Here is a 144,179-nt window from a genome sequence, read left to right as displayed (position 1 = left end):
TTGGAAAAGTCTTTGGAAGTCACGAGATAGGTGACTCCTCCTTTGGATGATAGTGCGCTTGGGCATCAGCTCCATCTTCGGGTTGTTTTTTTCTGCCATCGGGCTTGGATGTGTTTCTCGCGCTCTAATTCGGTACCGTTGCCGATCCTACTTTCGACGTGCAATCCTTCACCCTTCTCCTTCTCCGGTATTGTTTTCGAATGTGACCCCTACGTCGCGCATCTCTTCAACATCGAAGTCCTCGATTCCGGTCGTCGACAAAGGCCTTCGGGCCGAACTGGGCCTTGACTTTTGGCTCATGGAAAGGACTCCATTCAAGAAGTGTCCTCAATGTGGGTCGAAGTTCCCCCACACAGATCTGCATGGGGTGTGTAACCTCTGCCTTTCCCCTGAGCACAAGGCCAGAGACTGTCCAGCATGTGCCTCTTCCCGCTCCAAAAAGACTATTCGAGATCGTCAAGCTCGACGAACAATGGCTCGCTTATAGACATCTATCCCCGACGACATCTTCCACGAGGGTGTCGCTGTTCCAGAGCAAGTGCAGGCCGAAGAAAGACTCGTCAGTGCCTCCAAAGCCGATGACTCCAATATCGAGGACATCACTCCTAAGCAGCGGGTCATAAGTAGAGACGTCGACCCCTGACCCCTCCCCCCTCCCCCCACCACCGAAAAAAGGCTTCGTTCACACCTTCACCTTCGGGCTCAGGTGCACACCGAGAAAGCGCCTCTCGCCCCACCTTCGGGACCCTCAAAGAAGCCAATAACTAAGCCTTCCGGACACTCGAGCTCGAGTCAGCCAACTGTCGGTGCCGAAACCCAAACGACACCGAAAAATAAACTATCGTCCTCCGTCTCAGTGCCGACTACTGCCTCCACATCCACGCACTTGACACCAAAATCAACTACAACCAACCCCTCGACTCCAAAGAAAACATCGGATTCAAGCAAAAAGCAACTCCTGAAAGGTTCACACACTCAACCTTCGGAACTGAAAAAGCTGCTGGAACCAAAAAAACAACCGGGCACGCACGCTCCTACAGAGACTTTAAAACCTCACGGTTCCAAGCCTATAGAGCACAAACCCGCCTCGGAGTCGGTGCCGCGAAAGTCTTCGGAACCGAAAAAATTGGCACCGAAAGATAGCCTCCAACAGAAGAGCTTTTTAAACCAGACCCCACCCAAAAAACTCTTCTAACAGATCCAAAGACTGGTCGACTCATTCTTAGCTCCAAGAAACGACCACTGGACATGCCTATACTGACTCCACCACCTAAAAAGAGAGAGATTGCAACATCTCCTCTCAGAATCCCTTCTCCACCTCCTCCTTCGCCGCCTCCTCCACCTCCCCCACCACACCATTCTCCTACACCATCTCCTCCGCCGGTGGACTATGATGATGCCTCTGATCACACTGAGGACGATGCAGACGATGAGCCACTAGGGCAATCCTAGCCCACCTTCTACCCCAGTCCCCTGGATGATTATAACACACCAGATGTCCCTAACGTGCCACAGGATGACATCTATCCCTCTAGACCTTCCCTCCAGAGGATACCATGGGTTTCAACCAGCTAGTCCACAGAGCTGCACAATACCATGGGGTCGACTTACACACAGACCCCGTGGAAGAAGATTTCTTAATGGGTACTTTTGATACCGCACAAAGGTCCACCTCCATCTTACCCATGTTGAAAGGGTTAATTAAACACGCACCAGAGGTGTTTAAAGATCCTGTTAGGGCTGGAGTTATTAACCCCAGAATTGAAAAGAAATATAAAGCTGCCCCAGCAGACCCAGCTACATCAAGGGCCACATACCGTTGGACTCCTTGGTAGTATCCAATGCCAGACAGAGGGCTAATTCTCAAACTTCAGGAGATGCTCCACCTCCCGACACTGAGTCTAAACTCCGACGCCTCTGGTAAGCGCACAGCATCACAAGCAGCTAACATATGGCGTATCGCCAACACTCTAGCTTTGTTAGCGAGGTATGATAGGGCTCATTATGACGAGCTAGAGACCCTACTACATCCTCTTCCAGAAAAATATAAAACTAAGGCTAACGACCTAATACAGGAGGGTAAGCTTATTACCAACACCTCCATCCGTTGCACTGTAGACGTAGCAGACACCGCGTCATGAGCTATCAACACAAGTGTCCTGCTGCGTAGACATGCTTGGCTACGCATTTCAGGTTTCAAACCTGAAGTCCAGACTGCCATTCTTAATCAGCCATTTGACCAGCAACACTTGTTCGGACCTACCGTGGATTCATCTCTAGAAAAGATGAAAGACACGGACACGGCTAAATCAAAGTGAGCCTTGCAATCGCAAGCTCCCAGACGTTCCTTTCATCGCTCCTCTTACAGGGGCACCTCCAGAGGCTACTCCTCAGACAACCCATCTACATCTTACAAAATCCCCACCCAAACTACATTCACCAGAGGTTACCAGAGAGGAGGCTACGGAGGCAATAATAACAAGGGCAGAGGCAAGACCAACAATACCCACTCTGCCTCCACCACTACCCATTGACTTCCCTCCGCTCCCCCCAAACCATTCGACTCTGGTCGGGGGAAGATTGCTACAGTTCCTTTCTGTCTGGAACAAGATCACCACAGACAGGTGGGTGAGACAAATCGTTTAGTCAGGTTACTGTCTGGAACTCACATCTACCCCCCCCAAACATGCCACTCAGACAGCGCCCAATGTCGCCAGAACACTTATCGCTGATAAAGCAGGAGGTAATCTCCCTCCTACAAAAACATGCAATAGAACCTGTTCCCCTGCATCAGCAAAACACAGGAGTTTACTCCCTGTACTTTCTCATTCCAGAAAAGGAAGGTTCTCTGAGACCTATACTAGACCTCAGACCCCTAAACCTGTACATACACTCAGACCATTTTCACATGGTCACACTTCAACAGGTCCTTCCTCTTCTCTCACAAGGCGACTTCCTTGCCACTTTAGATCTCAAGGACGCCTACTTTCATATTCCCATTCACACCTCTCACAGGAAATATCTCAGGTCTGTAGTAGACGGTCAACACTACTAATTCAAGGTACTCCCTTTCGGAGTCACCACAGCACCCAGAGTATTCACCAAGTGTCTGGCAGTAGTCGCAGCTCATCTAAGAAGACAACACATTCATGTCTTCCCATACTTGGACGATTGGCTCATAAAAGCCAACTCATACAATCAGTGTGTACATCACACCACAATCCAGCTACTCCACGACTTGGGGTTCACAGTCAATCAATCAATCAATCAATCAGGACATTTATAGAGCGCACTACCTACCCGTAGGGTCTCAAGGCGCTTGGGGGGGGGGGGGGGGGGAGTCGCTACTGCTCGAACAGCCAGGTCTTGAGCTTCTTCCTGAAGGAGAGGTGGTCTTGGGTCAGGCGCAGGTCGGCCGGGAGGGAGTTCCAGGTCTTGGCGGCCAGGTAGGAGAAGGACCTTCCTCCTGTAGTGGCTCTGCGGATGCGTGGGACGGCGGCGAGGGCGTGGCTAACAGATCGGAGGTGGCGTTTGGGAGCGTAGAAGTTGATGCGGTTGTTGAGGTAGCTCGGGCCTTGATCGTGGAGAGCTTTGTGTGCGTGGGTAAGGAGGCGGAAGGTGATTCTCTTGTTGACCGGGAGCCAGTGCAGGTCTCTTAGGTGTCCGGAGATGTGGCTGTGTCGTGGGATGTCGAGGATGAGTCTGGCTGAGGCGTTCTGGATGCGCTGGAGTCTCTTCTGGATCTTGGCGGTGGTTCCGGCGTAGAGTGCGTTGCCGTAGTCCAGTCGGCTGGTGACGAGGGCCTGGGTGACGGTCTTCCTGGTCTCTGTGGGGATCCACCAGAAGATCTTCCGAAGCATGCGCAGGATGTTGAAGCACGACGAGGAGACGGCGTTGACTTGCCTGGTCATGGAGAGGGAGGAGTCCAGGATGAAACCTAGGTTGCGAGCGTGGTCCGTCGGTTTGGGTGCGGTGCCCAGGGCGGGGGGCCACCAGGAGTCGTCCCAGGCGGAGGGCGAGGAGCCCAGGATGAGGACCTCCGTCTTATCTGAGTTCAGTTTCAGGCGGCTCGTCGTCATCCACTCGGCTACCTCTCTCATCCCTTCGTGCAGGTTGGCTCTGGCGGCGGCGGGGTCGTTGGTCAGGGAGAGGATCAGCTGGGTGTCGTCGGACTCATGTAGACGTTGAAGAGAGTCGGGCTCAGTGAGGATCCTTGAGGGACGCCGCAGATGACTTCGGTGGCCTCTGACTTGTACGGTGGTAGGCGGACTCTTTGTGTTCTTCCGTTGAGGAAGGAGACGATCCAATCCAGTGCCTTCTCCTGGATTCCGACGTTGCTGAGGCGCTGCACTAGGGTGCGGTGGCAGACCGTGTCGAAAGCCGCGGAGAGGTCTAGGAGGATGAGGGCCGCTGTTTCTCCGTTGTCCATCAGGGCTCGGATGTCGTCAGTGGCGGCGATGAGGGCGGTCTCGGTGCTGTGGTTGGCACGGAATCCAGACTGCGATGGGTCGAGGGATCCATTCGTCTCGAGGAAGGTGGCCAGCTGTTTGTTGACGGTCTTCTCGATGACTTTGGCTGGGAACGGGAGTAGAGAGATGGGGCGGTAGTTCTTGAGTTCGGTGGGGTCTGCTGTAGGTTTCTTAAGTAGAGCGCTGAGTTCGGCGTGCTTCCAGCTCTCGGGGAAGGTGGCGGTGTCGAAGGATGTGTTGATGATGTCTCGCAGGTGGGGTGCGATGACAGCGTCGGCTTTGTTGAAGACGTGGTGAGGGCAGGGGTCGGTCGGAGATCCGGAGTGGACGGAGTTCATCATGTGGACGGTGTCTTCGGTGTTGACCGGGGTCCAGGCGCGGAGGGTGGTGGCGGGAGGCGTTGCTGCGGTCGTGGCGTGCGTCGGTTGAGTGCTGAAGCTGTTGTGTATGTCTGCGATCTTGTTGTGGAAGTAGGAGGCGAGGGAGTTGCAGAGGTCTTGCGATGGGGTGATGTCGTTGTTTCCGGCGTTGGGGTTGGAGAGCTCTTTTACGATGTTGAAGAGTTCCTTGCAGTTGTGAGCGTTGTTGTCCAGTCGGTTCTTGAAGGCCGTTTTCTTGGCGATGCGGATCAGTTGGTGGTGTTTCCGGGTGGCGAACTTGAGGGTGGTCCTGTTGTCCGGCGTGGGTTCCTTTCTCCAGGCTTTCTCGAGGGCTCGGCAGTTCTTCTTGGAGCTCTTGAGTTCGTCGGTGAACCAAGGGGCTCTCTTACTGCCGGGTCTGCTGGGCGGGATCCTCAGAGGGGCGAGTTCGTCTGCGCATTTGCTGATCCACTTCGAGAGGTTGTCGGCGGCCTGGCTGGGGTTCGCTGAGCTGGCCGGAGGGTGCTGGCTCAGGGAAGCGGCGAGCTGGTCGGCTGTGATCTTGTTCCAGCTTCTTCGAGCAACCTGTTGCTGGTGGTGGTGGATCGTCGTTCTTCTGAAGGTGAAGTGGATGCATCTGTGGTCCGTCCAGTGGAGTTCTGTGGCGTGGCTGAAGGCGATGTCTTTGCTGGATGAGAATATGGCGTCGAGTGTGTGTCCGGCGAGGTGGGTGGGGGTGAACACCAGCTGCTTGAGTCCAAGGTTGGTGAGGTTGTCGAGCAGGGTGCTGGTGTTGCAGTCGTTGTTGTTCTCCAGGTGGAAGTTGAAGTCCCCCAGGAGGATGTAGTCAGCGGAGGGGAGGGCGTGCGGGCTGACGAAGTCGGCGATGTCCTCGCTGAATTGAGTGCGTGGTCCCGGAGGTCGGTAGAACAGTAAACCACGCAGAGTCTCACCTACAACCGTCCCACATACAACAGTACCTAGGTGCCACAATTGACAACTTAAAAACACTTGCATATCCCAGTCCAGCCAGGATAGCAAGCATACAAGCCCTCATAACCAAATTTCAGCCGCAACACTCTCTTCCAGTTCGAGTGTTCATGCAACTCATAGGGATGATGGCCTCTTGCATAATTATAGTACCTCACGCAAGACTCCAGAGGCGCCCTTTGCACGAATGGTTAGCACGTCAGTGGAACCAGGCTCAAGGTCAGCTGACAGATCTGGTGTTGGTGGACGGTCGCACTCATCGCTCTCTGCAATGGTGGAACACCAAGAACCTTTCCAAAGGGCGACCGTTCATCGAGCCAGTTCCACAGATTGTGCTAACAGCAGACGCATCGCTCTCTGGCTGGGGAGCTCATCTATTACATCACCCCATGCAGGGCAGGTGGACTCCTCGCCAAAAGATACTCCACATCAATCACCTGGAATTACTAGCCATATTCCTGGCCTTAAAGTAATTCCAAAAACACGTATCAGGCAAGGCTGTCCTAGTCTGCACCGACAACATAACAGCCATGTACTACATACAGAAGCAAAGCGGGACACACTCCCTACAGCTTTCGCAACTAGCGCAAAGCATATGGAGATGGGCTATTCCTCAGAACATTTTTCTCCTAGCCCAATATGTCCCGGGAGTCCAGACAGTATAGCCGATCTGTTAAGTCGTCAAACGTAACAGATTCACGAGTGGGAACTTCATCCACAAGTTCTTCAACCGTTCTTCCACATGTGGGGGCAACCAGAGATAGATCTCTTCGCCACACACAAACGCCAAATGCTCAAGCTTCGCCGCTAGATACCCACACCCATTGTCCAAAGGCAATGCGATAGGGATAAATTGGTCAGGCAGATTAGCATACGCTTTTCCGCCTCTCCCACTCATTCCACTGGTGGTGCGCAAACTGCAGCAGCATTCACTGACACTCATCCTAGTTGCTCCAACATGGGCCAGACAAACGTGGTACACCACATTACTGGAACTATCTGTAGTCCCGCACCAAAAACTACACCTCTCCCCACGTCTCAACCCAGAACCATGGAGAGATCAGACACCCGGACCCAGCACAGCTCAACCTAGCGATCTGGCTCCTGAGGTCCTAGAATTTAAGTACCTTAACCTTCCCCCTGACTGTATGAATGTTATCAGAGAGGCTAGACGCCCCACCACTAGAGCCTGCTATGCAGCCAAGTGGAAACGATTCGTCATATATTGCCACAATAACACCATCAATCCTCTATATGTGTCTATTCAACACATCATAGGTTATCTACTGCATCTCCAAAGGTGTAACTTAACATACACATCTATTAGATTACACCTCGCTGCCATAGCAGCCTACTTACAAAATAGACAACACTTGTCGCTATTCATGGTACCTGCCATCAAAGCATTTATGGAAGGCCTCAAAAGAATAATTCCTCCCAGGGTTCCACCATCACCTGTGTGGAATCTGAACATTGTTCTCACAAGACTAATGGGCCCTCCATTCGAACCTCTGCACAAATGCGAGTTACAATTTTTAACATGGAAAGTCTGTGGAACTGCCAGTGTTTTTCTCTTAACCACAGACAGTCGCAGAAAGAGCTCTTCACACCTTTGATGTTAAAAGAGCACTGCTTTATTATATTGAAAGAACAAAACATTTTCGCAAGACTAAACAACTTTTCGTGTCATTCTCACCACCACATAAAGGCAACCCCATAGCAAAGTCTGGGATAGCAAGGTGGATTGTCAAATGCATACAAATTTGCTATCACAAAGCAAAACGTACATTATCTGTTCCTCCTAAAGCCCACTCTACACGAAAAATAGGGGCTTCAATGGCATTTTTAGGGAACATTCCCCTAGATGACATCTGCAAAGCAGCTACATGGTCTACACTGCACACATTCGCAAAGCACTATTGTGTAGAAGTGCAATCTAAACAGCAAGCTAGTGTGGGCCAGGCTGTACTCAAAACACTATTTCAAACTACTGCAACAGATACTGGTGATCGCCGCTAGGGATGGGTACTGCTATACAATCTATGCATAGTGTGTGATCTGCAGCTCATATGCCTCAAATGGAAAATGCTACTTACCAGTATGCATCTGTTCTTGGCATGTAGAGCTGCAGATCCACACACGCCAACCCACCTCCCCGGCTACCTTTATCTGTTCCAGTCCTATCTTATTTAGATACAGCATACATGGGCATCTTATCTGTTTCTCACAAAACTCCATCATTTTCCTGCTGGTGAAAAACAATCTGAAAATGGAGCCGGTGCCCATGCGCACTATCATCCAAAGGAGGAGTTACCTATCTCGTGACTTCCAAAGACTTTTCCAAGACAAAAACAAGTGCAAACATCCGGGCCCAACACCAGATGGCGATCTATGCATAGTGTGTGGATCTGCAGCTCTACATGCCAAGAACAGATGCATACTGGTAAGTAGCATTTTCCTTTAGTTGGGTAGCCTCTCACTTTTTTTAGCAGACCGCAGTGGCACCAGACACTCGATGTATTCATTGTGTGATGATATTGCTGTGATCAGCTGCTAGGCGGAGAGGGGGCTGTCCAGATTATTGCTGATTAGCCAAGCTTGAATCTGTTCGTTGCTTTTAGTGAACAGGAGGAATTCAGTGTCTACCAGGTTGAGCTCAAGTTAGATGCGTGGAATCCAGTTCTAGATTAGCGTGGGGGTGGTCTTGGGCTAAGGAGATTGTGGGGTACTGATGGTTCTTGATGTTTGAATATGGATCCAAGGGGTTCCTTGTACCGTTGAAGGTAATGGAAGGTAGAGTGGCTCACTAGGGGAATCCACAGGAGACTTGGACTTTTTGGGAGGAAGAGGATGTCTTCTGAGCAAGCTGGTACAGGTTAACGAGTTACGAAGTGGACTATGGCTGGACTGTGTGAAGAATAAGAAAACAGCTATTGGAGGCACCAAAAACTTTATGGGTATACTAGTGAAATGTGTTTCTTCAAGAAATTCCAATCAGTGTTTTAAGTCAACTCACCAAACTATTTATTGTTCCATCAGAGTCTCATGCCACATGGAGGCTTTACCAACATGTTTCGTGACACTCCTTGATGCTTCATCAGGACATAGAACTATATAACAGTAGGAATAGTGGGGTCACAACAATTATGCATACTTTGGATACTGCAGCAAAAACAAATATTTTTAAAACATTAAAACAGAAAAAGCACCACAAACAATAACATCATCATCGATTACCATATATGTTTCACTGGTAAGAACACAAAATTCATCCTTGCTGTAATGCACCCCTTGTTGTATTCTGACCTACCTCATGAATTTTAAGGAAGTAGGTTGCAGATTGCGAGTCACTGCAGTCAGTGGCCATCATAAATACAAGCAGCCCGCTTTTCTTAAAGAAGTTTCAATTAAAAAAAAGTTGATTGGCGTTCCCAAAGAGGCCTTACCACAGCATATTGGGAGACAGTAATTTATCAGTGCTTTGCAGTCTGATTTCTGTTGCAAAACAGTGATATATGTGATAGTATTTTGGCATCTCAAGAGGGTGTGTTTTATAAGCTTGGGTCCCAATTCCATTTTTGGAGTCTGTAAATATTTAAAAACTCATAAAATTGGATTACTATATTGAGAAAAGCATGTTTGTGGGTGCAGACTCTGAATGGGATTGTTTGCAACTGTAGAAATGCTTTGTACATCTGGTCCTAGATTTGGTGTTGTGCAGAGTCTTTCGATGTACCCTTCTATGTGCTTCAGAGCACTCCTTGTGTAACTAAATCCTGATATTTCATTACATTTTAGAGAGGCGCAAGACCTCCTCACGTTTAGGCGGAAATTAAAGACCTGGCTGTTTCAGCTGTAAATCTTTCGGATTACTTTTCGCAAGCAGAGTTGCTCTTTCTGTTAGTTGTTGCATGGTCTTTGTTTCAGCGCCGGGACACTCCTGGGAGTAGCCGCGCGCTTTATAAGTGCCATATAACATAACAATCTCCACCCTCCCAGCCCCCCTCACAAAAGTACCTTAAGTATTTACTTGCATATCTGAGGCTCTCCTTTATCACTCCTTACTCGCCCTACCCCGTATCATGGCACAGAACCACAGTGGGTGCTTTCAGTTCACGGTTTTGGAATTGCCATGTGTGTGGTTTCAGCCCTTTTCCCCTCAGCATCAACTGTAGGCCTGGGTGAAATTGAAATTACACCGTTGTAATTCACAAAATTTTAAGAATTTCATGCTACACGTTATGCAAGATTTGCAAAACTATGCACGTTCATGTAATTGCACACCATTCTGCGAATGCATGAAACAGAATACGAACTTCTGTTTTTCATAGTGCTTTGGTTTTATGCACTGCTTTAGTGCAAAATGTGTTCTTGCATCAAAAATTGATGGAAGGTCGCATTTCGTGCTAAAGTATAGCGGTAAATAATTAATTTGCACATACCCCTTACATCACACATTATCTACTACTTTTCTATTATTAACAAACTGCGCATGGCCTCTGACTGTGAACAGCTGCCTTTGGGTGGGAGTAGTGTCAGGTTACGGGGAGGGGGGCAAAAGCCCCTGCACAGCAGGTCAGGGAGGTATATTGGATGTGTATAGCCAAAGCCCACACCTTGTGCTGCTCCCAATTTTGTGTGGCTTAAGCCCGCACCTTGTCCCACTCTGCACTCCATGTGGCTAAAGCCCACACCATGTCCTGCTCCCCATTTGCGCTTCCAGAGCCTGCACCTTGTCCCACTCCGTGTGGCCAAAACCCTCACCATGTCCCACTCCCCACTACCCAAAGCCTGCACCATGTCCCACTCCGTGTAAACAAAGCCCGCACCTTGTCCCGCTCCCCACATGCTCGTGGCCAAAGCCCGCACCTTGTCCCGCTCCCTACTCCGCGTGGCCAAAGCCCGCACCATGTCCCACTCCGCGTGGCCAAAGCCCGCCCCTTGCCCCGCTCCCCACTGTGCGTGGCCAAAGCCAGCACCCTATCCCGCTCCCTGCTCCCCATTGTGCATGGCCAAAGCTCGAACTTTGTCCCTCTCCCCACTGCACGTTGCCACTGCCCTTACCTCGTTCCACTACTGACTTCATGTGGCCAAAGTCCGCACCTTGTCCCGCACCCACTGCACATGGCCATAGCCCACACTTTGTCCCGCTTACCCACTGCTTGTGGTCAGCGCGTGGCCAAAGACCGCACTTTATCCCTCTTCACATAGCGGGTGGCCAAAGATCGCACTTTGTCGCTCTCACCTCCGCACGTGGCCAAAGCTCGCACTTTGTCCCTCTCCCCACTTTGTCCCTCTCCCCACTACACGTTGCCACAGCCCTTACCTCGTCCCACTACTGACTGTATGTGACCAAAGTCTGCACCTTGTCCAGCCCTCCCCTGCGCATCGCCAAAGCACACCAAAGAACGCACTTTTTACCGCTCCCTACTGCGTGTTTGGCCAAAGCTTGCACCTTGTCCCTTTCTCCACTGCGCGTGGCCAAAGCTTGCACCTTGTCCCTCTCCCCAAGGCGTGTGGCCAAAGCTTGCACCTTGTCCCTCTCCCCACTGCGCGTGGCCAAAGCTTACACCTTGTCCCTCCCCCACTGCGCGTGTCCAAAGCTTGCACCTTGTCCCACTCCCCACTGCGCGTAGCCTATCCTTGCACCTTGTCCCTCTCCCCACACAGGGCCAAAGTCCACACTCACCTTGTCCCTCTCCTCACTGTGCGTTGCCATAGCCCACATCTGATCGAGACATCTAACCACAGATTCCTTACCTTTTGAATTCTCCCCAGGCAGAAGTCTGGATTCGGAAATTTTTCAGCATTACCTCTGCGTGCCAGGGGACGGCATCGTATGGCTCCGCGATTACGTCTACGCCTGTCATGTCAGTGGAGCCATATAAGTCACCTCCGGTGCGCGGACGTCCGTTTCTTCGTTTCCGCGCTGCAACGCAGATCCGGAGAAGCAGTTCCTCAGGTCAATTTTTTAACCTACCTCGATAACTTTGTTGCTGGAACAGTGTGCCTTTTCTATGTCTACAGGTTTCAAGCCTTGTGGGTCTTGTAGCTGATATATGTCGGTGACGGACCCACAATTTGTATCTGGTGTTTAGGCAAGCACCACGACGCCAAGCTTAAATCGAAGTCGCTAAAAGGGCGGCGTTTGAAGCTGATGGCGGCGTACGTGTCGCGGTCCTCAGAGGCTTTCCAGCCTCGGTCTTCATCGTCCCAGGAGGAGCGTGTGCTGGGTCAATCGAGGATCTGAAGCCATTCTGGAGGGTGTTCTTTGGGGAAATCGAAAGATAAGGTATGGAAAGGTTGAGGTTGCGGCACTTTTTGGACTTGGAGATGCCGTCTCCCATGGCTCCTCCCGCTCAACGGTTGAGTAGTCTGTACTCGACTCCACACCGTGTCTCCCCATGTTTCCGGGAGCTGGTGAATCGGTGGCTCAGATGAGGGAATATTATAATTCCTTGTGAAGGAAGTGGCCTGATTCTGGTCACTCTGGTCACTCACTACTGCCTCGCTGCCTTCCAAGAAATGAAGAGTCGGTCAGACAGTAAGGAATACAAACCAATAGCGGTTTATTCAAATGTTCGCTCAGAGCGGAGCCCTGTCTGTCCAGTCGAAAGGAGTGCTACAGAGAGAGTCTGACATCAGCAAGCATAACGATACATTATATACATTTTGACACCAATGAAAGCACACCCACCATGGATTTTTCCAGAGAGACACAACTGGACAGTAAATTACAAAGGAGTAAGTTTTGGTTCTGAAGCCGGGCACACATTCTCTACTAGTCAAGGTGATTCCGCCTGTGCCCGCCACTAGACAAGTGGGAGAAGGCTTCCATGTAACGGAAAGGTATGTGCTAATAAGAACAGTGCATTCATTAGCGTGGCAGAACTCCGCTCCGAAGAAACATAACCTAGAGAAGGCCGTTTCTCGGAAATGGCAAAGAATTAGTTTTGATCATGATACAAAACGGCGCCTGTACACAAAATGGCGCCGTAAATGCTAACTTACGTATAACAATACAAAAGCATAATTTTTATTCCTACACTTGCACCTCATTTTGGGGACCCCATCTCCCTCTGGAACGCCTTTAGGCCCCAAGGAGGTGATTGGGGTGCAGTCGGAGGGGTTGCCCTTGGTGATGGTTGAGCCGTTGGAGTCCGAGGATCGGCGCCGGGCGACGTCGGCAAAGCCACTTTTGCGCAGTTCCACAGTCTTTTGGGATCTCGGCCTACGATGCCAGACTTCAATCATCCGACACGGACGTCGGCGGCGTTGGTCGAAGGTGTTTCTCCTCCGTGTAGGCGTTGTATGGCGTTGGATGCGGAGTCGACTTTTCAAACTGAGGGGAATATACAGGTTTTGATTCCTTCTCAGGAAGAGGTTGTGGAAAGACAGCCTGTGTTGATTGAGGCAGGGCTTTTTCAGCCCATTCCTGACATTAATGTGCCTCAGATGGAGGAGAGCTGGTTGCTCTAGGGGAGACTAGTGGCCTGGATCCTTCACCAGCTTCAGGGTTGCTTTCTCCCCCTCGCCTTGCTATGAAGGCAATTTCCTCCTTTGCAGACATGATGAGGAAAGTGGCTACAGTTTTAAACGTGTCACTTCCTACTGTGCACAGGTCCACAGACCCTTTGATTGGAGGCCTTCCTTTTACAGGGATAGGCTGGGGAAGAACCTGTTCTTCAGTTTGGAGAGGCCTTTTTTGATATTTATTAGGTACTTGGGCCAGGCCTGAGTCGGGGACCTCAGTGGACCGAGATATTGCACGTAGACACCTGCCTGCACCTGGAGACCCAGTTTGTCTTCATAGACCCCCTTCCACCTGTAGCTGGGTGACTCAGGTTGCGACTTCTTCACGGGATGTAGATTCTGTTCCCAAAACTCCAGTGGGTAAGCAGTCTAGGAGTCGTGATGCATGTGGTAAACAGATTTTTGCTTCGGCAAGCTCAGCCTTGAGATCCACAAATACATCTTGTGTGCGGGGCGATATTCCCATGCTTTGTGGTATTCGCTACAAATGTGTTACCATTACTTTCGGATAATCTCTGCTCGGAGATTGGTGATTTGATTAGAGATGGTCACCAGGCTGCTAGGCTTATCATAAGGTGTGCTTGGACACCATGGACTCTGTAGGTCGCGCTGTGGCATCAGCAGTGGCATTAAAGTGTCGGACTTGGTTGGCAACTTTGGGTTTCTCTGAGGCCATCCAGTTGACTTTGTTCGACTTGCCATTTGATGGTGCCCACCTTTTTAGGAGTTACGCAGATTCAGCATTAAGACGCTTGCATGACATACAGAGGTCTTCAGAATCATACATTTTTGTTGTTTCTTACTGGGTAACTTGTCTTTATACTTGCAGACTATTTCATTATAAGCGAGTAAGCTTTGTTAGGGAATTTTACATGTTCGTTGTTGGTTTGACCACTTGGTTGGCTAGGGCATGTGCCTAAGCCAAGCAGAAACCACCACTCTAGTTAGGGCAATGGAGTTACACACTGAAAATAACCCCTGCTCACCCCCTTGGAGCTTGGCAGAGCAGTCAGGCTTATCCCAGAGGCAATGTGTAAAGCATTTGTGCAACACACTGACACAGCAGCGACACAGTAGGCACACCACAAAAGAAGCTCCACACAAGGTTATATGAAAATAGCCTTTGTATTACCCATAAAACACATTAGAGCATAATCACATATATGCACTGTTCCACCTGGCACTAGATATGACTTAACAGGGGATTATATACATTACAGGACCAATCGAGCCACAGTCATATCACAACTCACAGGTAGTGGGAAACAACCAGTAACTACTGGTAAGGTGCGTCTAGCACACCACATTAGGCATACATATAATGAGCGGTGCACCCTAGGACCACCATTATGCAAACATCACCATTAGCAACAGGACACCACATGGGTGCTCAGTACAACATATTATGCCGTAAACACAGTAGTGGTATTTCACATAGCACTTCATGTAAACCCTCAGTCCCAGTGCCCCACCATACCCACTTTCAGAGGGCACACCTTAGGCAAAAAGCATTTGGCATAAATTATCATCAGTAATGCACCCACTTCATAACACGCCATGCCCCTCTAAGGCATAAACAAAATAAGGGGGGCTTAGCAGAGCACCTTACTCACCGCCATTAGCAGTAGTGCCCCATACCATGAACGACCTATTAGGTGCTCATTACAAATACATCATGCCCCCAATAGTGCCCCAAATCGGCAACTGCTGGTCAGCGGACTACGTGGGTGACCTCTCTGGGTCTCGTACACTCAGCATCTGGGTAGTCCCCACAATACTCTCCAAAAAGGCAGCGCAAAGCCCATAAGGGCAGGGTGACCTCCCCCCGCAAGACAAAGTGATGGCCAAAAGCAGCTGCCTGCTACTCCGCGGTGCGGCTGCCTCCGTGGAGACCAGGAGAGGGGCTGGTTCCCCTCTAGTCAGCTCTTCAGACTCACCCTCAAGCCGGGCGCGTCAAAGTTCCTCGGCAGGCTCCAGAACAGGGAACGAAGCCTTGTCGGCTAATTTTCCCCGCTGGCTTCTCGTGGCCATGGGCCCCGCCCACAACCAGGTAACAGCCGCCTGACTTCTACTTCGTCGCGGGAGGCACGCCAGTTCAGTGTTGCTGGGGCTGCGAAGCACAGACGTCTTCTGGGGGCATGGCTTTTCATTGCTGCTGCTGCTGGAGAGATCACTTCCCTCCTCTAGCCCCAGTTGCTGCGGCTGAATGCCCACCTTACTCTCCCTCTGGCACCGGCAGTGTCAGGCTCCCTGGGACTCCTGCCTGGATGCAGTTCACCCTGACTTGATCTGGCCTGGCAACTCTTCTCTGACCTCGCCCTTCTGATCTTGGACTCAGATGGCAGGGAGAAGACGTGGTGAAGCAAGGTTCTAGGAAGTTCCCAGGGTCTGGACTTTCCTCCGGCGACTCGGCGACCTTCTTTGCTGCTGCTACTATAGAAAGTGGTTGTTGAAACAGTGTGAAAAGAAGATGAAAAATCTTTGAAACATTAATGAAGAAGAAACACCTATTAGTATGTTAATACCAGACATGGGGTATTAAAGAAAACCCCAAAAGAAACACCAAATCACAGGGTCATGTGAAACCCTGCACCCTGCACAACAACCAACATGTAAAGGAAGAAAACCTTACACACTATAGACCATGCATCAATGGCAATGAATGGCATGGTAACGGCAAACTAAACCTATAAAAACAACACCAAGCTGATTGTTGAATCACACCGTTCCGTGACATATGGATAGTGCCAATACAAGGCATGATGATACCAAACAAAGGCTTTCAAAGAAAGAACAAATAAATCAATACTGCCTACTGGTGTCTAATCCAGTGTGAAAGAGCATTTCAAACCTGTCACAGGCCTCTGCCATTGCAGGGCCAGCGCGCAGTTTACTGCCGCTGTGATGTGGAACATAAAGTGGGCGCCACGTCTGTGACTCCCCTTTTACTACATATCAGTCACCGACTAAGGTAGGCCCTAGCTAGCCCTATAAGCAGGGTGCGCTGTAGGTATAAGGTAGGACATGTGTCTTAACTGTGTGGCATGTCCTGGTAGTGACAAACAGCCATTTTGGTTTCTCGCTACTGTGAGGCTGCCCTCTCATATGAATGCATTGGGGAATTCCCTGATATGTATTTCAGTGGTAATTCCGGACCTGAAAGGAGTAGAGTGGTCAAGTTTGGTAAGTTTGGAATAATGGTAATAAATGCTGCGAATGGTGTTCGCAGATTTATTATCACTATTTTAGAAATGCCACTTCTAGAAGTGGGCATTTCTGTGTGCTATGTGTCTTTGTGCCTGCCTGTTGTGTACTGCATGTCTGGCTCTGGAGTGACAGGGGCTGGGGAGGTGCAGTGGCTCCAGAGGGGCTGGTTGAGTCAGCACTAGGCTGAATAGGCCAATCTGCATTTGGAGTGGTGGGAGGGGTAGCACCTGGGCCTGAATAGGACCGAGCCTGCCTCACACAGTGCTGGCTGCGCCCCCTGTGGTGTGTCTGAGGCTTGAGCCTACACTGACAAAGGAGATGTTGTACACATCTAAGAAAATGTTTGAGTGTCCCCCAGAACTGGTTTGGACCGGGCGCAGAGCCCTGGGGCAGGGGGAGAACAAAGACACTAAGTGGTATAAGTATTGTGGCTGTGACCCCATGTGATGCTGCTGTGAGCTTACTTGGAACAGAAGACTGCCTGGGACCAGGAAGTACCGCCATGGAGCTGGGCTGCACGTAGTGCTGACCTGCTGCCTTATTTTGGGGGCTGGGGGGGGGGGGGGTGGAACTACCACTCTGCCCTAATTAATCTTTATGCTGGCCTCCTTGGGGACACTTTGCTGGTGTTCCCCCATAACTTTGTGGCCTGCACTGTGTTGTAGGAACTATTGGTGCTCATACCTTGTTCTGCCAAGTCTGCGTGCTTTTTCAACATTTTTTTTGACAAGTGGAGAGAGACCTGGTGCGTGTATGCTGAGTCGCACCAGCCTGGGGCTTTCACATGGCCTTTGTGGCCAGATAGCTATGTGCCTGTTTTTCCGACAGGAGCAGCAGCAAAGAAGGTCGCCGAGCCGCCGGAGGAAAGTCCAGACCCTGGGAACTTCCTAGAACCTTGCTTCACCACGTCTTCTCCCTGCCATCTGAGTCCAAGATCTGAAGGGCGAGGTCAGAGAAGAGTTGCCGGGCCCGATCAAGTCAGGGTGAACTGCATCCAGGCAGGAGTCCCAGGGAGCCTGACACTGCCGGTGCCAGAGGGAGAGTAAGGTGGGCATTCAGCCGCAGCAACTGGGGCTAGAGGAGGGAAGTGATCTCTCCAGCAGCAGCAATGAAAAGCCATGCCCCCAGAAGCCGTCTGTGCTTCGTAGCCCCAGGCTGGTGCGACTCAGCATACACGCACCTGTCTCTCTCCACTTGTCAAAAAAATAATTGAAAAAACACGCAGACTTGGCAGAACAAGGTATGAGCACCAATAGTTCCTACAACACAGTGCAGGCCACAAAGTTATGGGGGAACACCAGCAAAGTGTCCCCAAGGAGGCCAGCACAAAGATTAATTAGGGCAGAGTGGTAGTTCCACCCCCCCCCCCCCTCCCCAGCCCCAAAAATAAGGCAGCAGGTCAACACTGCGTGCAGCCCAGGTCCATGGCGGTTCTTCCTGGTCCCACGCAGTCTTCTGTTCCAAGTAAGCTCACAGCAGCATCACATGGGGTCACAGCCACAATACTTATACCACTTAGTGCCTTTGTTCTCCCCCTGCCACAGGGCTCTGCGCCCGGTCCAAACCAGTTCTGGGGGGCACTCAAACATTTTCTTAGATGTGTACAACACCTCCTTTGTCAGTGTAGGCTCAAGCCTCAGACACACCACAGGGGGCGCAGCCAGCACTGTGTGAGGCAGGCTCGGTCCTATTCAGGCCCAGGTGCTACCCCTCCCACCACTCCAAATGCAGATTGGCCTTTTCAGCCTAGTGCTGACTCAACCAGCCCCTCTGGAGCCACTGCACCTCCCCAGCCCCTGTCACTCCAGAGCCAGACATGCAGTACACAACAGGCAGGCACAAAGACACATAGCACACAGAAATGCCCATTTCTAGAAGTGGCATTTCTAAAATAGTGATAATAAACCTGCGAACACCATTCGCAGCATTTATTACCATTATTCCAAACTTGACCACTCTACTCCTTTCAGGTACGGAATTACCACTGAAATACATATCAGGGAATTCCCCAATGCATTTATATGAGAGAGCAGCCTCACAGTAGCGAGAAACCAAAATGGCTGTTTGTCACTACCAGGACATGCCACACAGTTAAGACACATGTCCTACCTTATACCTACAGCGCACCCTGCTTATAGGGCTAGCTAGGGCCTACCTTAGTCGGTGACTGATATGTAGTAAAATGGGAGTCACAGACGTGGCGCCCACTTTATGTTTCACGTCACAGCGGCAGTAAACTGCGCGCAGGCCCTGCAATGGCAGAGGCCTGTGACAGGTTTGAAATGCTCTTTCATACTGGATTAGACACCAGTAGGCAGTATTGATTTGTTTGTTCTTTCTTTGAAAGCCTTTGTTTGGTATCATCATGCCTTGTATGGGCACTATCCATATGTCACGGAACGGTGTGATTCAACAATCAGCTTGGTGTTGTTTTTATAGGTTTAGTGTGCCGTTACCATGCCATTCATTACCATTGATGCATGGTCTATAGAGTGTAAGGTTTTCTTCCTTTACATGTTGGTTGTTGTGCAGGGTGCAGGGTTTCACATGACCCTGTGATTTGGTGTTTCTTTTGGGGTTTTCTTTAATACCCCATGTCTGGTATTAACATACTAATAGGTGTTTCTTCTTCATTAATGTTTCAAAGATTTTTCATCTTCTTTTCACACGGTTTCAACAACCACTTTCTATAGTAGCTCCGCTTTCTGGCGCGGAAGGTTTCACAGAGGAAACTGACGTCCGTGTGCCGTAGGGGACTTATATGGCTCTATTGGCGTCATAACCGGAGTTTACGTCATCGCTGAGCCATATAACGCCGTTCCCCGGCGTGCAGAGGTACTGCTGAAAAATGTCCAGATCCACATTGGCGCCTGGGGAGAATTCAAAGTTAAGGAATCTGCAGCTAGACGGTGTCTCTACCAGATATTACGTTTCCTAAGGTAAGTAACTTTTACACCTTGTGCAGCTCCCCACTGCGCATGGTCAAATAATGCACTTTTTACCACTTCCCACTGCGCGTGGCCACAGCCCGCACCTTGTCCCGCCCCCCACTGCGCGTGGCCATGGCTTGCACCTTGTCCCGCCCCCCCCTTCATGTGGCCATGGCCCGCACCTTGCCCCGCTCCCCACTACACGTGGCCGTGGCTTGCACCTTGCCCCTCTCCCCACTACACGTGGCCACGGCCCGCACCTTGCGCCGCTCCCCACTGCAAGTGGCCAAAGCCACATTATTGATTAAGTTTGCTCTTTTTTTGATCTTATAAAAAAGGTAGATATTGATTTATCTACAATTAAAGGTAAGTATAAGTTTTTTTTTTCTTGCAGTTTTATAGATCGCGAGCTTGGCCCAATGGCATTGGAGCGCTTTACAGGGGAACCAGTTCACGTCACACATGTTTATATCTTTGCTTTAATAAGGTTTGTGCAGTGAGTCTGTGCATCCTGTGTGGAGGCGCAGCGCGCCCTGGAGCGCCCCTCTTCCTGGCACGGGTTGGCCGAGCCTTGCACACGTCCTGTAAGTGTGCTGAGGAGTAAACACGCGACTCCAGTTGGCTGCAGAGCAGCGCTGCCTGGCAGGGACCCCAGAGCCTGGGACCCCGAGGAGAGCGGCTCCTTCCGGGCACCTCCCGCCCCTTCCTTGCTGCTAGCGAGAAGGATGTCAGCGCCTTCACGCACAGACCTTGGGTCCTCGGAGGAACCCCAGCAGGGCCCAGCGCTCCTGGAAGGCCTCGAGTGAGTCCTGGAAGTTTGGGAAGCCCCTGGAAGCCCCATCTCTCCATATCAAGCCCCCCTGCATCAGTGATGGGAAACAGAGAAGGCAAGACTTCCAGACACCACTACCAAGCAGCACGCGCCCTCTGCTGTCTCGGAACAAGCAACAAGCGCCTCATGTAGTGCACATCGCCTCCCTCTCGCCTGCAGTGCTTCTCAGCACAAAACCCACGCAGCTCGACCAGTGCACCCCAGGGGACCTTATAGATCGGTGCAGGGAGGGGCCGGGGTGACGCGTGATTCTTATTAGTGGGGGGGTCTCTAGACCCACCGTGTTTCCCTCTTTCACCTCAGACAGCCCGTTTTGGTGTCATTTCGTGTATGTGACGGTCCTCCTGTGCGAGCCACGGGCCTCTTTGCACAGGAGGGTGAACTGTAGTCTGAGCTCCCTGGAGCACCCACCCCATAGTGCCACGTGCACCCAGTGTTGGCTTCTAGTAGCACTGGTTAATGTGCAAAAGTTCCCACTTGACATATTATCTTAAAATTTCTCGACCAACACAAGCCTCATAAAAGGATGTAGTTTAGATAGAGTTTACATATGTGTATTTCCATTTTTAATCATTTTCATCCTCGCCCATTTTTATGAACTCATTATCCAATCAAATTTCAGTTCAAACTTTCAGTTTTGTCAATAATATATATTATGCATAGCAGAAGCAGACTAAATTATACACTTTTTACATCACAACAATTTACTATGCGTTGCCCCATATCTACACTCATTCCCCACTTCAAACTCCACACAAACACATTCACACTGAAACCTCTCATCGGTGCCCCGGCCTGATCTCACACACCCCCAGGAATGAATCCAGAGATGATCTTTTTTTTTTTTGGGGGGGGGGGGGTTTAAATCAGAGGATGATGTGCTTATACCCCCCACACCCCTGCGCACACCATCCTCTGTCCAGCATGTCACTCTCCTTCGATAGTGATGGCCCCTCTAAACCAGAGAATTCCGGCACGGGTCCAAGAGAGCCACAACCAAGCCAGGCCCTCAGGATATCCAAACAAGATAACATCACTCCTGGTAAATGGAGCTCACTGACGGATTCCGTGGTCCTCCTGATACCGGACATCCATCCAGCACTGCCCACACATGTTGGATAGTGCCCTCTGCGCCCAGCGTCCTACACACCGGTGCTCCGTAGGGATAGCGCCCTCTATGCCCAGCGTCCTACACACCGGCGCTCCGTAGGGGTAGCGCCCTCTATGCCCAGCGTCCTACACACCGGTGCTCCGTAGGGATAGTGCCCTCTGTGCCCAGCGTCCTACACACCGGTGCTCCATAGGGATAGTGCCCTCTGCGCCCAGCGTCCTACACACCGGTGCTCCGTAGGGATAGTGCCCTCTGCGCCCAGCGTCCTACACACCGGTGCTCCGTAGGGATAGTACCCTCTGCGCCCAGCGTCCTACACACCGGTGCTCCGTAGGGATCGTGCCCTCTGTGCCCAGCGTCCTACACACCGGCGCTCCGTAGGGGTAGCGCCCTCTATGCCCAGCGTCCTACACACCGGTGCTCCGTAGGGATAGTGCCCTCTGTGCCCAGCGTCCTACACACCGGTGCTCCATAGGGATAGTGCCCTCTGCGCCCAGCGTCCTACACACCGGTGCTCCGTAGGGATAGTACCCTCTGCGCCCAGCGTCCTACACACCGGTGCTCCGTAGGGATAGTGCCCTCTGCGCCCAGCGTCCTACACACCGGTGCTCCGTAGGGATAGTGCCCTCTGCGCCCAGCGTCCTACACACCGGTGCTCCGTAGGGATAGTGCCCTCTGTGCCCAGCGTCCTACACACCGGTGCTCCGTAGGGATAATGCCCTCTGCGCCCAGCGTCCTACACACCGGCGCTCCGTAGGGATAGTGCCCTCTGCGCCCAGCGTCCTACACACCGGCGCTCCATAGGGATAGTGCCCTCTGCGCCCAGCGTCCTACACACCGGCGCTCCGTGGGGATAGTGCCCTCTCCGCCCAGCGTCCTACACACCGGCGCTCCGTAGGGATAGTGCCCTCTGTGCCCAGCGTCCTACACACCGGCGCTCCGTAGGGATAGTGCCCTCTGCGCCCAGCGTCCTACACACCGGCGCCCTACACACCGGCGCTCCATAGGGATAGCGCCCTCTGCTCCCAGCGTCCCACACACCGGCGCTCCGTAGGGATAGCGCCCTCTGCGCCCAGCGTCCTACACACCGGCGCTCCATAGAAATAGTGCGCTCTACCCTCAGAGTCCCACATACCGGCGCTCCGTAGGGATAATGCCCTCTGTGCCCAGCGTCCTACAAACCGGTGCTCCGTAGGGATAGTGCCCTCTGCACTCAGCGTCCTACACACCGGCGCTCCGTAGAAATAGTGCACTCTACCCTCAGAGTCCCACATACCGGTGCTCCGTAGGGCTAGTGCTCTCTGCCCTCCGCATCCTGCACACCGTGCACCGTAGATATAGTGCGGTCTCTCCTCAGCGTCCCACACACCAGTGCTCCGTAGGGATAGTGCTCTCTGCCCTCAGTATCCTGCACACCGTGCACCGTAGGGATAGTGCAGTCTACCCTCCTCGTCCCACACACCAGTGCTCCATAGGGATAGTGAGCTGTGCCCTAAACATACCGCACACCGGTGCTCTGATGGGATAGTGCCCTGTGCCCTCAGCGTCCCACACACCGATGCTCCATAGGGATAGTGCGCTGTACCCTCAGCTTCCCGCATACCCGTGCGCCGTAGGGATAGTGCACTCTACTCTGTGTCCCGCACACCGCTGCTCCGTAGGAATAGTGCGCTCTGCCCTCAGCGTCCTGATTGTATAGATATTTGGGACCTGCAGTGGTGGACTGTATTAAAGCACACCAAATTGTCCATTGATGCATGACCGATCTCTTAAGTTTTTCCATGTTTGTTCATATGGTGATGTTTGTCTGTGCAGCACTGGTGATGGACAACACTCATGGCAGATATGTCTTATGTGAATGTAAACGGTATAAGCTGCAATTTGTTGCTGGTGACTGTTGTATTATGGTCTTAGTATTATTGTGGACCCTAATTATTAAATATGGAAGTAAATCACTATATAATGCCACAGCAAACTATAAGTCGCCCTTCTTAGCTTACCTGCATATGGAAAGCAAATTGCTATTTGAGTTTTGCAATTTTTGGGTTGTGAGCGGAGGATGGCGCTTTAGCGTGTGACTGTTTTCTGGGCTCTGTTGCTGGGATGTGGGTGGCCATGTTTTCAACTGTCTTCTGTAGTGTATATGCTCCTGGGTGCTTCTAATGCTGGCTGGTAGTGAGTTCCAGAGCTTGGCGGCTTGTACTGAGAAAGTAACCAGGCCCAGCTCTCCTGTTGAGCTGCACCGCTCTGCTTCCTCCCTTTTTTCTGAATGCTTTCTCCCTTTTTTTTTTTAAATGCTTTCTCCTGCTTTGCCTCATGTTTGACTGCTTTCTCCTTCCTTTCCCTCCGTTATTCTGAGTGTTTTCTCCTGCTTTTCCTAGTATGTTGCTGATTTCTCCTTTCTTTCCCCCCATTTTTCTGAGAGCTTTCTCCTGCTTTTACATAGTCTTTTTTTACTGATTTCTCCTTCCTTTCCCCGTTTTTAGGTCTCGCCTGAGCCGGCGCATGTGCGGCTCTGGCGAGACGTTTAGTGAGTGGGCTTTAAAAAGCCAACCACAGCTTTTTGGGTGGCATAGAGTGTGCGGTTACACGCACAATGATGAACAGAGGCGCCATCTGGCTTTCCTCTCTCGTCATGGTGCATATGCGATCACTTTCACTTTTGCCGCCGTGCGCGCGCACCACTCGCGTGCTTTTTTATTTCTTTTTTTCACGCGGACACAACTCCCAGGCTTGTTCAATTTCTCGCCCGCTTTCTCCCATTCAATGTCACTTCCCGCCATGCTTCACTTTCACTCCTTCCTCTCACTGAAAGACTCTTAGGTTGTCCTCTCCAGGTTCTGCTCTGTTGCGCTTCCTCACCACGCTCCATCCTCGCTCGCGCTGCCCCTCCCCTTCAGCGCAAACATGGCACCCACACAGCGCGAGGCAGGATGCATCTATTGTGTGATCCGAGCTCGCGATGGAAGCAGCCAAGAGGCAACCCTGGAAATAAGAGAGGGTAGACTCGGAACGGGAGAGATTGGAAAATTGTAGACTCCACCGGCCCAGCTAGGGGGAGGGTCCTTTTGTGATGAAATGTTGCATAAATAATGCCGGTGGGGGTCTAAATTCAGTTTCCATGGCGCACAATGACGAGCAGAGGCGCCATCTGGCTTTCCTCTCTCGTCATGGTGCGCGCGCGATCACTTTCGCCGCCACGCGCACCACTCGCATGCTTTTTTATTTCCTTTTTGCGCGCGTGCACACAACTCCCGGGCTTGTTCAATTTCTCGCCCGCTTTCTCCCATTCAATGTCACTTCCTGCCACGCTTCACTTTCACTGTTTCCTCTCACTGAAAGACTCTCAGGTTGTCCTCTCCAGGTTCTGCTCTCTTGCGCTTCCTCTCCACGCTCCATTCTCGCTCGCGCTGCCCCTCCCCTTCAGCGCAAACATGGCACCCACACAGTGCGAGGCAGGATGCGTCCATTGTGTGATCCGAGGTCGCGATGGAAGCAGCCAAGAGGCAGCCCTGTAAATAAGAGAGAGTAGACTCGGAGCGGGAAAGATTGGAAAATTGTAGACTCCACCGGCCCGGCTAGGGGGAGGGTCCTTTTGTGATGCAATGTTGCATAAATAATGCCGGTGGGGGTCTAAATTCACTGTTTCCATGGAGATCATTGTGCCTGGCTGAACTCCATTCTGCTCGGCTCCAAGACTGCAGCCACTGTGCCGTGGTATCCTCAATCAATATCGCTGGACGGGCTATAGCCGAGGATCGCTGGCTGCTGCAGCCGCCTTCATCACCTTTAATACATTTCCTCCCCACGTTGGCTGTTTCCTCATCGCTGTCTCTCGAGCTGTGGGCAGCTGTGGATTTTTGCACCCCGCTGCCAGAGCTTCGTTGAGGCTCGTGAAGAGGAGCCCTCGCGGCAGTGCACCGTGCTCCCCTGGCTCCAAAAGGGTTGCTTTTTTCAGATTTGTGGGGGAAGTGTCACTGGAGCCCTTGCTTGTGACGGCTGCCTGCTGCAGAGGTAACATATAACCTGCTAGTGATGCTGGATTGTCTGCAGTGATACGGGACTCAGGGCGTCTTTCATCATGCTGGTAAAGTTTGTGGCGCTCTCCACACATTGCTATTGCATGTGTGTGGCCATGAAGAGGAAGTGTTAGAAACGCCCCTCACTGCGCTCGCAGAAGATGTCTTTGCTTAATCCCCAAGTGCGTTAAAGGATGCCTTTGTGTCTATGAAAAAAGTGAAAAAAAGCTTAGATAAGGACTTTGCTCCCACTATGGCCTCGGATATGTTAAACATGTTGCATGGGCCCACTTACTCGCAGCGATAGAGTGTTTGCATGTTTCAAGCTTTGGTGTAAGCCATGTCTGATTTTTTTAATATTTGGTGATGGGACATTAGCAAATGTGATCGGCGTGGGAAGTCAATCTCTGCTTAGTTTAATAAAGTCTGTTCAGAGCTGAGCTCTTCGAAAAATCAATAATGTCGAGGGGGGTGGGGCTACAGGCCGGGTCAGAGCTCGGATTGCCATTAATTTAGTGAAAGCAAATTAATAATATATGTGCCTTTAACAAGTTGGTGTTTGTGGACCAGAGGCCATTTTTGCACAAGTGTGCACTTGAAGATAATCAACAGATTTGAGTTATTGCACCGGTCATTATGACGGGTCCTGCTCACATGCAACCTGTCGCCTTATACCCCAGGACAACCACCTTGTCTCCTTTCTTTTACACATTTTTTCTGATCATTTATGGTATTTTACTGCAGAGGGGTGCTAGCGCCATCCTGACGTGGAGTCAGTTGTGTGCCAATCCAAAGACTCAGTGACTTTTCTCCACTTCCAGGGCAGGAAGCAGGATGCACCCGACTCCCAGCCTCCTGCTAGCCAATCACAACACTGCAATGCAGCATTGTGATTGGTTTGAGCGCCGCAGATCGGCGCTCAGCCAGAGAACGGAAGCCCGGGCATGTTCTCTACGCAGGCGGTAATGCAGCCTGCATGGAGACCATGCACAGTGCACATGACTGTTTGGCCGGCCAAGAGGGTCGGCAAAACATTCATGCGCAATTTAGGGAGAGCAAACCACTACTCCCCTCCCCGGCTCTGTCAGCAGCCCCGCCCCGCCCACCCATCAAAGCTGCCGCAACAAGGAAACATTTAAATGATAACTTCGATTTATTATCGTTTTATTTTTCCTTTAGTGACACTGCTTGAAAGCAGCGGGGCGATGACCCTCCGCCTTGCATAGGAGCCGCCGCTGCTCCTTTCTTTCCCCTGTGTCTCTGAGTGCGTTCTCCTTTTTCACTGTCAAGCAGCTGCAACTCCAGCGCCTTGAGACCCTCAGGGTGATTTGGTGCGCTTTATAAATCTGTATTGATTGATTGATCGAGAACGGGGATTTCTTATGGTAAGGTGGTACGGTGATAAGTGGTGCGCGCCTGGAGCGCAGTCTTCTGTCTGCTCGGATTCAACATGCATTATAGCGCTCCCTTCCCTTGGGCGGCTCTGTGGGCACTGCGGAGCGCCTTGAACATTGTCTTCTAGCTGTGCTCAGCCTGTGGATCGATGGCAGGGCTGGAGTCTTGCGCGCTCTGGGGTGAGGGTGGAGATGCGTTGGGGCAGCATTTTAAAGGGGTTGTATTTTGCGTGTACTGGATGAGGGTGCGCCAGGGTACAGGCTGCTGGCATAGTCCAGCGTGGAGATTACAAGTGGGGAGATCTCGCTGTGCAGGTGTGGGATGACGCGCCGCAGTGGGTTCCTTGTGTGGAAGGCGTGCTTCGTGCTGCTGCCAGCATGCGGAATCAAGGACAGGTCAGAATCCATGGACAGTGCTCGGTTTTGAAATTCTGCTGGTGTCGGAGGGGCTTTGAATTCCTTCGGCCTTTGGGGGGGGGGGGGGGGGGCTGGTACTTTTAGCGTCATCTGCAGGTCATCATCTCGGTCTTTGCGTATCAGTTTTGCACGGTTATTCATCGTGCGTGTGATTACGGCAGGAAGGCAGTCATCGAGTTCTCAATTCTAGAGCTCTTTATGGCTATCCATATTTTTTTTAGAATGATTTGGGATCTGGCCCCGCTGGGTGGTCAAGGGTTCATCTCAGCTTATCTTCTGAGGGGCAGAAATCCCCCTATGGAAATACCCGGCAGCGTGCCGGGAAGGAGGCGCCTTGTTTTTTTTCTTTTCCTCCCCTCGAGTGGATAAAAGTGGTCGCAGCGCCTGCAGCCAGCCTGGGGGAGCAGAGGCGCTTGGCAGACACTTGGCGCTTCCTCAGGAGGAGCTACAGAGTCATTCATTCGGAGCAGGGGCCTGCACACACACTACAGGCATGGAACAGGAAGCCGGGCTCGTCCTGCTGCTGGCGCTGCTGCTGGGCTGTGCTGGTGAGTCCGCCGTGCACTGGCGCTACCTGCTGCCTGTATAGCGCTCTTTCTGCCGCAGCTATCGCCTCGTAGCGCTCGTGATAGCAGTCTGTCCTAGCGTTTAGAATGCTCATAGACCTATTCAAGGTGCTACGGGTGCAGAGAAGGGATGAAACTGCACTGCTTGTTATGTTACTTGGTTTTTGCATAGCGCTCTTCTACCACTGGTATGGCTTCACAGCGCTAGCGACTGCTGCCGGTCATTTTATTGTGGTGTTATGTCCTAGTCGTGTTGTTTGCGTAGAGCTTAGAAGGCTTATAGTACTAAGAGAGGGGTGAAGGTGCGTTTCTTGCTATGTTACTTAGTTTTTGCATAGCGCTCTTCTGTCACTGTTATGGCCTCGTAGCGCTAGTAACTTCTGCCGGTTGTTTTATACTGATCTTGTTATCTCATATTGCCATATTGGAGTTAGGATAGCGCCTAGATTCCTCCTAACCTTTTCAAACGCCAAGGGGAACGGCAAAGGTTGTTTAGTTGTGTCTTCCATACTCACTCAGCCATTGTCATAGCTGCATCGCACTGCTTGCAGTTTCACGATGTATACGGGCGTTTGGACATCCTGGTAATATGGGTAGCGCTCAGACTGCTCCTGGACCTATTTAAAGCACTAACAGGGGTCCGAAGGAGGCGAGGGGAGCATGAGAGATAACGAGAAAACAAGAACAACGGAAACCTGATTTGGAAAGAGAACGATGCGTTGTCTAGCACTTAAAACGCCCCCGGGAGCTTCGCAGCGCTAGGGGAGAAAGGGAACCTGAAGGGAGTGGGGGCAAAGGACTGATAACAGTTTTTGACGACTCCTTTGACACATCTACGAGGGGTATAAAGAGCTATGAACATACTAATAAGGACACAGCGGTATAGTAAACCATTATGACGATACATAGACATTGTTACGTAGACAGTCTTACAGTCCTATACATCGATATGCACATATACACGAATTCACACAGATGAGAGTGCACGCACGCACACAGTGCAAAGGTAGTCACACACACAACGACAGGGGTAGTTACATATCTGCAATAAAGCATGCATAGTAACACACAGATGCAGAGAGAGAAGCGTGTAACGACACACAGCTAGGCAAACACAGTCACACGTGCAGGTACACATGGAACATAATCTACAACATTTAAAATGAATCACGTGATATAAACACGTTTACAGTTTGCGTAGCGCGCTGAAGCTACAGTTGTACCACGCACACAAGGGATGGACGCTGTGGACGTGACACACACACACACCTGAAGGCACAACTACCTCCACAGTAGCGCACAGAACACACGGTTGTGGTCCGGGACTTATTTTCATCATCGACTAAGAGGCAGGAAGTGCAGGGCGGTGGAAGAAAGAGGCCGGAAGTGCTGGGCGGTGGAAGAAAGAGGCAGGAAGTGCTGGGCGGTGGAAGAAAGAGGCAGGCGGTGGACTCAATGCAGCTTCGGTATTGAGATAAAAACAGAGGAGTGTACGTGGGGCGTCAAAAGGAATGATTGGTGAAATTGTGACTGGGTAAAAGATGGCATGAGGGTTGATAAAAGGGTGAAGGAATGCGTGGGAGAGTGAAAGATGGAATGAGTGGGCGGGTAAAAGGATGGGTGAAGGAATAGGTGGGTGAGTGAAATGCTGAAAGGATTCATGGGTGGGTAAATGGATTGGTAAAATGGCGATGAAAGGGTGGATGGATGAAAGAATGTGTGTGTGGGTGGAAGTAAGGATGGGAGAAAAGATGCATGGGCGTGTGAAAGGATGTATGTGTGGATGTGTGAAAAAATAGATGAAAGGATGGATGGGTAAAAGGATTGATGGGTGGGTGAAAGGATGAGTGCCTGTTGCTGTAGCTGCTAAAGAGGGGAGGTTCACACCCCCCGGTTCTAAGTGGGGGGGAATATTAATTTTCTGGCTACTCCCTTGGTGGTGCAAGAAAGAGGCATGAGGTGGAATCAAGACCAGGCAGCCTCGGTATTCATGAGGTAAAAAGACAGGAAGTGTAGGGGGTGGAAGAAGGAGGCATGAGGTGGAATCAAGACCAGGCAGCCTCGGCAATCATGGAGATGAAGAGACAGGAAGTGCAGGGTGGTGCAAGAAAGAGTAGGCTAGCTTTGGGTATCCAGGCAGTCTGCAGCGGGTTCTTTAGGATCATTTTGGTTGCTGCCCTTCTCTGTTTGTAGGTGGAGGGGTGGTGGAGAGCCTGTTTCTGGTGGTACCTGAGGCCTCCTCACCAGCCGTCCTACCCAGAGGGCATGAATCCTATGACTTTATCCGTGCATCCACTGGAAGCCCGAGCGTGGCTTTCGCGTGGCTTTTACCTTGTCGCCCTTTCATAACATCAGACACAATCTTATAACCTGGCTTTGTAACCTACACAGCCTGTCCGTCATCTGGGGCCAGTGGCGCTGGAACTAGGGGTTCAGGGTTGCATAAAACTTTCAAGTTTAGATAGAGAATAAACAATAAAGGGAGCCCTTCAAATGATTTTTTTCTGTCAGCCTGTGTGTCAATCAATCAAAGGCTTTATTTCGATAAAAGCATATCATAAAAGCTTTACAGTTAAAAAGATTTTGAATTCATTTAGCTAAAAATCCAAGTTTTACAATAAAAAAGAGAAGCACATCATAAATAAATATTAAGAACGAATTAAACAATTTCTTTAAGCCTTTTGCTTCTGATGCACCATGCCCAAGATAGAAATTTTGAAAGGGCGCAAGCATACAGAGGACGGGAGTCAGACATTAAAATGCGTAACGCCTCAATGTGGTTTCTAGTTCCTAAGGAACGGCACAATTGCTTGAGCCATCTTCTTCTTGGGTACACATACTGCTGGCATTCAAATAAAAAATGGGCCACAGACTCATGTCTAGATATACAAAAGGGGCAAAATTCAGTGGTCTGGGCAGGGGGTTTCCACCGGGAAGTAAAAGCATAAAGTGGAAGAGTCCCAGTCCTGAATTTGAAGTAAAGGGATCTATCAAAAGGTCTCTCAATGATGTCGAGATATAGTTCCCGGATCGGCTGGTCCTTGAATTCCAGAAAGACCTCCGTAAGTCTGCCCAAAGTACAGTTTGTGTTTCGTTGGGTCGCAATCCAGTTCCAATATAGAGACTTAAGCGAAGCTTTCGGAGGGGAAGACCTATTTTCCCATGCTGCGCTTAGCCCCAGATTACACAAGAGGGTTTTCATGTCACTCAGCCATTTTATCCTATGCCATCCGGGGAGTGACATAACTTCGGAGAGGCCTTTGGCATATTTGGCTAATTCCGGGACTCGCCACAACCAAGCCCATAGCAGTAAAGGGCGAAATTTCGCCAAATCACCAATAGGACGACATCCTAGATCGAGCATCAATGGGGTCGTGGGGGTACCTGGGGGAAGTGACATGATGGCACGACAAAACTTCCTCTCGGCTCTTGATAGCTCGCTAATATTGCATGAGCCCCACAGCTCTGCTCCATAAAGAGCAGAGCTGACTCCCCTTATTGCATACATTTCCATGACAGGGGCTATGGGTCTGATTACACATGAGCGCTGCTCCTTCAAGAGGGCCCCTGTTACCCTCTTGTGGGCTAGTAACATCTTGCATAAAGGAGGGGCCCACTGCATATTATGAGATAGACGGATCCCTAGGTAATCAAACACCTCCACCCTCCCCAAAGGTACAGCATTTCATCTCGGAGGGCGCACAGGTTTTTTGGGGGGGTTCATCACAAGAAATTTCGTTTTGTCAGTGTTGATTACCAGACCCCGTTTTACACAAAAGAGCTGGAAGTTGTTTAATAATTTTTGAAGGCCCATAGAGGATTTGGAGAGTAAAAGGGTATCATCCGCGAAGAGGAGGGTAGGAATACGTTCCCCCGCCAGGGATGGTTCATCTGAAGGGTCTTTCAACAGATGCTCAACCACACCGTTAACGTATAAAGAAAAAAGGGTGGGGGCTAGGACACACCCCTGGCGGACCCCTCTCTCTACCGGGATTCTACTAGTTCTCTCTCCATCCCTATCCCATCTGATCTGGGCAAAGTTGTTTTCGTGCAACCTAGTGATTATCAAAAGTAAGTATTGGGGTACCCCCATGTCAGCAAGGACTCTCCAAAGAGTCTCCCTGAGCACTAGGTCAAAGGCAGTCTTTAAATCGATAAATGCGAGATAAAGACTGCCCTTGCCTAGGACCACCACCTTCCAGTACACTAGTAACGGTCTGAAAGTCTGTTCAATTGTACCGGTGCCTGCTCTGAAGCCTGCCTGGTAGTCAGAGAGGATGTTGTTTGCGTCGATCCATTGTAATAATCTGACCAGCAACACCTTCCCGACTACCTTTTGAGATATATCCAGCAGGCTTATAGGTCTGTAATTGGACGGGTCATCCCTGGCCCCCTTTTTAAAAATAGGGACGACCTCCGCCCATTTCCAATATGCCGGAATGGGAGCTCCTTTACTAATAGCATTAAGGAGACACTGGATAAGTTTGCCCCATTTCGGAATATCTGAACGTAGCAAATCCCCAGGGATGCCATCTGGGCCGGCTGCTTTTTGGGGCCTGATGTTACTAATTGCATACTCCACTTCATTAGTTGAAAAAACAGAATCTGCCAGATCTGCCTCCCAGTCATTGAGTGGCATGATTAAACATGGCGTGCCGGTTTCGTGGTCTGCACTTCTTAATGAGAGGTCGGGAGTTGCTAAAGCAACCTCCCGCACCTGATCGTCGATAGAACTATCTGTAGGGAAAGTTATTACAGTATCACCAGTTTGACTAGCATACAATTTAGAGAAGTGGTCAGTCCATGCTTGGCTGGTGATATTGCATGTAATAAGGTCGCTAACAGGTCTAGTTTTAGCTCTGATTGTATCCCAAAAGCGCCTTGAGTCTTTCCCTAGGCTTGCCTCTTTTAAGGAGCACCAATATTCAAGTTCCCACTCCTTTCTAGCACTTGCCAGGGTATCCTTGTAATTTGACCTAGCTCCCTGTATCGCTCCTTGAATTTTAGTTTTAATGGCCTTAATCAAGAGCGATTTTGCATGTCTACAGGCAGATGTATACCAGTCATGCTTCCCCCTAGGGTTCCCAGATGCCTTGTTTTTGCCCGGACGCTCCTTTTTTGAAAACACATTCCCAATAGACCTAAGAGTTTCCTCAAAAATGGAAGTGACCCGGCCAAGAGTTGAAGGGGCCTGGTCGGTGTTGTCCAACTCCATTTGTGAGGCAATAAGCAAAGTGTTAATAGTATTGAGTTTGGTTTCGTCCTTTGAAACCAAATTCCACTTCAGTCGTCTCCGCAAGAGGAGACAGAGATTTTATGGGCTATCTTGGGAGATGTTTTAGACCTTTCATAGGGCCAAGGATTCCTAAGGGACAAAGAAAGCGAATTGTGGTCGCTTTCAGCGGTCGGCAAGACTACCATATCCTGGACAAAACCCCTAAGAAAGAGATCTAACATGATGTAATCGATCCTTGAGGTATGGTTAGTTCTATTAAATGTGGCCGCGCCCATAGGGTCTGAGCGAGTGCGGCCATTAGCAGCTCTTAAGCCGAATTCCAGCGTTAGGGCATTCAGCTGGATCGCAGTTGTGGACCATTTTTTAATCGGGGGGATGGTTAAAGACGGGATGCCCCATCTTTCATCATCCTCACCCGGGTCGAGAATATCATCCTGAGTAAGGGGCTCATAAGTACAATTAAAGTCGCCCGCGACCAAGACTTGGGCTCCAACTAAGTTTTCTCTCAATACCGTATCAAGGATGGACACTGTCGGAGACGTAGAGCCATATTTGGCGCCTCTGGCATATACATTAAGTACATCCAGAATAAAACCCCTTTGGGGACCTCTCAGGGAGATTCCTAGTATATCAGGGCAGTTAATTTGTTTTACTTCTATACGGAGATTTAGAGCAATGCTTACCCAAATGAGTAGGCCTCCAGAAGGACGGCCTATCCCATTTCTAGGAAGAACTGCAGGGGCAAAATAAGTGACATAGCCTACCCGGTATAGGGGTTCTGAGCTCCAGGTCTCTTGGAATATGCAAATCATATGTGCCTCTACTAAGGCATTCCACTCCGGTAGGCATAATTTCCGGTGGATGCCAGCGAGATTCCAACTTAAAATCGTTAAAGTGCCCAGAAGATCATGGACAGCATTTTTATGTGCACTTTGACATTCAATGGAGGGCATGGATATATCGGGAGACCCAAGCTCAGTGGAGAGCATAGGCGGTACACTCCCATGCCCTGTTACCACAGTAGAGCATGGGCTTACGGCAGGGGCCTGCAAGGTTACTTGAGCAATTGGTTTCAGGGATGAGGCAATCTTGATAAACTCAGTGCTATTTTCAGGCACAAAGTTATCTGGGAAGTGGGGTAATTTGGAACTATTATGTTCGATAACCTCAGGGCCATATGCTGGACCCAATGATGGTCAATCCACTTCTTCTAGACAGCTGAATCTGTTGGCGAGTGGTATGCCTCTCCAACCACCAGAGAAAGCTATGTCTCTGTCCTCATGACCTGGCCAATCGCTCCACTCCCTTCTTATGTTCCAGTTGTTTGTTTGAGGCATGTGTGTTTTTAAAAACATACTGTCACAAATCGGCAATGCATTGAATAAGATGTTGTTTTTGGCCAACACCCTGATTCTATGAATTGCGGCACCACTGTCCTAGAACTGGCACTTTCTGGTTGCTGAGGCGATGCCGCAGCCAGGCAGAACCTACCACTCCCCTCAGGGGTGGGTGATTACACTCGCTGTATAACCTGCGCCCACCCTTGGGTAGCGTGGCACCGAGCACTCAGGCTTATCACAGAGACAATGTCTAAAGCATTGGCACGGCACCCACTCACGATAAATACTTTGAGCGCCACAAAACAGACTTCCCATGTGATGTTTGTAAATAATGTTTGTGTTCAGCACATATAATAATCCATATAACATGAACATCGTGTACTTCTGGCCATAAATCACACTTGGAAATATTACTAGCAGTACTAGGCCCAACCGGGTTAAAATTACATCAGTAGTATGACACTTGGGCAAGATCCTATTCTAACCCCTCCCCCTCCCCCCTCCCCCCCCCCTGCCTGCACGCACCCTTATGTGGTACAAATTGTTGTAAAACTTAGGCCCACCCTGGCCATTATTATAATTCAATACCACACAGTGATAGGGTGCACCCCATATTGCAACGATATCAGAAATATGTACATACAAAGAATTATAACACTTTTAAGCAGCACTGCGGGCCGATGCCACACGGGTAAAACCAATGTCAAACATGACAGTCCACAGAGAGATATACCATAATGCTGTGCAACTGATATCCGGCAGGTCAAGCATCCAGGCACAATGTCTGGTGCACGTTTATATGAACCGAACCGCACCAGAAATTTCCGTTTTCATATGATGAAGAGTTGCAAACTTAGTTCCTCCTTGGAAATGAGACACAATATCTGGTGTGGGTCGCTCTGAGTTGCATCGGACAGATCCGGTCACACACAATGAAGAGTTGCAAATTCCTTACCTTCCTTGAAATGAGGCACAACGTCCTGTGCACGTTGATATGGATCGCACCAGACAATACAGGTAACACACAATGAAGATTTAAAATTCCTTACATCCCTGGCAATGAGGCACAACGCCTGGTGCGTGTTGATACTGGTCACACTGGGCAATTCCAGTCAAACACACAGGTGCAAGTTCAACAGTGCCACATGTGGTAGAATGAGGCACTGCTGCAGGTACACCCTCACCTCCGAATGTCGAAACCTGTGAATCAGACACTGCACGCAATGAGCATGCAGTCAGCGTGTCGCACAAGAGAGATGACACATGATCATTGAAGCGGGCCATGCTGGTTTCCACAACTGGTGAATCCGCTCAACACCACCAAGACGCTTATGCCTTTAGAAGGCCCCACGATGCAGGGACCCCACTTTTTAGATGCAGGCAATACTTTTGGGGCTCTGCACAAGGCGATCTGGGCTCCGGGCACAAATCTTAGTTCCACGCTCACGTCTTGCTACCAGTTGGGATCTAGCAGAGGATGTTGTCACTTAAGAGGGCTCCACTCCCCAGGTGTCACAAGTGGATAGTGTTGGTCCCTTGCAGGAGGTCTTGATGTCCCGGAGACCTCCACAAAAGATCAGGGGGCAAGCCAACAAGCCCTTGGAGAGCACACTTCAGGGTGCCACACTTCAAGAGGTAGTCAGCCCAGGCCAGCTACTATTCAGGAAGGGCACATGCTCCCTTTCAATGGCTGTAATCTTCCTTGTGCACAACAGATTCCTCTGGGAGTGTCCGCCACGTAGTTCCTGTTTCTCCGGTCCCACATCCCCACAAGTATATCTCTGCCCTGCTGAAGTATGGCAACAGTAGTTATACTGTAAGGTGCCTTTGAAGTTGGTGGTGGTTACGAAGGTTTCAGTTTGAACCACAGATGTCTCCACAAAATTTCAGTCTTGTCTGCCATGAGGCCGTGGAATGCAGATCTTCACTTTAGTAGAGATCCAGAGGCCAAGTGTCAAAACCTCTTCCCCCAGTCTGTCCAGCCAGGCCCTGAAATGGCAGAGGTTTGTCGTTCCAGTTGCATGCCTAATGTTTATAGCTGTCACGGGGGAATGCCCAGATGTGCTCCCCCAGCCTCCAGTATGGGATGGCGTCAAACTAAAAGGCACATGAAGAGTTTTAGAGCAGAGAAATGTCCACTTTCTAGAAGTGGCATTTCTAAGCTATTAATGGCAAATCCACCTTTACCACGGGAGAGGGTTTGTCATTGTGAATCCAATGACAGGAAACGTTATGAGGCTGCTCCACTCGAAGTCACTACTGCAGCTTGAAGTATTTTTAACCAGTCTCCCATGTTAACCTATAGGAAGAGCAGCCCTCATAGATAATGAAAACACACACGGGAATTCTTCACTACCTGAGCAGGGAACACACTGCCCTGCCTTTCACCTACCACATGCTTCAACCCACAGGACTTACCCTAAGGCTGCTCTAGTGGCAGTAAAAGATTCCCTCAGGATGGGCTAGTGATTTAGCAAAGCCAGACTGAGATTAAGTGCATTTGGGCACACACCGGCCTCCATTGGCAGGCTGGATTCAATTAAAACCACCATAGGTGCAAGTGGGCCTACACCGGCACTGGCGTCCAATGGCAGACTGGACACATGATTAAAACCACCATAGGTGCCAGTGCGCAGACACCAGCCTGCAATGGTAGGCTTGATACATACTGAAAACCGCCATAGGCGCAAGGCCGCCTACACTGTCCTGCTGTGGTAGGCTGGACACGTGATTTTACAAATATAAGATGAGCACTACTTCCTAACGGGTAGGAAGAGGGCAAGTACCTTCACACTGCATTTACAGTGGGTAAGTGCCCCAGACCCTATGGCCACAACAAGAGAATTATCTAAACTCAGGAGGTGTCCCAGGACAAGAGCATATAGAGAGAGAACAGAGAGCCATACAGAGAGAGAACAGAGTGCATTGAATCCACACAAAGAGAGAATAGTGTGCACAGGAGCCATACAGAGAGATAACAGAGAGCCACACAGAGAGAGAACAGAGTGCACTGAGACCATAGCGAGAGAGAATAGTGTGCACTGAAGCCATAGAGAGAGAGGACAGAGTGCACTGAAGCCATACTGAGAGAGAACAGAGTGCCATACAGAGAGAGAACAGAGTGCATTGAATCCACACAAAGAGAGAATAGTGTGCACAGGAGCCATACAGAGAGATAACAGAGAGCCACACAGAGAGAGAACAGAGTGCACTGAGACCATAGCGAGAGAGAATAGTGTGCACTGAAGCCATACAGAGAGAGAACAGAGTGCACTGAGACCATAGCGAGAGAGAATAGAGTGCATAGAAGCCATACAGAGAGAGAACAAAGTGCAATGAAGCCATAGAGAGAGTAGAGAGAGAGAACAGAGTGCACTGGAGCCATACACAGAGAGAACAGAGAGCCATACAGAGAGAGAACAGAGTGCACTGAGACCATAGCGAGAGAGAATAGAGTGCATAGAAGCCATAGAGAGAGAGGACAGAGTGCACTGAGACCACAGAGAGAGTAGAGAGAGAGAACCGAGTGCACTGGAGCCATAGGGAGAGAGAACAGAGTGCACTGGAGCCACAGAGAGAGAGAACAGAGTGCACTGAAGCCATAGAGAGAGAGGACAGAGTGCACTGGAGCCATACAGAGAGAGACTAGAGTACACTGGAGCCATAGAGAGAGAGAACAGAGTGCACTGGAGCCATACAGAGAGAGAACAGAGTGCACTGAGACCATAGCGAGAGAGAATAGAGTGCATAGAAGCCATAGAGAGAGAGGACAGAGTGCACTGAGACCATAGAGAGAGTAGAGAGAGAGAACCGAGTGCACTGGAGCCATAGAGCGAGAGGACAGAGTGCACTGAAGCCATAGAGAGAGAGAACAGAGTGCACTGGAGCCACAGAGAGAGAGAACAGAGTGCACTGAAGCCATAGAGAGAGAGGACAGAGTGCACTGGAGCCACACAGAGAGAGAACAGAGAGCCATACAGAGAGAGAACAGAGTGCACTGGAGCCATACAGAGAGAGAACAGAGAACCATACAGAGCGAGAACAGAGGGACACTGAAGCCACACAGAGAGAGAACAGAGTGCACTGGAGCCATAGAGAGAGAGAGAGCAGAGTGCACTGAGACCATAGAGAGAGTAGAGAGAGAGAACAGAGTGCACTGGAGCCATAGAGAGAGCGGACAGAGTGCACTGAGACCATAGAGAGAGTAGAGAGAGAGAACCGAGTGCACTGGAGCCATAGAGCGAGAGGACAGAGTGCACTGAAGCCATAGAGAGAGAGAACAGAGTGCACTGGAGCCACAGAGAGAGAGAGCAGAGTGCACTGGAGCCATACAGAGAGAGAACAGAGTGCACTGGAGCGGTAGAGAGATAGAACAGAGAGCCACACAGAGAGAGAACAGAGTGCACTAAAGCCATAGAGAGAGAGAACAGAGTGCACTGAGACCATAGCGAGAGAGAATAGTGTGCACTGGAGCCATACAGAGAGAGAACAGAGTGCACTGGAGCCATACAGAGAGAGAACAGAGTGCACTGGAGCCATACAGAGAGAGAACAGAGAACCATACAGAGCGAGAACAGAGGGACACTGAAGCCATAGAGAGAGAGGACAGAGTGCACTGGAGCCATAGAGAGAGAGCAGAGTGCACTGGAGCCAGAGAGAGAGAGGACAGAGTGCACTGAAGCCATAGAGAGAGAGGACAGAGAGCCATACAGAGAGAGAACACAGTGCACTGAAGCCATACAGAGAGAGAACAGAGTGCACTGAGACCATAGAGAGAGAGGACAGAGTGCATTGAAGCCATAGAGAGAGAGGACAGAGTGCACTGAAGCCATAGAGAGAGAGGGTAGAGTGCACTGGAGCCATAGAGAGAGAGGACAGAGTGCACTGAGACCATAGAGAGAGAGAACAGAGAGCCACACAGAGAGAGAATAGAGTGCACTGGAGCCATAGAGAGAGAGAACAGAGTGCACTGGAGCCATACAGAGAGAGAACAGAGTGCACTGGAGCCACACAGAGAGAGAACAGAGTGCACTGGAGCCATAGAGAGAGAGAACAGAGTGCACTGGAGCCACAGAGAGAGAGAGCAGAGTGCACTGGAGCCATACAGAGAGAGAACAGAGTGCACTGGAGCGGTAGAGAGATAGAACAGAGAGCCACACAGAGAGAGAACAGAGTGCACTGAAGCCATACAGAGAGACAACAGTGCACTGAAGCCATAGAGAGAGAGGACAGAGTGCACTGAGACCATAGCGAGAGAGAATAGTGTGCACTGGAGCCATAGAGAGAGAGAACAGAGTGCACTGGAGCCATACAGAGAGAGAACAGAATGCACTGGAGCCATACAGAGAGAGAACAGAGTGCACTGGAGCCATAGAGAGAGAGAGCAGAGTGCACTGAAGCCATAGAGAGAGAGGACAGAGAGCCATACAGAGAGAGAACAGAGAGCCATACAGAGAGAGAACAGAGAGCCATACAGAGCGAGAACAGAGGGACACTGAAGCCATAGAGAGAGAGGACAGAGTGCACTGGAGCCAGAGAGAGAGAGGACAGAGAGCCATACAGAGCGAGAACAGAGTGCACTGAGACCATAGAGAGAGAGGACAGAGTGCATTGAAGCCATAGAGAGAGAGGACAGAGTGCACTGAAGCCACAGAGAGAGAGGAGAGAGTGCACTGAGACCATAGAGAGAGTAGAGAGAGAGAACCGAGTGCACTGGAGCCATAGAGCGAGAGGACAGAGTGCACTGAGACCATAGAGAGAGAGAACAGAGTGCACTGGAGCGGTAGAGAGATAGAACAGAGAGCCACACAGAGAGAGAACAGAGTGCACTGAAGCCATAGAGAGAGAGGACAGAGTGCACTGGAGCCATAGAGAGAGAACAGAGTGCACTGGAGCCACAGAGAGAGAGAACAGAGTGCACTGAGACCATAGAGAGAGAGGACAGAGTGCATTGAAGCCATAGAGAGAGAGGACAGAGTGCACTGAAGCCATAGAGAGAGAGGAGAGAGTGCACTGAGACCATAGAGAGAGTAGAGAGAGAGAACAGAGTGTACTGGAGCCATAGAGAGAGAGAACAGAGGGCACTGGAGCCATAGAGAGAGAGAACAGAGTGCACTGAAGCCAGAAGCCATACAGAGAGAGAACAGAGTGCACTGGAGCCATACATAGAGAGAACAGAGTGCACTGAGACCATAGAGAGAGAGAACAGAGTGCACTGGAGCCATAGAGAGAGAGAACAGAGTGCATTGAATCCACACAGAGAGAACAGCGTGCACTGCAGCCACAGAGAGAGACAGAGAGAGCAGAGTGCACTGAGACCATAGAGAGAGAGAACAGAGTACATAGAAGCCATACAGAGAGAGAACAGAGTGCACTGGAGCCATACAGAGAGAGAATAGAGTGCACTGGAACCATAGAGAGAAAGAACAGAGAGCCACACAGAGAGAGAATAGAGTGCACTGGAGCCATAGAGAGAGATTACAGAGAGCCACATAGAGAGAGAACAGAGTGCACTGAAGCCCCAAAGAGAGAGAGAACAGAGTGCACTGAAGCCATAGAGAGAGAGGGTAGAGTGCACTGGAGCCATAGAGAGAGAGGACAGAGAGCCACACAGAGAGAGAATAGAGTGCACTGGAGCCATAGAGAGAGAGAACAGAGTGCACTGAGACCATAGAGAGAGAGAACAGAGTGCACTGGAGCCATACAGAGAGAGAACAGAGAGCCATACAGAGAGAGAACAGAGTGCACTGGAGCCACACAGAGAGAGAACAGAGAGCCATACAGAGAGAGGACAGAGTGCACTGGAGCCATGCAGAGAGAGAACAGAGTGCAATGAAGCCATAGAAAGAGAGGACAGAGTGCACTGAGACCATAGAGAGAGTAGAGAGAGAGAACAGAGTGCACTGGAGCCACACAGAGAGAGAACAGAGTGCTATGAAGCCATAGAAAGAGAGGACAGAGTGCACTGAAGCCACAGCGAGAGAGAATAGTGTGCACTGGAGCCATACAGAGAGAGAACAGAGTGCAATGAAGCCATAGAAAGAGAGGACAGAGTGCACTGAGACCATAGAGAGAGTAGAGAGAGAGAACAGAGTGCACTGGAGCCACACAGAGAGAGAACAGAGTGCTATGAAGCCATAGAAAGAGAGGACAGAGTGCACTGAAGCCATGCAGAGAGAGAACAGAGTGCACTGAAGCCGTACAGAGAGAGGACAGAGTGCACTGAAGCCAAAGAGAGAGAGGACAGGGTGCACTGAGACCATAGAGAGAGTAGAGAGAGAGAACAGAGTGCACTGGAGCCATAGGGAGAGAGAACAGAGTGCACTGGAGCCATACAGAGAGAGAACAGAGTGCACTGAGACCATAGAGAGAGAGAGAACAGAGTGCACTGTAGCCATAGAGCGAGAGAACAGAGTGCACTGTAGCCATAGAGAGAGAACAGAGTGCACTGAAGCCACAGAGAGAGAGAACAGAGTGCACTGAGACCATAGAGAGAGAGAGAACAGAGTGCACTGAAGCCATAGAGAGAGAGAACAGAGTGCACTGAAGCCATAGAGAGAGAGAACAGAGTGCACTGAGACCATAGAGAGAGAGGAGAGAGTGCACTGAGACCATAGAGAGAGTAGAGAGAGAGGACAGAGTGCACTGAAGCCATAGAGAGAGAACAGAGTGCACTGGAGCCATAGGGAGAGAGAACAGAGTGCACTGAGACCATAGAGAGCGAGAGAACAAAGTGCACTGTAGCCATAGAGCGAGAGAACAGAGTGCACTGGAGCCACACAGAGAGAGAACAGAGTGCACTGGAGCCACAGAGAGAGAGAACAGAGTGCACTGGAGCCGTAGAGAGAGAGAACAGAGTGCACTGAAGCCATAGAGAGAGTAGAGAGAGAGAACAGAGTGCACTGAAGCCATAGAGAGAGAGGACAGAGTGCACTGAAGCCATAGAGAGAGAACAGAGTGCACTGGAGCCATACAGAGAGAGAACAGAGAGCCATACAGAGCGAGAACAGAGGGACACTGAAGCCATAGAGAGAGAGGACAGAGTGCGCTGGAGCCATAGAGAGAGAGAACAGAGTGCACTGAAGCCACAGAGAGAGAGAACAGAGTGCACTGAAGCCATAGAGAGAGAGGACAGAGAGCCATACAGAAAGAGAACACAGTGCACTGAAGCCACACAGAGCGAGAACAGAGTGCACTGAGACCATAGAGAGAGAGGACAGAGTGCACTGAAGCCATAGAGAGAGAGGAGAGAGTGCACTGAGACCATAGAGAGAGAGAACAGAGTGCACTGGAGCCATAGAGAGAGAGAACAGAGTGCACTGAGACCATAGGGAGAGAGAGAACAGAGTGCACTGGAGCCATACAGCGAGAGAATAGAGTGCACTGGAGCCATAGAGAGAGAGGAACGAGTGCACTGAGACCATAGAGAGAGAGAACAGAGTGCACTGAAGCCATACAGAGAGAGACTAGAGTACACTGGAGCCATAGAGAGAGAGAACAGAGTGCCCTGGAGCCATAGGGAGAGAGGACAGAGGGCACTGGAGCCATACAGAGAGAGAACAGAGTGCACTGGAGCCACAGAGAGAGAGAACAGAGTGCACTGGAGCCATACAGAGAGAGAACAGAGAGCCATACAGAGAGAGAGGACAGAGAGCCATACAGAGAGAGAACAGAGTGCACTGGAGCCATACAGAGAGAGAACAGAGAGCCATACAGAGAGAGAGAACAGAGAGCCATACAGAGCGAGAACAGAGGGACACTGAAGCCTTAGAGAGAGAGGACAGAGTGCGCTGGAGCCATAGAGAGAGAACAGAGTGCACTGGAGCCACAGAGAGAGAGAACAGAGTGCACTGAAGCCATAGAGAGAGAGGACAGAGTGCATTGAAGCCATAGAGAGAGAGGACAGAGTGCACTGAAGCCATAGAGAGAGAGGAGAGAGTGCACTGAGACCATAGAGAGAGTAGAGAGAGAGAACAGAGTGTACTGGAGCCATAGAGAGAGAGAACAGAGTGCACTGGAGCCATAGAGAGAGAGAACAGAGTGCACTGAGACCATAGGGAGAGAGAGAACAGAGTGCATTGTAGCCATAGAGAGAGAACAGAGTGCACTGAAGCCATAGAGAGAGAGAACAGCGTGCACTGCAGCCACAGAGAGAGAGAAAGAGGACAGAGTGCACTGAAGCCATAGAGAGAGAGGAGAGAGTGCACTGAGACCATAGAGAGAGTAGAGAGAGAGAACAGAGTGCACTGAAGCCATACGGAGAGAGAACAGAGTGCACTGGAGCCACAGAGAGAGAACAGAGAGCCATACAGACAGAGATCAGAGTGCACTGAAGCCATAGAGAGAGAGAACAGAGTGCACTGGAGCCACAGCGAGAGAGGACAGAGTGCACTGGAGCCATACAGAGAGAGAACAGAGTGCACTGAGACCATAGCGAGAGAGAATAGAGTGCATAGAAGCCATACAGAGAGAGAACAGAGTGCACTGGAGCCATACAGAGAGAGAACAGAGTGCACTGGAGCCACAGCGAGAGAGGACAGAGTGCACTGGAGCCATACATAGAGAGAACAGAGTGCACTGAAGCCACAGCGAGAGAGGACAGAGTGCACTGGAGCCATACAGAGAGAGAACAGAGAGACATACATAGAGAGGACAGAGTGCACTGGAGCCATACAGAGAGAGAACAGAGAGCCATACAGAGAGAGAACAGAGTGCACTGAAGCCACAGCGAGAGAGAATAGTGTGCACTGGAGCCATACAGAGAGAGAACAGAGTGCACTGGAGCCATACGGAGAGAGAACAGAGTGCACTGGAGCAATACAGAGAGAGAACAGAGTGCAATGAAGCCATAGAAAGAGAGGACAGAGTGCACTGAGACCATAGAGAGAGTAGAGAGAGAGAACAGAGTGCACTGGAGCCATACAGAGAGAGAACAGAGTGCACTGAGACCATAGAGAGAGAGAGAACAGAGTGCACTGTAGCCATAGAGCGAGAGAACAGAGTGCACTGTAGCCATAGAGAGAGAACAGAGTGCACTGAAGCCACAGAGAGAGAGAACAGAGTGCACTGAGACCATAGAGAGAGAGGAGAGAGTGCACTGAGACCATAGAGAGAGTAGAGAGAGAGAACAGAGTGCACTGAAGCCATAGAGAGAGAGGACAGAGTGCACTGAAGCCATAGAGAGAGAACAGAGTGCACTGGAGCCACAGAGAGAGAAAACAGAGTGCACTGGAGCCACAGAGAGAGAGAACAGAGTGCACTGAAGCCATAGAGAGAGAGGACAGAGTGCATTGAAGCCATAGAGAGAGAGGACAGAGTGCACTGAAGCCATAGAGAGAGAGGAGAGAGTGCACTGAGACCATAGAGAGAGTAGAGAGAGAGAACAGAGTGCCCTGGAGCCATACAGAGAGAGAACAGAGGGACACTGAAGCCACAGAGAGAGTAGAGAGAGAGAACAGAGTGCACTGGAGCCATAGGGAGAGAGGACAGAGTGCACTGGAGCCACAGAGAGAGAGAACAGAGTGCACTGGAGCCATACAGAGAGAGAACAGAGTGCACTGGAGCCATACAGAGAGAGAACAGAGAGCCATACAGAGAGAGAACAGAGAGCCATACAGAGCGAGAACAGAGGGACACTGAAGCCATAGAGAGAGAGGACAGAGTGCGCTGGAGCCATAGAGAGAGAACAGAGTGCACTGGAGCCACAGAGAGAGAGAACAGAGTGCACTGAAGCCATAGAGAGAGAGGACAGAGAGCCATACAGAAAGAGAACACAGTGCACTGAAGCCACACAGAGCGAGAACAGAGTGCACTGAGACCATAGAGAGAGAGGACAGAGTGCACTGAAGCCATAGAGAGAGAGGAGAGAGTGCACTGAGACCATAGAGAGAGTAGAGAGAGAGAACAGAGTGCACTGGAGCCATAGAGAGAGAGAACAGAGTGCACTGAGACCATAGGGAGAGAGAACAGAGTGCACTGAGACCATAGGGAGAGAGAGAACAGAGTGCATTGTAGCCATAGAGAGAGAACAGAGTGCACTGGAGCCATACAGCGAGAGAATAGAGTGCACTGGAGCCATAGAGAGAGAGGACAGAGTGCACTGAGACCATAGAGAGAGAGAACAGAGAGCCACACAGAGAGAGAACAGAGTGCACTGGAGCCATAGAGAGAGAGGGCAGAGTGCACTGAGGCCATAGAGAGAGAGAACAGAGAGCCACACAGAGAGAGAACAGAGTGCACTGAAGCCATACGGAGAGAGAACAGAGAGCCATACAGACAGAGATCAGAGTGCACTGAAGCCATAGAGAGAGAGAACAGAGTGCACTGAAGCCATACAGAGAGAGAACAGAGAGCCATACAGACAGAGATCAGAGTGCACTGAAGCCATAGAGAGAGAGAACAGAGTGCACTGAAGCCATAGAGAGAGAGGGGAGAGTGCACTGAGACCATAGAGAGAGAGGACAGAGTGCATTGAATACACACAGAGAGAACAGCGTGCATTGCAGCCACAGAGAGAGAGAGAGAGAGCAGAGTGCACTGAGACCATAGAGAGAGAGAACAGAGAGCCATACAGAGAGAGATCAGAGTGCACTGAAGCCACACAGAGAGATTACAGAGAGCCATACAGAGAGAGATCAGAGTGCACTGAGACCATAGCGAGAGAGAATAGAGTGCATAGAAGCCATACAGAGAGAGAACAGAGTGCACTGGAGCCACAGAGAGAGAGAGCAGAGTGCACTGGAGCCACAGCGAGAGAGGACAGAGTGCACTGGAGCCATACAGAGAGAGAACAGAGAGACATACATAGAGAGGACAGAGTGCACTGGAGCCATAGAGAGAGAGAACAGAGTGCACTGAAGCCATAGAAAGAGAGGACAGAGTGCACTGAAGCCATGCAGAGAGAGAACAGAGTGCACTGAAGCCGTACAGTGAGAGGACAGAGTGCACTGAAGCCAAAGAGAGAGAGGACAGAGTGCACAGAGACCATAGAGAGAGTAGAGAGAGAGAACAGAGTGCACTGGAGCCATAGGGAGAGAGAACAGAGTGCACTGAGACCATAGAGAGAGAGAGAACAGAGTGCACTGAAGCCACAGAGAGAGAGAACAGAGTGCACTGAGACCATAGAGAGAGAGAGAACAGAGTGCAATGAAGCCACAGAGAGAGAGAACAGAGTGCACTGAGACCATAGAGAGAGAGAGAACAGAGTGCACTGAAGCCACAGAGAGAGAGAACAGAGTGCACTGAGACCATAGAGAGAGAGAGAACAGAGTGCACTGAAGCCACAGAGAGAGAGAACAGAGTGCACTGAGACCATAGCGAGAGAGAGAACAGAGTGCACTGAAGCCACAGAGAGAGAGAACAGAGTGCACTGAGACCATAGAGAGAGAGAGAACAGAGTGCAATGAAGCCATAGAGCGAGAGAACAGAGTGCACTGAATCCATAGAGAGAGAACAGAGTGCACTGAAGCCACAGAGAGAGAGAACAGAGTGCACTGGAGCCATAGAGAGAGAGGACAGAGTGCACTGAAGCCATAGAGAAAGAACAGAGTGCACTGAGACCATAGAGAGAGAACAGAGTGCACTGAAGCCATAGAGAGAGAGGACAGAGTGCACTGAGACCATAGAGAGAGAGAGAACAGAGTGCAATGAAGCCACAGAGAGAGAGAACAGAGTGCACTGGAGCCATAGAGAGAGAACAGAGTGCACTAGAGCCATAGAGAGAGAGCAGAGTGCACTGAAGCCATAGAGAGAGAGAGCAGAGTGCACTGAAGCCATAGAGAGAGAGAACAGAGTGCACTGAAGCCACACAGAGAGAAAAAGAGAGCAGAGCGCACTTACACCATTGGAATCGTCTGAAGATCGTAGTGCATGCCTTAATAACCTCTCACTTGCCCTACAGGAACTCTTGGGGGTCATATTTACAAGCCCCTTGCACCGCCGGGATGTCACTTTCCCCATATTAGAAAGGAGCTAGCAGTGCAGGCATAGCATCTTCAAATAACGTCATCTCTTATGTCACTATCAGTCCGCTCACTACTGATGCTCTACCGATGTGAATGTAGCCTGCCTTCCTCCTGTCAAGGGGCCCAGGAAGGTTGGGGCTCTTTCTGTCACCTGGCTTCCAAGATATGGAATTACCTTCAGCGATAATAATTTCAGCACCTCCATCAACCTTCAGAAAGAAACTGAAAACCTCACTAGTCAGTCATCAGATGAACTCATTTCTCACCCCAATTCAGCATTTTAGTGCCAGGATTGGCTGTATGAGGGTAGCAGCGCACCTACCTCAACCTGTACACCTGCCTCAAACCCTTCAGTTTCAGGTACCCTGCATCCACCTGTGTGCCTACCCCCGCCTCTAGACCTATAACTACTTCTGCACCTACGTCAATGACACTAACCCCATCTATGTCCATAACCCTTGCCTTTTTTAAAAATGTCACTTTGCTTTTCTTAAAAATACAGAACTTGTACATTACTTCAACGTCTGTATTTTGTCTTTGTTATTGCACACAAGAAAAAATTCTTCCTTTTCACTTTTCTTCATTTATATCTTCATGTACTTATGGTACTAAGTCTACTACAATTTATATCTCCTGATTATTTTGCACAGACTTAACATCCAAAAATCTCTATGTATGTTTACCTTTAGGTGCAGTTAAATATCTACATATTTATACATTTTCCTCCCACTGCAGAGGAAAATAAAAATTAACTATTCTCCCCAAACCACTACTCTATGACGCATTCTCTTCCTCTTCCAGAATATCCCCTACCTCCACTCTGAGACTCATCCCAAATTTATTTTACTGCTATGAGCTCCCAAACAACCCCCTCCAAACTCTTCCATCCTCTACCACCCCTTATCCTATTCATCCAGCTAACAGGCTCCCATATGCACCTCTCCCAACAACAACTTATATTTCCCTCTACTAATCCACCACTAATCCACGTTGGGTTCTGGAGTAGCGCACTACTCACCGAAAAGCGCCTCAGGGGTAGTAAGCGCTATATAAAAACTGTTGCAATTTTGGATTGGTCATTATGCTATTTCTTAAAATATTTCCTTTATTTTCATGTAGTGCCATTGTCTTTTCCTGCAGGCCACCCCTTCCGGAGAGAAAGACAGGTCTCCCTGCTGCCAAAAGACCCCCTGGTGCACCTGGGGGTCTCGGTCCAGTTTAACTGCTCTATGCCATGCCTGAACGCCATATTCACCTGGAAGGGGCTGGACACCAAATCTGGCCACGTCACCTCCACCCCCCAGTACAGCCTGTTGTACATAGCCAGCACTGCCCCGCACAACGAGGGGAGCATCATCTGCGAGGCCACCTGCCGGGGCCGCAGCGAGCAGAGGACCAGCCGGCTGCGGCTCTACGGTAAGTTTGGGATGATGGAAGGAAAACGAGGTGTCTGCCTGCATTTCTAATTCTTCTGTGTCCAACGTAGGCCCAGAAGAGCCGGTTCCAGGGTAGGATTCAAGGAGAATCAGCGAGTAAGTGATCTGTGTAGATTCATTGGGTGTACATTTATCTTCTGTAAATGTCCTGATCTGCCCATCTTGGGCCCACATTGGCCCCACAGTGTTAGTCCTCCTTAGGCCTTCAGCTCTCACTAATGCTCACAAGCAGCACTCCTGGATGTTCCCAGTGTTACATTGAAACTGCAGTTGGTCATGCATACCTGAGACACAGGGTGCTGCAACCCACAAACAGTAGAAGATTGGAGTCAGAGCAGGCACACACCAGGCGTAAGACCTGCTGCCAAGCATCACTCTCAATTTGTGGCATTTGACTCAGATTTTTAAGGCTCAATCAATCAGTCAGGGGGTTTGTAAAGCGCACTACTCACCCGTGAGGGTCTCAAGGCGCTGCGGGGGAGGGTTCGGGGGCTCCGGATCAGTCGAAGAGCCAGGTCTTGAGGTCCTTCCTGAAAGTGTGCAGTGTTGGGGAGCGTCTGATGTTCAAAGGGAGCTCGTTCCATGTCTTGGCTGCGATGTGAGAGAAGGCTTTCCCGCCTGCTCTGTTCCTGTGGATATGGGGGACCTCTGCCAGGCTACTGATCTGTGTTAAGATGTGGCTGCTCTACATTTTGTTGGAGAGTAGGATCTGCTTCACATGGGTATCCCCACTTTTTGCTGGTGTTTCACTGTTTTTCGACCTTAGTCTGGCTGTGGCCCTGCTAATCAGGACCACAGCCTAGCTGCTTCCTCTCTGAAATGGTTTGCATGTACATTAGGTACATATCTAATTGGATTCTGGAGTGCCTTATAAGCCCCTAGTATATGGTATACTATGTACCTAGGGCATAGGTACCTCAGAGGCCTACCAGGGGCTGAAGCATCTATTATGCTACCCCTGGGAAGCACTCCAAAATGGTACCACAGGTCTGCTACTGCAGCCTGGGTATGGGTGTGCTTGCACCCCTTTAGTGGTATAGGCTACCTATATCCACATATATATACAGACACATATAAACCTATAAGTCACTCCTATGGCAGGCCTTGACAATCCTGAAGGCAGAGTGCTTGGTTTTGTGTGAGAGGGTGCCCAAGCATGAGCTGAGCCCCTCTGCAGCTTTCGGAAATCCTTCCTTATGGCTGTTCTGTGATACAGCCATACCATATACTCTTAAGTGCATTATAAACTCGCGGTAAATGCTAACTTTGGAATGGCTGCATCAAAACATGTCGTGTTTGGTGTCAAATGCTTTGGCATACTAACCCCCCCCCCCCCCCCCACCCCGCCAGTTCTGGCGGCGGGGGTAGCATTCCACCCTTATAGAGGGAGAGACATGTTCACACTGGTCTAACCTGGCAGGACTTTCCTGAGCCCTGGCATCACAAAATGGATGCCTCTGCCACAGACACGGGTCCTGCTCACCGAAACTCCAGCAAGGGAGGCCTGGACAATAGGTTTCCTGTCGAAGAGAGGTGTAACCACCTCCCCAGACATGCAGATGTGTATTGCGGCTGGGCGGGAGCACTCTCTGGTGCTTTGAAGTCCTGCACTGGGGGCACATTTGGTGTCCCTGTGCATAGTCCAGTTCAAACCGGTTGCAGGGGCTACCTGCCCCTGCACTGGCGCGAAACTGGACAAAGGAAATGGGTGTAACCACCCCTCTTTCCATACCCTCCCATAGGTGGGTCCCTAGAGTATTTCCAACCCCCAAACTTAGTATAAGTATGGGAACCCAGTCCTTGCGACTTTAGATTACCCTGGACGAAACTCTGCAACATATATCCTGGACCTTCGATGTTCTATCCTGACTAGAAGACTGAAGAAATCTCCCTTGGGGTCAAGGAGTGACTCCCCTGCTTGGCAGGCACCAAAGAAGCAACTGACCGGTCTGCATCGCTGTAGCTCCCGCCGGACGCCGAAGTCTTTGCATCACCAGAGGTGAATTTCCAGACTTCCTCGAGGCTACCCTGAGTCCACAGCAAAGCTGAGGCCCGTGGCTATCATGGGTGACGTGGAACCGTGACCCCTGGACACCGTAAACTTTTGCAGCAACACTATCTTCCTGGTCCTCCTCCAAGTTGTGCTTTGGGCTCCGAGTAGCCCCCGCCTTGAGCACCTCCTGCACCGAAGATTGCTGGCCTCCACTCCACGAGTGACCCGTGGGGCAGTTTCAAGTGCGACCGCTCGAGGCTCCTTTGCGATCATTAGCCCGTTGGCTAGCAGGTCCCCACGAGGGCAACTTCTCTTCTGCTTGGGTTTTCCTGGGTGCTCCAGACGTGCCCTGACTTCCCCTCGCTGGGTGAGTCCCTCAGACCTTGCTGGTCTGCACCGCAGTCCTTTCTCTGAATTCCAGTGACTTGCCGTTGCCAAGGCTTGTTGGGTCCATTCTGGTCGCCAACACCGCAGCACTCGACAGACTTTGTGGAACAGCTCGAATCCGGCTCGTGGACTTCGTCGACACCTCCTGGACCTCGTGGCTGAAGAGTCAAGACACCCATCAACTCACCTGAAGCACCGACATCTGTGGGCATTGGTCCATCCTGCCCTCAGTCACTCGCTAGTGACCCAGACTCTGTCCCCTCTGCTTTCAGGTTCCTTCCATCCTAGATCCAGGCTTGTATCTCTTCGGACACTTCTCCTCTTCACGGCAGCAGCAGTTTTTTGCCGACTTCCATTGCAATCGACGACATGACCCGACACCAAAAGACACCTATGCACCCGGCTTCCCTGGGTGAGGTAACGCGAGTACTCTGGTGATCCCGTGGGTGCTGGCCCTAGAACTTCTTAAGTCCAAAAGGGTTTGGTCCTGACTCGATTCTAAGTGTCCCTAATCTTTACATTTCCAACCGTGACATTGCCCATAGAAGATAACGGGAACCCGCGGTTGTGTTTACACACTGCATACAGTCCCCGTGGGTCCCCGGTGTCACTGCCTTGGGTGGTTCCTTGGGGTCCCAGCGAATCTACAGGCTCTAGGCCGTGTGTCTATCCCAGTCGTGGTTCTTATACCACTTTTCTGGTATATGGTTTGGTACGCCCCTAGGGCCCAAACGTGTATTTGTGCTATTACTGATAATTGCTAACTTGTAAACAAAGTACTTCGAACTCCAGTCTCATAAAGAGACTAGAGGGGTGTGTTTTATCTTAAATACATATATTTTGAATATATACCTGGTGTGGATGTCCTTTAATTTGATCATTCAAGAGATTAAAGACTGGTAAAACAAGCGGCTTTACATTCCTTCAAGACTTAGCCTGAAGGCTGCTCTCCATAGCTACCACTAGGATAGCTTTCAATAAAGGTTGTCTTTAACCTATCACCATAAGGGGTTGTTTGGACTGATACAAGGTGCCCACTAGAACTAGGGGACAGCATATATCAGGCCACCTTCTCACACATTTGACACCAACATACAAGCAATGGAGCTGTATCAAGACTTGTGAACTCTGAGATTCTGGGACAATGTGGCTGTCTAAACAGTGGGGGACTCTTAAAATGTGTCGACAATAGATAGGGAAAATTGAGCCAGAATAAAACTCAAGGACAGTCAAAAGGTTTGACTCTAACATACAAAGCACTGAAGCTGTGTCTAGACTTGGAGATTCTCAGACTTTGACTTGCCCACACAGGAAGAGGGGAGCTGTGTCTAGACTTGAACGGGCATATCTACAAGGAAATGGCGCTGTGAAAAATTTGGCAGTGCCGCGCTGTGTCATTTCAAACCCCAGGGATGCGCTGTATTTACAACAATACGGCAGACCCCTGTGTTTCCCCTAGCGCTGGTGCTAAAATTAGCTGCCTACGGCCAACACAGACACTCTTGTGCCATAGTGCAAGGGTGCCTGTTTTGCAGGGATGATTGTTTATGTGCAGGAAAGTGTCCCTTGCTTTCAGCAGCACACACAGAAGTAGCAAATCACCATTATTTAATGATTGTTTACGTGCAGGAAGGCACACCTTCTTGCACATAAACAATCCTTAAAGGTGTTTTGCTCTTTCTATGTGTGCTGCAGAGTGCAGCACACATAGAAAAAGCAAAAACAAGGAGAAATAAAAGTATTTCTCCTCGTTGCGCCAATCTAACGCCTGCTTTTTCATGGCATTAGTTTTTGGCGCTGCCTCAGATTTACAGATCCTTGTGAATCTGGGGCAGCATCAAAAAGCAATGGGTGTTGCGGTGGAACGCCCACAACAACACCCATTGCACACCCCTTTCACGCAGAAAACTGCATGAAAGGGTACCGTATTTACAAAGCGATGCTAAGCCATGCAAAGTGGCTTAGCGTCACTTTGTAAATATGGAGCAGGGCATTGAACCACTGGAACGTCATAAAAAGTGATGTTCCAGTGGCGCAATGCCATTGTAAATATGCACCGTAATCTCTACATTCTGACGATAAAATGGAGGGACAATTGAGCTGTGCTAAGGTTAACGCTAACATTGCAATTAGGGCTCTGCCTATACTTGTAATCCCTAAAAATGTGATTATGATTTGTTTGGACAAGCAAGATGTGCCAGGACGTGGGAGTGAATGTTTTACCCTAGCACTTAGGGCTATGGCACTGTATAAAGACTTGGGAATTGCCCTAAAAAAAATGTGACAATGGAGCTGCTGGGACAGGAATGACCCCTCATGGTAAACAGACATGTTCCCCTGCCCCGAGTGCCCAACTACATGTATCTGGTATCCTGAATTTTTGTGTTCGGCCCTGGTGTCCCTCTAACCTAAGTGCATGTACGGTCTAGGCCTGTCCGTGACTCCAGAGTTCCTGGACTTGTCCTGTGACCTGGAGGCGCACACCAAGAGTGCCCTCTTTTGTGACAGAGGACTGCTGTCCGTGTCATGGGTTTGCCATATATAGCAGTAGCGGCGGGGGCCGTTTTTTGTGAATCCATAGTTTTGACCACGTCTTCATATCTGGGTCACTGGACTGAAGGCCTACCGGACCATCCTTGTAAAGTTCTGCTTCTATGCACCAGTTTCCTGCACTAACATCTCGGGTGTGTGTTAAGCATGCTGTGTGTGCTCAGTGCGCTGCATCCATCATGTGTCAGTGAGGCAGAGAAATGGAGGCCACTGGGGTCCATTTTGGATGCCCCTGGCCTGGCCTTAGACAAGATTCAGTGTCTACAAGAGTAAGTGCCCAGAGACTCTGACTTGTAAACTAATATTGAAGTGTGTAGTTTTAGTACAACTCTGTGATTAAAATACTTTTCATTCTTCCAAAGTTAAACTCTGGGCTGGACATTCACTTTACTAAGCCTGTTGGTTGATCGTTGAGCAGATACTACTTCCTTGAGAAGCTTGTGACTGCTGGCGCTTGCTGTCCTGAGAGTCAAAGTTGGAATGGATTGTACCTGGCCCAGTTTGCAGAGCCAGAGCAGGACTGACCCTAGGACACCAGAGGCAAATGACCTCAGCCCCATGGCAGCAGCCCAGGAGCTCTGCCTGCCCTGTAGCACCTTGATCGTGTTCATGATACACAGGGACAGTTGTACTGGACCAACACTTGGAAATTCATAAACTGTGATCCCAATATACAGGGCAAGGGACACGTACAGTACTTTGAAACCTTAAAAATGTGCCATGACACATTGCGCCTATTGACCTGGGCCACAACCAGGGAACTCCTAAACTTTGACCCTTATATGTAGGGAAATGAAGATGTGTCAAAACTTGGGCATCCTAAAAATGTGTCCAAGGTTCTTTGGGACAACTGAAGTGTGAATTAAGCCACACCCAGATTTAGGAACCAGCAGTCACTCTGAGACATGAATGATAGCACCATGCTCACTCCTTAAAATTCACCCAGGCCATAAGTCATGGACCAGTTAAGTGTGTTACAAGTCAGTCTGCACTAGGCACTGTTGGAGGGTTCAGGCTGGCAGGAAGTGACTCTCTCTGTATCTCTGGCTCAGCTCTTCCAGACACCATGCAGCTGACTCTCCACCCAGAGAGGGGATCCGGGCGGCCAGGCCATCTCATCTGCTCCATCCGACGGGTGTACCCCCTCGACGCCTTGACTCTGAGCTGGTACCGTGGAGAGGAAAGGTTGGAGACCCCAGAACAGCAGACTATGAGTAGCGAGGAGGATGAGATGGACGAGGTGCAGAGCTACCAGCTGAGACTCGACCTCCCAGGCAGGGAGGCGCTGGAGGGAGCAGAGTATCGGTGTGAGGCGGAACTGAATCTAGGGGAAGGCACGATGCGTCGGAATAAAACCATGAATTTCAGTGCCCATAGTAAGTAGGGAAAAATAACTTTCAATTTAAGAGTAAGCCATGGGCCTCAGCATAAGACCTTATTCTTATTCTATGTGTGTTTTATGGTCTGAATCGCTGCACGTGATATTGTCTTTCATACCGTTAGACACTGGATGTGCCTCTGTTCTATGTGCAGCCACGTCTACTTGGTATATATGCTCCCTTTGTTTCCTTTTTAGTTTTCTCCCTTTGTCTCCTTTCTATATTCAATCCCTTTTTCTCCTTTCTATGTTCAGTCCCTTTGTCTCCTTTCTATGTTCAGTCCCTTTGTCTCCTTTCTATGTCCAGTCCATTTGTCTCCTTTCTAAGTTCAGTCCACTTGTCTCCTTTCTAAGTTCAGTCTTTTTGTCTCCTTTCTAAGTTCAGGCTATTTGTCTCCTTTCTAAGTTCAGTCCACGTGTCTCCTATCTATGTTCACTCCCTTTGTCTCCTTTCTAAGTTCAGTCTATTTGTCTCATTTCTATGTTCGTTCCCTTTGTCTCCTTTCAATGTTCAGTCCCTTTGTCTCCTTTCTATGTTCTGTCCCTTTGTCTCCTTTATATGTTCAGTCCATTTGTCTCCTTTCTAAGTTCAGTCTATTTGTCTCCTTTCTAAGTTCAATCCCTTTGTCTCCTTTCTATGTTCAGTCCCTTTGTCTCCTTTCTATGTTCAGTCCCTTTGTCTCCTTTCTATGTTCAGTCCCTTTGTCTCCTTTCTAAGTTCAGTCCATTTGTCTTGTTTCTGTGTTCAGTCCATTTGTCTCCTAAGTTCAGTCCAATTGTCTCCTTTCTATGTTCAGTCCAATTATCTCCTTTCTAAGTTCAGTCCCTTTGTCTCTTTTCTATGTTCAGTCCCTTTGTCTCTTTTCGGTGTTCAGTCCATTTGTCTCCTTTCTAAGTTCAGTCCAATTGTCTCCTTTCTATGTTCAGTCCAATTGTCTCCTTTCTAAGTTCAGTCCCGTTGTCTCCTTTCTAAGTTCAGTCCCTTTGTCTCCTTTCTATGTTCAGCCCTTTGTCTCTTTTCGGTGTTCAGTCCCTTTGTCACCTTTCTATGTCAAGTCCCTTTGTCTCCTTTCTATGTTCAGTCCCTTTGTCTCTTTTCGGTGTTCAGTCCCTTTGTTTCCTTTCTATGTTCAGTCCCTTTGTCTCTTTTCGATGTTCAGTCCCTTTTTCTCTTTTCGGTGTTCAGTCCCTTTGTCTCTTTTCTATGTTCGGTCCCTTTGTCTCCTTTCTGTGTCTATCCTGTTGTCTCCTTTCTGTGTCTATCCTGTTGTCTCCTTTCTATGTTCAGTCCCTTTGTCTCCTGTCTATGTTCAGTCCCTTTGTCTCCTTTCTATGTTCAGTCCCTTTGTCTCCTGTCTATGTTCAGTCCCTGTGTCTCTTCTCTATGTTCAGTCCCCTTATCTCCTTTCTACATTCAATCCCTTTGTCTCCTTTCTGTGTCTATCCTGTTGTCTCCTTTCTATGTTCAGTCCCTTTGTCTCCTTTCTATGTTCAGTCCATTTGTCTCCTTTCTAAGTTCAGTCCACTTATCTCCTTTCTATGTTCAGTCCCTTTGTCTCCTTTCTAAGTTTAGTCTTTTTGTCTCCTTTCTAAGTTCAGGCTATGTGTCTCCTTCTAAGTTCAGTCCGCGTGTCTCCTTTCTATGTTCAGTCCCTTTGTCTCCTTTCTAAGTTCAGGCTATTTGTCTCCTTTCTAAGTTCAGTCCCTTTGTTCCTTTTTTATGTTCAATTCAGTTTTTCTTTTGTGCTAAGACCTTTGTCTCCTATGCCAACTAACACAGTCTCTTTTCTGTGTTTATCCTGTTGTCTCCTTTCTATGTTCAGTCCCTTTGTCTCTGTTTGGTGTTCAGTCCCTTTGTCTCCTGTCTATGTTCAGTCCCTTTGTCTCTTTTCTATGTTCGGTCCCTTTGTCTCTTCTCTATGATTAGTCCCTTTGTCTCCTTTCTGTGTCTATCCTGTTGTCTCCTGTCTATGTTCAGTCCCTTTGTCTCCTGTCTATGTTCAGTCCCTTTGTCTCCTTTCTATGTTCAGTCCCTTTGTCTCCTGTCTATGTTCAGTCCCTGTGTCTCTTCTCTATGTTCAGTCCCCTTGTCTCCTTACTATATTCAATCTCTTTTCGGTGTTCAGTCCCTTTGTCTCTTTTCTATGTTCGGTCCCGTTGTCTCTTCTCTATGATTAGTCCCTTTGTCTCCTTTCTGTGTCTATCCTGTTGTCTCCTGTCTATGTTCAGTCCCTTTGTCACCGGTCTATGTTCAGTCCCTTTGTCTCTTTTCTATGTTCTGTCCCTTTGTCTCCTCTCTATGATTAGTCCCTTTGTCTCCTTTCTGTGTCTATCATGTTGTCTCCTGTCTATGTTCAGTCCCTTTGTCTCCTGTCTATGTTCAGTCCCTTTGTCTGGAGGGAGCAGAGTATCGGTGTGAGGCGGAACTGAATCTAGGGGAAGGCACGATGCGTCGGAATAAAACCATGAATTTCAGTGCCCATAGTAAGTAGGGAAAAATAACTTTCAATTTAAGAGTAAGCCATGGGCCTCAGCATAAGACCTTATTCTTATTCTATGTGTGTTTTATGGTCTGAATCGCTGCACGTGATATTGTCTTTCATACCGTTAGACACTGGATGTGCCTCTGTTCTATGTGCAGCCACGTCTACTTGGTATATATGCTCCCTTTGTTTCCTTTTTAGTTTTCTCCCTTTGTCTCCTTTCTATATTCAATCCCTTTTTCTTCTTTCTATGTTCAGCCCCTTTGTCTCCTTTCTATGTTCAGTCCCTTTGTCTCCTTTCTATGTCCAGTCCATTTGTCTCCTTTCTAAGTTCAGTCCACTTGTCTCCTTTCTAAGTTCAGTCTTTTTGTCTCCTTTCTAAGTTCAGGCTATTTGTCTCCTTTCTAAGTTCAGTCCACGTGTCTCCTATCTATGTTCACTCCCTTTGTCTCCTTTCTAAGTTCAGTCTATTTGTCTCATTTCTATGTTCGTTCCCTTTGTCTCCTTTCAATGTTCAGTCCCTTTGTCTCCTTTCTATGTTCTGTCCCTTTGTCTCCTTTATATGTTCAGTCCATTTGTCTCCTTTCTAAGTTCAGTCTATTTGTCTCCTTTCTAAGTTCAATCCCTTTGTCTCCTTTCTATGTTCAGTACCTTTGTCTCCTTTCTATGTTCAGTCCCTTTGTCTCCTTTCTATGTTCAGTCCCTTTGTCTCCTTTCTAAGTTCAGTCCATTTGTCTTGTTTCTGTGTTCAGTCCATTTGTCTCCTAAGTTCAGTCCAATTGTCTCCTTTCTATGTTCAGTCCAATTATCTCCTTTCTAAGTTCAGTCCCTTTGTCTCTTTTCTATGTTCAGTCCCTTTGTCTCTTTTCGGTGTTCAGTCCATTTGTCTCCTTTCTAAGTTCAGTCCAATTGTCTCCTTTCTAAGTTCAGTCCCGTTGTCTCCTTTCTAAGTTCAGTCCCTTTGTCTCCTTTCTATGTTCAGCCCTTTGTCTCTTTTCGGTGTTCAGTCCCTTTGTCACCTTTCTATGTCAAGTCCCTTTGTCTCCTTTCTATGTTCAGTCCCTTTGTCTCTTTTCGGTGTTCAGTCCCTTTGTTTCCTTTCTATGTTCAGTCCCTTTGTCTCTTTTCGATGTTCAGTCCCTTTTTCTCTTTTCGGTGTTCAGTCCCTTTGTCTCTTTTCTATGTTCGGTCCCTTTGTCTCCTTTCTGTGTCTATCCTGTTGTCTCCTTTCTGTGTCTATCCTGTTGTCTCCTTTCTATGTTCAGTCCCTTTGTCTCCTGTCTATGTTCAGTCCCTTTGTCTCCTTTCTATGTTCAGTCCCTTTGTCTCCTGTCTATGTTCAGTCCCTGTGTCTCTTCTCTATGTTCAGTCCCCTTATCTCCTTTCTACATTCAATCCCTTTGTCTCCTTTCTGTGTCTATCCTGTTGTCTCCTTTCTATGTTCAGTCCCTTTGTCTCCTTTCTATGTTCAGTCCATTTGTCTCCTTTCTAAGTTCAGTCCACTTATCTCCTTTCTATGTTCAGTCCCTTTGTCTCCTTTCTAAGTTTAGTCTTTTTGTCTCCTTTCTAAGTTCAGGCTATGTGTCTCCTTCTAAGTTCAGTCCGCGTGTCTCCTTTCTATGTTCAGTCCCTTTGTCTCCTTTCTAAGTTCAGGCTATTTGTCTCCTTTCTAAGTTCAGTCCCTTTGTTCCTTTTTTATGTTCAATTCAGTTTTTCTTTTGTGCTAAGACCTTTGTCTCCTATGCCAACTAACACAGTCTCTTTTCTGTGTTTATCCTGTTGTCTCCTTTCTATGTTCAGTCCCTTTGTCTCTGTTTGGTGTTCAGTCCCTTTGTCTCCTGTCTATGTTCAGTCCCTTTGTCTCTTTTCTATGTTCGGTCCCTTTGTCTCTTCTCTATGATTAGTCCCTTTGTCTCCTTTCTGTGTCTATCCTGTTGTCTCCTGTCTATGTTCAGTCCCTTTGTCTCCTGTCTATGTTCAGTCCCTTTGTCTCCTTTCTATGTTCAGTCCCTTTGTCTCCTGTCTATGTTCAGTCCCTGTGTCTCTTCTCTATGTTCAGTCCCCTTGTCTCCTTACTATATTCAATCTCTTTTCGGTGTTCAGTCCCTTTGTCTCTTTTCTATGTTCGGTCCCGTTGTCTCTTCTCTATGATTAGTCCCTTTGTCTCCTTTCTGTGTCTATCCTGTTGTCTCCTGTCTATGTTCAGTCCCTTTGTCACCGGTCTATGTTCAGTCCCTTTGTCTCTTTTCTATGTTCTGTCCCTTTGTCTCTTCTCTATGATTAGTCCCTTTGTCTCCTTTCTGTGTCTATCATGTTGTCTCCTGTCTATGTTCAGTCCCTTTGTCTCCTGTCTATGTTCAGTCCCTTTGTCTCCTGTCTATGTTCAGTCCCTTTGTCTCCTTTCTATGTTCTGTCCCCTTGTCTCCTTACTATATTCAATCCCTTTGTCTCCTTTCTATGTTCAGTCCCTTTGTCTCCTTTCTAAGTTCAGTCCACGTGTCTCCTTTCAATGTTCAGTCCCTTTGTCTCCTTTCCATGTTCTGTCCCTTTGTCTCCTTTCTATGTTCAGTCCATTTGTCTCCTTTCTAAGTTCAGTCTATTTGTCTCCTTTCTAAGTTCAATCCCTTTGTCTCCTTTCTATGTTCAGTTCCTTTGTCTCCTTATATGTTCAGTCCCTCTGTCTCCTTTCTATGTTCAGTCCCTTTGTCTCCTTTCTAAGTTCAGTCCATTTGTCTCCTTTCTAAGTTCAGTCCATTTGTCTCCTTTCTGTGTTCAGTCCATTTGTCTTCTAAGTTCAGTCCAATTGTCTCCTTTCTAAGTTCAGTCCCTTTGTCTCCTTTCTAAGTTCAGTCCAATTGTCTCCTTTCTATGTTGAGTCCCTTTTTCTCCTTTCTAAGTTCAGTCCCTTTGTCTCCTTTCTATGTTCAGTCCCTTTGTCTCCTTTCTATGTTCAGTCCCTTTGTCTCCTTTCTAAGTTCAGTCCATTTGTCTTGTTTCTGTGTTCAGTCCATTTGTCTCCTAAGTTCAGTCCAATTGTCTCCTTTCTATGTTGAGTCTCTTTTTCTCCTTTCTAAGTTCAGTCCCTTTGTCTCTTTTCTATGTTCAGTCCCTTTGTCTCTTTTTGGTGTTCAGTCCATTTGTCTCCTTTCTAAGTTCAGTCCAATTGTCTCCTTTCTATGTTCAGTCCAATTATCTCCTCTCTGAGTTCAGTCCCGTTGTCTCCTGTCTAAGTTCAGTCCCTTTGTCTCCTTTCTATGTTCAGCCCTTTGTCTCTTTTCGGTGTTCAGTCCCTCTGTCTCCTTTCTAAGTTCAGTCCTGTTGTCTCCTTTCCAAGTTTAGTCCCTTTGTCTCCTTTCTATGTTCAGTCCCTTTGTCTCTTTTCGGTGTTCAGTCCCTTTGTTTCCTTTCTATGTTCAGTCCCTTTGTCTCTTTTCGATGTTCAGTCCCTTTTTCTCCTTTCGGTGTTCAGTCCCTTTGTCTCTTTTCTATGTTCGGTCCCTTTGTCTCCTTTCTGTGTCTATCCTGTTGTCTCCTTTCTGTGTCTATCCTGTTGTCTCCTTTCTATGTTCAGTCCCTTTGTCTCCTGTCTATGTTCAGTCCCTTTGTCTCCTTTCTGTGTTAAGTCCCTTTGTCTCCTGTCTATGTTCAGTCCCTGTGTCTCTTCTCTATGTTCAGTCCCCTTATCTCCTTTCTACATTCAATCCCTTTGTCTCCTTTCTGTGTCTATCCTGTTGTCTCCTTTCTATGTTCAGTCCCTTTGTCTCCTTTCTATGTTCAGTCCATTTTTCTCCTTTCTAAGTTCAGTCCACTTATCTCCTTTCTATGTTCAGTCCCTTTGTCTCCTTTCTAAGTTCAGTCTTTTTGTCTCCTTTCTAAGTTCAGGCTATGTGTCTCCTTCTAAGTTCAGTCCACGTGTCTCCTTTCTATGTTCAGTCCCTTTGTCTCCTTTCTAAGTTCAGGCTATTTGTCTCCTTTCTAAGTTTAGTCCCTTTGTTCCTTTTTTATGTTCAATTCAGTTTTTCTTTTGTGCTAAGACCTTTGTCTCCTATGCCAACTAACACAGTCTCTTTTCTGTGTTTATCCTGTTGTCTCCTTTCTATGTTCAGTCCCTTTGTCTCTGTTTGGTGTTCAGTCCCTTTGTTTCCTTTCTATGTTCAATCCCTTTGTCTCTTTTCAATGTTCTGTCCCTTTGTCTCTTCTCTATGATTAGTCCCTTTGTCTCCTTTCTGTGTCTATCCTGTTGTCTCCTGTCTATGTTCAGTCCCTTTGTCTCCTGTCTATGTTCAGTCCCTTTGTCTCTTTTCTATGTTCGTCCCTTTGTCTCTTCTCTATGATTAGTCCCTTTGTCTCCTTTCTGTGTCTATCCTGTTGTCTCCTGTCTATGTTCAGTCCCTTTGTCTCCTGTCTATGTTCAGTCCCTTTGTCTCCTTTCTATGTTCAGTCCCTTTGTCTCCTGTCTATGTTCTGTCCCTGTGTCTCTTCTCTATGTTCAGTCCCCTTGTCTCCTTACTATATTCAATCTCTTTTCCGTGTTCAGTCCCTTTGTCTCTTTTCTATGTTCGGTCCCTTTGTCTCTTCTCTATGATTAGTCCCTTTGTCTCCTTTCTGTGTCTATCCTGTTGTCTCCTGTCTATGTTCAGTCCCTTTGTCTCCTGTCTATGTTCAGTCCCTTTGTCTCCTGTCTATGTTCAGTCCCTTTGTCTCCTGTCTATGTTCAGTCCCTTTGTCTCCTGTCTATGTTCAGTCCCTTTGTCTCCTGTCTATGTTCAGTCCCTTTGTCTCCTGTCTATGTTCAGTCCCTTTGTCTTCTGTCTATGTTCAGTCCCTGTGTCTCTTCTCTATGTTCAGTCCCCTTGTCTCCTTACTATATTCAATCCCTTTGTCTCCTTTCTATGTTCAGTCCCTTTGTCTCCTTTCTAAGTTCAGTCCACGTGTCTCCTTTCAATGTTCAGTCCCTTTGTCTCCTTTCCATGTTCTGTCCCTTTGTCTCCTTTCTATGTTCAGTCCATTTGTCTCCTTTCTAAGTTCAGTCTATTTGTCTCCTTTCTAAGTTCAATCCCTTTGTCTCCTTTCTATGTTCAGTTCCTTTGTCTCCTTTCTATGTTCAGTCCCTTTGTCTCCTTTCTATGTCCAGTCCCTTTGTCTCCTTTCTAAGTTCAGTCCATTTGTCTCCTTTCTAAGTTCAGTCCATTTGTCTCGTTTTTGTGTTCAGTCCATTTGTCTTCTAAGTTCAGTCCAAATGTCTCCTTTCTAAGTTCAGTCCCTTTGTCTCCTTTCTAAGTTCAGTCCAATTGTCTCCTTTCTATGTTGAGTCCCTTTTTCTCCTTTCTAAGTTCAGTCACTTTGTCTCCTTTCTATGTTCAGTCCCTTTGTCTCTTTTCGGTGTTCAGACCATTTGTCTCCTTTCTAAGTTCAGTCCAATTGTCTCCTTTCTATGTTCAGTCCAATTGTCTCCTTTCTAAGTTCAGTCCCTTTGTCCCCTTTCTAAGTTCAGTCCCTTTGTCTCCTTTCTATGTTCAGCCCTTTGTCTCTTTTCGGTGTTCAGTCCCCTTGTCGTCTTTCTATGTTCAGTTCCTTTGTCTCCTTTCTAAGTTCAGTCCCGTTGTCTCCTTTCTAAGTTTAGTCCCTTTGTCTCCTTTCTATGTTCAGTTCCTTTGTCTCTCTTCGGTGTTCAGCCCCTGTGTCTCCTTTCTATGTTCTGTCCCTTTGTCTCCTTTCTAAGTTCAGTCCATTTGTCTCGTTTCTGTGTTCAGTCCATTTGTCTCCTAAGTTCAGTCCAATTGTCTCCTTTCTAAGTTCAGTCCCTTTGTCTCCTTTCTAAGTTCAGTCCAATTGTCTCCTTTCTATGTTGAGTCCCTTTTTCTCCTTTCTAAGTTCAGTCACTTTGTCTCCTTTCTATGTTCAGTCCCTTTGTCTCTTTTCGGTGTTCAGACCATTTGTCTCCTTTCTAAGTTCAGTCCAATTGTCTCCTTTCTATGTTCAGTCCAATTGTCTCCTTTCTAAGTTCAGTCCCTTTGTCCCCTTTCTAAGTTCAGTCCCTTTGTCTCCTTTCTATGTTCAGCCCTTTGTCTCTTTTCGGTGTTCAGTCCCCTTGTCGTCTTTCTATGTTCAGTTCCTTTGTCTCCTTTCTAAGTTCAGTCCCGTTGTCTCCTTTCTAAGTTTAGTCCCTTTGTCTCCTTTCTATGTTCAGTTCCTTTGTCTCTCTTCGGTGTTCAGTCCCTGTGTCTCCTTTCTATGTTCTGTCCCTTTGTCTCCTTTCTAAGTTCAGTCCATTTGTCTCGTTTCTGTGTTCAGTCCATTTGTCTCCTAAGTTCAGTCCAATTGTCTCCTTTCTAAGTTCAGTCCCTTTGTCTCCTTTCTAAGTTCAGTCCAATTGTCTCCTTTCTATGTTGAGTCCCCTTTTCTCCTTTCTAAGTTCAGTCCCTTTGTCTCCTTTCTATGTTCAGTCTATTTGTCTCCTTTCTAAGTTCAGTCCCTTTGTCTCCTTTCTATGTTCAGTCCCTTTGTCTCTTTTCGGTGTTCAGTCCATTTGTCTCCTTTCTAAGTTCAGTGCAATTGTCTCCTTTCCATGTTCAGTCCCTTTGTCTCCTTTCTAAGTTCAGTTCCTTTGTCTCCTTTCCATGTTCAGCCCTTTGTCTCTCTTCGGTGTTCAGTCCCTGTGTCTCCTTTCTATGTTCAGCCCTTTGGTCTCCTTTCTATGTTGATTCAAGTTGTTGCCTTCCTACATTGCCAGGTCTTTGTCTTCTTTCTCTGTTTGCTGCGCCTCTTTGTTTCCCATTTCTATGCCCTCAGTTTGCATCTCTTATTGTGCATGAGGAGGGACTGCAGAGTTGATTATTTTTGGTCTGTGATTGGACGATCAATCTGTTAACAGACATAAAACGCAGATTGGCTGCCAGATGGGATGAATTAACCAACATGTTTTATTCATAGATGGACATGCTGTGGACCCAACAACTGGCCCCAGAGAGGACTGCTGCGCAGGCGGAACTGTCACCGCGAAGAGTAACCCCACAAACGAGCCAGAGACCAGCACGGTGCACCCCACGACTGGGACTTCAACCACCAGAAACACCAGAGAAGAGACTGCTGCTGTCCAAGGGAATGTGACCCGGGCAACCGTTCAAGCACAGCACGACATTGAGGCGGCAACAGCCAGGTTGAACCCCACAAATAAAATCGTATTCTATGCAGTGAACCCCACAGAGACTTCAGTTGCCAATGTGAACCCCACTAATGAGACTGTAACAGAAGTGAACCACATAGCTGAAAGAGCAAGAAAGGGCAGCCTCAGAACTGAGACTGTACTCTACAGAAAGAACCCTGTAAATGTGACCCCCACTGCCACACTGAACCTCACAATTGAGACTTTAGCCTATGGCGCCAGTCCTACAAACACAATGGTAATGTTAAAAAAAAAGCCCACTAATGGGACACTAGATTTCAGAGTAACCCCCACAAATATGACTGTAGCCCTCAGAGATAATCCCACAGCTGTGAACTCCGCCACCCGAGGCAAATCTAGAACTGAGACTGTAAACACCAGAATTCAGTTCACAACTGAGACTGCAGTAGCTAAAGGGGTGGATGAAACAGAGGACCCTAAAAGAAAAATCACTGCTGCGAGCAGGTGCCCCATCCTTGGTACTCTGAATACAGAAGTGACAGACTCTATCACCAAGAAGAGAGGATTCTTTGGTACTAAGCACACTTCCCCTCCAGAGGACAACACAGCACCACCAATCTCTTCCAAATCACACCCCACAGAAAGAGCGCCCCCTAAACGTGAGTATGAAAGCATGGAGCAGCTGCAAAGTGGCATACACCCAAATGAAAACTCCAAGGGGGATATTTACTAAAAAATGTTGTAGCACAGTGTTACGCCCAAATTGGTAATGTGCTGTGACATTTTTAAAACACAGAGATGTCGTATTTACAAAAATACGGCACACCGCTTTGTTTCCTAAAAAAGCTGCCTAGCGCTAGTGCAGGCTCCCTTGTGCTATGTTGCAAGCGAGCCTGTGCTGCAGGGGCGATTGTTTATGTGCAGGGAGGGACACCTTCCTGCACATAAACAAATGCTAAAGGCGATTTGCTTTTTCTATGTGTGCTGCCGAATTAATAATTTATCCTCGTATCGCCATCCTAAGACTAGGTTTTACCTGGCCTTAGTATTTACCGCTGCCCCAGTCTTGTAAATATGGGGCAGTATCAAAAAGTAATGGGGGTTGCGGCGGAATGCCCACAGCAACACCCATTGCTCGCTCGCCCCTTTGGCCCAGCGGACTGATGCAGTAAGGGGCATATTTACAAGGTGCCGTTAAGCCATGTTAAGTGGCTTAATGCCACCTTGTAAATATGGGGTAGAGAGCAACGTCAGCAGAGCACCAGAAAAAGTGACGCTTCGGTGGTGTTAGGGGCTTGTAAATATGCCCCCAAATGTGTTGAAGAGAGGGTTCCTTAACCATCAATAGGTTTCCCATGAGACCTCAAACACGAAGCATCACTGACAGCTTCACTCCAGGGGGCATATTAACAAGAAAATGCGATAAATATCACTATCCACGCTCAGCGCGATTTGAATCCTCGCCGGTTTTTATCGCCCGGTTAGCGCGTTATTAACAACGCTCATTACCCAGGCGATAAACATCCAGAGATAGTCAGCGAAATGCGGGAATATCGCTGGAAAACCAGCGATATTCCTGCAGCAATAGGGAATTCCTTGCTGATAGCCCATGGTGGTCGTAGCCTGACAATCCACCCCCCTTTATACATATAGCTAAGTGTAGGAGAGTAGGATCTGCACTTGTGTTGCCCCCACTTTTTTTCTGATGTGTACACTGGTTTCTGACTATAGTCTGGCTGGGTCCCTGCTAATCAGGGCCCCAGTCTCACTGATCTCTCTAAAACAACTTGGTGTGCATATTAGATGCACTAGTGATTGGATACTGTGGTACCTTATGAGCCCCTAGTATATGGTACCTTAGGTACCTAGGGCATTGGTACTTCACAGGCCTACCAGGGGCTGCAGCATGTATTATGCCACCCCTGGGAAGCATTCACAATCTGACACCACAGGACTGCTACTGCAGCCTGTGTGAGGTAGTGTTAGCACTCCTCACTGAGGTATAGGTTCCTATATCTCACCATACACACACATATAAACCTATCAGTCACCCCTCTAGCAGGCCTTAAGAATCCTGAGGGCAGGGTGCTTGGTTTACTATGTGAGGGGGTGCTTCTGCCTGAGCAGGACCCCTCTGCAGCTAGCAGAGTCTATTCTCTACTGCGGTTTGTGGATGCGGTTAAACCATATACTCTTAAGTGCATTATAACCTCGCGGTAAATGCTAACTTTGGAATGACTGCATCAAAACATGTCGTGTTTGGTGTCAAACAGCTTGGAATCCTACACCCACACCAGCAACTGGTGTGGGAGTAGGATCCCACCCTTCTAGAGGGGACGACATGTACCCACTGTACTAAACGGTAGAAATCTTCTAGAGCCCTGGCATCACAAAATGGATGCCACCAGCACAGACACCAGGCTGCCCTCCTGCTGCTGACCGAAACTCGCAGTGGAGGAAGCCCAACAAAGGGTATCCTATCACAGGGAGGTGTTACCACCTCCCAGACAGGATTTAGTGTATTGGAGCTGGGTGGGTGCACTCTTAGAGTGCCTTTGAAGTCCTGCACTGCGGGAGGCAGTAGGCTCCTCTGTGCATATGCCAGCTCAAACCGGTTCAGGGGCTACCTGCCCCTGCTCTGGCGCGAAACTGGACAAAGGGAAGTGGGTGTAACCACCCACTACCCTGACCCTCCTAGAAGAGTGGTCATAGAGCTAGTCCCTCCCCTATCTTCACTATAAGATACCAAGCATTGCCAATGCAATTCAGATTACACCTGGACGATGCTCTACAAAGAAGAATCCTGGCCCTTCGACGTTCCACTATCTCTGAAAGACTGAAGAATCTCCCTTGGAGTCTAGGAGTGACTCCCCTGCTTAGAAGGCACCAGTAACTTGATCAACGGTTGCAAACTTTACCGCTTCCGCCGGAGTCCGAAGTCCCTGCGTCCCCTGAAGCGGATTTCCTGACCTCTCCATGGCCATTTTGAGTCCCCAGTGAAGCTGTGGTGTCTGGACCCCACGAGTGACGAGGAACAGCAATACCAGGGAACCGTGCACTGATTTTGAGTGCAAACCCTAAACAACGTTCTACAAACTTGTGCTTTGGACCATCTGCAGTCCAAGTCCCTAGCAGGTCTGGTACTGAAAATCAGCGGCCTACCCCGTCCCGAGTGACCGTGGGTTCCTGTGGAACTTTTCCTGCAAAGGCGTCTTTGTGGTTGCTTGCCCGTTGGCTAGTGACTCACCCGAAGACTTTCTCATCAACTTCAAGGGCTCCCCTGGTTGCTCCGGGCCTGCCCTCACTTATCCTTGCTGGGTAAGTCTATCAGACCTTGCTGGTCTGCACCACCTTCAATCTTTACTCCACACAAGACTTGCAGTTGCCAAGGCTTGTTGGCTCAAATCCGGCAGCCAACACCGTCATCAGCTGCAGACGTTGTGGGACTCTCTGAATCCAGCTGCTGGTCATTGTCGATCTCTCCTGGACCTCGTGAGCGAAGAGACAAATCACCATCGATGACCTGAAGCGACGGGACATCAGTGGTCATCCATCCTGCTGGCCACCGGTCACTGGCAAGTGACTTTGAACTCTGTCCCCTCAATTTTCAGGTCCTCTTCAACTTCAATCCATCTTCGGATTCCAGCGGACACCTCTCCAGTCGTCACAAGCATCAAGTCTTCAGTGGTCCCCATGGAAAACAGCATCGCGACCCGACACCAAAAGACACCTATGCACCCGGCTTCCGTGGGTGAGGTAACTCGTGCACTCCAGTGCCCAAGTGTGTGTTGGCCCTCGAAATACTTACCCTGTAAGTGGCTTGCTTGTTGACTTCTCCGAAGTGCCCTAAAACTGTAAATTACAAACCGCGACTTGTGCCATTGAAACCTATAGGAAACCCGCGGCTGTGTTTATAGACACTGCACGTGTCTCCCGTGGGCTGATTACTTACCTGCTAACACTGCAGAAGTGAAGCCCCAGCGATTCCCAAGGCCCTAGGCCTTTTCATTTTGCAAGTCGAGTTTGTTAAACCATTTTCTTAGTATATGGTCTGGTACGCCCCTAGGGCTACAGCCATATTTGTGCTTAATTTATTGAGAAGTGTTGACATTTGAATGTGTATCTGGGTTCTAATCTCATAAAGAGATTAGTAGAGTGTATCTAAGAATAAATACATATATATTTGATATATATACCTGTGTGGTGTCCTTTTCATTTGGTAATTCAAGAGATTATAAGGTAAAACAAGCTGCTTTACATTCCTCAGAGACTTAGCCTGAAGGCTGCTCTCCACAGCTACCACTAGGATAGCTTTCTTTAAAAGGTTGTCTTAAACCTATCTACCAAGAGTCGAATTGGACTGGTGCAAGGTGGCCACGATAACTAGTGACCAGCATATGCCAGGCCAATTTCTCACACTAAGTCTGAAATTTATCAAACGTTAGCTTACAGGGAAAACCGGGGTTAGTGCGGGTTTCAATATCGCTATGGGTGTCGGGGCATGGGCTTGTTAATACCGCGATGTGCGGTTTGCGAGTTTTTCCCTGTTGTGTTGCCCGGAACGCCCTCTTTGTATCTCATTAGCGATGCGTGGCACTGCGTAATTGGAACAGGTGCTAAGTCAAGGAAACATGCGCTAGCGTGTCCTTGTTAATACTGCGATAGAATCATCGCTGCTTTTTGGCCGAAAAACGGCCACAAAAGCGGCAGAAATGGGCTTGATAATATGTCAAAACCAAAGGGGATGACGGACAGAGTGTTGAACATTGCAAGCACTCACCTCCAGTCAACTGATCTGGGTTTAATCCATCATCATTCTTTAGCTCACTCCGCCACCCCAGTTCAGACATGGCCATATGCAAATCAGTCTGACCCTGTGCCTCATGGGAACAGTCCAGCCCGACCTGCCAAGCCATGTCCCCCCTGGACTGGAAACAAGCATCCTGGGACCGGTTTCTGGCTAATCAGCCGTCATCAGCCAGGCTAGCTTGAATCCAGTGGCAAACTGAGCAAGGGACCCACGTCTGGGCATACCCTGCCAACTTAGGACGAACAAAGGAAAACCAAAAGGGGTGATGGACGGAGTGTTGAACATTGCAAGCACTCACCCCCAGTCAACTGATCTGGGTTTAATCCATCATCTTTCTTTCGCTCACTCCGCCACCCCAGTTCAGACATGGCCATATGCAAATCAGTCTGACCTTGTGCCTCATGGGAACAGTCCAGCCCGAACTGCCAAGCCATGTCTTCCCTGGACGGGAAACAAGCATCCTTGGACCGGTTTCTGGCTAATCAGCCGTCATCAGCCAGGCTAGCTTGAATCCAGTGGCAAAGTGAGCAAGGGACCAACGTCTGGGCATACCCTGCCTACTTAGGACGAACAAAGCAAAACCAAAAGGGGTGACGGACGGAGTGTTGAACATTGCAAGCACTCAACCCCAGTCAACTGATCTGGGTTTAATCCATCATGATTCTTTAACTCACTCCCCCACCCCCCTTTTCAGACATGGCCATATGCAAATCAGTCTGACCCTGTGCCTCATGGGAACAGTCCAGCCCGAACTGCCAAGCCATGTCTTCCCTGACTGGAAACAAGCATCTTGGGACCTGTTTCTGGCTAATCAACCGTCATCAGCAAAGGCTAGCTTGAATCCAGTGACAAAGTGAGCAAGGGAACCACGTCTGGGCATACCCTGCCAACTTAGGGCGAACAAAGAAAAACCAAAGGAGATGATGGACAGAGTGTTGAACATTGCAAGCACTCACCCCCAGTCAACTGATCTGGGTTTAATCCATCATCATTCTTTAGCTCACTCCGCCACCCCAGTTCAGACCTGGCCATATGCAAATCAGTCTGACCCTGTGCCACATGGGAACAGTCCAGCCCGAACTGCCAAGCCATGTCTTCCCTGGACCGGAAACAAGCATCCTGGGACCGGTTTCTGGCTAATCAGCCGTCATCAGCCAGGCTAGCTTGAATCCAGTCGCAAAGTGAGCAAGAGAACCACGTCTGGGCATACCCTGCCAACTTAGGGCAAACAAAGCAAAACCAAAGGGGATGATGGACAGAGTGTTGAACATTGCAAGCACTCACCCCCAGTCAACTGATCTGGGTTTAATCCATCATCGGGGCATATCATCAAGGGCAATATCTCCGCTTTAGCTGCACTTTTTGCCGATAAAGCGGCAATATTTTTATCGCCCTATCAGCAAGCTGTCGCTAACAGCTGTTAGCGACAGTTTACTGGCAATAGCGCCCCTTGTCAGCACGCCTCCCATCGCATCGCTAATGAGATGCAAAGGAGGCGTGCCTGACAGGACTCCCTTGGGAAAATATCGCTAACCCAGCTTCGTCATATTGACAACGAGGGTTAGCGATATTGAAAATCACGTTAAGTATGCCTTAACGCAGGAATTTAACGTCTGTTAAATTCCTGACTTAGGCATACCTAACATGGGGGGTGGATTGTGTGGCTAAGACCACAGGCCCTATCATCTAGGATATCGCCGTTTTCCACCATGGAAAATGGCAATATCCACACTATCTCTGGAATTTTAATCGCCTCGGCGATGCGCATTGTTGATAACGCGCTAACCGGGCGATAAATTCCAGAGATAGCCGGCGATAAATATGTAAGCTCTAAGCGTGCTTTGCGATATTTATCCCCGGCCCGTGATAATATGCCCTATCATTCTTTAGCTCACTCCACCACCCCAGTTCAGACATGGCCACATGCAAATTAGTCTGACCCTGTGCCTCATGGGAACAGTCCAGCCCGAACTGCCAAGCCATGTCTTCCCTGGACCGGAAACAAGCATCCTGGGACCGGTTTCTGGCTAATCAGCCGTCATCAGCCAGGCTAGCTTGAATCCAGTGGCAAAGTGAGCAAGGGAACCACGTCTGGGCATACCCTGCCAACTTAGGGCGAACAAAGCAAAACCAAAGGGGATGATGGACAGAGTGTTGAACATTGGAAACACTCACCCCCAGTCAACTGATCTGGGTTTAATCCATCATCATTCTTTAGCACACTTCTCCACACCAGTTCAGACATGGCCTTATGCACATCAGTCTGACTCTGTGCCTCATGGGAACAGTCCAGCCCGAACTGCCAAGCCATGCCTTCCCTGGACCGGAAACAAGTATCCTGGGACCGGTTTCGGGTTCATAACCCTCATCAGCCAGGCTATCTTGAATCCAGTGGCAAAGTGAGCAAGGGACCCACGTCTGGGCATACCCTGCCAACTTAGGGCGAACAAAGCAAAACCAAAGGGAATGACGGACGGAGTGTTGAACATTGCAAGCACTCATCCCCAGTCAACTGATCTGGGTTTAATCAATCATCATTCCACCAAAGCAGGGAGGTGCATGCAGCTACAACCTCTCCCCTTACCGCGTTTCACATATTTACAATGGTCGGGAGACCTTGGACTCCAGGCTTGTCATGAGCGGACACCACAGGTGTTCTTGTGGTTCACCCTGCTTGTGAGTGTATGATCCCTTGTCTGGGCATCTGGCTGTTCGCACCGGTACATTGCACAGGTCAGGAATAACAGAAGCTACTCAACCGCATCCATGTCACAAGTCAATGAAGTCACCACTCAGAGGGGCATATTATCTAGAAAAGGCGATAATGATCGCCAGCAAAAGTTATCAGCATTTTATTTATCGCTCCTTTCCTGGACACATTTTGCATTTTAATCGACGTATTATTAAGACATTGATAACATGCGATGGTGTACGGGAAAGGAAGCGAAAACTCCCGCTAACACGCGATAGACAAACATGCAATAGCATGTAGTCAGCATGTTAGCGGTGCGATAACGAGAATAATATTTCAGCTAACGTGCCATGCAGCCTGAAAACCCCCTGTTTGACAGGCGCCTCGCAATCTGCAGCATGAAAGTTGACAAACTATGAATTGAGTAACAGTGAATTCTTACATTAAAGGTATTAATATAGAACTAATCATTGATAATTTATAATCAATATTCTTAATGTTAGGTGACAGGCCGGATGATGATGTGATGAACTGCAATGTACCCCCTTTACAAGACAGCGGCACCTCTGCACATGGTAAGGGCTAATAATGCAGCATGAGGTCTACCTCTTTGCTGTCTGTGGCAGAGATCAGGGCTAGTCTCCCTTGTATGACCATGTTTAGTCAGGTTTTTTTCAGGTGTTAAAAACCTGTGTACATTGGGGTTTAGCTCAATTTTTTTTTATCGTGGGTCATCTTTGATAATACAGTGAAGTGCTGTTAGCGATTTTTACCGTGAAATTCAGTTAAGTAACGACTACCTTGCATGTCATTAGCGATACATATTGCTGGCATGCAAGGCAATAAAAAAAACGGCAGCTAACGCCGGAAAGCTTGCGCTAACGCATGTTAGCGAAGGCTTGCTAATAGGCCGATAAAAATATTGCTGCTTTATCAGCAAAAAGTGCCACTTAAGCAGAGATAAGGCCCTTGATAATATGCCCCATTGTGTTTTTGAAGCCACTGGGCTCTCTGTACCCTACTGACCTGTCTCCACAGCTGGAATGGATCCAGATTCATTCGCCGTTTGGTCAGTCTTCTCCTTCCTGGGCCTGCTGACCTCAGGACTTGGGGTCCACCAGCTGAGCAAAAGACTGAAATTTCTAGGGACAAAGAAGGCCTCCTTTGATCTGGCCAGACTCTGAGAATAACGGGGCATATTATCAAGGGCAATATCGCCGCTTTAGCGGCACTTTTTGCTTCTAAAGTAGCAATATTTTTATCGCCCTGTTAGCAAGCTGTCGCTATCAGCTGTTAGCGTGGCAATAGCCCCCATTTTTTTGCCTCTTCGCATGTCAGCAATATTTATCGCTAATGACATGCAAAGTGGGCGTTCCTCACTAAAAGTAAATGGAAACAGTCTCCAAGAGAAGTTCTCCGTATAATCAATGCCCTCGTTGCGATACAAAAAGTCGCGCTAACCGCGATTATCGCCGTAAGCTAATGTCTGCAAAAATCCAGACTTAGCCATACATATAATGGGAGGTGGATTATAAGGCTGAATCCACATCTCCCTATCATCAAGGTTTTCCCTATCGCTGCAGGAATATCGCTGGATTTTCAGCGATATTCCTGCATTTCGCCGCTATCGCTGGATTTTTTATCGCCTTGGAGATAAGCGTTGATAATAACGTGCTATCTCGGCGATGTAATCCAGCGATAGCTGGCGATAAATAAACTCGCACTAAGCGCGTTTAGCGATAATTATCGCTGGCTGTTGATAATATGCCCCAACGTCTCTATTTCCTCTCCTACCCAGATGGTTCCCTCTTCATTATACGGGTGAAGCTCCAAGGAACCCCTTTGTGCCCTTAGAAAAGCCACGTCTTGGAATCTTGGACAGGGAGTGCAGTGGACATGTCCAGAATGTTGGAGAATAGAAGAGGATTGGGGGAAAGAACACAAACACAAGAGGCGTTCTTTGAAAAACGGTGAATTAAAAGGACAGACTGAAAAACAGGGCAACATGTTAATGGAACTAAGGTGGTCTTAGTAAAGAGGACGCCTGAGAGTCGGAGCTGGACAGCTGCACTGGCCAAGTGGAGGAACTGTCCCTGCTTGGAAGCCTGAAACATCACTGCAGAAGCAATTCTCGCCCTGGAGCAGACTATTGCTCCTGTGATGAAATCAAACTTATGTCCACAGAAGCAGGGGCGGCTGGTGACATTTTAAAGTGGTGTGGCGTAATCTGATTGGTATACTTCACCGTTGCGAGCGAGCGTAGCGAGCGAGCCCGAACCCCTATAAGGAGGGTTCGGGGGGGTTCTCCCCCCGAGAAAATTTTTAAAAAAGCGAAGAGAAATGGTGCATTTTCAAGCAAATTTGAGAAAGCAGGAAGGTTAATAAAGCAATTGTGAAAGTGCAGTTATAACATTAATAAAGAGATGTCATATAACATAGGTAGCTGCTTATTCAGTGTATAACCACAGAGCTTCATAACAGACTTCGAGATACAATGCATTTCTGAGTACCTCACTCACAGATGTTTTTTATTTAACAAACTAAACTGGTTGCAAAGTAGCAGCATTCAACATTGTTTACTTTTTGTAAATGAAATCAGCACGTCTCTCTCTAAGAGCAGCAAACTTTTCAATAACTTTAGTGTTAAAGTCCGGGATTTTCTGAACTAGCTTGCTCTCTACAGAGAGCATTGCCAAAGCATTGAGTCTTTCCTCAAGCATGGTGTTTCTCAGGAATGTCTTAATCCTCTTTAAGGCTGAAAAACATCGTTCTGCCTCGACTGTTGTCATAGGAGTGGTTATGACAATTTTAAGTAAAGCCACTGTCTCTCCAAGTGACTTTTCCATATTAAGTTTATGGATTAAAGCCAGCAAAGACAAGGCACTTGTGGCCTTCCGGTACACAGGCATTCCGTACAGTACAGTCAACTCAGTTCTCAGCTCTTCTTTATTGAGCATAGGATAAGCTCCCACAGCCTCATTCAGAGCACGCTCCGGGAAGGATTCATCATATTTGGCAAACTGTTGACTTTGCAATAATGTGGCACTCACCAAATGTTTAGTGAAAGAAAAACGCTCTCGTGCCTGCACAATTACAATGTCACAGATCTCCTTTGCAATTCGGACCATAGTGGTGATGTTTTTCCTGCGGTTTGTGAAAAAAGATTTCTCTGGCAGTTTGCTGTCTAAATTGTCAACCCCATCTCTCACTTTGCTTATGCTTTGTACAAACATAGTAGTATATACTTGCACTTTGACAGTATCTATCTCTCGTGCTTGTAACTGATTGTATAACAGGTCGACAGCTACCATTATATCATGAAATAAATACAGTAAGAACTGAAACTCTCTGTCTTGTAGTGTTCTACCAAAGCCATGGGCTTCAATCTGACTTTTGTAATCAAACTCATCATTGGCTTCTATGGCTTCAAAACATTTCAGAAGGTCCTCTCTATGTTCATAGATTAGGTTGACTGTACGGATGTTAAAGTTCCAACGAGTTGAGGATCCCCTTGGAACGCTTTTGTCTACAATGTCATGAAGTGCTTCTGTTCTTTTGGGGGAACGCGAGAAGAATGCTGCCATGCCTCCTATATCCTGAAAGAAAATTCGTGTCTCGGTGATCTTTGATACTGCCTGTTGCATAATAATATTAAGTTGGTGAGCGTAACAGTGCACATAATGAGCATTAGGGTACACATCTCGAATTCTCTTCTGAACTCCACTAAGGCTTCCACTCATTACGGACGCACCATCATAGCTTTGCGCAATACGTTTTTTTTTTTGAGGCAGCTCTGGAAAAATTAAGCTCAGTTGACGCAGTATAGCTGCAGTAATGGTTTCTGCACTAGAGTCTCTTAAATGTGTGAAACCATAGAACCTCTCCACAACTTGTCTGTCATTGTCAATGTATCAAAACACTAATACGGACTGTGTTTTAGTGGCCACATCAGTGGTGTCATCAGCCTGAATAGCCACAAAGTCTGTGTTTTGCAATTCTTGCACAATATGGCTTCTCATAATTTCGAGCATACACTCAAGAAGTTCATTTTGTATTGTTTTAGAGGTGCCCTTAAAGACTGTAGCACGTGCTAAATGTGCTTCCATATCCTTGTCTATGCTTGCTATTAAATCCACAAGGCCTTTGAATATTCCAGGATTTGGGGAACCTTCCGATTCATCATGACCTCGTAATGCCAGTTCAAAAGCACCACAGAAACGAATGCAATCAATTATTTTGGATAGAATCTGTCTGTTCCTATCAACTGCTTCATTGTGTTTCTGTATTGCTTTGCGGTATGCATCACTTATCTGCTGCTCAATCGGAGCATCTTCCCCCAACATCCCCAGTCTAGTCAGGTTTTCCATATGCTTTCTTGTGCGTGAATGCTTCTTTATTTTTTCAGACAAATGCTTCAAGTCTGTTACTCCTTGATTTGTCCAAGTAAACTCACCACCAAACAGCAAGCAGGGGAAGCAGAACAGAGAATTTCTTAATGGGCACCCTGTAAGCCAATCAGCTTTTGTGTACCAGGCGTTAGAGAATGTACGTGTGGACATTTTTCCTCTGTCCTGGGAAGTTTGCTGTAGTTTTAGGTCAGGCCGATGAGGTCCCAATTGCTTTAAATCTATTTTCTCTTGAAGTGGCCGTGCCTGGAATGACCTTGTAATCAGCTCTTGTACTGTATTCATGATGACGATGCTGGCCTTACCAATATATATTAAAGAAACCTGCCAATAATCAAAGTACAACATATACGGTGCGGTGCAATAATATAAAATTGCAGTATAAATACATATATCTTGTGCAGTATCGCAATAAATCTCCAACAGCTCCCCTTTGCACAACATGACTGCTAAAAATACAGCCTTACTGTCTGCTGCCTCTGTGTGCCATAGTGGTTGCTGAAGGCACTGAAACAGACACTGCTTGAGGGCTTTGAACAAGGCAAGGGATAGATAGTGCTGTTAACAACCGTTATTGCCCAAATCACAGGGCTAAGGGTGTTAGTAAATTCCATCCACTGAGGGTACAATGTTCAGAATGTGTGCCTACCCCAACCACCATGTACAGTGACCACACACATACCTCTAACTCCAATCTAAAAAAAAAATAGCATCAGTTTCCTTAACTTTAACTCTGGTGTTTGCTGGGTCGTAGCCGGGGTGAAAGAGCAGCAAAGGAGGTCTTGTTCTTCGCCGGAAATATGACCAAAAATTTGGTAAGGGTTGTCAAGCTTTGGAAGGTGCTGAAAATAAAAATAACGTGCTGTAACTAGACAAGCATTGCTTTTCAAATACAAGTAATCCCAATGAATTTTACCAGCGTCAGTTCTTCAAGTTAACATAAAATAACTACAGTGTTCTTAAAATATTTATTTTGTTTGATGTTCGGGGAAACCAGACTTTTTTTAGTCTGCTACGTTAAAATTATCCATTGGAATCTGCTTACATTTAAATGTAATAATGATATGATTTTTAGCTTTCAGTATCTTTATGGAATATAATAGATCACAATTTTAAATTCAAATTATCCTTTAATCAATACATTAAGAAGTGCAGCAGAGAACCATAACTTGTGAAATAGTGTAAATATGTGCAAGAACCTATTCAGTCTCCGCTCCAGCAGTGTAGGCGGATCTACAGAACCCAGGCAGCGAGTGTATTGTGTAAGTGTGTTTGCGTCAGTAAATTCCTCTGTGCCTGAAACAAATAGAACACCGGGCTTAACTAATTGAGGCTAGTAGTCTGATTGCCGACTTTGGGGCTGGAAACCAGGGTTCGAGCCTCGGGTTCGCGTCCACATCCTGTGATTCTGGGCAAATCACTTAACCTCCCCGTGCCTGAATGTGTCCTTGTGTAATGTAACCGGTGCGTATGTACAGCGCCCCAATACCTTCGGGTCGAGTTCACGCTATATAAATCTGCATAAAAACAAAAGTGTGCAGTACCATGGGTTTATTTTTCCACAGAAAGCTTGGTCACTGACAGATAACACAAAACAGAGCCTTGAACCCACCCAAGAAACTGCACCTTGACGCAGCCTTACAGAAAAATGTAAGCTAAAGAATCTGAACAGTAGGAAAATCGGCGTGCTAATTTTGGTATCAAAGCTGAAGCGGAGCATAATTTACGTGCACAGTTGCCACCTTCTTAACCCCCCCCCCCATATACTGTGTCCATCTCATGCAGGCTACAGTTAAGAATACAAAGTATGAGCGAGCAATGAGAAAGGTTTTCACACGTGATACTAGACAACTTGCTAGCACTGTGTTTTAGTGCCCAGGTAGAGAAGCCCAAGGGAACTGCCTCACAGCCAGCTGTACCCCATTTCCTCAGACCCAGAGCAATAACTCGTACCGGCCAGCAAAGCTCTCTCCGAACCGAACGTCATATTCATAAAGAGCACGGCCCGGGCTGCAAATTCAGCATCTCACTTTTGAAAGCCGCAGGGATCCGTGCAGCGACAACAACGCCATTCCGTGCCACTGCCAACCCTAAAATGGCGGACGCCTCTGCGCACCGCCACTGCGTGAAGAGTGTCACCCGTGCAGTCAGTGAAAAGTGTCACCCGTGCAGTCAGTGAAGTGTCAAGCGTGCAGGTAGTAAACAGAGTCAGTTGCAGACAGTGAAGAGTGACACGCGTGCAGACAGTGAACGCATGCAGGCAGTGAAGAGTGACACGCGTGTAGTCATTGAAGAGTGTCACCGTGCAGGCAGTGAAGAGTGACGAGCGTGCAGACAGTGAAGGGTGTCACCCCTGCAGTCAGTGAAGAGTGTCAAGCGTGCAGTCAGTAAACAGTGTTACCCGTGCAGGCAGTGGTCGGAGTGTCACGCGTGCAGGCAGTGAACAGTGTCACGCGTGCAGTGACCACGAGACCAGGATGTCGCCAGTTCTCTGAATTTGCATTTCAAGGACAGAAGAAGTATTTTGTGTGAAAGGTGAGGGGCACGCGTGACGTTATATCTCATTATAAACAAGCCAGCCTGGAAACTGGCCTGTTAGCACATGCTGGGACTCGGAGGTTGGCCTAAGCAGTCAGTGAACCCCTATTAATTATCTGAACGCCACAACACCCCCTCCCCCCCACACACACACACGCACTTCTCTTGTACTGGTGACAGTGTGCACGGAGATGTCACACCACCTCAGTTTGCCTTCTTTGAGGAGTGCGCAGTCACCACATAAGCTTCTGGAAAAGCCTCCCATTCATGGTTTTTTTTGGGGGGGGGAGTGGGGGTGGCAAATGATACACGGCGCATAAACCTGGGTGAAACAGTCTTCGCCGGTGCACTCAGTGCAGCCGTGCACGCCTCGCCTCGGTTGGGAAATGCACGGCACATCCCTTGATTAAAATAAAGTGACGTATGGATTTTCACAGACACGGGACAGGAAGGCAAGAGTGCAGCGGGCATTATGCAGATCCGAGAGTATTGCAGACCCGGGGCATCACTGCACTAGTACTCACCACCAATGGACAAGTCCGGAACAGTAGAGTACGCAAGGTGACAAGAGTTAATTGTCAGTCACCACACCACGACAGTGACGAGTCCGACACACGAGGCACTCAGTCACACGACGGATCCTGACTCCTGTACGCACCGCCGCCACGAGGTTATGCAGACACAGACAGTGTGGCACCACCGCGTGCGTGATGACGCGACCGACTGCTGGAGTGCGCACCTCATGGCCAATCACTGTCACTGTGTTCAGACATAAGCCACAGTGATTGGCCATAGTTGCGCGGCACCCAATTAGCGGTTACTCGTAGGCTGCCACGGGTCTGAGAGACTGTATCAGGCTCTCAGCCAATCCAGAGACGCTGCATTAGCAGCGCCTGCCCTGGATTGGCGAAGGAGCACGGATAGGGCTCGCCCGGATACCGAGAGGGGGGCTGCTGCATGAGGCAACCCTCGGCTTCTCGGCCCCCTCCTCTCAGTAGTAGTCAGTAGCAGACAGTGCAGCGAATGCGCATGCTCGTGCTTGTCGTGAGACAAACTCGAGCATGCACAATAAAATTGCGAGCCGCTGCCTGTCAACTGTGTCAGTGCTCGCCCCCGGCCCTACCCCCTTCATGTCCGACGCAACGCATCATTGCATTGCCATTGCTGCCGGTCTGGGATTGATTTGCGTGCGTGTCGGACGGTAAGTGGGGCTCCGCCCCTGCGCCCCAATGGACGCACCGCCGCTGCACAGAAGATCTAAAAATGTAAAGCATGAGGCGGTCAGAGTTCCATCATTAAGGGAGGGGTTCTCAAGGAATTAAAAAAATTATACTCATGCAGGGGTAGAGATTAATGAACGGGACTTCCGGCCAAGGCTTCTCTGCAATTTTCATGAAATCAATGTGTAGGAGAGTAGGGTCTGCTATCCTATGGTCACCCCAAATTTTTGCTTTTTGCTTCACTGGTTTTTGACATATTGAGGCTGTGGGCCTGCTAATCAGACCCCCAGCCTGCTGCTCTCTCTACTAAATTGACACTATGCACCCTAGGTGCATAACCAATTGGAATTGGATCACCCTGTGAGCCCCTGTACCAGTGTACACTAGGTACCCAGGGCATTGGTGTATCTAAGGCCTACCAGGGGCTGAAGCATGTATTATGCCACCCCTGGCCTGGCCTAGCAATTTGACACAACTGGCTGATCACTCAGCTGGGGTAAGTTGGTGTAACCACCTCTTACTTAGGTGTAGTATACCTATACCTAACCTTAAATGGGACACATGTTAACCTATAAGTCACTCCTATGGCAGGCCTTAACAATCCTGAAGGCAGAGTGCTTGGTTCCATGTGAGATGGTGCTCTGGCATGAGCTGAGCCTGTCTGCAGTGGTCGGAACAACTTCCTTCTACCGTTTCCAGATATCGCCATACCATATACTCTTGAGTGCATTATGAACCTCAAGGTTAAATGCTATCTTTGGTTTGGCTTTATCAAAACATGTTGAGTAAGGTGTCATACGAATTGGAATACTAACCCCTCGCCAATTCTGGCGACGGGGTTAGCATTCCACCCTTCTAGAGGGACAAGACATGTACAATACCTGAAACCCGGGTAAAATCAGACATAGCCTCAGCTCCACAAAATGGATGCTGCCACCACAGACACAAGTCTGCCCTCCTGCTGCTGGGAGTCCTTCCAGCTTGGGAGACGTGGACAAAGGGTTTCCTGCCAGGGGAGGTGCGTGCACCACCCCAGACAGGATTTTGTGTATTGGTCAGGTAGGGCTTGAATGTTGAATGGAATCAGACATGCCTGAGGCTCACAAGGAGCCTCGGTGCAAAAGCAAGTTCAAACCGGTCCTGGGGCACACCAGCCCCGGACCTGGGGCGAGCTGGACAAAGGATTGGGGGTGTAACCACCCCCCTTCCTGGTCCCACCCTTAGGGAGGGACCTAGCAGGTAGTCCGGCCCCTAGAATCCGCTTAAAGGTAGGAGCTGTGTCCTAAGACTTCAGACATCCTGGAATCAACTTACTACGAAGAAGAAGACAGGAACTTCGACGCTCTGCCGCACAGAGGACAGAAGGAAATCTCCCCTATGGTCAGGGAGTGACCATCTTGCTAACGCAAGCACCATCCAGCGAATCGACGTCTGCTTTGCCGCCGCCTCCCGCCGGAGCCCGAGCCCAGAGACCGACAAGACCTGGACCTCCAGACCTCTCACCAACCGATCCACAGTCCCTGCAAAGAAGGAACCCGTGGAGGCACCGAGACAGGTGGAGCCAGCCATCTTGGAAGACAACCGACTAGCTGAAAGCGCGACAACAGAGGCTCCCTCTGAGTTGTGCTTTGGGTCCTGAGAAGCCCAACATCCGAGCAGCATCTGCATCAAAGGTGAGCCCTCCAGCATCTCCACGATCTGCGTGGGGCCCCTCTGCACTTCGCGACTCGACGCGCCTAACCGGTTGCTGGTCCGTTGACTAGTGGCCATCTTGGCGACCATCTTGAAAAACTACGATGCTGGTCTGATTGCTCCAGACTGGCCCCTGCTGCCCTTCAAAGGAGCAGCCCCTCTGACCTTGCTGGTCAGAACAATCAGCTTTCTTTATTTTCCACGACTCCTGCCTTTGCCAAGGCTTGTTTGCTTCCTTCGAGTCGCCGACACCGCCGACAGCGAGAGCCTGCGTGGGACAGCTCGTGAACCGACTCCTGGACGTTGTCGACCTTCAGGGACCACGTGGCTGCGGAGACAAGCTACACCTTATCACCTGTTTGCACCCGACATCGCCTGGTACCTACCTGGTGCCACGCCGGTCACTGGCTAGTGACTGTGAACACTGTCCCCTCTGCTTTCAGGTCTTCTACAACTCCGATCCACCCTTGGATCCACCGCATCACTTCTGGACCGACCGCCTGCAGCATCTTTGTCATCAGGCTCCATTGAACAGATAGACGAAACCCAACGCACTTCGAGACCTATGCACCCGCTTCCTGTGGGTGAGGTAAAGCTGGCACTCCGGTGCCCAAGTGTAGAGAAACATCTCTAGTGTCTGTGTTTAAAGTCTTAAGTTTGTAGTCCATCCAGAAGACCCTTCTAGCAGTAACTTTTGAACTTTTACGCACCCATTGAAAACCTATGGGAGCCCGCGTGTAACTTTCCTCACTGCACACGCGACCCGTGAACCTCCTGGTCACTAACTAACGTTAGCTCCTTGTAGGCCCAGCGATTCTAGAGGCCCTAGGCATTTCCCTTTCCTGTTCGTGGTACTTATACCACTATTTTAGTATATGGTTTGAGTGGCCACCAGGGCCCATCCATATAAAGTGCAACTTCTGTATATTGTAATACTTTCTTGTTTTAACGATTTGTGCTCCTGTGCTCATAAAGAGTCTAGGGGATACTTTGAGTAATAAATACATATATTTTGAATATATATCTGTGTGGTGTCCTTTCATTGGTATAAAAGGGTGTTACATATGGTGAAACAGCCTGCTTAACACGCTTTAACGAGTTTAGCCTCAAAGACTGCTTAGCCTACGCTACCACTAGGGCAGCTAGTCCGAAAAGGTTGACTTACAACCACATCATAAGAGTTGCTTGGCATGGTACAAGGTGGTCACTTTAACTAGTGAACATCCTATACCAGGCCAACTTCTCACATTGGTGAGCAGCGGTTGGATTTGAGCTTGCTGTGTTTTACCTCTGTAATCCCTTTGTTACCAATTGAAAGATCATACAGGTACCTTTAGGTACATATAAAACAAGATTAGATATACTTAAGTTCTACTAAACTTAGTTGTTGTAGAGCAAAGGGAGTAGCACACCCTGACTACAACTACTAGATAGGTTTAGTAGGAAAACCCAAGTGTAGGTAGTTGCAACATATCCACCCACACTTAAGAGCAAGGGCTGGGGCAGAGGGGTCCAATGTACCCATCTCTGTTGAGAGTGACCCCCAGAGGGCACCAACCATCTTTGCTACCCTAAACCAAAATGAGCTCAGGCAGTTGGCAAATATCAGGGGCCTTAAACAGCCCAGGAACCCTACCTCTGCTGAACTCAGAGAACTATTACAAGCTGATGAAGATCAGAGAGCTCTCAAGAAAGCCTCCCAGTTAGGACCCTTAGGGACTGGAACAGGAGGCCCCCCTTATGAAGATGCTACCGAAGTACCCCTTTCCACTAGTCACCCCTTAGATGAGAATCACACTACAGAGGATGAAAGTGATAAGGGTACTGATACAGATGGTAGTGGGGATGAAGGGAGAACTAGCCCAGTGCCAAGTGTTATACGTGGCCCAGCTAACTTAAGGCTACTTGGGACTGACAATGGGGTCACCCCATTTTTTTCCCCCTTGTGGACTTAACCAGGGGTTTGGGAGGCAGAGGAATCACTCAGGTGACTCTAATGCTTCTCATGCCTCTAGAGGCTCTTAAGGTCGATCCAGAAGGGGGATGACCAGCCCTCAGAGGAGGGAGCATGAGGCCAGAATGAAGGAAGCTCAGCTGAGGATCAGGAGACAGGAGCTAGAAGTAGCCCTGATGGAAGAGAAACTGAACAAGGCTAGGCAACCTAGAGAGAGTGGGTCTATACCCACTGGTGGCAGCATTGTCCCTAAGGACAAAGATAGGGTCTTTGACAATAGGAACCTGTCCAAGGTTGTGCCCCCCTACAAAAGTGGGGATGATATCCACAAGTGGATGACTGCGCTTGAGAGAGCCTGCAAAGTGCAGCAGGTTCCTTAAGACCAGTGGGCAGCAATCTTATGGCTCTCCTTTGAAGGAAGAGGCAGAGATAGACTCCTCACTGTTAGGGAGGAGGATGTCAGAAACTACAGAGCCCTGAAGAGTGTCCTAGTTGATGGGTTAGGCTTAACCACTGAACAGTACAGGTTAATGTTCAGAGATACCCAGAAGACACCGACTCAGGACTGGTCTGAATTAATTGAATGTGCCACTAAGGCTTTGGAGGGTTGGTTGCTGGGAAGTAAGGTATCTGATTATACAGGATTGTACAATTTGATGATGAGAGAACAGATTTTAAATAACTGTCAGAACCAGCAACTGCATCAACACTTGGTTGACTCAGATCTGACCTCTCCCCAAGAATTGGGAAAGAAGGCAGACAAATGGGTCAGAACCAGGGTTAAGCAAAAGAACCCGAACCAGGGCCAAGGGGGTGATCAGAAGAAAACAGACCTAAAGGGTGGAGATCAGAAATTCAAAGACCAGAAGTCTTCAACAGGGCCCCAAACTAGTACTAACGAGGGTGGGTCCCAACAACCCAAAGGGAAGAAGAAAGAAGGTCCAAAGAAACCCTGGTGCAAATCTTGCAAGAATACAACTCACTGGACTAGTGATTGTAAGAAGGGTGGAGCGCCCAACACTGTTGCCCCTAAGGCACCTGCTCCCAGTACTACTGTTAGCAGTGTTGGTCCTCAGACAAAGGGTGTAGTGGGAATCACTATGGGAACTGAAGGAGATTCTGACTTAGACAGAACCCTTACACAGGCAGTCTTGATCTGTGATGGGGACATGGATTTGTCCCTGACTGTGAGCCCCAGTAACCTGGGCAAGTACGGACAGACTCCTTTAATAAATGCAAAAGTGGCTCAAGCCTACAGGGACACATGTGCCAGTGTCACTATGGTGACACCAGGCTTTGTGGACCCTGGACAGTACATACCAGGTGAGAATTACCTGGTGACCAATGCTAGCAATGCCACTACTTCACATAGAGTGGCTATTGTTAACTTCTCATGGGGAGGGGTAACTGGCCTCAAAAGGGTTGTGGTTAGTGCAGACCTCCCAGTAGAATGTTTGTTGGGCAATGACCTAGAGAGTTCTCTATGGTCAGAAGTGGAGTACAGGACAAATGCAGAGATGTTAGGTATATCACCACATGTCCTTGCTGTGACCAGGTCACAGGCCAAAAAGTGCCTCACTGAACCACAGGTCTTGGATCCTGGAACAATGGACCAAGCACCTACCAAGAAGAAGAACAGGAGGGTTAAGGCTGCGCCTTCCCCCCTGCCTCAAAGTGATGATCAGCCTTCCCAGGAAGATGATCTAGAGAACCCTGAAGGAACTGTTCCTGAAGAGCTTGAACCTGACCAGGTTGAGTTTCTGGGGACAGGGGGACCTTCCAGGGCTGACTTGGGGCAGGCTCAGTTATCCTGTCCATCTCTTGAACCCCTCAGACAGCTGGCTGCTGCTGAGGCTGCTGGGAATGCTCAAGGTACCCATAAAGTGTATTGGGATGATGGGCTCCTTTATTCAGAGGCTAGAGACCCAAAACCTGGTGCAACCAGGAGGTTGGTTATACCTCTGCAATTTAGGGGCTTCCTTCTTACCTTGGCCCATGATATTCCTCTAGCAGGACACTTAGGCCAGAACAAGACTTGGGACAGGCTTGTCCCTCACTTTCACTGGCCTCATATGAATGAAGATACCAAGGAGTGTTGTCGCTCCTGTGTAACCTGCCAAGCCAGTGGCAAATCAGGTGGCACAACAAAGGCCCCCCTAATACCACTACCTGTGGTGGGGGTTCCCTTTGAAAGAGTGGGAATCGATATAGTGGGTCCCATGGATCCTCCCACTGCATCTGGGCACAGATTTATACTGGTGGTAGTGGATTATGCCACCAGGTATCCAGAGGCAATTCCCCTTAGGACCACTACAGCTCCTGTTGTGGCCAGGGCCCTGCTGGGAGTATTCTCCAGAGTGGGGTTTCCTAAGGAGGTGGTTTCTGACAGAGGTACCAACTTCATGTCAGGATACTTGACAGCTATGTGGAAGGAATGTGGTGTCAACTACAAGTTCACCACCCCTTATCACCCACAATGCAATGGGCTTGTTGAGAGATTCAACAAGACCCTAAACGGTATGATCAAAAGATTACCTGAAAAGCTCAGGCGAAGATGGGACATCCTTCTACCCTGCCTTCTGTTTGCTTACAGAGAGGTCCCACAAAAAGGAGTTGGCTACAGCCCCTTTGAATTGTTGTTTGGGCACCCTGTGAGAGGCCCACTGTGTTTAGTGAAGGAAGGATGGGAGTTACCTCTCAAAAAGCCTAAACAAGACATAGTGGACTATGTACTTGGTCTCCGCTCCAGGATGGCTGAGTATATGGAGAAGGCATCCAAAAACCTTGAGGCAAGCCAGGTCTTACAGAAAGCTTGGCATGACCAAAAGGCTGTCTTGGTTGAGTATCAGCCAGGACAGAAGGTATGGGTGTTGGAACCAGTGGCCCCAGCAGCACTCCAAGACAAGTGGTCTGGACCCCATACAATCCTGGAAAAGAAGGGAGAGGTTACCTACTTGGTGGACCTAGGAACTCCCAGGAGTCCCCACAGGGTACTCCATGTTAACAGGTTAAAAGCATATGTTGACAGGGCAGACATGGGCTTGCTCATGGCTACAGATGAGGGACAGGAGGAAGAGAGTGACCCTCTCCCAGACCTGTTGTCTCAGAACCCTGAAGATGTTTCAGTTGAAGGAGTGACCCTTGGAGGCAACCTCACTGAGCATCAGCAGATTGAATGTAGACAGGTTCTACAATCATTTCAACATATGTTCTCACTGATAACTAGTCAAACTGACTGGTGTACCCATGTGGTGGACACTGGTGACAGTCTTCCTGTAAAGAACAAACTTTACAGACAACCTGACCATGTCAGGGACTGTATAAAGGCTGAGGTACACAAAATGCTGGAACTGGGTGTCATTGAGCCCTCAGAGAGCCCCTGGGCTAGCCCAGTGGTTCTGGTCCCCAAACCTCACACCAAAGATGGCAAGAGAGAGATGAGGTTCTGTGTGGATTACAGAGGACTCAATGCTGTCACTAGGACAGATGCACATCCTATTCCAAGGGCAGATGAGCTCATAGATAAACTGTCTTCTGCTAAGTTTTTGAGCACATTTGATTTGACAGCTGGCTATTGGCAAATCAGATTAGCTGAGGAGTCTAAGGCCAAAACAGCATTTTCAACCCCAGGTGGGCATTATCAGTTTTTGGTGATGCCCTTTGGTCTGAAGAATGCACCTGCCACCTTCCAAAGGTTGGTGAATCAAGTCCTTACTGGGTTGGATGACTTTTGTGCAGCATATCTTAATGACATTGCTGTCTTTAGCTCCACCTGGGAGGATCACCTGATCCACCTGAAGAAGGTACTTGAGGCTCTGCAAAAGGCAGGCCTCACTATCAAGGCTACTAAGTGCCAGATAGGGCAGAGTAAGGTTGTGTATTTGGGCCACCTTGTAGGTGGAGGCCAAGTTCAACCACTGGAGAGTAAGATACAATCCATCAAGGACTGGTCCCCTCCATCCACCCAGACTCAAGTTCGAGCTTTCTTGGGCTTGACTGGGTACTACAGGAAGTTTGTTAAGAACTATGGGTCCATTGTGACTCCTCTTAATGATCTGACATCCAAAAAGATGCCCAAAAAGGTTCAGTGGACAGTAAGCTGTCAAAAGGCATTTGATGACCTGAAGAAGGCCATGTGCTCTGCACCTATCCTGAAAAGTCCTGACTACTCCAAAGAGTTTATTGTCCAAACAGATGCTTCTGAGTTGGGTGTGGGAGCTGTGCTGTCACAACTTAATGTAGATGGTCAAGACCAACCCATTGCTTTTATTAGCAGAAGGTTGACCCCCAGAGAGAAGAATTGGTCAGCTATTGAGAGGGAGGCCTTTGCTGTGGTGTGGGCCCTGAAGAAGCTGAGGCCATACTTGTTTGGCACTCACTTCAAGATTCAGACCGACCATAAGCCCCTCTTGTGGCTAAATCAGATGAAGGGTGAAAACCCCAAACTGCTTAGGTGGTCCATTTCCCTACAGGGGAAGGACTTTACAGTGGAGCACCGGCCAGGTACAGACCATGAGAATGCAGATGGTCTCTCCAGGTACTTCCACTTAGGACATGAAGACGAGACTGGTCAAGGCTAGTTTAATGTCCCTGCGTTTGGGTGGGGGGTTGTGTAGGAGAGTAGGGTCTGCTATCCTATGGTCACCCCAAATTTTTGCTTTTTGCTTCACTGGTTTTTGACATATTGAGGCTGTGGGCCTGCTAATCAGACCCCCAGCCTGCTGCTCTCTCTACTAAATTGACACTATGCACCCTAGGTGCATAACCAATTGGAATTGGATCACCCTGTGAGCCCCTGTACCAGTGTACACTAGGTACCCAGGGCATTGGTGTATCTAAGGCCTACCAGGGGCTGAAGCATGTATTATGACACCCCTTACCTGGCCTAACAACTGGCTGATCACTCAGCTGGGGTAAGTTGGTGTAACCACCTCTTACTTAGGTGTAGTATACCTATACCTAACCTTAAATGGGACACATGTTAACCTATAAGTCACTCCTATGGCAGGCCTTAACAATCCTGAAGGCAGAGTGCTTGGTTCCATGTGAGATGGTGCTCTGGCATGAGCTGAGCCTGTCTGCAGTGGTCGGAACAACTTCCTTCTACCGTTTCCAGATATCGCCATACCATATACTCTTAAGTGCATTATGAACCTCGCGGTTAAATGCTATCTTTGGTTTGGCTTTATCAAAACATGTTGAGTAAGGTGTCATACGAATTGGAATACTAACCCCTCGCCAATTCTGGCGACGGGGTTAGCATTCCACCCTTCTAGAGGGACAGGACATGTACAGTACCTGAAACCCGGGTAAAATCAGACATAGCCTCAGCTCCACAAAATGGATGCTGCCACCACAGACACAAGTCTGCCCTCCTGCTGCTGGGAGTCTTTCCAGCTTGGGAGACGTGGACAAAGGGTTTCCTGCCAGGGGAGGTGCGTGCACCACCCCAGACAGGATTTTGTGTATTGGTCAGGTAGGGCTTGAATGGAATCAGACATGCCTGAGGCTCACAAGGAGCCTCGGTGCATATGCCAGTTCAAACCGGTCCTGGGGCACACCATCCCCGGACCTGGGGCGAGCTGGACAAAGGATTGGGGGTGTAACCACCCCCCTTCCTGGTCCCACCCTTAGGGAGGGACCTAGCAGGTAGTCCGGCCCCTAGAATCCGCTTAAAGGTAGGAGCTGTGTCCTAAGACTTCAGACATCCTGGAATCAACTTACTACGAAGAAGAAGACGGGAACTTCGACGCTCTGCCGCACAGAGGACAGAAGGAAATCTCCCCTATGGTCAGGGAGTGACCATCTTGCTAACGCAAGCACCATCCAGCGAATCAACGTCTGCTTTGCCTCCGCCTCCCGCCGGAGCCCGAGCCCAGAGACAGACAAGACCTGGACCTCCAGACCTCTCACCGCCTGATCCACAGTCCCTGCAAAGAAGGAACCCGTGGAGGCACCGAGACACGTGGAGCCAGCCATCTTGGAAGACGCCCGACTAGCTGAAAGCGCGACAACAGAGGCTCCCTCCGAGTTGTGCTTTGGGTCCTGAGAAGCCCAACATCCGAGCAGCATCTGCATCAAAGGTGAGCCCTCCAGCATCTCCACGATCTGCATGGGGCCCCTCTGCACTTTGCGACTCGACGCGCCTAACCGGTTGCTGGTCCGTTGACTAGTGGCCATCTTGGCGACCATCTTGAAAAACTACAATGCTGGTCTGGTTGCTCCAGACTGGCCCCTGCTGCCCTTCAAAGGAGCAGCCCCTCTGACCTTGCTGGTCAGAACAATCAGCTTTCATCATTTTCCACGACTCCTGCCTTTGCCAAGGCTTGTTTGCTTCCTTCGAGTCGCCGACACCGCCGACAGCGAGAGCCTGCGTGGGACAGCTCGTGAACCGATTCCTGGACGTCGTTGACCTTCAGGGACCCCGTGGCTGCAGAGACAAGCTACACCTTATCACCTGTTTGCACCCGACATCGCCTGGTACCTACCTGGTGCCACGCCGGTCACTGGCTAGTGACTGTGAACACTGTCCCCTCTGCTTTCAGGTCTTCTACAACTCTGATCCACCCTTGGATCCACCGCATCACTTCTGGACCGACCGCCTGCAGCATCTTTGTCATCGGGCTCCATTGAACAGATAGATGAAACCCGACGCACTTCGAGACCTATGCACCCGCTTCCTGTGGGTGAGGTAAAGCTGGCACTCCGGTGCCCAAGTGTAGAGAAACATCTCTAGTGTCTGTGTTTTAAGTCTTAAGTTTGTAGTCCATCCAGAAGACCCTTCTAGCAGTAACTTTTGAACTTTTACGCACCCATTGAAAACCTATGGGAGCCCGCGTGTAACTTTCCTCACTGCACACGCGACCCGTGGACCTCCTGGTCACTAACTAACGTTAGCTCCTTGTAGGCCCAGCGATTCTAGAGGCCCTAGGCCTTTTCCCTTTCCTGTTCGTGGTACTTATACCACTATTTTAGTATATGGTTTGAGTGGCCACCAGGGCCCATCCATATAAAGTGCAACTTCTGTATATTGTAATACTTTCTTGTTTAACGATTTGTGCTCCTGTGCTCATAAAGAGTCTAGGGGATACTTTGAGTAATAAATACATATACTTTGAATATATATCTGTGTGGTGTCCTTTCATTGGTATAAAAGGGGGTTACATATGGTGAAACAGCCTGCTTAACACGCTTTAACGAGTTTAGCCTCAAAGACTGCTTAGCCTACGCTACCACTAGGGCAGCTAGTCCGAAAAGGTTGACTTACAACCACACCATAAGGGTTGCTTGGCATGGTACAAGGTGGTCACTTTAACTAGTGAACATCATATACCAGGCCAACTTCTCACACAATGGTTTTGCAGAATTAGACTATTTTTCAGGGATAAGCATGTGGGGGCAGATTTACAAGCCCCTTGTGACACTTTTACGCCGCCGTTGTATCACTTCTGTGATGCAGCAGCAGCGTAAACCATGCGCCACGTTGCGCCTTATTTACAACGTGACGCATCTAGGGAGATGCGTCACATTGTATAGCCCTGCGCCATATGAAACCTGCGTTAGGTTTCATGTGGGCGTTCCTGCACAGGGTGGGTGTTCTGTCACAGGAACGCCTTGTAAAAGTGATTCAGTGAAATCTACAAGATTTCACGGAGTCACTTTTCGTCCATGCTGGTCAAAACCCTGCGCCTGCTTGAGGCAGGCGTAAGGAGTGATGCAGCATGTTAGGCATAGGGCGCCCCCGAGCATTGCAGGGGTTGCATTGTGCTTGCGACATGACTCTAGCCTCTTGGTTCACCAAAACCTCTTGGTTCACCAACGAACTCAAAAACTCCAAGAAGAACTGCCGCACCCTCGAGAAAGCCTGGCGCCACGACCAGACCACAGAAAACATGACGGCCCTCAAAAACGCCACCCGCATACACCACCAACTGATCCGCACCACCAAAAGGTCAACTTTCAAAGAACGACTGGAAAACAACACCCACAACAGCAAGGAGCTCTTCAGCATCGTCAAAGAGCTCTCCAACCCCAGCTCCGAAAACAACGACATCACCCCCTCGCAAGACCTCTGCGACTCACTCGCCTCATTCTTCCACCGCAAGATCGCCGACATTCACAACAGCTTCGGCGCACCAACCACGCAACCAACCACCGAACCAACGCCTCCCGCCACCACCATCCGCAACTGGACCCCGGTCAGCAACGCAGACACCGCTCGCACGATGAACACCATCCACTCCGGATCACCAACCGACCCCTGCCCCCACCACGTATTCAACAAGGCCGACTCCATCGTCGCACCCCAACTCCGGGACATCATCAACGCCTCCTTCACCACCGCCATCTTCCCGGAGAGCTGGAAGCACGCAGAGCTCAGCGCACTACTGAAGAAACCAACAGCGGACCCCACCGACCTCAAGAACTTCCGCCCCATCTCGCACCTCCCTTTCCCCGCCAAAGTCATCGAGAAGACAGTCAACAGACAGCTCGCCTCCTTCCTCGAGACGAACGGTTCCCTCGACCCCTCGCAGTCCGGTTTCCGAGCCAACCACAGCACCGAGACCGCCCTGATCGCAGCCACCGATGACATCAGATCCCTGCTCGACAACGGGGAAACAGCGGCCCTCATCCTCCTGGACCTCTCTGCGGCATTCGACACTGTCTGCCACCGCACCCTAGTACAGCGCCTCAGCGACGTCGGCATCTGAGAGAAGGCACTGGAGTGGATCATCTCTTCCTCGCCGGCAGAACCCAGAGAGTCCGCCTCCCCCGTTCAGATCCGAGGCCACTGAAGTCATCTGCGGCGTACCACAAGGATCATCACTCAGCCCGACCCTTTTCAACGTCTACATGAGCCCTCTCGCAGCCATCGCACGCCAACACAACCTCAACATCATCTCCTACGCCGACGACACCCAGCTTATCCTCTCCCTCACCAACGACCCCGCCACCGCCAGAGCCAGCCTACTCGAAGGGATGAAAGACGTCGCTGAGTGGATGAAGAACAGCCGCTTGAAACTGAACTCAGATAAGACGGAAGTCCTCATCCTGGGATCAGCCCCCTGCCCTGGGCACCACACCCAAGCCAACGGACCACGCACGCAACCTGGGCTTCATCCTGGACTCCTCCCTCTCGATGACCAGACAAGTCAACGCCGTCTCTTCATCATGCTTCAACACCCTGCGCATGCTCCGTAAGATCTTCCGATGGATCCCCACCGAAACCAGGAAGACGGTCACCCAGGCACTCGTCACCAGCCGACTGGACTACGGAAACACCCTCTACGCCGGAACCACAGCCAAACTACAGAAAAGACTCCAGCGCATACAGAACACCTCCGCACGTCTCGTCCTGGACATCCCCCGGCACAACCACATCTCCGGCCACCTGAGAGACCTGCACTGGCTCCCCGTCAGCAAGAGGATCCCATTCAGACTCCTCACCCACGCACACAAGGCCCTCCACGACCTCGGCCCCAAGTACCTCAACAACCGCCTGACTTTCTACACACCCACCCGCCAGCTACGTTCATCCAGCCTCGCCCTCGCCGCCGTACCACGCATTCACAAAGCCACCGCCGGAGGAAGATCCTTCTCCTACCTGGCCGCCAAGACATGGAACTCCCTCCCCATCTGCCTTCGAACGACCCAGGACCACCTCTCCTTCAGAAAGCAACTCAAGACCTGGCTTTTCGAGCAGTAGTGGACCCCTCCCCCCCCCAGTGCCCTGAGACCCTTCCGGGTGAGTAGCGCGCTTTACAAATGCTATGATTGATTGATTGATGGTGCGCCGCATTGTAAATGCGACGCATTTGTGGTGGCGCAGGGAGGGAATTGCATGTCCCATCTTTTCTGGCGCATCCCTGCTGATTTGCAGGGATGTGCCAGAACTCGTAAATCTGCCCCCAGATGTTCTTTACTGGGGTGTTTTCCCCATTGGTTCTTGCATGCAGAATTGTCAACGAGTTTGTCTCGTTTATGTGCTATGTATGCGGCACGCATCACATGCCTCAGATTAAAATTCTGTTTAAGACAAAGCTCCTGTTAAACTGATAAAAAGGTGATGTTGACTCAACGGCGGCGTAAAGCCAGCGCCATGCTGCGGGGTATTTACAACGTGACGCATCTAGAGAGATGCGTCACGTTATAAAGCCTTGCGCCACATGAAACCTGCGTCAGGTTTCATGTGGGCGTTCCGGAGCGGGGGGGGGGGTTCCGGCGCAGGAACGCCTCGCAAAAGTGGCTGAGTGAAATCTACAAGATTTCACTCAGTCACTTTTACGGCCATGCTGCCTCAAAACCCTGCGACTGCTTGAAGCAGGCGTAAGGAGTGATGCAGCATGTTAGGCATAGGACACCCCGAGTCTTGCTGGAGCCGTATCGTGAATGCGACGCGACTCTAGCAATGCGCCGCATTTCCGCTGGGGGATGCGACACGCATCTGCCCATCCGTGCGTCACTGCACGCCGCATTGTAAATGCGGCGCATCAGTGGGGGCGCACGGGTGGTTTTGCATGTCGCAAGTTTCCTGGCGGATCCCTGCTGATTTGCAGGGATGCGCCAGGAAACATAAATCTGCCCCTTTATGTTTTTAATAGTCCAAAAATACCATAAAAAAGACTGCTTGAGAATAAACCACACGCAGCTGTAGAACAGAGGGGCATATTAGCAAGGGCAGTATCCCCGCTTTAGCGGCACTTTTTGCCGCTAAAGCAGTGATATTTGTATCCCCCTATTAGCAAGCTGTCGCTAACAGCTGTTAGCGACAGCTTACAGGCGCTAGCGCCCGTTTTTGTACCTCGATGCATGTCAGCGGTGTTTATCGCTAATGATATGCAAAGGAGGCGTTCCCAACTTGAAAGCGACTGAAAGCAGTCGCAAACACACCTTCCGCCTATTACCAAGGCCCGCGAAGCGATAAAAAAACGCACGCTAACCGCATTTATCGCTTATATTTTACACCTAGTAGAATTCTGACTTACCCATTATAGTCAATGGGAGGTGGATTCTACGGTTAAGTCCTCACCTGCCTATTAGCAAGATTTCCATTAGCGATGGAGTTTTTATCGCTGGATATCTCACGTTATTGTTGGGATTCACCGCTATCGCTGGATTTAATATCGTCTTTGAGATAAACGTTGATGCTAACGCGTTATCTCTGCGATAAAATACAGCGATAGCCGGTGATAAAAAAAACAGCGCTAAGCGCGCTTTGCGATAATTATCGCAAGTCCTTGCTAATATTCCCCACAATCTCTAAGCATGTGAGAACTTGAAATAGCATTGAAAAGGAAAGGTGGTGATGATTTAAAGGTCTGTCCCCCTCCAACCTAGGGTCAAGGCCTGAAAGATAGTGAGAACAGCATGGCTACTTGGTGCTGAGCAATTTGGTGGTGGTCCCGTCACCCTGGAACCACCAAAGGCTGAGATATGGATGAAAAGGCATTTTAAAGCTGAGGCCCCGCAAAGCATTATGGGGTGATTTTGCAGCATGTAGTGAATTTTATTGTAGTGTCTCTCCCACTGTTCTAGGGAGAGCCACAGTGATATTTCCTTGTTGTTTTGTTGAGAACGCGGCCTCGTGTGTACTAAAGCAATCAACACTAGTTCTGTATTAAGAAGTAACATCACAACATGCTGTTTTACATCACTGTGTAAGTATGGGGTTCAGCAGTAATAACTGCTCTGCATCTTTAAGTTAGGAGAGTGGATAGCTAAAGGTAGGTTCAAGCACAATTAAGAAAGATCAAAATAGGCTGAACTTTAAAGTGAAACTGCATTGTAGAAAAGCATTGAATTGTAACCACACAATCTGTTCCCAGAGAACAAAACACCTTAAACAATGATTTTTACACTTTTTTATTTTTTACATCTTCTACAATGTGACCCTACACAAAACATCCTATAAAGCAAAACTCCCCCAGCTACAGCACAAAGCAACTACCCAAGAGAAAAACTGCAAATGGTTTTGATGGAAGGCAGGGAAGGTGATGATTTTGAGGTCCCCCCCAACTTAGGGTGAGGAAATGGAAGTTGACAAGAAAAAGCAAGGCCACGTCATGCTGAATAATTAGGTGGTGGTCCTGTCGCCCGGGGCCCACCAGAGGCTGAGATTTGGACAAAAAGGCATTTTAAAGGCGAGGCCCGCAAGGGATTATGGAGCGAGTTTGCAGCAATAACAAAAGCTGCTCATCCGCATCCCTGTCACAAGTCAATGAAGTCACCATTCCTTGTGTTTTTGAAGCCACTGGGCTCTCTGTACCCTACTGACCTGTCTCCCCTGTCTCCACAGCTGGAGTGGATCCAGATTCAGTCGCCGTTTGGTCAGTCTTCTCCTTCCTGGGCCTGCTGACCTCGGGTCTTGGGGTCCACCAGCTGAGCAAAAGACTGAAATTTCTAGGGACAAAGAAGGCCTCCTTTGATCTGGCCAGACTCTGAGGATCCCGTCTCTATCTCCTCTCCTACCCAGATGGTCCCCTCTTCATTATACGGGTGAAGCTCCAAAGAACCCCTTTGTGCCCTTAGCAAAGCCACGTCTTGGAATCTTGGACAGGGATGTCCAGAGGGTTGGAGGATAGAAAAGGATTGGGGGAAAGAAGAACACCAACACAAGAGGCGTTCTTTGAAGAACGGTGAATTAAAAGGACAGGCTGAAAAACAGGGCACCATGTACATGGAACTAAGGTGGTCTTAGTAAAGAGGACGCCTGAGAGTGGGAGATGGACAGCTGCACTGGCCAAGTGGAGGAACTGTCCCTGCGTGGAAGCCTGAAGCCTCACTTCAGAAGCAATTCTCGCCCTGGAGCAGACTATTGCTCCTGTGATGGAATCAAACTTGTGTCCACAGAAGATCTAAAAATGTAAAGCATGAGGCGGTCAGAGTTCCATCATTAAGGGAGGGGTTCTCAAGGAACGTAAGAAATTATACTCATGCAGGGGGTAGAGATTAATGAATAGGACTTCCGGCCAAGGCCTCTCTGCAAATTGCATAAAATCAGGGATTAGCATGTGATGTTCTTTTCTGGGGTGTTTTCCCCATTGGTTCTTGCATGCAGAATTGTCAACGAGTTTGTCTCAATTATGTGGTATGTATGCCGCACACACCTCATGCCTCAGATTAAAATTTTTATTAAAACAAAGCTCCTGTTAAACTGATAATAATGTGACGTCTTTTCCCTCTTATATGTCAGCATCAAACTACCTGGAAGTCTCAAGAGATGGCAGCGCCATCTGTGCCCCCCCCATGGGGGCAAATTCACAGGGTTGTCCCCTGCATCAGGCAGGCCACAGCTGCCAAAACAAACATTTGCATAAATAAAAGGTCTCACCATTGGCACCTGCTGGTTTTGCCAGTGCCTTGGGCGACGCTCTTCAGCATTGGCAAGATAATGTGTAGCATGGGCAAACGAAAAAAACATTCTGGCCCCGATTTTGAAAACTGCCACGGAACAGAGCGCAGCCCTCAAAGTCTGTGCTGCGTTGCGTGAGAGGGAGAGAGCAGGAGAGCACCACATCCACAGAGATATGCCTGTGTCCTCTCCTCTCCCTCGCGCCGACACTGATTTCAGCTGCCGTGCGCCAGGCACACACCTTAGCACCATAGTGCTAGGGGGTGTGCCCGACTCTCGCGTAGGTTTTGTACAGGATAGGTGCCCTTCCTCGACAAAATACTGTGGGCCTCATTTACTATATTTTGACGCACGGCAGTACAGCACGCCTTCCTGCAGCGTTGCTGTGCATCAACATAAAAGGGCAGGAATGCGCCGTATCTACAAGATACGGCTCATTCCTGTCCTTCTCCCCAAGGCTGGTGCACAAACAGCAGCCGCGCGCCAGCAGAGACACCCTTGCGTCATGTTGCAAGGGAGCCTGCTTTATGGGGATGTTTGTTTTTGTGCAGCAAGAGACACCTTCCTGCACAAAAACAATAATTGATTGCACTTTGTATGTGTGCTGCAGAATGTAGCATGCATACAAAGAGGGAAAAACAAGGACAAATAAAAGTATTTCTCCTGATTGTGCCACTCCTACGCTCCCCTGGGGAGGTGTAGGATTCTGAAGCATTCCCAGCTTTACAAAATATAAATCTGGGAATGTGTCAGGTTCCACAGATGTGGCGTGGGTACACCCATAACAACACCCCTTTCACGCAAACTAAAGCGTGAAAGGGGCTCATATTTGCCAGCTTGACACATACGCACATGCGCATACCTGTAGACTACTCAAGCACATGTGCCTAATGCCGCCTGTGTGGTGACGTCGGAGGCGGCATGCCTAATCGTGCACATGAGCATTAACATACACAGTGCATCCACAATGTGGTGTCAGAGTCGCATGTGTCCATGTGCAGCCAAATTGAATGTGTGTGGTGATGTGCAAAGTCAGAAAATAAGACAACACCTACATTCCCATGCAATGTGCCTCCTTGCCTGTTCATAAGATGTGGGGCCAGATTACCAAGAATCGTGACATAATCATCACTGCCTGTGCAGTAGGAAAATGCTGGTAAAGTGGCAGCAAGAGGCGTGATGACATCCCCCATAGAATTCCATCAGAAGTCTAGTGTCTGGTGTGACCCTAGGCTCATTTGGTAATTCCATTGGGCACTTGATCTAGCCCCTCATTGTCGCCTCGGCGCCTGTACTCTGCTGGCAAAGCGGTGATAAGTACATCATCGGTCGCGACAAAATGGCCCACAATGCACACATCTGCCACACAGAATACAGCATCCAACATCACTCATGATGTGAGTTGACCATCGCACCCTCATGTGCCATTCAACATAACCACATGGCAAGTCAACTGTGTCAGTTAACTAAAATGCAGTTAGGTACCCATCACACACATGTCAGCCCGTGACTATCAGAACCAGTACAGAATGTACCATCGATGGCAGCAGCTGAGTGGCATATACACAAACACACATCACCCACAGATTAGTATCGCATGTCAGGGTGGCATTGACCAGGCCAGAGCAGCAGAAAAAGACATCATGAAATGCACACACATCAGAATCGGAGAACACTTACACACTACATGTGGAGTCAACCATGAGGGTAAAGTGTGTTTACACCATGGGCCATATCAACAAGCCCCCATCACAACCACAATGTCACTCATGTCGGAATTAGCGGTGGTGATAGGGAGAGCGCAACATGGCCAAGGCAGCGTCAAGTCACCCAATGTTGTATCAAGCTATGTAAAGTGTGTTCACGCTGACTTGCGAATGTGGCCACTTCCAGGCTAAACCTTCTGTGAAAGGGGGCATGCAGTTGTTGTAGTGGTGGGTGTCCCACCACTACAGCCACAGAAGTTGATGCTGCCATTAATCATCAAGAGTGGATAGAACATGTGGCAGTGCAGATGTGAACACCATAGAATCCCTGGGCCTAAGGTAGCAAAACTTGGAGAAATGCATAACATATCCTCACATTTGCGAGTTTCAGGTGTGCTCCCACGTGCAGTCCACATTGGAAAAGTCAAAAGCCATGGTATTTACATGTGCTGGAAGGTGTCCTTTCCTGTACATGACCAAACTGTGAAATCAGATGCCAGTTCCTAAGTCACATGTATGCTGCATGAAGCAGCACACATGAAAGTTCAAAAATGCTGTCATTGCTCACTCCATGTGCAAGAAGAAACTACTACTTACACGTAAACAAACCTCCCTGCTCGCAGACACACTGGTAAAATGTTGCTAGGGAGCCTGCGCCGGTGCAAAGCTGTACAACATTCCAACCATTGCATGGGGAAACAACAGCCTGCACCCTACCCTTGAGAACATGTGTGAGCCTGGTGCAATCTAAGTGGTGGTGGGAGTTGTGAGGACAAGGGGCCACATCAGCAAGAAAGACAATGATATCCTTGCTGCTTTGGCGGAAGGAAAATCCCGCTAATGTAGCGATAATGTGCTTGATAAATTTCTTTCAAAATAACAATATAATCACAGGTTCACTCAAGAACATGGGTTGCAATTGAAAGTCTCCAGGGCATAGAATCAAGCCCCTCATCACCGCCTCAGTGGCAGTTTGCTGACGCAAAAGCAGCAATATCCTCAACGCCATTCGTGATCATATGTCCCCTCCTTCCCTGAAAAAATGCCCATAGATGGCTTAAGTCTATCACTGCCACTTCCTTGGTAACATGCCCCTGTCTGGAGTTCCAGCCACAAAATTTCAAACACACAAAGAACCACACACACAACGGGTTTCACAAATGGAGGGCACACAGCAATGCAGGCCAGAACATGACGTACGACATGCACACCAGACAAATCACAACAGACAAAGCCACAGAGATGTCCATGTGTACCACATACAGCTGCACATGTTGAAACTGCAAGTAGACTCTCCTTGCTAATGTGCCTAAAGTGTGCCACAATCCCACAGCAATATACCCTCGCTACAAACACGCACAAGTGCAGTACCCAGCTAACGTGTGTGTCTGTGAGCCACATTGACAAGGCAAGTGCCACTGCCAGATGAATAGCATGCGTGCAGGCCATACATTGTACAAGTATCATGTCATATCACTGATGTGGACGACATCATAAACCATGCAATCAACACTCTGACACATTCTTGTGTACATACAACCCCTGACGTAAAGAAGAAAAACAAACTCAAACAATGCAAAATGCACACAACTCTGACCAACACTCACATACCACCCAGTGTGCCACAGCACACCATTCTTAATCCACAGAATTCTAAGGCCCACCAACCGAATGGGAATATGGGCAGTGAAACAAAGCTGTAGGTACCACCAGCACACAATGCAGTGCATACACAGACAGATCTGACCCCACCAACAATGACTACTCTGTGTGGAAAAGTGCATTACTCACACAAATGAACAGAGGACACAAATCGGGATGCCTGTGTGTAGATATTGTCCCATAACTTCTGTCATATTTGGAAACTGTGGCCCATATTAGCAAGAAGCTCGATAAAATGATCGCCGCTTTAGCGGCAGGAAAATGCTGCTAAAGCAGTGATAAGGCGCTTCATGATATGCGCTATAGAATTCCAATAGAAGCCCAGGTTAGATGTGCAGGACATCGAACCTGGGCTTCTATTGGAATTCTATTGCGCATATCATGAAGCACCTTATCTCCGTTTAAGTGGCAGTTTCCTGCCACTAAAGCGGCGATATTTCAATTGAGCTTCTTGCTAATATGGCCCTGTGAGACCATCATGTACTACTACAACTTAACATAAGCAACCTCATCAAAATCATAACCATCCGGCAACAAGTATGCCTCCCCTCAAAATCAGTATGAATTGACACTGTCCTGCTGTCTGCTAGTCAAATCATCCAATGCATGATTGTAGATGACAAACACTGTTAAACTGTATCTCCCCTATCACATTTCAGAGGGAGAGACAGCACCTCCTGGACAGCAGCGTGGCCAAACCACCAGTGATGATGAGGACGTGTACACCATCGACGAGGAATCCCTGCAACGCCTGATTGACACCATCACCAGCTCACTTCCAGGAGCAGGGCAATCCAGCAGCCTTGCACCACCCCCACCCCCTGCACAAACCAACCAGCAGCCGGCACTTCCCGCCACAGCTACCTCCCAGGAGCCCGATGCCACAATCCTGGCCTTCCAAAGCCGGATTGTAGAGCTCCAGCAGCAGTTGGCGGAACAGGTGCGGGTGGAGTTTGAGCACCTGGCGGACAAACTTGAGGCCATTCGTGGGTGTCTCAGTCCCATTAGGGACCACATGCAGAAGATCACGGACACCTACAGCCCCTTCAATGCTCTCCAACGGTCCATGGCTGGCATTGCTGGAGTCATGATACAGAGACACCAATCACTATCTACTCAGAGTGGCTCCAGCAGTGTCAGCCAGGATCTGGCCAACATCCGCAGGATTATGGAGAGCATGGAGCGGATGCAGGCCCAAGACACGGCTGCCAGGGTGTAGGACCGGGGGTCACCAGGCCCTCTGGGGGGTAACGTGACTCAAGCAGGTAGGCACCCGAAGGTTTATGTGTAAAGCGACCATACAGCACACTCATCCACCGAAACAGGAAACGCACGCAATAACTGACACCACACAGTATGTTCAATAAAATCAATTAGTTTTATCTAAATCACGTTAGGTTCAAAAGCATTTCATTATGACTCTTTTGGCAATACCTGAATACAGTAAACGTGGTATGGAACCACAGCGCGCCACCTGGTGATCCTGGGGGAGCGTTAAGCACAGCGGTTAAACATAGCGCTGCACATAGCAATTTAATGGCGCTTTAAAATCCAAGGCATAGGAACATAGCGCTGCACATAGCAATTTAATAGCGCTTAAAATCAGGCCCTAGGAACATAGCGCTGCACATAGCAATTTAATAGCGCTCAAAATCCAAGGCATAGGAACATAGCGCTGCACATAGCAATTTAATACCGCTTAAAATCAGGCCCTAGGAACATAGCGCTGCACATAGCAATTTAATAGCGCTCAAAATCAGACCCTATGAACATAGCGCACATGGCAGATTACTAACACGTCAAATTTGGCATTCACAACAAGGTGTAGAACCATAGCCTTTCAAAACGGGCCCTCAAGCAGGACGTAGCACTCAGTGTCTCAATAGCGCTTCGAAGGGGAACTCACTAGCGCTTGATAGGGCAGTTCCACATAGCGCTCTAACCATGCCGAGTCTTTCAGGCACCAAGCGAAGGGGCCGTGGCCCAGTTCCGTCACGCTCTGGGGTAGGTTGGGGCCTTGCGTGGGATCTCCCCGGGGGAGGGGCGTGCTCCAGGCCTCGGGGGCCTCCCGCCCTCCTCCCCGGAGATTACCTGAGTCTTCGGCCTTCTTCCTCACGAGCCTCCCAGCGGGGACCTCGCGGTGGGATCTCCGGCCTCCCGGCGATGTCCGGGTCGAGGGCCTCCCCCGAGGGCTTCTCCCGCAGTGGAGAACCAGCGAGGTGATTGGGGGTCAAAGTGCGGGACTCCCGGTCGGGTCAGACGTGGCCGGGGAGCCCCGTAGGAAGTAGCGACGGCTCCTGAGAGGCTTCAGGGGCCCGCGCCCGCAGCCGCCAATGAAAACACGGTCTGCGGGGGCGCGGACCAGTGGACCAATGGCACAGCGGCGGGGGCGGCGTTCGGCAGTCCGCCCCTGTCAGGTGACTGGAGTTCTTGGCTTCGGGCCTACGCGGCCTCGGCAAGACGTCTCGGCCCAACGAGGCCTTCTCTGCGCTCCGGCGGCCTTCCCCGCCCTGGGGGCCGCGATACCTCGGCTGAGACGGCAGCGACGGGGCCCTGGCGATGGCAGGGGGGCAGGCGACACGGCGGTGAGTTATTCCTTTGGACCACCCCGACGGGGGTGTCTATGTTTAAGGGGTGATGATTATTTCGGCGCCCAGCGCCCCCTTCTCCTCAGCGATGCCCCAGCTCGGGGCAGGCAGGCAGGTTGGGCAGGGGAGTCACAGCACTAGTACCTGGTCGATCCCCCAGCAGTCCAGCAGTAAGTTTCAGTAGAAAGTTTTAGTAGGGAGTTTCAGTAATAAGTTTCAGTGGTAAGTTTCAGTAGTCTTTGTGGCGCGGCTGGTTCTGGCGCCATTAGGGGTTCTGTTCCTTGGGGGGGGGGGTAGGTTGAGTTGGTGACTAGTTCGCTCCTAGTCAGGCTTGGTAGGTTGCCCCCTGGGTTCCCCTCTCGCTGGGCCAGATCAGTGGGCTAGTTCAGGATCCCTCACTCACTTAAAAGGCAGCACCTAAGCCCTGTCACTTTCAGAGGCATAGGTCCCTGACTAGGCCCTACCGCCTAAAACTCCTGCGTAGGTTCCCCCAGGTCTGCGTCGCCCCAACTGACTAAAAAATGTTCCCTCCCTCTCTTAAGTAGCCCTAGGTCAGGTGACCACCCTCTAAGGCGGCAAAAGTAAAACCCCACCCTTCTTCTAGAAGGTTCCAGCACATTCCAGGGGCTTCCCCACTCTAACTATAGGACAAAAAGGCGGGCTGGTGTCGCAACAATGTTGTAGGGTCCCAGCCAGCTCCTGGCAGCTAGGGTGCTACTAGAAAGGTCACTCCGCAGTAGCAGGGGCCTGTGGCAGCCATCTTGGGGGAAGAGAGCACCTGCACCTTAACACTGATTGGCAATGAAAAGGCGCCCGGAGACCTAAGTCCAACGCAAAAAGAGGGTGGAAAAATGAGGCAAGGGCAAAAATACAGGGGAAGACCACCCTAGGGCTGACAGGTCTAACACGCGTCCCCCCCAGCCGAAAGAGAAGGGAGAGCTACCCAACCTCTAGGGAGTTCTCATCGCTAAGGCGGAAAAACCGGGAGAGACCGTCAGCATTGGCGTGGTCAACTCCGGGCCGATGTTCCACCCGAAAGTCCATCCCCTGTAGGAAAATGGACCTCCTTAACAACTTGGGGTTTTCGCCACTCATCTGCATGAGCCAGCGAAGGGGGCAGTGGTCCGTCTGAATTAGGAAGTGAGAGCCAAAGAGGTATGGCCTCAACTTCTTGAGAGCCCAGACCACCGCGAAGGCTTCTCGCTCGATGGTGCTCCATCGTTGTTCCCGAGGGAGGAGTCATCTTAAGATGAAGGCCACAGGTTGGTCTTGGCCTTCGGTGTTGAGTTGCGAGAGCACCGCACCTATGCCGTGCTCTGAGGCGTCCGTCTGTACTATAAACTCTTTTCCGAAGTCCGGTGTCGCAAGCACTGGAGCGGTACACATCGCATGTTTCAGAGTGTCGAATGCCTCCTGGCAAGCAGCCGTCCAGATTACTTTACGTAGCTGCTTCTTGGACGTCAATTCTGTCAAGGGGGCTACGATGGTGCCATATCCCTTGACAAACCGGCAGTAATACCCAGTGAGGCCGAGGAAAGCTCGGACCGCACTTTGGGTCTTGGGGGGCTCCCAGGCCATGATGGTCTCTATTTTGGCCTGGAGGGGTTGCACCTTACCCCCGCCCACCAGGTGTCCCAGGTAAACGACAGATCCCTGTCCAATCTGGCACTTGCTGGCCTTGATAGTTAGGCCAGCACGTTCCAGAGCCTGCAGTACCTCCTGGAGGTGCTGCAGATGGTCCTCCCAGGTGCTACTGAAGACAGCTATGTCATCCAGATATGCCGCTGAGAAGGACTCCAGGCCAGATAGCACCTGATTCACCAACCGCTGGAAGGTGGCCGGAGCATTCTTGAGCCCGAAGGGCATCACTCGGCATTGGAAGTGGCCCTTGGGGGTGGAGAACGCTGTTTTCTCCCTCACTCCATCGGCCATGGCAATTTGCCAGTACCCTGACGTCAAATCAATGGTGCTGAGGTACCGGGCTGCTCCCAGCCGGTCCACCAGCTCGTCTGCTCGTGGGATGGGGTGAGCATCTGTCTTCATGACAGAGTTCAACCCCTGGTAGTCCACACAGAACCGAAGTTCTGGTGTGGTGCCCGGTGGGGCCGCTTTCGGCACTAACACCACCGGACTAGCCCACGGGCTGCTGGAAGGTTCGATCACCCCCAGCTCCAGCATTTTCGCTACCTCACTCTGGATGCTGTTCTTCACTCGGTCAGATAGCCAGTAAGACTTGTTCTTCACCGGTGGGCTGTCCCCTGTGTCCACATCATGGGTACACAGATGAGTGATTCCAGGCGTGAGGGAGAACAACGAGGCTTACTGCCCCAACACCTGGCGGCAGTCCCTCTGTTGCTCTGGGGTCAAGGATGGGGAGAGGATCACGCCCTCCACCGATCCATCCTTCTCCTGGGCCGCCAGAAGGTCAGGAAGAGCCTCACTCTCTTCCTCCTCGCTCCCATCCGTCACCATGAGGAAAGCAAGCTCAGATTGCTCATGGTGCGGCTTCAGGCGGTTGACGTGGAGCACCTGATGGGGCTGACGGGGGGTCTTCAAGTCAACGGCATATGTGGTCTGGCCTCGTCGCTCCACAATTTCGTACGGACCAGTCCACCGGTCCTGGAGGGCACTAAGCTCCCCAGGCTCCATGACCCACACCTTCTGTCCAGCGTCCAACTCTGCCGTCCGAGCGTTGCGGTCATACCACTCCTTCATGACGGCCTGGCTAGCCTCTAGATTCTCTGAGGCCGCCTTCCACAGCTTGGCCATCTGGCTGCGGAATGCCAGCATGTAGCTGACAATATCACGGGGAAGCTTCTGCGAAGTCTTCTCCCACCCCTCCTTCACTAGGCTGAGGGGCCCCCTAACGGGATGGCCATAGAGCAGCTCCAAAGGGCTGAACCCGACTCCCTTCTGTGGCACCTCACGATAGGAGAACAGCAGGCAAGGGAGTAGGACGTCCCACTTACGCCTCAAGTCCTCTGGTAGGCTCCGGATCATTCCTTTCAAGGTTTTGTTGAAGCGCTCTACGAGCCCGTTAGTCTGGGGGTGGTAAGGAGTGGAGAACCGGTAGGTCACCCCACACTCCTTCCACATGGCCTGCATATAGGCCGACATAAAATTCGTGCCCCTGTCTGACACCACGACCTTGGGGAATCCCACTCGGGTAAAAATCCCCAACAGGGCCCGCGCCACCACCGGTGCAGTGATGGTCCTCAGAGGAATAGCCTCTGGGTACCGAGTGGCGTGGTCCACTAATACCAGAATGAACCGGTGTCCCGCAGAGGTCAGAGGGTCCAACGGCCCAACAATGTCGATTCCGACCCGCTCAAAAGGGGTCCCGACCACCGGGAGCGGTTCCAAAGGGACCTTCAGTTTAGTCCCAGTCTTGCCACTCGCCTGGCAAGACTTACAGGTCTTACAATAGGTGTCAGAGGCAACTCTCATCCTGGGCCAATAAAAATGTGGGACCAACCGCGCAAAGGTTTTGTCCTGGCCCAGGTGTCCGGCTAAGGGTATCTCGTGCGCCAACTCCAACAGGAAGGCCCGGTAGCATTGGGGGACCACTAAGGCCCTCGAAGATCCATGTTCCAGCACCTTAGGCTCACTGTAAAGGTTGCCATCCTCCCAATACACGTGATAACCGCCAGTCTCCTGATTGGCCGCTTGGGCTTCGGCCTGCCGCCGCATGCCATCGAGCGTGGGGCACTCCCTTTGCGCCTGACAAAATTCCTCCCGGGTAGGCCCTCCTTCCACATGCCAGTCGGCAAGGGTCGGCAAGTCCCCCACGGGAACGACATCCACCTCCGCGGACTCCGGGGGTACCTCCGCAGGCTCCTCATCCACCACACGGGGCGTGTCCTCCACCACATTCTCCTCTCCAAAATCGGCGTTTGGTTGGGCCATTATCCCAGGCTCCAACCCGGGTTGAGTTCCAGACCGGGCAGCCTTGGACCGCATGACTACGCAAGTCCACCCTGGTAACCCCAGCATCTCAGTATGGGCTCGAAATTCCACATCCTTCCATTCGGTGTGCTCCAGATCGTTCCCTAATAAGCACCCCACAGGCAAGGCAGGGCTTACCGCAACTCTCAATAGGCCTTTGATTCCTCCCCACTCAAAGGGAACTTGAGCCACTGGATAGTGACTCACACTGCCGTCAGCCAACACGGCCGGATGGAACTCATCGGGGACTACCTGCTCTGGGGACACCAGCCGCCTCACTACGGTGGTCATGCTGGCACCTGCGTCCCTCAGAGCCTCCACCTCCTCCCCGTTAACTCTCACCCTCTGCTGGTATTTAGCAGTGTTCGGGGGTAGGGATACTACTGGAACCATCTCTCTATCCCCGAGTGAAACCAGGGTCAGGCCTGTCCACTCCCCTTCCCTATCTAGGGGCAGCTCCACCCCAAGCGCTACACTAGCCACCCCGGGACTTTTCCCGCCCGTTGGGGCTGGGGGTCTCTTGCGACACTTAGGATCGCCTTTGTAGTGTCCAATCTCCCCACATTCGTAGCTCCTCACAATCCTTGGCTGCTGACTCTTGTCAGGGTAGGTGGGCTTTGGGGAATTGGACTGAGGTGGGGTCCCTACTCCTTTCCCAAACTGCTTAGTATGTGGGCCTCGCGAGAACTCCACCTTTTTATCTCCCCCCTCTTTCTTCTGGGGAAAACCCTGTCCGCCTTTCGAGCCATCTCCCCCGGGGCCCTTGTGAGACACCCGGGTGCTCACCCAAATGTCCGCCTCTTCCGCAAGCTCACGGGGATCAGTTAACTTGCGGTCCACCAGATGTTGGCGCAGCTCCGGAAAGCACTTATCCAAGAGGTGCTCTCTCAAAAACAGATTATACAAACCTTCGTAATCCTGCACCTCGCTGCCACGCACCCAACCATCTAGCGCCTCACGGGCATAATCAAAAAAATCCACCCAATTCTGTGTGGACAGCTTATGGCTGCCACGGAACTTCTGCCGATACCTTTCAGGGTTGATGCCACATTTCTTAAGTAACGCCTCTTTCATGGGGGCATACCTGACCTGATCCGCCTTGGCGAAGTACAACAGGGTGTCCCTGACATTGGGAGGTATGTAGCGATACAGGCCACCCCCCCAGTTGCTCTCAGGTACCCCATGGGCTGTCAAGGCCACCTCGTACGCCTCCAGCCACTTGGCGATGTCATCCCCCACCGTGTAACTGGCAATTACATCCTTTGGCCAATAGAATTTTGGCTCCTGTTGAGCCTTTGGTACGCTGCCACCATTGTCCTTATTGGACGCATTCAACTGGAGAGCACGCAGCTCCAACTCTTTCAGCTGCAGCTCGTGCGCCAGCTTCTTTTCTTCCATTGCTAATCTTTTATTTTCCCTTTCTTGTTCTAACTTGGCAAGCTCCCACTTCAACTGCCTCTCCTCCCTCCTGTCCTCATACTCCTCTGGTGACGCGCTCCTCCTAGACCCTGTCCTACTGCTTGCCCCGGAGCGTCTCCCTGGTGGCAAATTTTCAGACACATCCACATTGAGCAGGTCTAGCTCCTCCTGCGCGCTCTCTTCCTGAGGTGCACCCTGCCCCTCCTGTCCCCCATCCCTTCTCCCCTCTGGGTGGGCCTCTACCCATGCCCTCAAGGCTGTACGGAGTTCCGGTCCTTTGGCTCTCCACACCCCAGGCACCCCCATCCCCTGCCCGAATTCTCTCAGCTGCCTTACAGTATACCCCTCAAGGTCGGCTAACTGGAACTCCATTGTGACAGGTGGGGACCTAGACATCAAGGAAAAATACTAGGATGCAGGTAACAGTGTTAGGCTAACCAGGATTCTACACACTCAGTCTAGACAGTGAGGGTCAATTAATGCAGTAATAAAAAATGCAGAGCTAAACACAATAGGCGTCTAATTGCGGCGCCCTCCGCTTCACTGGAGGGTGCTGTATGGTCACAGGTCCTTATCCCACCGCTCGCCAACAATGTAGGACCGGGGGTCACCAGGCCCTCTGGGGGGTAAGGTGACTCGAGCAGGTAGGCACCCGAAGGTTTATGTGTAAAGCGACCATACAGCACACTCATCCACCGAAACAGGAAACGCACGCAATAACTGACACCACACAGTATGTTCAATAAAATCAATCAGTTTTATCTAAATCACGGTAGGTTCAAAAGCATTTCATTATGACTCTTTTGGCAATACCTGAATACAGTAAACGTGGTATGGAACCACAGCGCGCCACCTGGTGATCCTGGGGGAGCGTTAAGCACAGCGGTTAAACATAGCGCTGCACATAGCAATTTAATGCCGCTTTAAAATCCAAGGCATAGGAACATAGCGCTGCACATAGCAATTTAATAGCGCTTAAAATCAGGCCCTAGGAACATAGCGCTGCACATAGCAATTTAATAGCGCTCAAAATCAGGCCCTATGAACATAGCGCACATGGCAGATTACTAACACGTCAAATTTGGCATTCACAACAAGGTGGAGAACCATAGCCTTTCAAATCGGGCCCTCAAGCAGGACGTAGCACTCAGTGTCTCAATAGCGCTTCGAAGGGGAACTCACTAGCGCTTGATAGGGCAGTTCCACATAGCGCTCTAACCATGCCGAGTCTTTCAGGCACCAAGCGAAGGGGCTGTGGCCCAGTTCCGTCACGCTCTGGGGTAGGTTGGGGCCTTGCATGGGATCTCCCCGGGGGAGGGGCGTGCTCCGGGCCTCGGGGGCCTATCGCCCTCCTCCCCGGAGATTACCTGAGTCTTCGGCCTTCTTCCTCATGAGCCTCCCAGCGGGGACCTCGCGGCGGGATCTCCGGCCTCCCGGCGATGTCCGGGTCGAGGGCCTCCCCCGAGGGCTTCTCCCGCAGTGGAGAACCAGCGAGGTGATTGGGGGTCAAAGTGCGGGGCTCCCGGTCGGGTCAGACGTGGCCGGGGAGCCCCGTAGGAAGTAGCGACGGCTCCGGAGAGGCTTCAGGGGCCCGTGCCCGCAGCCGCCAATGACAGCGCGGTCTGCGGGGGCGTGGCCCAGTGGACCAATGGCACAGCGGCGGGGGCGGCGTTCGGCAGTCTGCCCCCGTCAGGTGACTGGAGTTCTTGGCTTCGGGCCTACGCGGCCTCGGCAAGACGTCTCGGCCCAACGAGGCCTTCTCTGCGTTCCGGCGGCCTTCCCCGCCCTGGGGGCCGCAATACCTCGGCTGAGACGGCAGCGACGGGGCCCTGGCGATGGCAGGGGGGCAGGCGACACGTCGGTGAGTTATTCCTTTGGACCCACCGACGGGGGTGTCTATGATTAAGGGGTGATGATTATTTCGGCGCCCAGCGCCCCCTTCTCCTCAGCGATGCCCCAGCTCGGGGCAGGCAGGCAGGTTGGGCAGGGTCAGGCTACACGCTCGTGGCAGGACTGGCTAGGGGGGACCCAGGCAAGGTCAGGGAGCGCAGGGGAGTCACAGCGCTAGTACCTGCTCGATCCCCCAGCAGTCCAGCAGTAAGTTTCTGTAGAAAGTTTCAGTAGGGAGTTTCAGTAATAAGTTTCAGTGGTAAGTTTCAGCAGTCTTTGTGGCGCGGCTGGTTCTGGCGCCCTTAGGGGTTCTATTCCTTGGGGGGGGACGGGGGGGGGGGGGTAGGTTGAGTTGGTGACTAGTTCGCTCCTAGTCAGGCTTGGTAGGTTGCCCCCTGGGATCCCCTCTCGCTGGGCCAGATCAGTGGGCTAGTTCAGGATCCCTCACTCACTTAAAAGGCAGCACCTAAGCCCTGTCACTTTCAGAGGCATAGGTCCCTGACTAGGCCCTACCGCCTAAAACTCCTGCGTAGGTTCCCCCAGGTCTGCGTCGCCCCAACTGACTGAAAAATGTTCCCTCCCTCTCTTAAGTAGCTCTAGGTCAGGTGACCACCCTCTAAGGCGGCAAAAGTAAAACCCCACCCTTCTTCTAGAAGGTTCCAGCACATTCCAGGAGCTTCCCCACTCTAACTATAGGACAAAAAATGGCGGGCTGGTGTCGCAACAATGTTGTAGGGTCCCAGCCAGCTCCTGGCAGCTAGGGTACTACTAGAAAGGTCACAACGCAGTAGCAGGGGCCTGTGGCAGCCATCTTGGGGGAAGAGAGCACCTGCACCTTAACACTGATTGGCAATGAAAAGGCGCCCGGAGACCTAAGTCCAACGCAAAAAGAGGGTGGAAAAATGAGGCAAGGGCAAAAATACAGGGGAAGACCACCCTAGGGCTGACAGGTCTAACACAGGGCTATCCACATGCGCAAGGTTGCTGGGATCTACCATGCCCTGCACCAGCTCATCGCCTCATTGCTGCCACAAGGATTGGCGAAGATGGCTGCTGCTCCTGCCTCCACATCCTCGGCTCCACCACCTGATGTGTCAGTGCCTCACAGTGCTGCACCACAATACCACCACAAACATGTGAGGCACATGACACATCAGATGACGAAGATGAGGATGACAGTGCATTTCTGCTGAGGAGAAAGCGGTAGCATCTCTCTGTGCTAAAAGGCCAGTTTCTTCCTTGGTGCCGTGCTCAGTATCATGCCACAGTTACACTTCTTCCACTGTCCCCTGGAACCACCTTGGACCCCCCGATGGACTGCCATATCACTTCATTCCTTGCCAATGCCACTGCAACCAGCCTGTGGACTGAACAATGCCTCTTCCCTTGGACCTGTTACAATCAATTGACTCTGTCTGGCCCATCAACGGGCACCCATGCAATGTGGGAATGTATGGCCATGCACTGGTTCCATATCCATACCATTAATGTAAATAAAAATGTTCAATTCACACATATGCGTGTTGTTTTAGAAAAATCAAGTATCAAAGTAACTAACAAGTGTCTGGACATTGAGTCACCAAGAAGGTACACCAAGGGAAATACTAGCAGTGTACAGGAGGCATCGAGGATGACCAGGAGCTGGATTCGAGCAGTGTACATGTGTGTGAACTGGTGGTGCCACCATTGCACTAATACAACGATATCGCAATGTCCCAATCTAGACCAATTTCCCATCAGGTAAAGTCATGTATCCGTACATGTCAAAGTCTGTTGCTGGCCACGGGTTGTGTCATCCTTAACACTTGTAAACTGATATGTCTTGTCACATTCACTCACACATGATGTGGTGGACTAACCCTGTTGGTATTGTGCATATTGTACGTCACATTCCAATAGTCATGACAGCACATCCACATTGATGGAGACACGGAAGGGCACATGTCCACCACAGACATACGGAACCACAATGGCAGCATCAACAAAGCAGAGAGGCACATAGGGGCCTACACCAAACTGCAAGCCGTCAGTCAGCCCCTCCCTGTAGCCAAACAATTTAAGCCCACATATTACCCCTCTCATGCTGTGACCACTGTGAGTTTATTGGGCAATGTGTGTAGTGATGTATGTGGCACTGCACTCAGCAGATCGTCAAATGCACTGACAACATTTCACGTGCGGCATCAGCATGTCTCATTGGCAGGAGTAACGGCAGGAACAAGTTGCCATTACACTGGCACTACAGGGAGCAATGCCACATTTCCCCCTTGTGTGCATCTGAACAATGTGCCACAACCCAAACGACATTTAGGAGAAAGTCAAAACATGACTAGTGCAGTGAGTCACTTTAGCGATGTAGGAGATGTAAACACTGTGAAGCAGGATGCACTACTCCCACATCCACTTTGCGAGTGACGTGAATTGTGAATACCGCAAAAACCAAAGGAAATGATGGACGGAGTGTTGAACATTGCAAGCACTCACCCCCAGTCAGCTGATCTGGGTATAATCGTTTGTCAATTGTGAATACATCACTTACTGCCTGAATAACTTTGTAAATCTGGATACTGCTGTGCCATGTCCTGTACACAATGCACACAGATGACTAACAACTCATGGATGGGCCTCAGAGTGAGCAGACAAACATTGTCACTTATCCTGTAGACAATGTAGATGGACTCGGTGCCATGAGCATCAGACATGCTGGAATGTGACAGAATCCCTGGAACCAGGCGCATCCTTCAATCTCCATTATGGATGACAGTAGCTAACTGTATTCACTGGCCATGTTATCTCATCAGGTGAACTGCAAAAAGGGCCACGTGTGCAGTCCACAACCGTGCGTCACACAGTAGATGCTGAACGTAACAGATGACTGTCCCTATATCAGGAAGTTAACCCAAATGTACTCCCTGCCATCCATGCAAGCTCAGTATCTAAGTACATGTAAGGTATCTTAAAAAAATACATTCTGCAAGCTAACATGTCATGTGCATACTCAGCAATTTGAATGGATAGTCCAGTGATGGCAAAAGGTAGCATACAATGGCATGAGACACACTACACAACCTCATCCCTGACATAAGTGCAAGCAGATTTCAAAAGTATAAAACTATTTATTTACACAGTATAAATAACCATTAGACCTAAAACTACACTTATCTCCAAGAACACAGGGGCAGATTTACAAGCCCCTTGCGAGACATTTACGCCGCCGTTGCGTCACTTCTGTGACTCAGCGGCGACGTAAACCATGCGCAATGTTGCACCTTATTTACAACGTGCCGCATCTAGGGAGATGCTTCATGTTGTAAAGCCCTGCGCTACATTAAACCTGCGTCAGGTTTAATGTATGCAGGGTGGGCGTTCCGTCGGGAAAAGCCTCGGAAAAGTGACGCAGTGAAATCTACAAGATTTCACTGAGTCACTTTTCCGACGCTGCTGCGTCAAAACCCTGCGCCTGCTTGAAGCAGGCATAAGGCATGACGCAGCATGTTCGGTATGGGCAGCCCCTGAGCATTGCTGGAGTTGTGTCGTGCTTGCGACACGACTCCAGCAATGCGCCGCCCTTATGCCATCAGATGCGTCACGCATCTGTTTGTCCTTGCGCCATGATGCGCTGCATTGTAAATGCGGCGCATCTGTGGTGGCGCCAGTTATGTCAGTGCAGGAATGCCCACTTTGCATCTCATTAGAGATGCAAAGAAGGGTGTTGGGGAAAAGGGCGATAATGCAAGGATTCACGCGAAAGCGTGACCTTGCTGATTAGGCGATAAAAGTATCACCGCTTTCCGTCTGAAAACGGACGCTAAAGCGGCGATAATTTTATCTCCGGGCTTGATGATATGCCCCATGGACTTCTATTTTCTTGATAATATGCCCCATTATTCTTCAAACTGTAGAGCAAAAGCTCCAGACAATAAGGAATCATATAAATTATTAGACAGGTGATGATTTTGAGGAACCCCTCGCCCCCCCAACTTAGGGTGAGGACCTGGAAGTTGACAAGAAAAGCAAGGCCACGTCCTGCTGAATGATTTGGTGGTGGTCCTGTCATCCAGGTGCCACCACAGGCTGTGATATGGACGAAAAGGCATTTTAAAGGTGATGCCCTGCAAAGCATTATGGAGCGATTTGCAGCAAGCAGTGAATTTTATAGTAGCAGCTCTCCCGCTGTGCAAGGGAGACCTGAGGTGATAATTCCTTGTTGTTGTGTTGTATTTTGAGAGCACGCCTCGCCTGCACCAAATCAGTTAACACCAGTTCTGTATTAGGATTTAATAGCATGACATACTGTTTTACCTCACACGCAGTCAACGCATACGCAGTCAACGCTAATTCTGTATTAGGAAGTAACACATTGGCATGCTGTTTTACCTCACTGTGTAAGTATTGTGTTGTGTAGTATTAACTGTACTGCAATTTAAATTTTAGAGAGAGTATAACTAAAGATAGGTTCAAACACAATTAAGGGGCATATCACCAAGGCCCGGCGTTAAAATTATCGCCGCTTTTGCGCCCGTTTTCAGGTGAAAAGCGGCGATAATTTTTATGCCCTATCAGCATTGACATGGTAACGCGTGAATCCATGCCTTAGCGCCCATCATCTTAGCACCTCGCCTCGCATCGCTAATGAGATGCGAGGTAGGCGTTCCCGACTGAAATTCAGCTGGAATAATCGCTAACTACAGCTTCTCCCTAATTACTAGGAAATCGCTAACCTATCTAGCATCATTAAAAGTAGTGCTAACCGGGTATATCGCAGGTTCCTTACGACTGCTATTTTCCTGACTTAGCTATATGTTGCATGGGAGGTGGATCATAATGCTAAATCCACTTGTCCCTATTTACAATGTTTTCCCTAACGCTTTGTTATATCGCTGGTAATCCAGCGATAATTCCTGCTTATCGCCGCAATTGCCGGGATTTCTATCGCCTCGGCGATGCGCATTGTAAATATTGCGCTGACCAGGTGATAGAATCCGGCGATAGGCGGCGTTAGGATTATGCATGCTAAACGCGGCCAGCGATAATTAGCGCTGCCGCTTGCTGATATGCCCCTAAGAGAGATCAAGGGAGGCAAGACATCACAGTGAAACCGCAGTGCGAAAGAGCATTGAATTGCAACAATAAATTAACCTTCAGAGATTATAATCCCATAAATAGAATATTATATATATTTTTTAGACTTCCTGGTTATCTACAACATAAACATGCACAAAGTCCCTAGAGAACAAACCACGCACAGCTGTAGACCCAAAGCACTGGCCATAGAAAACCTTACAAAACGTTTATGGAAGGCAGGAAAGGTGATGATTTAGAGCCCCCCCCAATTTAGGGTGAGGACCTGAAAGATGACATGAAAAGTAAGGCCATGTCGTACTGAACAATTTGGTATGGGTCCCATGGCATTTTAGAGGCAAGGCCCTGCAATGCATTATGGGCTGAGTTTGCAGCAAGCACTCCTTCATCCTGTTTTCCAGTACTTTAGTCAAGAGTTTGTTGTCCACATTAAGGGGCATATCAACAAGCAGGCGATACAAAATTATCGCCGCTTTTGCGGCCGTTTTCGGCCGAAAAGCAGCGATAATTTTATCGCCTAATCAGCAAGGTCACGCTAACGCGTGAAACCTTGCTTTAGCGTCGAGATTCCTAACGCCCAGCTTTGCATCTCTAATGAGATGCAAAGTGGGCGTTCCTGACCTGGCATGACAGGAGAAATGTCGCTAAGCAACATTTCTCCTATCAGCAAGCCTAACGCTATGAAGCATAGCGTCAGGAAAAGTAGCGATAACCCCTGTTATCGCTACTTTCCTTATGCCTGCTTCAGGACTGACTTAGCCATGATATCCTATGGAAGGTGGATATCATGGCTAAGTTTGTGAGTCCCTATCAACTAGCTAACGTGAGATTATCGCTGGGTTTCCAGCGATAATCTCACGTTAGCCAGTTAGCGCTAGGATTTTTATCGCTGATGAGATAAGCGTTGCTAATAGCACTCTATCTCAGCGATAAAAATCGGCGCTAGCCGGCGATAATTATCCGAGCGCTAAGTGCGCTCAGCGATAATTATCGCCGGTTGTTGTTGATATGCCCCTTAGTAAGGATGGGGCATATCATCAAGGCCCCGCGATAAAATTATTGCCGCTTTAGCGTCTGTTTTCGGACGAAAAGCGGCGATAATTTTATCGCACTATCAGCAAGGACACGCTAACGCATGTTTCCATGCCTCAACACCATTTACCTTAACGCCCAGCTTTACATCTCTACTGAGATGCAAAGTGGGCGTTCCTGACCAAAATAACGTGAGAAATGTCGCTAACCGACATTTCTCCAATTATCAAGCTGCACGCTAACCTGCATAGCGATAAGAAAAGTAGCGCTAACCGCGCTTATCGCTACTTTCCTTATGACTGCTTTCAATCTGACTTAGCCATTATATCCAATGGAAGGTGGATATCATGGTTAAGTCTGCCCTGCCCTATCAACAAGCTATCGCCTATGTTTGTGCGATTATTGCTGAATTTCCATAGATAATCCCACATTTTGCAGCTAGCGCTTGGATTTTTATCGTATTGGAGATAAGTATTGCTGATAGCATGCTATCTCTGCGATAAAATCCAGCGATAGCCGGCGATAATTATCCTCATGCTAAGCGTGCTTAGCCATAATTATCGCCGGCTGTTGCTGATATGCCCCCCTATTAGGGGCATATTATCAAGGGCCTATCGCGGCTTTAGCTGCACTTTTTTGCCACTAAAGCAGCGATAATTTTATCGCCCTATTAGCAAGCTGCAGCTAACGGGCCTTAGCGTGAGTTTTTGGGCGATCGCGGCCCGTTTTTAAATCTCAAAGCATGTTAGGGTTATTTATTGCTAATTACATGCAAAGTAGGCGTTCCCGTGCAAAAAGGCACACAAGCAAGATTACTCCATATTATCAAGGGGCTCCTTGAAATTCTGAAAAGCCAAAAAACTGGCTCTAACTGTTAGAGCCAGTTACCTAAGACCAGAAAATAGCTGGTCTTAAAAATGGTGATAAAACTTGGGCCCATGGGCCAAATTAGCAACAAACTGCGCTAAATATCGCTGGAATATATCGCCACACTAACGCTGTATTAGCAACAATTAGCGCTATGGCGATGAATATTCCAGCGATAGAGGGAGGGGAGGGCCAACATCGTGACAAAACCAGCAATGTTGCTGGGGGAAGGAAGAAAACCTTGCTGATACGACCCTGTGGTCGTATCAGCATAATCCACCCCCCATGTTAGGTATGGTTAAGTCAGGAAAATAGCAGGTGTTAAAAACCGGCGATTATCCCGGTTAGCGCAACTTTTCACATCACTAACCGGGGCCAGGGCCTCCTTGCTAGTAGGCGATAGGCCTGTTAGCGGCTGTTTACCAGGTCTGTTGGTCGGGAACACCTACTTTGCATGTCATTAGTGATAAATATTGCTGACATGCAAAGCGGCACCCAAACCGGTCGCTTTCGTCAGAAAGCTGTCGCTAACTGCTGTTAGTGTCAGCTTGCTGATAGGGCGATAGAATTATCGCCGCTTTAGCAGGAAAAGGTCCCGCTAAAGTGGTGATATTGCCCTTGCTAATATGCCCCTCTGACTTTATCCGTGCATCCACTGGAAGCCCGAGCATGACTTTCGCGTGGCTTTTAGACGGTCTCCCTTTCATGACATCAGACTCAATCTAATAACCTGGCTTTGTAACCTCCACAACCTGTCCGTCATCTGGCTCCAGTGACGCTGGAACTAGGGGTGCAGGAGGGGCAGCAGTTTCCCCATAAAACTTTCAAGTTCAGATAGAGAATGAACAATAAAGGGGCCTTCAAATGTTTTTTTTCTATCAGCCTTTGTGTGTTTTCAAAAACATACTGTCACAAATCAGCAATGCGTTGAATGAGATGACATTATTGGCCAACACCCTGGTACTATGAATTGCAGCACCACTGTCCTAGAACTGGCACTTTCTGGTTGCTGAGGCGATGCCGCAGCCAGGCAGAACATGCAACCCCCATCAGGGGTGGGTGGTTACACTCACTGTATAACCTGCGCCCACCCTTGGGTAGCTTGGCACCGAGCACTCAGGCTTATCACAGAGACAATGTCTAAAGCATTGGCACTCACTCACGATAAATACTTTGAGCGCCACGAAACAGACTTCCCATGTGATGTATGTAAATAATGTTTGTGTTCAGCACATATAATAATCAACATAACATGAACATCGTGTACTTCTGGGCAAAAATCACACTTGGAAATATTAGTAGCAGTACTAGACCCGACATCTGTAGTATGACTCTTGGGCAAGATTCTATTCTACCCCCTCCTCCCCGCACCCTTATGTGGTTCAAAATGTTGTCAAACTTCGGCCTACCCTGGCAAGTCTTATAATTCAATACCACACAGCGATAGGGTGCACCCCATATCGTAACAATATCAGAAATATGTACATACAAAGAATCATAACACTTTTAAGCAGCACTGTGGGCCGATGCCACACGGGTAAAACCATAATGACAGTACACAGAGAGAGAGGGTCAGTCTCTCTTTCTCTCTCTCTCTCTCTCTCTCTCTCTCTCTCTCTCTCTCTCTCTCTCTCTCTCTCTCTCTCTCTCTCTCTCTCTCTCTCTCTCTCCCCTCTCTATCCCTCCCTCCCTCCCACGTGGTGCATCTGATATCAGGCAGGTCTGTACGGAATTTGCTCGCACACAGCACCGTAATGCGGGGCAACTGATATTCGGCGGGTCAATTGCACAATGTCATCGGGGACCAGATGAGAAGAGGGCAGTTTATCTGCCCCACTGAGGGCCGAAAAGGGAACAATCCATGAATGGGTTATGTAGTAGGGAAGCCTCTTAGAAGAAAGAGGTACCCCGTCAGGCACACATGGAACAGAGTAGCTCCCAGGCAATCCATGCACAATGTCTGGTGCGCGATGATATGAGCCGAGCTGCACCAGAAATTTTTGTTTTCATAGGATGAAGAGTTGCAAACTTAGTGGCAGATTTACAGCTTCTGGCGCATCTCTGCAAATCAGTAGGGATGCGCCAGAACAGATGCATCACGTAATCCCCCCCTTGCGCCACCACGGATGCGCCGCATTTACAATGCGGCGCACCATGGTGCAAGGAGGGGCAGATGCGTGATGCATCTTGTGGCGTACGGGCGGCGCATTGCTGGAGTCGCGTCGCAAGCGCGACGCAACTCCTGCAATGCACAGGGGCCGCCCATACTTAACGTGGTGCGTAACTCCTTACGCCTGCTTCAAGCAGGCGTAAGGATTTGACGCAGCAGCATCGTAAAACTGACTCCGTGAAATCTTGTAGATTTCACTGCGTCAGTTTTACGGGGCTTTCCTGCAAGGGAACGCCCACCCTGCGACAGAACGCCCACATGAAACCTGACGCAGGTTTCATGTGGCGTAGGGCTTTACAACGTGACGCATCTGCCTAGATGCGCCACGTTGTAAATAAGTCGCAACATGGTGCATGGTTTACGCCACCGCTGCGTCACAAAAGTGACGCAACGGTGGCGTAAAAGTGTCGCAAAGGGGCTTGTAAATCTGCCCCTTAGTTCCTCCTTGGAAATGAGGCACAATATGTGGTGTGGGTCACTCCGGGTTGCACCAGACAGTTCCGGTCACACACAATGAAGAGTTGCAAATTCCTTACCTTCCTGGAAATGAGACACAGAAGGGCATATTATCAAGAAACGGCGTTAAAAGTATTGCCGTTTTAGCAGCAGAAAACTGCTGCTAAAGTGGCGATAATGGGCTTGATAATATGCCCTTGAGAATTCCCATAGAAGCCCATGTTCTGGTGTCAACATGGGCTTCTATTGGAATTCTCTGCGGCATATTATCAAGCCCATTACTGCCGCTAAAGCAACGATAATTTTAACGCCGTGCTTGATAATATGCCCCAATGTTCTGTGCACGTTGATACGGATCACACCAGACAATACCGGTAAAACACAATGAATACTTCAAATTCCTTACTTCCCTGGCAATGAGGCACAACGCCTGGTGCGTGTTGATACTGGTCACACCAGGCAATTCCAGTCACACACACACAGGTGCAAGTTCAACAGTTCCACATGAGGTAGAATGAGGCACTACTGCAGGTACACCCTCATCTCCGAAGGTCGGAACCTGTGAATTAGACACTGCATGCAATGAGCATGTAGTCGGCGTGTCACACAAGAGAGATGCAGCAGATCAACAAAGCGGGCCATGCTGGATTCCGCAACTAGTGAATCCGTTCACCACCACCAAGACGCTTCTGCCTTTAGAGGTACCCACGATGCAGGGACCCCACTTTTTAGATGCAGGCAATGCTTTTGGGGCTCTGCACAAGGCAATCCGGGCTCCAGGCACAAATCTTAGTTCCAGGCTCACGTCGCGCTACCAGTTGGGATCCAGCAGACGATGTTGGCACTTAAGAGAACACCACTCCCCAGGTGTCACAAGTAGATGGTGTGGGTCCCTTGCAGGAGGTCTTTGATGTCCTAGAGACCTCCACAGAGATCAGGGGCAAGCCAATAAGCCCTTGGAGAGCACACTTCAGGATGCCACACAGCAGCAGGTAGTCAGCTCAGGCCAGCCACTACTTATGAAGGGTACGCAGTCCCCTTCTAATGGCAGTCTCCTCCTTGTGCGCAACAGATTCCTCTGGGAGTGTCCGCCACGTAGTTTCAGTTTCTCCGGTACCACATCCCCACAAGTGTATCTCTGCCCTGCTGTAGTATAGCACCGGTAATTACATTGTAGGGTGCCTTTGAAGTTGGTGGTGGTTACGAAGGTTTCAGTTTGAACCTCAGATGTCTCCCCTAAATTTCAGTCCTGTCTGCCATGAGGCCATGGAATGCAGATCTTCACTTTAGTAGAGATCCAGAGGCCAAGTGTCAAAACCTCTTCCCCAGGTCTGTCCAGCCAGGCCCTGAAATGGCAGAGGTTTGTCGTTCCAGTTGCATGCCTAATGTTTATAGCTGTCACGGGGGAATGCCCAGATGTGCTCCCCCAGCCTCCAGTGTGGGATGGCGTCAAACTAAAAGGCACATGAAGAGTTTTAGAGCAGAGAAATGTCCACTTTCTAGAAGTGGCATTTCTAAATTATTAATGGCAAATCCACCTTTACCACAGGAGAGGGTTTGGCATTGTGAATCCAATGACAGGAAACGTTATCAGGCTGCTCCACTCGAAGTCACTACTGCAGCTTGAAGTACTTTTAACCAGTCTCCCATTTTAACCTGTGGGAAGAGCAGCCCTCGTAGGTAGCCAAAACACATATGTGTATTCTTCACTACCTGAGCTGAGAACACACATGTATAACTGCCCTGCCTTTCTCCTACCACCTGCTTCACCTCATAGGACTTACCCATAGGCTGCTCTTGTGGTAGTAAAAGGTCCCCTCAGGATGGGCTAGTGATTTAGCAAAGCCAGGCTGAGATTAAGTGCATTTGGGCACACACCGGCCTTCATTGGCAGGCTGGATTCAATTAAAACCACCATAGGTGCAAGTGGGCCTACACCGGCACTGGCCTGCAATGGCAGGCTGGACACATGATTAAAACCACCATAGGTGCCAGTTGTAGGAGAGTAGGGTCTGCTTTCTATGTTCACCCCCACTTTTTGCTTTTGCTTTACTGGTTTGCGACTTAGATGTGGCTGTGGGCCTGCTAATCAGACCCACAGCCCTGCTGTTCTCTCTCTAAATTAATACTATGTACTTTAGGTGCATAACCCATTTGGATAGGATCACCTTATTGGCCCCTGTACAGTGTACCTTAGGTACCCAGGGCATAGGTGTACCCTAGGCCTACCAGGGGCTGCAGCATGTATTATGCCACCCCTGGCCTGGCCTTCCATTATGACACAACTGGCTGATCACTCAGCTGGGGCAAGGTCGTGTAATCACCCCTTGCTTAGGTGTAGTATTCCTATACCTACCTTATATATAGACACATGTGTACCTATCAGCCACTCCTATGGCAGGCCTTAACAATCCTGGAGGCAGAGTGCTTGGTAACATGTGAGATAGTGCTCTAGCATGAGCTGAGCCTGTCTGCAGTTTTCGGAACCATGTCCTTATAGCTGTTCTATGATATAGCCTACCATATACTCTTAAAGTGCCTTATAATCTTAAACGGTTATGGTAACTATGGTTTGGCTTTATCAAAACATGTCGTGTAAGGTGTCTAACACTTTGGAATAATACCCCCATCCCATTTCTGGTGATGAGGATATTATCCCTCCCTTCTAGAGGGAGAAGACATGTTGAAACCTACTTACCCGGTTAAAGTTAACCAGAGCCCCAGCATCACAAAATGGATGCTGCTGCCACGACACAAGTCTGACCTCCTGCTGCTGGGAGTGATCCCGGCACGGGAGGCTTGGACAATAGGTTTCCTGCCTTGGGAGGTGCGAGCACCACCCCAGACAGGCCTTAGTGTATTGGGGCAGGGAGGGATGAAAGAAACGAGACACTGCCTGGGGCACACAAGGTGTCCCATGCATACTCCAGTTCAAACCGGTGCTGGGGCACTCCAGCCCCAGTCCTGGCGCAAAACTGGACAAAGGGAAGGGGGTGTAACCACCCCTCTCCCAGGTCCCACCCATAAGGCGTGACCTAGCAGGCAACCCAGCCCCCCAGATTAGTATAAGTGTGGTAGCTGGGCCCCAGGAGATTAGATTATCCTGAACCTGCAACTTGAACAGAAACTCTGGACCTTCGACATTCGACGAAAGAAGAAGACTGAAGAATCTCCCTTGTGGCCAAGGAGTGGCTACCCTGTGCAAACAGGCACCATCAAGAGACTTACCCTTTGCTTTGCTGAAGTTCTACGAGGGACCGACTGCAGAGCCCGACCAGAGCTTGACTTCCAGACTTCTCCGACCCTGATCCACATCCACAGCCGAGCTGAGATCCGTGGAGGCGACGAGAGACGTGGGACCGGCTACCTGGGAAAAGTGGCGAGTATCTTCCAGCGCAGCTTCTGAGGCACCCTCGAAGTTGTGTACCGGGGATTGAGAAGCCCCAACCCCAAGCACCATCTGCACTGAAGATCAGCCCCCCACACTCCACGAGTCCTGCGTGGGGCCCTTCTGCATTCTCCTGCTTGCCGCGTCTGTCCGGTTGCTTGCCCGTTGGCTAGCGGCCTTTGCGACGACACACCTTTGAATTTCCACTGCTGGTTTGGCTCCTCCAGACTGGCTCCTGCTCCTCTGCAAAAGAGAAGCACCCCAGACATTCCTGGTCTGCACCAGAAGCAAGTCCTTCAATCTTCGTGGGTTCCGCTTGCCAAGGCTTGGTGAGTCCTAGTTCGACTTCGACGCCGCCGACAGCAAGAGCCTTCGTGGGACAGCTCGCCTCCTGGTCCTGGTCGTCCTCGACGTCTCCTGGTACCCGTGGCTGCTGCGACAAGCTTCCCCTCTTCACCTGCATCTTCACGACATCGCCTGGTTCCTTCCTGGTTCCACGTGGTCACTGGCTAGTGACCCAGACTCTGTCCCTTCTGCTTGCAGGTATCCTTCCTTCTTGATCCCGGCCTTGGGATCCACCGGACACTCTTCACTGACTGCCTGTGAGCAACTTTCCTTCAGGCATCCATAGAAGTCCACGACGAAACCCGACGCAAGTTCACACCTATGCACCCGCAGCCCGTGGGCTAGGTAACTTGGGTACTCCGGTGCTCACAAGGGTATTGACTATCCTAGGGTCTAGTTTCCGAGTCTCGGCTTTCTAGCTATACCAGAAGTGTCCTAAAACTGCTTATTTCTAACTGCTAGTGATTCTATCGACTTTTACGCATTACGCGTGAGTGTTTCCACTCTGCACCTGAATCCCGTGGGCCTCCCACTTCCTAACTGTTGGTAGTGTAGTGTAGCCCCAGCGATTCCCTAGGCCTAGGCCTATTCTATTTCCATGACAGTGGTCCTCATACCACTTCTTTAGTATATGGTTTGCGTGGCCCCTAGGGCCTAACTGTATTACTTACCTGTGTGACTTAATGTATGCTTAAATAAGACTGTGTTGTACTTACCTCGAATCTCATAAAGAGTGCTGAGAGTTTGACTAGAATAAATATACTTTATTTTATATATATATCTGTTGTGGTGTCCTTTCATTTGGTATTCAAGGGATTATATATGGTATAACAGCTGGCTTCACATGCCATTCAGAGTTGAGCCTAAGACTGCTCTTGTCCATGCTACCACTAGGATAGCTGGTCTATAAGGTTGACTTTACAACCAATCACCATAAGGGTTGTTTGGACTGATATAAGGTGTACACTAGAACTAGTGACATCATACATCAGGCCAACTTCTCACACCGGTGCGCAGACACCAGCATGCAATGGAAGGCTTGATACACACTGAATAACAAACCAACGCTAATTGGTACTAATTGGTTGCAAAAGTAACGCTAACCTGACACTAAACCTTTGTGAATCTGAGCCGAAGTGTACGTGTGCTCAGCATGTATCTCATATGGGGGCATATCTACAAGGCACGGCGTTAGAATTATCGCTGCATTAGTGTCTGTTTTGGGACGAAAAGCGGCGATAATTCTAACGCCCTATCAGCATGGACACGCTTGCGCGTGAATCCATGCCTCTGTGCCCATTTTTTTAGCGCCTCGCATCGCTAATGAGCTGCGAGGTAGGCGTTTCCGACTGAAACTCAGCGGGACGAATCGCTAAAACGGCTACTCACTATTAATTAGATAATCGCTAACACTTCAAGCGTCATTTAAACTAGCGCTAACCGGGTCTATCGCCGGTTTCTTATGCCTTATGAATTCATGACTTAGCAATATGTTGCATGGGAGGTGGATCATAATGCTAGATCCACCTCTCCCTATTTACAATGTTTACTCTCACTGTTCGTCATATCGCTGGTATTTCAGCGATATTTTATGCCTATCGCCACTATTGCAGGGATTTCTATCGCCTCGGCGATGCGCATTATAAATATTGCGCTGACCGGGCGATAGAATCCGGCGTTAGGCGGCGTTAGTATTTTGGGCGTTATAGGTGGCCAGTGATAATTATCGCTGCCGCTTGCTGATCTGCCCCTAAATACCATAAGCCCACTCTGCTTCCACTGAAAGGAACAAGATAGGGCGACACTGTGTTTTGAGCACTCGGACATGATGACGCCAACACTGAGAATGATTCACAGTAGAAAGGCAAACGTTGTGTGCATCCCTAGAAACAAACCTTTCAATCTCTAGCTCTGAAAATGATATGCTAAGCTAAATGTGATATGAGCGAAACAACGTTTCCTCTCATCTGGATAGGGTAGCAGAGTGAAAACAATGCGGGGGAAGGCACGTATGTTTATTACATCTAATGGTATCTGCTGTCTTCTAACACAAACAACTATTTTTTACCTCACTGTGGGGCATATCAACAACAACCGGCGATAATTATCGCAAAGCGCACTTAGCGCTAGGATAATTATCGCCGGCTAGCGTGGATTTTTATCGCTGAGATAGCGTGCTATTAGCAACGCTTATCTCAATAGTGGTAAAAATCCTCACGCTAACTGGCTAACGTGAGACTATCGCTGGAAACCCAGCGATAATCTCACTTTAGCTTACTGATAGGGACTCACAAACTTAGCCATGATATCCACCCTCCATAGGATATTATGGCTAAGTCAGTCCTGAAGCAGGCGTAAGGAAAGTAGTGATAACAAGGGTGATCGCTACTTTTCTTGCCGCTATGCTTCATAGCGTGGGGCTTGATGATAGGAGAAATGTCGCTTAGCGACATTTCTCCTGTCATGTTAGGTCAGGAACACCCACTTTGCATCTCATTAGAGATGCAAAGCTGGGCGTAAAGAATCCCCACGCTAAAGCAAGGTTTCACGCGTTAGCGAGGCCTTGCTAATTAGGCGATAATTTTAACGCCGTCCTTGATAATATGCCCCTTAGTCTTCAGTCTTTAAAGTCTTTTTTTCTTCCTTTTTGTGGAGTAAGGTGATGATTCCATGGCACACGTTTTGTGGGAGTTTGTTGGTTTTGACACATTCTGTAAAAAATTGCAAGACATCAGGGTATATGAAACGCCAACATTTTTCTTAAATTTCCCAAGGGAGACCGCTGTCTCCTGGGCTTGATAATTTTGAGAAATTCTGAAAAGTTTTTAGCAACTCCTACCCTCTGAGCTACTCCTATAAAAGAATTAAGGGGCATATCAACAACAACCGGCGATAATTATCGCTGAGCGCACTTAGCGCTCGGATTATTATCGCCGGCTAGCACCGATTTTTATCGCTGAGATAGTGTGCTATTAACAACACTTATCTCATCAGCGATAAAAATCCTAGCGCTAACTGGCTAACGTGAGATTATCGCTGGAAACCCAGCGATAATCTCACATTAGCTAGTTGATAGGGACTCACAAACTTAGCCATGATATCCACCTTCCATAGGATATCATGGCTAAGTCAGTCCTGAAGCAGGCGTAAGGAAAGTAGCGATAACAGGGGGTTATCGCTACTTTTCCTGACGCTATGCTTCATAGCGTGGGGCTTGATGATAGGAGAAATGTCGCTTAGCGACATTTCTCCTGTCATGTTAGGTCAGGAACGCCCACTTTGCATCTCATTAGAGATGCAAAGCTGGGCGTTAGGAATCCTGACGCTAAAGCAAGGTTTCACGCATTAGCGTGGCCTTGCTAATTAGGCGAAACAATTATCGCCGCTTTTCGGCCGAAAACGGCCACAAAAGCGGCGATAATTTTTTTATCGCCTGCTTGTAAATATGCCCCGTAGTCAGGATATTATTCTCCCATTTTTAATGTCTTTTCTACCCTCTTTTTGTGGAGTAAGGTGATGTGAGAAGTTGGCCTGGTATATGATGTTCACTAGTTAAAGTGACCACCTTGTACCATGCCAAGCAACCCTTATGGTGTGGTTGTAAGTCAACCTTTTCGGACCAGCTGCCCTAGTGGTAGCGTAGGCTAAGCAGTCTTTCAGGCTAAACTCGTTTAAAGCGTGTTAAGCAGGCTGTTTTACCATATGTAACCCCCCTTTATACCAATGAAAGGACACCACACAGATATATATTCAAAATATATATGTATTTATTACTCAAAGTATCCCCTAGACTCTTTATGAGCACAGGAGCACAAATCGTTAAACAAGAAAGTATCACAATATACAGAAGTTGCACTTTATATGGATGGGCCCAGGTGGCCACTCAAACCATATACTAAAATAGTGGTATAAGTACCACGAAACAGGAAAGGGAAAAGGCCTAGGGCCTCTAGAATCGCTGGGCCTACAAGGAGCTAACTTCAGTTAGTGACCAGGAGGTCCACGGGTCGCGTGTGCAGTGAGGAAAGTTACACGCGGGCTCCCATAGGTTTTCAATGGGTGCGTAAAAGTTCAAATGTTACTGCTAGAAGGGTCTTCTGGGTGGACTACGAACTTAGGACTTAAAACACAGACACTAGAGATGTTTCTCTACACTTGGGCACCGGAGTGCCAGCTTTACCTCACCCACAGGAAGCGGGTGCATAGGTCTCGAAGTGCGTCGGGTTTCGTCTATCTGTTCAATGGAGCCTGACGACAAAGATGCTGCAGGCGGCCGGTCCAGAAGAGATGCGGTGGATCCAAGGGTGGATCGGCGTTGTAGAAGACCTGAAAGCAGAGGGGACAGTGTTCACAGTCACTAGCCAGTGACCAGCCTGGCACCAGGTAGGTACCAGGCGATGTCGGGTGCAAACAGGTGAAGAGGTGTAGCTTGTCTCTGCAGCCACGTGGTCCCTGAAGGTCGACGACGTCCAGGAGTCGGTTCACGAGCTGTCCCACGCAGGTTCTCACTGTCGGCGGTGTCGGCGACTCAAAGGAAGCAAACAAGCCTTGGCAAAAGCAGGAGTCGCAGGAATTGAAGAAAGCTGTTTACTCTGACCAGCAAGGTCAGAGGGGCTGCTCCTTTGGAGGGAAGCAGGGGCCAGTCCGGAGCAACCAGACCAGTGTCGTAGTTTTCAAAGTTAGTTGCCAAGATGGCCACTAGCCAACGGGCCAGGGTCCAGTTAGGCGCGTCAAGTTGCAAAGTGCAGAGGGGCCCCACGCAGATCGTGGAGATGCTGGAGGGCTCATCTTTGGTGCAGATGCTGCTCGGGTGTTGGGCTTCTCAGGACCCAAAGCACAACTCGGATGGAGCCTCTGTTGTTGCGCTTGCAGCTTGTCGTTTGTCTTCCAAGATGGCTGGCTCCACGTGTCTCGGTGCCTCCACGGGTTCCTTCTTTGCAGGGACTGTGGATCGGGCTGTGAGAGGTCTGGAGGTCCAGTTCTTGTTGGTCTCTGGGCTCGGGCTCCGGCAGGAGGTGGCGGCAAAGCAGACGTCGATTTGCTGGATGGTGCTTGCGTTAGCAAGATGGTCACTCCCTGACCATAGGGGAGATTTCCTTCAGTCCTCTGTGCAGCAGAGCGTCGAAGTTCCCGTCTTCTTCTTTGTAGTAAGTTGATTCCAGGATGTCTGAAGTCTTAGGACACAGCTCCTACCTTTAAGCGGATTCTAGGGGCCGGACTACCTGCTAGGTCCCTCCCTAAGGGTGGGACCAGGAAGGGGGGTGGTTACACCCCCAATCCTTTGTCCAGCTCGCCCCACGTCCGGGGCTGGTGTGCCCCAGGACCGGTTTGAACTGGCATATGCACCGATGCTCCTTGTGAGCCTCAGGCATGTCTGATTCCATTCAAGCCCTACCTGACCAATACATAAAATCCTGTCTGGGGTGGTGCTCGCACCTTCCCTGGCAGGAAACCCTTTGTCCACGTCTCCCAAGCTGGAAGGACTCCCAGCAGCAGGAGGGCACACTTGTGTCTGTGGTGGCTGCGTCCATGTTGTGGAGCTGAGGCTATGTCTGATTTTACCCGGGTTTCAGGTACTGTACATGTCGTGTCCCTCTAGAAGGGTGGAATGCTAACCCCGTCGCCAGAATTGGCGTGGGGTTAGTATTCCAATTCGTATGACACCTTACTCGACATGTTTTGATAAAGCCAAACCAAAGATAGCATTTAACCGCGAGGTTCATAATGCACTTAAGAGTATATGGTATGGCGATATCTGGAAACGGTAGAAGGAAGTTGTTCCGACCACTGCAGACAGGCTCAGCTCATGCCAGAGCACCATCTCACATGGAACCAAGCACTCTGCCTTCAGGATTGTTAAGGCCTGCCATAGGAGTGACTTATAGGTTAACATGTGTCCCATTTAAGGTTAGGTATAGGTATACTACACCTAAGTAAGAGGTGGTTACACCAACTTACCCCAGCTGAGTGATCAGCCAGTTGTGTCAAATTGCTAGGCCAGGCCAGGGGTGGCACAATACATGCTTCAGCCCCTGGTAGGCCTTAGATACACCAATGCCCTGGGTACCTAGTGTACACTGGTACAGGGGCTCACAGGGTGATCTAGTCCCAATGGGTTATGCACCTAGGGTACATGGAGTCCATTTTAAAGAGAGAGCAGATAGGCTGAGATCCTGAATGGCAGGATCTCGGGCCAACTAAGTCGAAAAACCAGCTAGACACTAGGCAAAAAGTTGGGGGTAACCATAGTCAGATATCCACTTTCCTACAGGTGATGATTGCTTGGCAGACGTTTTGTGGGAGTTTCTTGGTTTTAACACATTCTGTAAAAAATTGTAAGACATCAGGGCATATGATACACCAACATTTTTCATAAAATTCCCAAGAGAGACTGCGGTCTCCGGGGCTTGATAGTTTTGAGCACTTGTGTAAAGCTTTTACAAACTCCTACCCTCTGAGCTACTCCTATAAAAACATTAGTCTGGTTATTATTTAGGGTGTTTTTTATTAAGTGATTTAACTCTTTCATCATTTTAGTCCTTGCTTTATTTTTCAAAAACAGATTAGAACAAATGTCATGGAAGTTGTTTTTATTTTTGTCAGTACCGTTATGTAGATTATCATATTTTAACAACCCTTCTTGTATTTTTTTATTCATACAATAGAACAAAGCATACAACCATAATTGAGTTTAAAGTAAACTGGTTGGAAGGCAGGGTAGGTGATGATTTTTAGGACTTCCGCAACTTAGGGCGAGGACCTGAAAGTTGGCAGGAAAAGCAAGGCCACATTGTGCTGAACAATTTGGTGATGGTCCCGTCACCCTGGAATCCCCACAGGCTGATATATGAATAAAAAGGCATTTCAAAGGTGAGGCGCCACAAGGCATTATGGGGAGAGTTTGTAGCAAGCTGTGAATTTTATAGTAGCAGTTCTCCCTTGCTTAGGAGAACTGCAATGGTATTTCTGTTTAAGTATTGTGCTCTGCAGAAATATCTGTACTGCATTTTTACTTTTGTGGAGAGGGTAACCAAAGATAGGCACAACCACAATTAAGAGGGATCAAGGAAAACAAAACCTAACAAAAAAACTGCACCGTGAAAGAACACTGAAAAATAATAATAATACCAGCCTCTCAATGAACAATAAGGGGCATATTATCAAGGACGGTGTTAAAAATTATCGCCGGTTTAGCGGCAGAAAACAGCCGCTAAAGCAGCAATAATGGGCTTGATAATATGCCCTTGAGAATTCCAATAGAAGTCCATGGGGCGTATCAACAAGGGCTTTATCTCTGCTTTTTTGGCTTTAAAAGCCAAAAAAGCAGAGATAAAACTAGCACCCTATCAACAACAGGGTGCTAACATGCAAATTTGCATGTTAGCACCCATTTGCTCTACGCTTCCCCTTGCATCTCTAATGAGATGCAAAGGGGGCGCTCCAGAGTAAAATAATTGGAGAAATGTCGCTAAGCGACATTTCTCCTATTATCAAGAATATCGCTAACCCTGTTAGAGACAAAAAAAGCAGCGCTAACCGCGGTTAACGCTGCTTTTTTACGTCTGGTATTTTTCTGACTTAGCCATGATATCCTATGGAAGGAGGATATCATGGCTAAGTTTGTCTGTCCCTATCAACAAGCTAACGTGAGATTATCGCTGGGTTTCCAGCGATAATCTCATGTTAGCCTGTTAGCGTGAGGATTTTTATCGCTATTGAGATAAGCGTTGCTAATAGCACGCTATCTCAGCGATAAAAATTCACGCTAGCCGGCGATAATTATCCTCACGCTAAGAGCGCTTAGAGATAATTATCGCCGGTTGTTGTTGATATGCCCCCATGTTCTGGTGTGAACATGGGCTTCTATTGGAATTCTCTGCGGCATATTATCAAGCCCATTATTGCCGCTTTAGCGGCAGTTTTCTGCTGCTAAACCGGTGATAATTTAAACACCGTCCTTGATAATATGCCGCTTGATTATATTATAACACAATGGGGCATATTAACAAGCCAGGCGATAAAATTATTGTGCTTTAGCGGCAGAATACTGCAGCTAAAACGGCGATAATGGGCTTGATAATATGCTCTATGGAATTCCAATAGAAGCCCATGTTAGATGTGAAGGACATCTAACATGGGCGTCTCATGAATTGCCAGCTGTGACTTAACAGAATCTAATTGTGAAGTCAGGGTATCCAGTTTAGTGTCAATATTGCGGAGACTAGACCGCATATCCAACATAAGTCAGTGTCCGCAAATCCTCACCCTGATCCTCTACATTGAGATCTCGTTGACCCTCCGTCTGAGTCTCCGGCTCCGAGTCCACATGTCGTGTGGAGCGCTTATGCTCAAAGGTCAGCTTCGGCTGCTTAGCATCCTGCTTGCCCATTGCGGTTTTAGATGTCTAACAGCACGTGGAGAAGAACAATAAATGCACCCTTAAGTTAGCGTTATCAAATTGTTGTAGTTTATAGTGGTTCTCACGTTCTGTAGTGGTCCGCTTGTAATGGTCCGCGGTATATGTGGGGGCTCAGCTGTTTGGAGTCAGTGCGCACCATACGCAGTAAAGCTGCCCAGGTGATCGCCACCTACAGATGGGGGCAGAGGCACATGGTGGTGTGGCCTACCTCAAAGCGACACGAGTAGTCCCCAGGGAGAGCTTCTTCCACCACCCAGCTTGGCCATCCATCCAGCACGGGTTTGGCAAAGCAGCACCCACCCATAAAAGGCAAGAAACAGGACAGAAGCAGCTAGTGGTAGAGTTCCAGCACAGGTAAGTAGTGCACACCGCCGTATCACACCAGCTTGGACCCAGCAGCCGCCCCAACACCGGTCCACACACGATCTTTGCGTGACAACTCCTTCTCCAAGAGGCACAAACACCTGCCTGTGTCTCGGGCGCTCCCAATTGCACAACACCAGAGGCACGTGTCATATGCGACCAGCGAACAACGAGCAAGGCAGTCTCGTAAGCGCAGGGGCAGCTACTAGCCAGAAAAAGTAAGGTGCTTCCAGGTGCTGGCACCAAATGCACCCACTGATAGTTTCCAGGCAGCTAGGGTCTATCGCTCCAGTACCGGGGAGTGTGCTGTCTGTTTACAAGCACCTCGGATTCAAACTGGAGGTACGCTCCTCACATAGACATTTATTAGGCTCCTCTACCTCCCCTCTGAAGCGTGCGCTGCAACCAGCCCTGGGAGTGCACACAAAATGGCGGCCGCTCACTTCACTGCCCGGTTCCAATGGTGCTCCGCAAATCCTCCCCGCTGCAGGCATGACCAGCGAGGGCGCCTCGCCTCCTCCACAAACAGGCACCTTCAATGCAGCTTGTGAGCGACAGCGTCTACCTTGTAATCGCGGCGCGACGCGGGACACACATCAGCATCCCCACCGGTAGTGTCAACGTCCGGCTCCCATCGCGATGCTCCGCAAGCCCGCAGACACTATCGTCCGCTTTCTGGTTCCTCAAACACAGGACAGAGCTCTTGCGGCAGTCTATGTTTCGCCCGGGGGGCGTCCGTCGCCAGATCTGAAGAAGCTCCGGCTGTGACGGGCGAAGCTCCTCCCCCCACGTAAAGGCCGTATGCAGCGAGGCAGCCCTGGCCTCGATTAATATCACCGCCCAGCGGCCCTCTGGCGCGATCCTCAGGTATCCCGCGGCAGAAATGTCGACTAGCCACAAACGCGATCTGCTTTCAGTGGTCCTGGTAAAATGAACCTCCGCCAATGCCCCACGTCGTCAGCAGCTCTTACAGAGGGTCTGGGCAGTCACTTGCCACCCCGAAGTGCAGGATATTGTAAAGGATTTTTGACTGGCCGGCGGAGCACACTCAAGGAGCGGCCATTCCGCTGCTCAGCAGACCACGCCCCCCCAATTATATTTCTGTTTAAGTATCATGCTCTGCAGAAATATCTGTACTGCATTTTTACTTTTGTGGAGAGGGTAACCAAAGATAGGTACAACCATAATTAAGAGAGATCAAGGAAAACAAAACCTAACAAAAAAACTGCACTGTGAAAGAACACTGAAAAAAAATAATAATACCAACCTCTCAATGAACAATAAGGGGCATACTATCAAGGACGGTGTTAAAAATTATCGCCGGTTTAGTGGCAGAAAACAGCCGCTAAAGCGGCAATAATGGGCTTGATAATATGCCCTTGAGAATTCCAATAGAAGTCCATGTTCTGGTGTGAACCTGGGCTTCTATTGGAATTCTCCAGAACATGTTATCAAGACCATTATTGCCTGCCGCTAAACCGTCAATAATTTTAACACCATCCTTGATAATATGCCCCTTGATTAGATCATTGTTGGCTTTTCAAGTCTTACAATATTACCCTGTCCAAAGTACCTAGAAAACAAACAACTCCACAGCTAAAACTCAAACCATAAAATAGGTTGGGTGGTAGTGAATGTGAGGATTTTGAGGTCACCCGCAACTTATGGTGAAGATCTGAAGGATGACATGAAAACCAAGCCCACATCATGCTCAACTTTGGTTGGGGTCTCGTCGCCCGGGGACCACCACAGGATGAGATATGGACAAAAAGGCATTTTAAAGGCAAAGCCCTGCAATGCATTATGGGCTGAGTTTGCAGCAAGCAGTGAATTTTATAGTAGCAGCTCTCCTTCATCCTGTTTTCCAGTACTTTAGTCAAGAGTTGGTAGTCCACATTTAGTCAGGATATTAGTCTCCAGTTTTTAATGTCTTTTTTCTCCCTTTTTGTGGAGTAAGGTGATGATTCCATGGCAGGCGTTTTATGGGAGTTTGTTGGTTTTGACACATTCTTTGTAAAATTGTAAGACATCAGGGCATATGACACGCCAACATCTTTTGTAAAATTCCCAAGGAAAATCGCAGTCTCCCAGAATTGATAGTTTTGAGCAATTCTTGAAAGCTTTCATGAACTCCTACCCTCTAAGCTACTCCTATAAAAAAATGTACCTGCTTATTATTTAAAGTGCTTTTTATAAAGTAAATCCTTTTATTCATCAGTTTTGCTTTTGCTTTATTTTTCTTATACAAATTGGAACAAATGTCATTTACGTTGTTTTTATTTTTGGATATACTATTATGTAGATTATTATATCCAAACCACGCTTCTTGTATACTTTTATACATACCATAAATAAAAATCTACAACCATAATTGAGTTTAAAGTAAAGTGGGTGGAAGGCAGGGTAGGTGATGATTTTTAGGTCCCCCGCAAACTTAGGGCGAGGACCTGAAAGTTGACAGGACAAGCAAGGCCAGATTGTGCTGAACAATTTGGTGATGGTCCCGTCACCCTAGAATCCCCACAGGCTGAGATATGGACAAAAAGGCATTTTAAAGGAGAGGCGCCACAAGGCATTATGGGGAGAGTTTGCAGCAAGCTGTGATTTATATAGTAGCGGTTCTCCCTTGCTTGGGAGAACTGCAATGATATTTCTGGTTAAGTACCATGCTCTGCAGAAATATCTCTACTCCATTTTTACATTTGGGGAGAGAGTAACCAAAGATAGATACAACCACAATTAAGAGAGATCAAGGAAAACAAAAGCTAACAAAAAACTGCACAGTGAAATAACACTGAAAAACAACCATAAAATCAGCAACCCAATTAACAACAAATTATATAAATTTTGTTTTTCAACACTTACAAAATATTACACTGCCAAAGTTCCTCGAACACAAACCACTACAAAGCAAAAAACACAACAATAAAATAGTTTAAGAATGTATCCGAGGAGGAGCCTAGCGCGCAACCAAGATGGCCGCGTAGGTGCGAGGCTCCCGAGGACCTCCGCAACCTCCTACGTTTATCCTGCCTTCATCCTGAATCGGTTGAGGGGACTGTATCGGTGAGCCTGAGCCGAGGTGGTACCCGTTTTCCGTTTTTGAATCGGAACCCGGGTGCCGGGGTGAGCACCGACCGAAGTTTGCGGCCTACTTCCCTCCTGACCCCGGATTCGAGTTTGGGGGTAACCCAGTGGCGAAGTGAACAACAACGGCGGGCTGGACCTGGCGAGTCGCGTACCCCGCACTTTCACTTTCGCTTTTGACTCCCCCCTGCCCTCATCGCAAGTGGGATTACGGCGCTTCTTTGTGTTGGGGTGGCCTCGCTGGGAGACCCTGCCTGCCTGCCTGCGGTGGCCCGCTCTGCCGTCCTGGGGTGTCCCCCGGGGCTCTCGGCCTTGATTGCTTGCTCTCCACTGCGTAGCTGGTGAGGGCGCGAGCCACACGACGATGGCCACGAAGCAGGATGGGGATCGGTTGAAGGCCTACCCGGCGTGGCACCGCGCATCAGGCCAACATTATGGACCGCTACACCCTCCCGAAGGGGTCTCCCGGCGGATCGCACAAGTCCTCCGAGTGCCCCTCTGATGCCCCGGATTTGCCTGCGGATCTGACTTTGCAGGATGTTATGGGCGCCATTGCCGAGATGAAGACCTCAGTGGGCCAGCAATTCGACACCTTGGCACATAAACTCGACGCGGTCCTCATCGATGTCAACCTTGTTAGAGCCGATCTCTCTAAGACCAATGACCGGGTCGACTCTTTGGCCCACACCGCGTCGGGCCTCACGACTGAGGTAGCGGCCCTTCAGTCGGAGGTGCATCGGCTCCGTCAGGCAAGTGCGCTTCTGGATCGGCGCCTGGAGGACTCCGAGAGCAGGGCCCGGAGGAATAATATCCGCATTATTGGAGTGCCCGAGGGACGGGAGGAGTCGGCGGCGGATCTCTTTGTGGAGGACCTGGTCTCTACCCATCTCCAGCCTAAGGGGCTGAGCAAATTCTTTGCGGTGGAGAGGGCCCATAGAGTTCCCGGAGGCAGGCCGAAGGTCGGAGCCCCTCCGCGGCCTCTTATTGCCCGTATTTTTAACTTTCGGGACAGGGATGCGATTCTGCAAGCTTCCAGACTGCAAGGGCCGATTAAGCTGGAAAACATGGAGGTGAACTTTTATCCTGACTTCACGCAGGCGGTCCAGAAGCAGAGACTGAGTTTCCTGGGTGTCAAGCGGCGGCTTCGGGACATGAACCTAAAATATGCCATGCTCTTCCCAGCCAGGCTGCGGGTGGAGGCGGATGGTCGCACTCACTTTTTTGACCGTCCTGACATGGCCGGGGACTGGTTGGACACTTTGACTGGGGGACATGGTCGGGATGGAGGGGGGGCGACGGGAGGTGCGCGCTCACCGGACCGGGTCTGAGGTACTGACACCGTGGCTCACCCCGGATGATGCCACTTTTGGCCATGCTTAGGGTCTTTTGCCTATTGTGCCTTGTTTCCCCTCGATGGGAGGTTGTGTTGGGTCTCGAGGGGGTTCTCCCTCCTCCTCTAGGGGGTCTTAGTAGTTTCATTTACATAGGGGCGACAGGCACACTGCAAGTTGGGGGGGCTGTTTGGGCTCATGCAGGGGTGCAGGGAGGGGGGAGTTTTGTTGGGGCTGTTGGGTTGGGGTTGGGTATTGTTTATTTGTACCACAAGGCAGTTGTATTGTTGTGCTACTTCTACAGTGCTCCCTGGGGGGAGATGGCTCGACTTCGGCTATGATGGGGGGTAGGGGACTGAGTCTTTTGTCCTGGAATGTTAATGGACTGGGGGACAGGATAAAACGGGGTGTGGTCCTGCAGTTTTTAAAACGTATTTCTCCCGATATAGTATTTCTGCAGGAAACACACCTCATTGGAAACTCCTTTCGTGCTATGAATAGACGGGGCTATCGCCTTGTAGCCCACTCGGGCTTCACCTCTGGTTCGAGGGGCGTGGGAATCATGGTTAAAACTTCGCTCCCGTTGGAAATGGATGAGGTGTTCCACGATGACAGGGGACGATACACGGCTCTGGTGGGTAGATTGGAGGGTAGAGTGATTGTTTTAGTTTCTGTTTATGTCCCGCCAGGGTTGCAAACAACTACTTTCGCTGATCTGGGACGCCTCCTCCTTGGCCTTCCGGAGGGGATTCTAGTGGTTGGGGGAGATTTTAACGCTGTAGTCTCCGGTACTGAGGATCGTCACCCTCCTAGGGATCTCCCCTGTGCCCAAGCGTGGTTGTCCGGCCTCTTGGATACATTGGGGCTGGTGGATTGTTGGCGGCTGAAACACCCTACGCAGATACAGTACACCTTTCATTCCGGGGCTCATGGCAGTCTTTCAAGGCTTGATTATGTTCTGATGCCAGCGGCACAGGCGGGGAGGGTTGGGGAGGTACGAAATTTGGCGCGGGGTATTTCGGACCACTCCCCGCTCCTGCTGCACTTCGACATTGTCCCGAGGGGGGAGGGGAGGGTGGTCCCGGTCAATCCCTGGTACCTGCGTGACCCCACAATTCGCGCAGATTTGGTTAAATCTCTTGAGCGGTATTTTGAAGATAATGTGGGGTCTGTATCGTCTGCGGTCTCTCTGTGGGAGGCGTTTAAGACGGTAATCCGGGGGGAGGCCCTGTCCCTTATTTCCCATTCCCGGTGGCGCGGGCGGGAGGAGGTGACCCGTATTGAAACTGAGATAACTGAGTTGGAGGGTGCTCTGGAATGTGGGGTGACGGACGACAAATTACATGCTCTCCGACTCAAGCAGGCGGACTATAAGGCCCTCGTCACGGAGGCAGCCAGGGGCCTCAGTAGAGAGCAGCATGGGAGACTGTATGATGTGGGTGATAAGGCTGGTAAATTGATTGCGTGGCTGGATAAAAAGGAGAGAGCGAGTCGAGTTGTCCCGTCGATTGAGAAATTGGATGGTGTGTGTGTCACTGATACGGGTGAAATTGTTGATTGCTTCGCAGAATATTTCCGTGGGGTGTATTCCCCGGTATCTTCCCGCTCGGAAGAAGATTCCCATGCTCTGCTCAGGGACATTGCGCTGCCTTCCCTTTCGGAAGAGGATAAAGTGTCGTTGGACGCCGCCCCTACATCTGAGGAGATTGCCCTCGCCATACGTTCGGTCGCTTCCGGCAAGGCCATGGGTCCTAATGGCCTTCCCATCGAATTGTACAAGCTGCGACCGGATACGCTGGCGCCACATCTCCGTGCTATGTTCCTCGCGGCCCGTTCGGCGGGTTCCCTCCCGCTGGACCAGCGTCTGGCCACTATCGTGGTTATTCATAAGGAGGGGAGGCCGCGGGATCGGGTCACGTCTTACAGGCCCATTTCTCTGTTGAATGCGGAGCCCAAAATTCTCGCCAAGGTGCTGGCTAATCGGCTGGTTAGCGTGGTGTGCGATCTGATTCACCAGGACCAGTCCGGCTTTATCCCTCATCGCAACACCGCGCTTAATCTGCGGCGTTTGCATGGGGTGCTCACGCGGGTCCCGTTCATACGAGAGCCGGACATTTTGGCGTCCTTGGACGCCACTATGGCGTTCGACACGCTTGAGTGGCCATATATTTGGGCGATGCTGGCGAAGTTTGGTTTTGGCCCGGGATTCATTGGTTGGGTGAAACTGTTATACTCCGGACCTCTGGCGCAGGTGGTGGTGAACGGTAGAGTGTCGGCTCCGTTTGAGCTGGGCAGGGGTACGCGGCAGGGCTGCCCGCTGTCGCCGCTCCTCTTCGCGCTTGCCTTGGAGCCCCTGGCGGAGTGGCTGCGTTGGACTCCTGAGTATGAGGATCGCGTATCCCTTTACGCAGATGATATCCTTTTATACCTTGCCTCCCCGCGTAAATCGCTGATTGTATTAGTGGATGTTTTGCATTCCTTTGGCCGCAATTCTGGCCTAGTCATCAACTGGGCTAAATCCTGTGTGTATGTCCTCTCCGGGGAGACTCCTATCCTACCGCGGGGCTGCCCTATCCAGGTCGCTCCGCAGGGATTTAAGTACCTGGGTATCTTTATCACCCTGGACGCTGGGGCCCGATATAAACAAAATTTGCTCCCCCCCCCTCCAGCGCCTGAAGCAGGACGTGGCGCGTTGGAGGCGCTTGCCGCTCTCATCGCTTGGCCGTGCGGCATTGTTTAAGATGATGTCGCTGCCACGTTTCCTATATGCTTTACAGAACACGATGGACGTTGTCCCGGCGCACTACTTTCGCGAGGTGGAGAGTCTGCAGCGCCACCTATTCTGGGATGGGAGGCCGCGTATCGCCCTTGCGAAGCTGACACTCCCGTGGTATGACGGGGGGGTCGCCCTCCCAGACATCAAACGGTACTACTGGGCCTCCCAGCTGGCCGCGATAAACCACGGCCTTTACGGGCCCGCTCTAAACCCGGCCTTTGAGATGGATAAACTATTACTGCCGGGTGGTGATTATAATCGGGCGCTTTATTCTCGATCGCTCGACGCGCGTCTGACGGGCCCTACGCGGGTCATGGTACGGGTGTGGCACGCGGCAAACTTGGCGATGGGGTGGAAGGATAGATTGACCCGGGCGACGCCACTGTATGCCTCTGAGCGGCTGGGCTCCCTGTGGACCTCGAAGGGCTTTGAGAAGTGGGACATGATAGGCATCAGCAGGGTGGGCGATCTCTGGACGAGGGGGGGAATCAAAACGTTCGATGTGCTGCAGACGGAATTCCAGTTGCAGGACAGGGAGTACTTTCGATATCTACAGGTCCGTCACGCGCTGGTCTCCGTATTCCCGGATGTTGCCTCCATCCCGGAGTACTCCCCTCTGGAAGATAGAGTGCTAGATGGGCATGTGCCGGACGGCACGATTTCCTTGATTTACAAAAAGCTCATCAACGATCGCTCGGGACTGTTGACTAGCCTTCGTGAGGCGTGGGTCACCGATGGATTGGAGCTGGACGACGAGGACTGGGTGTCTGCGGTGGCCTCCCCGAAAGAGGTGACCATACCGGCCCGCCTTCGCTTCGTCCAGCTCAAAATACTCCATAGGGTCTATGTTACGGGGCCAGGTCTGATGCGTATGGGATATTCCGTGGATGGGTTGTGTAAGCGTGGGTGTGGTTCCTTAGGGACCTTCGTCCATATTTTGTGGGAATGTCCGGAGGTGGCGCGATTCTGGCGTGGTGTGCATGCGGTGTTGCAGGCGGTAACACATGTGCTGCTGCTTCCTGAGGCGAGGAGGTGTCTGCTAAATGTGTGGGAGCCGACTGATTACTCAGTGCCGCAGACGTGGTGGGTGACTCTGGGCTATATGGTGGCCAAGCGTGACATAGCGCAATTGTGGGGCTCCCAGAGGCCGCCAACGATCTCGGCATGGAAGGACAACATGGATTGGTGTATGGTTCGGGAAAAAGTGGTGTATGTCGCGAGAGGTAAGCCTGGGAAATGGGTGAAAGTATGGGGCCCCTGGAACTCCTACCGTGGCGGAATTTGTACCCCGCCGCTGACGCCTGATCTGGCACTGGCCCCGTCTCCCTAGTCTCCTTGTCTCCTTGGTTCTGGGTACTGAGTCCACTTTGTCTCCGCTCCGGCCTGTCCCCCCCCGCTTTTCCTGTGGATCGGTAGGGTCCTCCCCAGGGGAGCTCATACTGCTGCTTCGACTTCTTGCTGCCTTGTGGATTTGTTTGTTATTTCTTACATAAAAATGGAACCGCCATCTGGGGGGTCCAGACGGTGTGGCCGCCAACGTTTTTTCTTTCCAACTCCTGTGATCTCTCTCACTCTGCAGCGTGTGTTTCCCATTTGTATTCTATGCTCTTATTGTTTGCGGCCGGCCCAAAAGTTGTAGACCCATTTTTGTATCTCTTTTGACTTCTGTAATAAAGGTTTAATAAAAAAAGAATGTATCCGAAGGCAGGGAATGTGAGGATTTTGAGGCACCCTGCAACTTAGAGTGAGGATCTGAAGGATGACTTGAAAACCAAGCCCACATCATGTTCAACAATTTGGTTGTGATCTCGTCGCCCGGGGACCACCACAGGCTGGATATGGACAAAAAGGCATTTTAAAGGCAAGGCCCTGCAATGTATTATGGGCTGAGTTTGCATCAAGCAGTGAATTTTATAGTAGCAGCTCTCCTTCATCCTGTTTTCCAGTACTTGAATCAAAAGTTTGAAGTCCAAATTTTGTAAAGATATGAGTCTCTGGTTTTTAATGTCTTTTTTTCTCCTTTTTTTGTGGAGTAAGGTGATGATTCCTTGGCAGACGTTTTGTGGGAGTTTGTTGGTTTTGACACATTCTGTAAAGAATTGTAAGACATCAGGACATATAATACACCAACATTTTTCATAAAATTCCCAAGGGAGACTGCGGTCTCCTGGGCTTGATAGTTTTGAACACTTGTGTAAAGCTTTTAGAAACTCCTACCCTCTGAGCTACTCCTATAAAAACATTAGACTGGTAATTATTTAGGGTGTTTTTTTATTAAGCAAATCTAATTTTTCATCAGTTTTGTCCTTGCTTTATTTTTCTTTTACAGATTAGAACGAATGTCATGTACATTGCTTTTATTTTTGTCAGTACCATTATGTAGATTATCATATCCAAATCACACACCTTGTATATTTTTATACATACAATAGAGCAAATTCTACAACAGCAATAAAGACTAAAATAAAATGGGTGGACTGCATGAAAGGTGAAGATTTTGAGGTCTCCGCCAAACTTATGACGAGGTCCTGAAAGTTGACAGGAAAAGCAAGGCCACGTTGTGCTGAACAATTTGGTGGCGGTCTTGTCACCCTGGAATCCCCACAGGCTGAGATATGGACAAAAAGGCATTTTAAAGGTGAGGCCCGCAAAGCATTATGGGGAGAGTGTGCAGCAAGCTGTGATTTATATAGTAGCGGTTCTCCCTTGCTTGAAAGAACTGCAATGATATTTCTGTTTCAGTACCATGCTATGCAGAAATATCTCTACTCCATTTTTACTTTAGGGGAGAGAGTAACCAAAGATAGATACAACCACAATTAAGAAAGATCAAGGAAAACCAAACATAACAAAAAAAACTGCACAGTAAAGTAACACTGAAAAACAACCATAAAACCAGCCCCTCAATTAACAATAAGATTATACAATTTTTGACCTTGCAACTCATACAGAATGTCACCCTGCCCAAAAATCCTAAAGCACAAACCACTACAAATCTAAAAGTACAACAATAAAATAGCTTAAAATTGTATCGGAAGGCACGGAATGTGAGGATTTTGAGGTACCCCACAACTTAGGGTGAGGATCTGAAGGATGACTTGAAAACCAAGCCCATATCATGCTCAACAATTTGGTTGTAGTCTCTTCGCCCGGGAACCACCACAGACTGAGATATGGACAAAAAGGCATTTTAAAGGCAATGCCCTGCAATGCATTATGGGCTGAGTTTGCAGCAAGCAGTGAATGTTATATAGGGGTGGGCGGAATTTGCATTGTCACTACGCAAAGCTCCGCGAAATGGTAAAAAATCTCCGCAAGCACGCAAAAGTTCTACGAACACGCGAAATTGCTTGTTCCGCTCGTTCGCGATGCTTTTTTTCTGTTTGCGAATGCTGTTTGCGTGCTCGGGGAGAAATATCTCGCGAATAAGCATTTTGAAAGCGCGAACAAGCAAAAAATTCCGCGACGACATGGATCCCGGAATTTTTGGCTATTCCGCGTTCTCCGCGGAACGCAAAATTACCCAAATACCGCGAGCGGAACGGATTTTACCGCCCAGGCCTACTTTTATAGTAGCAGCTCTCCTTCATCCTGTTTTCCAGTACTTTAGTCAAGAGTTTGTAGTCCACATTTAGTAAAGGTATTAGTCTCCAGTTTTTAATGCCTTTCTTTCTCCCTTTTTATGGAGTAAGGTGATGATTCCATGGCAGGCGTTTTATGGGAGTTTGTTGGTTTTGACACATTCCGTGAAAAATTACATCAGAGCATATGACACGCAAACATTTTTTGTAAAATTCCCAAGGGAGATCGCAGTCTCCTGGGCTTGATAGTTTTGAGCAATTCTGTAAAGCTTTCATGAACGCCTACCCTCTAAGCTACTCCTATTAAAAAAAATGTACCTGCTTATTATTTAGAGAGCTTTTTAAAAAGTAAATTTTCATTTTCATAATTTTTGCCCTTGTTTTACTTTTCTTATACAGATTAGAACAAATGTCATGTACGTTACTTTTATCACTACTAGTATGTAGATTATCATATCCAAACCACACTTCTTGTATGCTTTTACACATAACATTGAACAAAATCTACATCCATAATAAAAATTAAAATAAACTGGCTGCAAGGCAGGGAAGGTTATGATGTTGAGGTCCCCCGCAACTTAGAACGAGGACCTAAAAGTTGACAAGAAAAGCAAGGCCACGTTGTGCTGTACAATTTGGTGGTGGTCCCGTCACCCTGGAATCCCCACAGGCTGACATATGGACAAAAAGG

General features: G+C 49.4%; 1 protein-coding gene across 1 annotated transcript; it reads left to right on the top strand.

Annotated features, from left to right (window-relative positions):
* Nucleotides 1-27,662: 27,662 nt before the first annotated feature.
* Nucleotides 27,663-102,139, top strand: MADCAM1 (mucosal vascular addressin cell adhesion molecule 1). The gene is made up of 5 exons (XM_085636843.1): nucleotides 27,663-27,809; nucleotides 48,506-48,781; nucleotides 54,784-55,107; nucleotides 64,526-65,377; nucleotides 101,409-102,139. Exons 1-5 carry the CDS (start codon nucleotides 27,755-27,757, stop codon nucleotides 101,966-101,968), a joined length of 2,067 nt encoding a protein of 688 aa, XP_085492969.1. The 5' UTR covers nucleotides 27,663-27,754; the 3' UTR covers nucleotides 101,969-102,139.
* The last annotated feature ends 42,040 nt before the right edge of the window (nucleotides 102,140-144,179 follow it).

Source organism: Triturus cristatus, chromosome 12, assembly GCF_964204655.1.
Source record: "Triturus cristatus chromosome 12, aTriCri1.1, whole genome shotgun sequence".
Classification (NCBI taxonomy): domain Eukaryota; kingdom Metazoa; phylum Chordata; class Amphibia; order Caudata; family Salamandridae; genus Triturus; species Triturus cristatus.
Note: the sequence above shows the minus strand (reverse complement) of the source record. Positions and strands in the feature narration are given on the sequence as shown.

Coding starts and splice junctions, on each gene's coding strand:
- MADCAM1 (XM_085636843.1), top strand. CDS start 27,755: ATGGAACAGGAAGCCGGGCTCGTCCTGCTGCTGGCGCTGCTGCTGGGC. Junction 27,810..48,505: donor GCTGCTGCTGGGCTGTGCTG/GTGAGTCCGCCG, acceptor CTTTTCCTGCAG/GCCACCCCTTCCGGAGAGAA. Junction 55,108..64,525: donor CATGAATTTCAGTGCCCATA/GTAAGTAGGGAA, acceptor TTTTATTCATAG/ATGGACATGCTGTGGACCCA.